This window comes from Argiope bruennichi, chromosome 2 (genome assembly GCF_947563725.1).
Source record: "Argiope bruennichi chromosome 2, qqArgBrue1.1, whole genome shotgun sequence".
NCBI classification, from domain to species: domain Eukaryota; kingdom Metazoa; phylum Arthropoda; class Arachnida; order Araneae; family Araneidae; genus Argiope; species Argiope bruennichi.
Window position 1 is genome coordinate 98357416 of NC_079152.1, and position 141262 is coordinate 98498677.

Consider the following 141262-nt stretch of genomic DNA (forward strand, 5'->3'; position numbering starts at 1 on the left):
AATTTTGTGTTCAAACAATGTGCATTTAATCTTTTATTTATTTTTTTAAATATAGATATTCCTCTCTATTTAAATGAATTTCATTTATTTCTGGGAATTTTACTTGCTTTAGAGGATTTTATACAATCATTATTTTTATCTTTCGAACAATATTTCAGGAAATCAGGATGGATTTTCATTAAACCGATGTTCAGCGTCTATAGTGGATTTACTTCCATTTTTATGAATATCTCATGTTATATTAAAGTCTCGAAATGAAGTGACCTCATAGTATTAATTGTCTTCTGTTATAAAGTAAATAAATATACGTAGGCAATGTGTTACAGTATATAGCTAATCGTAAAGTTCTGTACGTGGGCTTCTACAGCCACTTAATGCCAAAAAAAAGAATTTGCATACTATCTGTGCAAAACTATTATTATAATTTCCATCTGAAGGCTATTCTTAAGTTTTAGATATCAAATTTGTATTTTAAGTTTTGCAATATATCAATGCCGTCTAACTAAGAAATACTTTCTTTGTGTTGGTTTTCTGTACGCAAAGCCAATACAAAAATTAGTTCTGAATGATTAGAAGTGTTGATTAGTTTGACAAATTTAGATTCTTATATTTGTAAAATCATTGAATTCAGAACTATAATAGCAATAAAAAAAATCTTCAGCTATGAAAATGGAGAGTAGTAAAGTGAAGAATTATTCACCATGTTTGTAGACTGTTACCTGACATTATGAGTCTACAGCCTTGACTTCCGGATGTATAGCCTGCGCTTTTCTAAAGTGCAGGAACGGCCGGCCATCTGGGGAGTGCGGCGGATGCTATGCACCGGGGCATTATGATTGACGGGATCCCAATGTGATCAGGAATTAAAATAAAGTTCTGAAAAATAAATAATTCTATCTGAAAAATTCGAAAAATAAAATTGTGCATCATTTAGCACGCAGATCTCAAGAACAAGTTGCGTTCGGAAATGATGTCCTTAATAAAATTAAAGGCAATATTGAAGCAGCCACGTACTTCAGCATCCAGATGGATTGTACTCCTGATATTTCCCATAAGGAACAAACTTCAGTCATTTTTCAATATGCAAATTTTGAGGAGAAAAGATTAAGTGTTAAGTAAAAGATTAAGTATTAATAGCATTTATAAGGTTTACTGAAGTAATTGATGTGCCTGGAGAAGGACTAGCAAAAACTATTGAAAAGATTAAGTGATCTTGACTTGGATATTATGAATTGTAGAGGACAGGCATATAACTACTGTAGCAACATGGTAGGAAAATATAAAAGTGTGCGATATAAAATAATTGCTCTAACCCTATCGCACTCTTTTAATTTATTAAATTCCGATACCGCTTTCAACAGTATATATTATAAAAAAAAAAAAAATGGATATTGCAACTTCCATATTGCTTAATCTCTGCATCTTCAAAAATACGGGAAATTCTGCAAAAGTATTTAAATATTATCCTTAAACTATTATGCGATACTCTTTGGAAGCCAAAATAGATTCGGTTAAAGTAGTGTATACACAGTTGAACGAGCTTGTAAAACCTAGAAGAATATATTGACTCAAATAACAATAATATAGCGGTATCAGAAGCTAATAGTCTATTGGATTCAATACAAGAAATGACATTTATTTTATATTTAATAATATGTTTTGTAATATTATCCATACTTAATACTATCAATAAACTATTTCTGTCTTTGACTCAGCTTTTAATTTAATCAATAAAATTAAAACTGAAATTGAAAATTTTATATTTTTTTAGACGAAGTATTGAATTCGAATTCGTTTATGTTCCAAAATAGTAGAATGAAGTTATAGAAAATCCAGTAGAGGAATTTAGATGTAATTTTTTAACACTGTACTGTTGTTGTATAGATAGAAGATAAATTTCAGTTTTGCTTATTTAAAAAGGTATAAGTATTTCAAATTAATCAATGATATAAAAACTTTATAGAAACATGAATTTGAAAAATGTTCCAAAAACTTTCTTGAGTTTTATAACAAAGCTGTAGATGAAAATCTAATCCAGGAAATAGATTTGCTACGACATTTCATTTTAAATTAAAAGGATGTAAATAAGAACAAGACATACTGCAATATTACTAAATAATAATTATAATCAACTATTTCTAAATATATTAGCTGTGATAAAACTTTTCTTTGCGTTTCCAGTACCATAATTAAATGCTGTGGGTTCTTCCAGCAAATTAAAAATCAATAAAGAGTTGTCTTTAGTCAGGCATATGAGCAAATTGCTTAAATACACTAAGCATCGAAAAAAAAAAATTGCAAAAAGTTGTAATTTTTCTGAAGTAATTAATAGCAAAACAAAATCCCGCATTAAATAAACATTCAATTATATTATATGCTCGTCTTTTTTATCTTACCTTACAAAAAGTTAGGGCTCCAAATGATTTCTTACACCCTGGCCCCTTTATAGAGAAGGCAGGCTCAGATTCCGTCCTCATCATTAAAAATAGATCAGGTGGATATTTTTTGTTTGAAAAGAAGGTTAATATAATCAAACAAGTGAAAGGTTTTGCTTAAAGTGTTTAACACTGATTGCTTTCAAACAATTTTATGCTAATCCATGGTATTTCTGAAATGTCTGATCATAGTTATTGACCAATCAGCTGAAATGCCTGATTGAAACTCGTGAGTAACAGAATAACAATGAATTCAAAAACAAGCAGTTCTTATTTTATTAATCGCAAGCAATGAGGGAAACAGTTGTTTGAAAAACTGCAGATCTTAAAAAATTTTTTTACTTGTCTAATAAACCCAGCATACTTTGCAAAGAAATTATATAATTTCGTCGTGATTTGCAAATGAAATATTTAATTAATTGCTAAAAACTTTCATTAAGACTGATAAAATTCACAACGAAATTATATAATTTCATTGCAATGTATGCTAGGTATATCAGACAATTGAAAAAAAAAATTCGAAGATCTGCATAATACAAAGAAAATATATTAATAGTTTGAATATCTAAAATAAACAAAGAATTTAGGCATTTAATTTTAATGTTTATAGATATATGAGAATTTGACAATATTTTCTCTTTTGTGTGTGTGTGTGTGTGTGTGTGTGTGTAGGTGTACAATTATATTAAGAGATGCATCATTCATCAAAAGCGAAATGCAAGTTTCCCATCTATGCTCATTTTTTTTTATTATTATTATTAAAAGCTATGAATATGCGTTTTGCCGCGCTTTTTATAAAATAGTAGGTTTCTTGATTACACTAAAATAAAAGTGATGTGGTCTCATTATTTGATGCTTTATTCATAATGCTAATGAAACAAATTTATTTTTAATCTGATGCTACTTCAACCTGCAATAAAAACATTTCAATCAAAACATAAGACTTAAATTATTGGTTTAGACAACACTGCAATTTGTTGCACTCGCTATTTCATGATTTCATTTTCAGGGAAATAAGTTCTACAGAAAAAATTAAGCATTTTAGTTTCGATTCAACTTGAAAATCAGTGACAGCTCAAGTTGAAATAAAAGATAAAGTTTTACGATGCACCGCTATGTTGCAGACAATGATCTTCAATGTGATTTAAATATATACAAAAACAATTAAGTATTTATAGATTTGACCCGATTTAAAACTGATATCTGTTTGCTAAAATGTTTTGGAAGGGCAGAGGAAACAATCTTCCGCCAAACCTAATCCTAATATTTTTTTAGTGCAACACTAAAAGCCATTTATTACTGTATCTTGTGGCTATCCAAAATGGTGGACTTTTGGCGAGATTAAATTTAGTTTTAAACGTATACACACTTAAAAAACGAAAAGCCGCAGTGGCTTGATGGTAAGATCTTGATTGAGAACCAGAGGGCTACAGGCTCGAGACTCGATTCCATTATAGAACCGTCGTGTAAATGGGTTTGGTGCACGTTAAATCCATCAGGGTCAAACGTCCTCCCACTGGTGCAGCGCGGAACGACCTCGTCATATGACAGCGGTTCAAAATTACAAGGTCCGTCCCAAAATAACCCTAGTGTTGCTTTAAAACGGGATGTTAATGTAAATGAACTGAACCGAACCTAAAAAACAAGTCGATATTCAATATAAATTAATCAGTATTCAATATAATTAGTACGAAACCCCTTTTTACTTTGTTTTGTGGAACTTTATTCTTGAGAATCATTGAGATACTTATTTCATTAATGATCGGCGGTTCTGCCGTATGCAGCTTTGCATATACTACCCATATGCTTCCAATGAAAATTCCAGATGATTTCAAATAGAAAAAACAAAAATTAAAGTTCTTGCACTAGACTTGCGATGAGAAAATAGCGAAAGCTCGAACTGTCATCAAAGATAATTTTTGATTTTAATTCTGTGAAACAATAATTGCAATTAGAAAGAAAGTTGTATAATTTTAAGGAGCTTATTTAATTTAATTAGATTAGTGATCCATCTTTGGCAGCAACACAAAGAATATTTTGGAATGGACCTAATAACAGTACTGATTAAATAACAAGAACAATACCTGAATTGGCAATCTATTCCCTAAAATACCATACTACATTAGCAGGAATATGTTAGCCCACTATGCTTTTAAAATGCTATGCACCAAAACTTCAAAAACATCACATCTTTTGTAGAGGATTCAAGGCTAAGGTTGCCACCACCATTTTATATTTTTACATCACCAGTTTTTGAAAGAATATACTTTCTTATTATAGGTGAACTTCTTTTAAACTGTTTTTAACTGAAAAAAAAAGGGGGAAATGTTAACTTTTCTTTCTTTTTTTAAGAAGATATGCATTGTCTTAAAAACAGAGATTTTTATATCAAGAATTACTTTATGAGAGATATTTTGGAGAATTACTTATCTCAAAGATTATAAATACAGAAAAACTACAACAACTTTAAATTTCATTTGTTAAAATCATATTAAAAGCTTTTGAAATTAATAGTAATATATGTTATTTGTAGATACATTCAACAATATTATAATTATTTGTCACTAAATATCAGTAATTTTCCATAAAATTAGCAAAAGCTTGAATTATTGGGTTGGCAACTAAGTAATTACGGATTTCACTCGTAGATGGCTTCAGTTGAATTTTTAGGTTTGCAGACGTAGTACAAATGTAAAACACATTTTGTTATTTGATAGTTGGCAATTCAGCTGTCAATCAGTAAAAAAAGTGTTTTGTTCGGTTGCTTAGTTTTCGTTTGGCGTTCGTTGAAAAATGGAAAATCAAAAGGAACATTTTCGTCATATTTTGCTTTTTTATTTCCGCAAAGGGAAAAACGCATCGCAAGCTCATAAAAAGTTATGTGCTGTTTATGGTGACGAAGCCTTAAAAGAACGGCAGTGTCAAAATTGGTTTGCCAAATTTCGTTCTGGTGATTTTTCACTCAAAAATGAAAAACGCTCTGGTCGTCCAGTTGAAGTTGATGACGACCTAATCAAAGCAATAATCCATTCGGATCGTCACAGTACAACACGTGAGATTGCAGAGAAGCTTCATGTATCACATACATGCATTGAAAATCATTTAAAACAACTTGGCTATGTTAAAAAACTCGATACATGGGTTCCTCACGAACTGAAAGAAACGCATTTAACGCAACGCATTAACAGCTGCGATTTGCTAAAGAAACGTAATGAAAATGATCCATTTTTAAAACGACTGATAACTGGCGATGGAAAATGGGTTGTTTGCAATATCAAACGGAAAAGATCGTGGAGCAGAGCAGGTGAACCAACTCAAACAACATCAAAAGCTGATATTCATCAAAGGAAGTTATCAGTTTTGTTATCAGTTTGGTGGGATTACAAAGGAATTGTCTACTTTGAACTCTTACCACTCAACCGAACGATCAATTCTGATGTCTACATTGAACAACTAACGAAATTAAACAATGCAGTTGAAGAAAAGCGGCCCGAATTGACAAATCGAAAAGGTGTTGTATTCCACCATGACAATGAAAAGGCCACACACATCTTTGGTCACTCGGCAAAAATTATTGGAGCTTGGTTGGGATGTTTTGCCACATCCACCATATAGTCCTAACCTTGCACCATCTGATTACTTTTTGTTTCGATCTTTACAAAACTCCTTGAATGGTAAAAATTTCAATAATGATGATGATGTCAAATCGTACCTGATTCAGTTTTTTGCTAATAAAAACCAGAAGTGAACATGGGAACATGGGATGAACATGGGATTAGGATGCTGCCTGAAAGATGGCAAAAGGTCATTCATCAAAATGGGCAATACATTACAGAATGAAGTTATTTAGTTCCATGAAAAAATTGTCTTTGATTTTCTAAAAAAAATCCGCAATTACTTAGTTGCCAACCCAATATATAATATATTTTCCACTTGGAGATTAATGTTAACTGGAAAATATTTCAAAACACGAAATTTAAACTTACATGAAGATGATTACATTAAAATTAATTATTGATAGTTATCAATAATATGCTATAATCAATTACTGTTTTATAATAAATTATAAAACAAATGCTTGATTTTCATCTATATCTTTAATGATTAATTTAAAACCTCACACATTAGATTTGCAACCTAAAAAAACGCCTAGAATATTTCTTCATTTTAATGTTTTAAAAAAACAGAAAAAAAGATTAAAAAACTTCTACAAAAAAAAAAAAAAAAAAAAAAAAAAACAATCTCGCTTATTAACTTATTGGGGGGGGGGGGTCTGCTTTCTGAATTCTTGAAATGAATAACAGTCAATAAAATATCTTACCATAGTATGTCCTGTGCTCTGAATTAAAAACTTAGAAGATACAAAGTGACATCCTACTCCATATATTACTCTCAAATTAATACCATTAGAAAATAGCCAAAAATGCAAGCAATCACTAAATGAATTCTATATTCACACATACTTAAGCCTCTCTCTCTCTCTCTATATATATATATATACAGGGTGGCCATAATTAAACTGACAGTGCTCACAGTGTTCTGTAGCGCGATCTATTTGCGAGAATGACACCACATCTTGTAAGAAAATTAAACAAGACAAGGAACGAAGGATTCCGCGGAAAAAAAAAAAAATAGTTCCAAAAAACACCGCTAGGGGAATATGTGGCGCTGTGCAATAGAAAATAGAGTGTTAACAAATGCAAATCAATACGGAAATAAAATTACCCTTCATTTTGCACATTCAAATCATGTTCAATGTGGCTGCCGTGTTTGTGGACCACGTATTGCATTCTGTGCACAGTATTCACAACAGCAGAAAGTAACATGTCTGCAGGAATCTCCCATACAGTCCGTGATATGTTATCCTTCAACTTAGTCAGGTCCTGGACAACTCCTTGATAGACCTTGGACTTAAGGTAACCCCAAAGGTAAATTGGTAAGGTAAACCCATTCTCTGTTACCCAGTAAGTGAAATTGCAGATAAAGAGACTTTATCGGTGTTTATGTAAATTTTCCGCTTTTTTAAAAGTGTTGCCATATTGCACTTGAACCAAATCAGCAAATGTGCAAAATAAAAGGTAATTTTATTTAGGTATTGATTTGCATTTGCTAACTATTTTCTATTACACAACGCCACATATTCCCCCAGCGGTGACTTTTGGACCTAATTTTTTTTTTTTCGCGGAATCCTTCGTCCCCCGTCTTGTTTAATCTTCCTACAAAATGTGGCGTCATTCTCGCAAATAGATCGCGCTACAGAACACTGTGAGCACTGTCAGTTTAATTATGGCCACCCTGTATATATATATATATATTATATTATCAATCATATGATATTTTATTATCAATGAAACTGATAATAAAAATATTATTAACTACTGTTAATTAAGCAAAATCGATCTTTAAAAAATAAAAGAAAAATATATTGAAAGAAAATTTTTAGAATTATTTTCGATTGCTCCTCAAAATTGGGGACAATTCCCTCTTCATTATCCAGGATTAAATATTAACAGCACTGGTTTTAATCTTTTAGGCTTCATGTAAGCCTAAATATAAAATAGCTTACCATTTATATAAGTTAAAAATATAGCTTTCGGAATGAAGCAATAAAAAAACAGTGTAAATACATTAGCATTTTATTTTTAAAAATTGTCAAAATTGCTGTAAACAAAGATAAATTACAACAAATCTAAAAGAAATCATATGTTGGAACAACTTGCATGTATTCTGAAATTTTAATGAAACATATGAGTATAAATCAAAAGTTTACTGATATGTACGCATAGAAACTAATATTTTAGAATTAAAAAAAATAAATAAATATTTAAAAATATTTGACTTTATAAAACCTTGCATGAAATAATGTATTAAAGTAAATGTATTCATTGTAAATTAAAATTGTTATTTTGTTTATTTGATGAGACTTATAAATGTGAACAATGTACATTTTTTAAATCTATCATTCAAATAGTTAATCATTCTGAGCAATTCTCTTTGTTGAAAAAAAAAAAAACACTGAAAAATATAAAAATAGTTTATTTTATACACCACATAATAATAAAATATATAACATATAGAAAATTATCAACTTAATACACTGCTTAAGTTACAAATTTTCGTGATGCGATTCCAACTAGTTTTAAATACGTGTTGAATACGATCAAAGACTGCTTGATTAAAAACAGCACGAGCAGTGTTCGTCTGATCGAATGGCTCTGCAATAAATAAAATAAAAATAAATAAATAACTTTAAAACAAAATAGTGCTTTTTATTCATGTAGCAGAAATATTGGTACATGTAATTAGAAATCTCTGACAATTTAGTAACATATCAGTTAATGTATACTCATTTCAAAATCAGGGATAAAAATAAAAAGCATTGTAGATAAATAGGCAATAATTTTTATGATTTTTTTTATGTCTACAAACATGACAAATTTCAATTTTCAAGATTAAAGATTAGAATATTTCATTCTAACATGTAAAAAACAAACACCATACTATCAACATAAATATTTAATCTTTCAATCAATTTTCCTTTCATGTTTATTGTGAAAAAAGAAAAAAAAAAATAAGAAGAAAAAAACAAAAATGAGTCTTAAACATTGTATGTAAAGTTCAGATAGTGCATTAATAACTAAATGCTTTAAATCATAAATAACAACTAGAGTATTATTTCAAAAACTTTATGTGTAATATAATAGAGAGACTGAACTAATTTTCAATTTTATATGATCAAAATTTCTTCTTTCACAAAAAAAAAGTGAATTACAAGTCTCTTGTCAAAAAAATTACAAAATATGTAAATATATTATACATTCCAACAGTATTTATTAAGAATGCATGGACAGATTTACGAGTCTAGAAAAATCGAATATACAACTAAAAACTCTAATTTCGAAAACTGAATGAATTTCCAAGAACAAAAAGGATCAAAACATTACTTTATAATAGATTCAAGCATAAAAATTCTATTGAAAAAATATCACTTAAACACCTCTGATTCAGAGAAAAACATGAACTTATGTTGAGAGGAAGAGTTAGAAAGAGAGGCAATTACCAATTTATGATATTTAGAATAAAAATATTTCTGTTACCTTAGCAAAAAATAAGCTTTTTTCAGTGGAAATCAAAATAAATTTGTAACTTAAAAAAAGTTTAACTAGATTCGTAAGTACAAAAACATGAAACTAAATATATTTAAATAATAAATAATATTAAAAACAATTTTTTTGCTGAAATTCATTTAAAAAAAGCATTAAGTTAAAACTTCCTCTTTAAGCAATTGTTTCTAAATTAGCTCAAGCTTGATTAAAATACAAATCAAAATTTAGAAGTTAATAATTTCCTCTGTACACTTCTTTTATTAATTACAGAAGAAATATTGAACATAATTCTAATTTTAGAAAGTAATTGTCATAAAATGAATAACACTCAAAATGATTAAAAAATGCAGAAAACTACAAATTTTTAAAAAATATTTTACCTTCTATGCATATATATTTCCAATGACCATGTTTATTTTTGGGAGAAGTAGTTTGTGCTGCATCTTCTCTGGATATCACACCCCCTAGTCTAATAGACATAGCACTTTCCCGATAACTGAAAAAAAGCAATAATAAAATTTCTCATGAAAAACATAGACAGACCAATTATTAGGAGCACAGAGATGTAATATATATATATATATATATAAAATAAGAAGAAAAAAACAAAAACAAAAATGAGTCTTAAACATTGTATGTAAAGTTCAGATAGTGCATTAATAACTAAATTCTTTAAATCATAAATAGCATTATTATATATATATATATATATATATATATATATATATATATATATATATATATATATATATATATATATATAATATGAAATCTTTATAAATCATATTTATTTACCAATTTTAATTGAATCCCACATTAAGTTTTTTTTAACAATAACTTTTTTTAACATATAACTCATTATTTTAATAAAAGTCCTTCATTCAGATGATTTACAATAAATAAATAAAAACAATACAGTTAATTAAATAAAACTATGAGAAATTACTATTTTTTTTTCATTAAAACTGGAATCCAAAACTTAATTATCAAACAATATATCTGTTACAAAACATAAAAAGGGTGTCATTTTTTAAAACTCTTATGAATTTTTAGAGGTATGGGACGCAGGAGGATAGAACCTGAGCCCTTTTGGTTAGCAGTCCAGTAACGATCCGATTATGCCAAAAGAGCTGTTCGGGCAGAAGCGCTGTTACTGGCTTATATGTAATTCACCACAGTACTCTCCCTCCAGTGAGTCGAAGGGGAGACGAACGATTTGGATGATGAGTGGTGACGTATTTAGTAGTAGCGGTTGTCTTAATGGGCCTGTACCCTACTTGAGTAGCGCCAAGCGTTATGGCGAGCGTTTGTGGGTGCTAATGCGCTAAGTGCGTCTGGCGGCTTTGGGTTGCTGCGTCACGTGAATCTGACGACTTTGCTGCGCCAAGTGAGTCTGGCGACTTTAGTTGCGGGTAGATCGTTGCGCCACAACAGCTGTACGAAGGTTGAAGGTTCAGCGTCCGAGGTCACCAATGAAGAGGTATGGGACGCAGGAGGATAGAACATGGGACCTTTTGGTTAGCAGTCCAGTAACGATCCGATTATGCCAAAACAGCTATTCGGGCAGAAGCGCTGTTACGGGCTTATATGCAATTCACCACAAATTTATCAAAATACTAGCCACCTTCGGCGACCAGACGGTTCGCCAATCTTAATGCACGTTAAAATTTTAATAATTAAATATTTTATGGAACTCCCATTTTAATTGCTTTTTCATTAAAATATTTTAAAACTTCAAATTTTAATAGTCATATAATTCACTCATAATATTATAAAGACCTTCAGCCATAATGTAATATGTATCTCGCTAATTTTCTGTTAGCTCCCGTAGAATTTATGCTTCAAATTCAAGTGGAAATGATTAAACTGCAATAAATATAATTTTTTTTTTTACTGAAACTAAGCATTTTTTAAAAATATGAGTACTGAAAACAGAGTCGCTGAGTATTTAAACCTTATGGGCACTACAGAATATTTTTCTTAATTTATATAATATCTCAAGAAGTTTTCTCAGATTCATCATGAACAGATCGATTAATTAACAATGTTTAGTTTTAAATGCATCAAACACTAAGAAAATAAACAGAATCCTTTGAAATAATCTGCCGAAAATTTCTTAAGCCTATCCTCTTTGGCGTGGGAAAAAAAAACTGAAGCCTTACATATTTGGTGGTGGGGAAATGAAAATTTTTTTGGCAAGAAAGTTAGTTTTTAATTAATAATTAAAATTCTAATTAATTATTCAAAAAAAAAGGAAACCCAGGTGCACATTCCCGACCTCCAAGGTATGCATGTGCCAAATTTCGTAGCTGTAGGTCGAACGGTCTGGCCTGTAGAGAGCCAACACACACACATACACACAGTGAGCTTTACATAAGTATAGATAATATATACATTAAAGCAATCTGTTCTTTCTCGGTCATACATAGAATGAGGTACATAGATTATAAGCAATTTTTTACTAACAACTACAATAAAACAAACTGATACAAATAAACATAAAAGTATAATGCTATTATAATAAAGTATTAATGATTGGGAAAGTATAAAAACCAGAGTAATAACCAATAAAATACAATTAAAAATAATCATGTTATAAGCATTTCTGAATTGCATTGGAATATTTCATATACATAGAATATATATATGTTTATTTATGCTTAAACTTTTACATTATACATAATAAAAACTTCTTTTTCATTTCCAATAAATTTACATTAAGTATCTTAAGTCTTACATACATTTTAATTTTATATTTATGTCTGCATATACTAATGATGTAAAAAGTGTATTTTCAGAAATTTCTAAATAATTGACAGCAGTCTAAAAATAAAAATATTGAACCTCTTTTACTTTTAATTATAAAAACTGGGTTTCCACTTAAACTGAAGAAAAAAATTCAGAGACTTTCAAAAGACTATAAAATTATGTAATTTATACTATAAAACATAAAAAAATGCATATCATTGCAAAGCATTAAGGAGATATGCTCATCTTGCAGTTAATACATTAAAACTTCAAAGAGATGTAGGGATCACAATGAATTACATTGAAAGATAGTGACAACTTGATGCTAATTTCATATAAAATACTACTGGTGCTCACTTCACAAACACATTCACACTTTAGTTGAAACAAAATTCATTAAAAAATGTTATTCTCACAAGAATTTCTAACCTCAATTTTGATAAAGTACTTGGAAGTTATTCTTATTTACATTTACAAAATTCTTATATTTATACAAATATATATTATGTGTGTGTGGTGCACATGTGTGCATGTTCTCCCTCACTTCAAAATCGAACATGTAAAATCATTTGCTTTATTAATAAAGTCATGCTGAATACTTTGTCATTCTTTACACTGCACATTAAAATTAGTACATTTAAATAAAACACTTTTATGTCTGGAGAAATGCTAGATACCTTTTGTTCGACCATAGATGAGATTTTGGGAAAATTACCTGTCTAGGAACACTTTTGGGCAGTTTGAAATTTCCTTACAAGAAATATGAATAATAACTCAGCGTACACTTACAAAAATCTTTCAGTGTTGCAACTATTCACTGTGAAGACAAAATGAATTGCATAAGAGACAATAAGACAAAATGAATTGCATTAGCTCCAGATGCTGGATCTGTTGAAGACTTCTACAATTTGTGGTAATAATCCTGCTGTTCTGTCTTCCTCCAAAATACACAGAGAGAAAAGAATAATGATTGAATTTTCACATATCAACACCCCTTTTTTCATTGGTGGAATTTTCAAGCCAAAAAAAGTGACAAACTGTTTTTTTTATTTCTCTCAAAAAATTAATGGAAGTATATTTTACCTATTTTTCAAAGACCAAATCAAAAGTCAAATACTTTTCTGAGGCCCACATAGAGCAAAATAAAATTCAACAAACTTTCCATGGTTTTCAAGAACCATGGAAACTGTAAATAATTGCATATCTAATTATCCTCAAGCTGAAACTTTTGTTCGTATATTTAGATTATATAAAAATAGTGCAATTAACTAATAAATTTCAGCGTATGGTGCATTGTAATAAGCATCCTTAAAATCAATAACTTTCATAAGTGCTAAATAATATATAAATTAATAAATTTCTTGCTTGCATTATTGAAATAAACAGATTAAAGTCATTTATATTTACACAAGTAAGTGTATTCAGTAGCAGAATATACTTACTTGAATTCTTCTGAGTAATATTTTAAAAAGCCAATGAAAAGATCTCCAAGGTCTTCTTGGTTTTCTGAAATAAAGTTAGGGAGTTCTTCATGAAGCTTTAACTTCCGAATATCTGAACGAGGAAGATATTTATCCTGCAAAAGACACATTCCAAGGCATCAGCAATTGCAAGTAATAAATAATTTATGTTACTTGTGATGCTTCAATGATTATTTATTTAGGAAATCAATAATTTGTAAATTAAATAATACTATTACTGATAGATCCATTTATTTCACTTAATTAAATTATTCCAATATTTTAGAAAAATCTGTGAAATAATTTACCTATTTCTCATTGAATTAATATGGTTTTATATAAAAATCTAGATATTTTTCAACTGATCAGCTAGAACTGAAATTGACCTGAAAAAATTAACTATTTTTGTTTAAATCCTTATTAATTCAATGAGAAATGGCTGACTTATTTCACATGTAAGTTTTTATAAAAATTCATAAAAGGAGGCTACATATTTCTCTGAGTTAAATATTTAAAAATTATAAAGGAAATACTAAAATACATTAAGAAAAAAAAAATTAGCAAATAAATAAAGAAATATGACTTACTGGCTGTATCTGTTGAAGGCAAGGTAAAACTGGAGGTCGACATCTATCTGCAAAATTTTAATGAATTATTTTTGAATAAGCATAAAGATAAAAAGTAAATGGCTTATCATCTATTAAAATTAAGTTTCTTTTTTCAAAAAAGAAATCGTTCATTTTTATAATGAACTTTAAATAAAGTTTTGTATCAAAATCTATAAAATGATAATTAATTATACCATTTTAAATTAAGAACAAGTAATGCTGCTTTACAACAAACTTTCCAAATTGAAATAAAAATTAAAATTACAAAATATGATTAAAAAATTAATAAATGAATAACATAAAATTTCCCCTGTACAAGTACAATTAAAAGTTAAATATTTTTTTAAATACTTACATTGTAGATAATGAATAACCATCAGAACTATTGAATAACTTGATAAACTATTGTTTTTAGCATCATTTATATCATGACAGCGAGCCCAGAGTTTGACTAATACAACTAATGGAGGCAGTCTTCCATCAACTGAAACAAAAGGTAGAAAGAAAATTGCAGTTTCCTCTTAATTTTTTTAAAAGTCAAAGCCTGCAAGACATTCTTTAACTTTAAGGAAGAAGATACTCTTTAACTGTTATTTTAATGAAAAAGAAGAGACACAATTACTTACTTCGGGCATAACTTGTTAATAACTGAGTATTTCTGATACCAATTGCATTATTGATATTTAAATCCACTTCAATACCACTAAAAATTCAATATAGAGATAAAATAAAAGTACATTAATGGAAGAAAATCACTATAAAGTACAACAAATTCATTAAACAATGACAAAGATACTAACATTGATAACCCTCTTTAATTCTACAATCAAGAATTACAGAAAGCATCTTATTTGTTTATGGATACATAATTTTAAAATTTAAGAAAAATAAATGTGTTCTTCTAAAGAGTAAATAAAAATTAATTAATTTAACTCATGATTAATATATTGTAAAACTGCTTTAAAAAAAATTACTGAATGTAGAATATGAAATCCCAGCCAATTAAAAAAAAATTGACCATCTTTTTAAAATATTTTAAATTACTTAGCATCAGTATTTAATGATGACTACAAAAATTATCAAGCTATATTTTAAGAAAAATATATTAAAATTACACATTGCTTATTTTGACAGAGAGTATCTAAATATTAAATGGGTGTAAAAATAATTGCAGTTTTTCTACCTCTAAACTTTGACAGCAGCTTTGGGAAATCAATTTAATTCATATTGTATCACATATCACTTCAAAGTATAGGATTTGATCTTTAATTTGATATAGTAGTGTTTATTATTATTATATCAGACTGTTAAAATAAAGATAAAAAAAATTTGCATATTATACCAGGTTGGGTTTAAGCTGAGAATTGAGAAGTGATCCATAGCATTATAGAGCAATATATATGTGTGTGTGTGCGTGCAAGTAATATCTCTAAATCTAAATTAAATCTTAATTAATTTTCCTAATTTTTATCTCAATTTAACCCATATTAACTTAATTCTAAATTGTTTTCTTATTTTCTGATCCAATTCCACCTTTTTCATTTAATGAATGTTACAGAAGCTCTGTATAAATGCTTAAATCAGCGGTCCTCACTCTCTGAAAGAAGGGATAAAAATCTGTCGATCTAAACAAATTCTTTTAAAAGATACCTATAATTAATAAAGATACCTTTTATATATACTATAATAGAGATACCTATAATAACTACCTTACCTAAATTAACACATGTAAAAAAATCCCTATCAGAATCTCATGGTATATAATCATCGGAAAAAATATTTATGTTGCTCTTTTCTCTTTTTGCTCTTGTGTCATGCTGTAGATTGCCATACCTCATCGGTTCTTGCTTGTACATAAATTCTGCCTCTCGGGATGGAAGAAAAGAGAAATTTAAAAATTCAAAGTATCTTCTCTCTTTTTGGCCACGAAACTGCATCATATATATATATATATACATACATACAGCCCTATACTGCACCAAGAAATTTCATGATGAAAATGAGGCATCAAGTAAAAGCTATTACTAAAATAGAACAGTCCAAAATGCTGTGGAACTCAATATCCCATTCATGAATGAATGATGGATGACAATTACACTGAACTGTAATTCCAAAAAAGTTTAAAATGGAGGCTACCATGAACTAAGTGAACTCCACGAGATTCATTGTAGTGAGGTCTGCTCTTCATTTTTTATAAGCAAATGTAATGTCTCATCCATCCATACACCAATCACAGTATTTTGATAAAGGAAAAACATAAAATGCAAATGCATCTAGAATTGCTACATTTAAATCCAGCAGAAGTTGATAGAAAAAAAAAAAAAAAAAAAAGAAAAAAAAATCTCCTATGATAATGCCAGACCAAATATCACAAATCAACAAGTAAAAGTTGAATAAAATGAGTTACTGAACTCTATTTCATTCAGTCAACATACAAGGCATTTCTCACATTGACTAAGACATCTTCAAACATCTTCACAGCTTATGCAATGAACAAGTGTTCAATAATCAGAAAGCAGTCAAAATTGTATTTAAATTTTTTTATCAGTTTAGGATCATCAGAGATATATTTTTCTAAGATGAACAAACTTCTTCATATTTTTTTTAAGAAATGTAAAGATTCTAACTGCTACAACCAAATAGAAATTTTAAAAGTTATGATATAGTGCTTTACAAAAACTGCAAGTATTTTTTCATCAATATAATATATGCAATGTAGAATACTGTACAAGGGGAGAATCTTATTACTAAAATAAAGAAATAAAAATTGACATATATCACAGCTGATTGCAATAAACAAATATAAATATAGCTAAATTAATTAAAACTTAAATTTTAAGTACAAACAAAATAAAACTGGATAAATTCAAATTTATGAAATCATGTTACCTTTCACCGTCTACAAATCTAAGTATAGGAACTTTTGCATATATGATTTGTATATCATACAAGAATTCTGAAAAATAAAAATTTATATTAGCAGAGAAATTTTCATTGCATTTTATAATCAGCAATTCTATCATCCAATTTTCATAAATTATATAGATTTGAATAACATATCTAAATGAAATTGAATTTACTAACATTCAATTCAACATATTTAGAAAATAAAAATACTTAAAGTACATTGAATAAATTCTAAAAATTTTAACAGACATTTTTAGTTGCAATAATTTAAAGAAAGGCATTTTCTTCAACAATTTGTTTTTATTTTTTAAAACAAAACTATTTCAGTCAAAACTCAAAGATTATATGATAAAAATTTTTAATTCTTCTTAGACACATAAGTTTTAAGAAATATTTTAGTACATTGAACGAAAAAAAAAAAAAAAAAAAAAAAAAAAAAAAATTCAAACACAGCAATTTTTTTATTGCTGCATGACATCTTTTTAAAAGGTTATATCTTGAATACATCTTATTTTGGTCAATCTATGTTATCTTATAAAAAAGAATTGCGTATAAGACTACAATAACTTATCAATGGAAGAACCATAGCACTGTGAGAAATTTTCAGTGTTCGTAATACATAGTAATAAATTCTATATTTGTTAATTTCATATACAATATATAAAAACAAAAACTTTTTAGTAATGAATTGTGTTTCGATCCTTACAATCACAGAAATTAATTAGCAATTATTTAAAAATATTCTAAGCTGTGAAAGTCTAAAAAAAAAACTTTTATGTAAATAATAGTATTTTACAGTTATAAAAGAGTCTTGAAAAAATCACATCAGCAATTAAGCTTTAATACATCTGTGTCATTTAACATATATGATTGTGTTTATTATCTTTTTTTTTTCAAACATAATATAACAAAGGTTGAAAAAAGAAAAATAATATATAACAGACTGAATAAAATTTACCATGTACACATAATTTTAACACTTTCAGACATACTTAACTGTATTTATGAAAGAGGCGTTTTATAGTATGAAGAATCCCAATAGCTTCTTTTTGTTGATCAACCTTAAAATAAATTAATAAATCTTTTAGAAAAATGAGAATTTCAGCACATAGAATTTTAAAATTATAAATTCACAAAATACTGGAACACTTTTGTCATTTTATTTTTAAAAAATTCCAAATAATTACAGTTCTAATAAATTTACTTAAATATTCTTACTTTTTATTACTAAATAATAATTATATTATTCAATGGAGCAAAGGAAATATATATATATATATATATGCATTTTGGAAATACAAGCACTTTTAAGATTAAATCACAAAATGATTTTACCTCTTCATCTGTTAGCATAAGACACATGTCTATATCACTGCTGCTTACACCTAGTCCTGTCATAGATGAGCCAACTACATATAAACCACAATCTACATTTAAAAAAAATATATATCATTATTAATTTAGCATTTTTAAACATACACTAATAAATTCTATGTTACATCCATTAATGAAAGCAAAATATATGCAAATTCAATCAAGTTTTAGATCAGTAAGACTGAAAAAATAATATTCATAACATATCATTTTTCTAAAATAGCATGTAAGAAAGAAAATTATTATTATAAGATCCCCTTTTTTCAAATGATACATGTCTGCAATGAACCTTTTTTTAAAAAAACCTGTTCAGTATTTAAAAACATTCCACTTCAACCTTCCTTGTTTTAACTATAAGTAGTTTGCCTAGATCTGATTTTATCACAAATTTCTAAAAAAACACAGAATTAATAAGCTAAAAATCATCTATATATATTTTCTTATTGTTTTTATTATTTTACAATCATATTTTTGGCCTTTTGGCTGATTCTGTCTTAAGAGGAAGAAAACTATCATCAAGATAACTTATATAACAATATTTTGGATATAACTCCCAATTCTAATCCTCCTATCTTTTTTTTCTATGTATTAATGACAAGCTATAATTTTGGACTTCATACATTATAAAAATCCTGCTAAATAGCAGTTGTGAAAAGTGTTTAAAAAACTTACAACTTCTATGTTATCTGACAAAGAATTCATGAAAAAAATATAAAAAATTGCATTTAAATGATATTCACAAAAAAAAAAAAAAAAAAAAAATGAAATTCAAACAATTAAGAATGTTACCAATAAGAAAATTTCAGAAAACTTACTAGGAAATTGCTGTCTTAATATCTGATGAAGTTTATCTCTTAATTCCATTTTACAATTGAATATATCATCAGATTGTTTATTTTTATGGAAGAGTCCCCATATTTCTCTTGATAACTAGGAATAATGAAGAAAGTAAACTAACATTAAGAAGTTTTTTTTTAAAATAAAGAACATAAAGAAAAATTATATAGATTTATATAAAAATAATTGAAACAAATTTTAAAAGAATAATTCATTCAATGCTTCATGACATTTGATATACAATTATAAACTTCATACTAATAAAACTTGCATTTTTAATTTCATTACTTATCAGATATTCATGTATCACATATGTCATACATCATAAAAAATGAGGAATTACCTGAATAATATATATAAAAACTATCGCTTTAAATATAATATGTATTTACAAGCTATAATGTCAAGATATATTTTGATACAGCCATTTCTAAACAAGAAGTGTGAAGTATAAATTTAAATTTCATAAAACTTAAGTTAAATTTTTAAATATTTCAGTTTTTCTGAAGAATAAGAAATATGCATTAAAAGATATCTAAATTCTTCAAAAAAATACAACTGATATTAAATGCATATTTTTTTTAGCTGAAATATCTATAAAGATGACACAAATTAATCTACACAAAAGTTAAAAAAAAAAAAAAAAAAAAATATCAATACTGCAAATAAATTTTAAATAATAACTTTAGCCTCAACTTTCTGAAAGAAAATTTTATTAAAAAATAAAAAAATGTTTAGAAACTTTCTAAAAATGGATTAATGAACAGAAGTTTGCCCATCATCAAATGATATATTAAATTTATTCATATTTACAAAATTATTATTTTTTTCACCCATTTAAATTCAAGCTTAAGTAATATTTCATCTGAGTTGTACAGATTTTTATATCATTCCACAGCTCTCAAGGTTTAATTTCTGTAACTTCAATTGTTTAGAGTTGGGCTGCAATATCACATGCCTAAAAGTAATATTGGCTCAACTAATTTTCAAGAAAAGATCCTTCTTTCATATAAGAAGACTGAAGTATTCTCACACATTATTTTCTGCCTTGGCATCAGTGTTGTAAATGAATCCTAATCAAATTCCTTCTTCAAGATTGACAACAAAAAGTTTTATAATCATCTAAGAAGAATAAAACTTTTTGATAGACTATAAACTGTGATTTGCAAAAATGAAAGAGTTTTTCAAATTTAAATGTATGTGTGTAAGTAAGTAAATGCATCAAATAAAATTAATAAATTTTTCTGAGTTATGTTGAAAATGAATATATTTTTTAAATCAAACTTAGACTTAAAAATATATATTTAAAATAATGTTCAATTAAATAAATTCAAGATCTAAAATAATAAAGTTTTTTTAATATATAACTTTTCAAAATCAAGAATTACAGAAATTATATGAAATGCAATAATTAATAATTACCGTAACAGTTGAATTGCCAGGCGAGGACCTATTCAGAAGAGGTGGTGAAGTGAAGCTTGAATTCCGATTCCGACGAAAATCCCTTCCTGAAGTAAAATTCTCATTTTCAGTCACAGGTGATTGTAAAAAATGAGGCCCATGAGGAGTCTGAAATTCCTGCTTTAGAATATAAATACCAATTACAAACAAATCTATAACAACATTTATTTATTGCAAATATGAAATATTATTTAATTTTAAAATATATATAAGATTATCTGTTAATCATGGAGAAACTGAAGCATGATAGACATCTAAAGTACTTTAATATTAATTTTGGGAAAATAAAATAATTATTTGCATTTTTCAATGACATATAAAAGGAGTCTTTCCAAGACATTCATTCATTCTAGCAACAAAGAAAGGTGAAATCACAAGATTATATTCTAGAAAAAAATATATAATTCCAAAAATTATATTTTTTAGTTGAGACTATTGAAAGTTTCTAGAAAATGAAGCCTAATTTCGATCCTCTTCATTAGTAAAATCATCTTCAATGCATGCTTTATATGTTATTCTGAAACTGACTGCATGAACGTATTATATATGCAGTTGCATATTACGTATTTACAACCATTATAATCAATAAATGATTAACTTATGCTTTTATTTAATAAAGATATAAAAATCAGAAATTTAATTATTTAAGGAAGCAGAGAAATTCTTACATAAAAATGTATATAACTGCTCGCATATTTTGAATCAGTTTAGATAAAATCACCTACATAAACATAGAATAAAGCAGAAGGGGCTGTTCTTTCTTTCTTTGTCTTTCTCATATATTTTTACGATCTAACACATGCATAATAGAATAAAAGCAATTAATAATTTATGTATCAGATAATTCCTTTTTAAACCCACCAAACTTGCATCATTAAGGAATAAATTAATAAAACTAGAGCATAAAATAAAAATTCTAGCTAGACGAAAAATAGGTTAGCTGCTCAGAGTACTTTACTAAAATTCCTGTATCTAATTGCTAACATTTTTCAATTTTGTTCACACATATGTAATTAGTTGTGTCAATATAATTAATCTAATAATGACAATCTGACCTAAAATATCAAACCCATCCATAATTCCAGTTATAAAAGAGTATGTTAATTTCAAGTATCACCATTAATGTATCTTTGAACTACCATGTTCATAGATAGGAAAAAGAAACAGATAAATGTTTTTACAGGTTCTATAAGAAGATTAAAATGTGGAAATTCATCAAAATCCAGGTATTGGATTTTTGAATATTACATTTTCTAAATGAAATATTAATTAGATAAATGTATAATTTTAAAGATACACCAACCTTAAATTGGAACACATCTCATAACTTTTGACTCAATGTCAGATGATGAGAATGATAAAAAAATAAATAGCACTCCTTACTCTGCAAATTAATATGCCATACCAATACAAAGACATAATGACGAACTTAACATGCAACTATTCATCATACATATACAAAGGACCTTCAATGGAAGCAGGTATTGAGACCAATCAAGCTACCATAGCAGCATTTCAAGAAGTTGATACAAGATATGTTATTCCCCCTCCCCTCAAACAAAAAAAAATATGGAATAAAAAGCGAGTTAAAAAATATTGCAGATTTGTTTAGACTTTGAGTTTATTTTTAAAACTAATTATAAAAAAGTAATAAGGATAATATGTTCCAAGTCAAAGAAATTAGGTTTTTGATAATTTTATACATTTTATGTTTCATAATTAAGTAAATGAAATGCATCCAAACAGACAACATTAATTCTGCTGTAATCCTCAATGATATTTTTCACAAAATGATTCTACACTACACATTTGATATTATTTCTGTTTCTAAAATTATGAAATCGTGCTCAAGATATCTTATATTTACACATACTTATTTAAAATCAAAATTGAATCATTACATACAATGAATCACTAAACAATGCAATGATATTTAAGAAAAAGAAAGAAAGAACAATCTTTTCAGGAAATAATTGCTAAATTAAAATTTTAATTTCAACATGAAACAGCATGATAATATATAACCTTTAAGACAAAAAATGGTCATTGTCATCAACTGAAATACACATGCTATTAACTACTGATTAATGAAATCATTAATAAGTTCTTAAGAAGTAGATATCTTGCATCATCATATGCTTATTCTCTACATATTTACATATTCTCCAGTTATCATATCTTATTCAAGCAAGTCATGAAACCAAATAAGACAAAAATAAATGCACTTTTGCATTGTTAGTGAAATTAAAACTGTTATACATATATTATAATTTTCATTTGTTAATAAATTTATTGTTTAATATATCAAAAGATAATAACCTTACTAGTGGATTCATTATTTCTAGTAAATCTTTGATATGGCTTGGATCTTGGATTAAGACGGCCTCGGAGGTCACTCTTCCATTTCATTTCTCCAGTTTTAAAGTCTTTAGGTGAGTTTGAATTGTTTAAATGCTTGAAAATAGAAAGCAGTATTAAAATGTGATTCTTTCTAAAACAAATTTTATCAATTATACTCAATATGCCATATGCAATTTGTTTAATTAAGTATTTTGAAACCAAATAACCTGCTCTGGTGTGTCATTTGCTGGAACTAAAAATTCTTTTGAAATATTTGCATGAGAATCAGAATAGCCAGGATTTACAGGGGATGGCAAAAGTGTTCTTCTGAAATAAATAACAGTTTGAAAACATGAAAATATTATCAGACACCAAATCATTCAAAATCTATGAATCAGATCTATGCATCCGAAAAAAGAAAAATGTTTTAACAAAACTCCTACAGATAGAAGCAAACAAATTAATTATTTTTAAGCATCTGTGTCAAATTAAACTGCACACGATATAGCTAGCATCTTTAAATTAATCACCAGATAATTATTTATCTACATTGCCAAAACATTTTGGAATGTTACTTTTAACTGTTTATAATGAGAACAGAAGACAATATTACAAGACAGGTTTTTTTTTAATAAAACTCAGGAATTCTTTGATAAGCCAATGATTTTACATCACTAGCCATTTTTAACCAAAGAATGTTAACAAATCATATTAAATTATAAAATTTCTAAATTATTTTTTAAGGAAAAAAAATCAAAGCAGGTGCATCATATTTAAAACTTAATAAGCCAGGATTTACATCATATTTCTCTTTATAAGTTAAATCTTGGAACTAAATCTGTAAGCATATGTTACATATGATATACCAACACAATATGTTGAACATATAATTGATTTAAGATACCACACATAAATAAAACTCGTAACCTGGTATCTTTAAAAAATTAAAATTTTTAACAATGCATTTGCAATCACCAACTTTACATTTAAATCACTGATTACAGCATTTTAGAGAAAGACAATTTAAAAAAACATATAATAAAAAAATTCTTTAAAAAAATGCTAGCAATTATACATTATATGTAGTGCCATCAAGAACGAGTGAATACACAATTTCAGAGGTATAAGAAATAAATAATAAAAAATAATTAAAAAGGGAATACAATTTTTTCATTTCTTTAAATATAAAATGTCAAGAAATAATATAAAAATCCCATTGTCTACCTCCACTGTTTGGAAAAATGGAAAGATAACTAATGCTTTTTCACAAAAATAAACTTCTTTATACCATAAAATCTTTATCATCAGCACATCAGAAGAAATTTTCTATTTCTTTATGTTCTGAATAAGTAAAGTTAGATTAACATTAAATATTATTATTTATAAAAGGAGAGACATAATGTAGTTAAGTACTTAAAAAAATAAAGAAATTTATAATAACAAACAACTGCTATTCTACATCTGTTGATAATTAAGATTCAGTTCTAATAACAGGCTATACATATATAATAAACAATAAATTATACAAAAAAAAATTGTAGATAATGTTTTTTGAGCATCATAAAGTTGACAAAAATGTTTTAGCTTAGTAAAAACATCATAAACTATTTTAGTAACTACACTTTGTTTAAAAAAATTAGCAAAATAGCAGAAAACTTTCTAGCCATATTTAACAATAGACACATTAACTTATCCTCTTTAATATGATGCAATAATAATGAGTATGTCTTTTTGAATTTTTTACACTAAACAAAAAAAAAAATATGATGCAACTGCTGAAATGTGCACAGAACATACAAAAAAATATTAAACTCTACAAAGTCATTAGATCATTTAATAGAAATAAATTTTCAACTAATTGTACAGAACACTCACTTAGCATTTGAAGTATTCACAGAAGAACAAGTAGGTGTAGATGAAATATCAGACTTTTTCACTTGTTTAGAGCTTTCATTTTGTTTGGATTGTGATAAACAGTCGTTACATAAATTCTTAGCATCTGGATCAAAATTCTTGACATTTTTTTTACAAGATTTGCACAGTAATGCTATTAAGGCATCAACATCTACAGTCATATTTGCAAGCCCAGTACAAAATACAGGTGTATTAACTGCAGGAGGTTTTTTGGAAACTGGAGTATACCCATCCATATCAGTATAACAATGATAGCTTTTTCAGGACATTATTTAAATTTTACAATGTGACAGCAATTATTTCTAAAACCTATGAAAGAAAAGACGGGTGAGTCATCAGTAAAGACCTAAATGAAATATTTATGATAAAATGTTAAAATAAATTAGCTTATTTTATTAGAGTTCAATTAAAATAAGTGAAAAAGAACAATTTTTACAGTTACTTATAATTAAAAAAATCAATGAATAAATAAATACTTCACTGTAAATTTAGTTAACTTCAAAATAATATATGTTATTCATAATTTGGAGTTCCCTACTAAATTTTCAAGATAAGCTTAACTATGATTCTAAAAAAAGATTTTTAAAAATCTGACACTTTATAAAATATGGAAGTTATGAATAATATGAAAGTTTAATGTAGTTACTTATTGAAAAAAAATATTTGGAGTGACAGATTAATTGTCATGAGAAGTCAAAACCTTTCTCATATAAATTAATATCAAATAGTAAATTAAAATCATTTGAAAACACTATGTTTTTGATTCATGAAAAATACCACAAAAATTATTTTAAAAATGTTTCATAGATAATATTAATTTCAGAATTTTTATAATTAAATTTTTAGGAAACTTCTTCAATTTTTCTAGATTATAATTGACGGAATTTACGAAAAATCATAATTCTTATTAATTCTTTTCAGTGTAATTTTTAAATAAACAAAAAAATTTTAATAAAGATTTCAAATCTTATTGCACTTTAATGTTACAATATTATTAATCGGAATGACAACATATTTTAATTTAAATAGAAAAAGTTTTGTAAAAATGCACTGTTATTATTAGTCAGTACCTGACTCCAATTTTTTCTTTTTTAATACTGAGAAGAAATTTTCTTCTTGTTGCCACACATTCATATATATAACATACGACCACACGTTTATCTTTGTCTATTGCCAAACTCGAATATTTTTATTAGAGATGCATAATCCACGATTTTTTGAATAACAAATAATATTGCTATTGTTATTTTTAAATACGCGTTCCAAATATCTGTGATTTCAATCATATTATTAATTAAAAATTATTACTTAATATTAAATATAAAATTTATTAATTGTAATTAATACTTAATTTACTAATTTAATTAACGTATGATTGAATTAATTTATCTGTTTCAGCTTACTTCTTAAATTTTTTTTTCTCAAAACTATTTATTTAATTTATTTATTAGAGTGAACCATTTTCTGGAAAAGATGACTTAAAAATATATGCCATTTCTTTAAAATGTTTACTTTAGTCCTATATTCTACCAATAGATGGCGCCAGCAGTAAACAGAGTACATGTAATCAAAGTCAGTCATGTCACGAGCAATTAAAAATGATCTGTATGGAATAGTGCATCATCAAATACGAATATCGGTCACTCCCGTAAAGTGGAGCGGTGACTTCGCACTTTCCAGTGAAGCCTCGCACTTCCGGTGAAATCACCGCTCCGATAAATTTCAGTGATATGCAATTCAATGATACGATACGATAATTCCAATAACCGGTCCGTTCACTTTTCAATCCAATCACAGATTTCTTTCGAGAGCTTCCATTGGACAGATCATATCGATTGTTATTTCCCAGTGAAGTCACCGCTCCGGAAAATTTGAGAGATATCGTATCGATTGTTACTTTCTATCGTAATCCAAAACCTGTAATCGAAATATCATCAGTAAGATCATATCAAGGATTTGAATCACACCCCTCTTTGAAAAGCATTGATCACTTGTATTTGTGACTTTTTGATATTGGTTACGTAGTAACCGCTCTTAAAATATTCGTCATCCCTACCGACAACGGATGATCACATTCGGATCAATTTTTTTTCGGACGCAGTTACCGACTTGTGCTGATTTCGAAATGGAGAAGTTAGTAATGCTTGAACTAATAAAGAATCTAATATCATTGTTTTCGTGTATTTAAACTGAAATTGATCGTTTTTGTTCATTAAAAGACAAGTATTAGAATATTAATTTGAAGAAAATAAAAATTATCTTTGCTATATTTTTATTTTATCTAAGGTAATCTATTTTTAAAAGTACAATGGATGCATATAAATTTTTTGAATTATATAAGTAATTGATCATAAATTTCAGAGTCATCATTAAAAATTGGTCTGCATGGAATGTTTGTGTTATAAAGCTATCTAAAAACAAACCATCAATTGCTATATATAATCGAAACACGAAGTCATATTTATTTATTCAAAAATTTTAAAATATCATTTTGTAGTAAAATTTCTTAAATATTTATATTGCTTTTAGTATAATTTTCAGTTTATCAATAGCAAATTTTGTGGATTTCCATTATTTTGTAAGTGATAAATGAATTGTCTGGTGATGGGTTTACAGGATTGATTTTTACACTACAAAAACTTTTTGTATTATCTGTTTCCATGGCGACCTTTAATTATAATTTTTCTGACATTAATGAATAAGTTCTGTGAATTAAATATTATGCATACATCATAGTGCATTTCATTGAATAGTGTTTAAAAAAATTATATAGCTCATTGGAAAACCAATTTCTGTATCAGCTTTATTATGTCATTTTCATTTCCAGTTCTTATGAAATTGATGGATTTTTTTTTTTTAATTGAGGGAGGACATCGAGTAGCAACCCCTCTAATGATTTTATGAATAATCTTGACTGCCTTTTTATTTATTTAAAGTAAAATAAATTAATGTTAAAAATAATGGAAAATTACATAACAAAAAGTAAATGAAATCCTATTACTGATAGGAATGGAAAAAAAAAAAAATCGAATTTCAACTTCTGCTATAAATATAACAGGCCGAAATAACTATGTTTTAACCATTATCAAGTAATCCCTTCAGATTGTAAGTTTGGTGGCTTTGCACACTCCACACTCCCTTCATGGCCTTGTGTCAATATAACCATTTTATTTCTTATTACAAATGAAATAAAATGGTTATATTGACACAAAATGAGCATCATGAGTCACTCGAGGAAACAACAAATATTCACACTATAAACAGTTTACGAAGGAATTCTTTAAATGCCTCTAACATGTGAACTAAAAATATTCAAATAATAAATTAGAATAATTGATATAATATAAATTAGAAATTATTTGATTTGGTGCAATACTGATAATTTCTATTTTAAAAATTTTCTTTCTTTCAAAACAATTAATGTAAATAAATGAAATATAAAGTGTCTTGATCGTTAGCTAAAACTATAAAATTTTATTTGTGATATAAAATCTCAATTATTCTGAATTTAAATAATTTATCTTGGATTGTATATTTTTACATGAATCAGCCATTAAATGAAACCAATATTTCATTAAAGGGAAAAGAATTTTTAAATTTTGTATTGTATAGAACTATACATATGTATATACTTACTTTATTGAAAAAATGTATTTTTTTTTCGTGAAGAAATGAATTCCCCACTTAAAGGGCTGTGGTGAGATAGTTCTACGCCCTTAGTACAACTTCTAAACTGCATCTTCCCCTTTCTTACTAGGGATGACGAATATTTTCAGAGCGGTTATTACGTAACCAATATCAAAAAGTCACAAATACAAGTGATCAATACTTTTCAAAGAGGGGTGTGATTCAAATCCTTGATACGATTTTACTGATGATATTTCGATTACAGGTTTTGGATCACGATAGAAAGTAACAATCGATAAGATATCACTGAAATTTACCGGAGAGGTGACTTTACTGGAAAGTAACAATCGATACGATATCACTGAAATTTACCGGAGAGGTGACTTTACTGGAAAGTAACAATCGATACGATCTGTCCAATGGAAGCTCTCGAAAGAAATCTGTGATTGGATTGAAAAGTGAACGGACCGGTTATTGGAATTATCGTATCGTATCATTGAATTGCATATCACTGAAATTTATCGGAGCGGTGATTTTACCGGAAGTGCGAGGCTTCACTGGAAAGTGCGAAGTCACCGCTCCACTTTACGGGAGTGACCGATATTCGTATTTGATGATGCGCTATTCCATACAGATCATTTTTAATTGCTCGTGACATGATTGACTATGTATTACATGTACACTGTTTACTGCTGGCGCCATCTATTGGTAGAATATAGGACTAAAGTAAACAATTTAAAGAAATGACATACTATATTGTCACGTAGATAGTATAATATAGAACTGAATGACACACAAGAAATAGAGCTAAACCAATTTATTAACTGAACTCAGAACCGAGAACACAGTAACTGACAAATCTTCAGCTTTTATACAAGCAGAGAAAGTTCCAGAATACTCTTCTGGAGACGGTAAGAAAAGTCCAGAACACTTGCCCGGTAAACTAAAAAAATGTCCAGTATCTTCTGGAACATGAAATAAAGGAAAACATAAAAACAAGGAATTAAGTATTTACATACACTATTAATAGCATTGTCTCTAGGGGAATTCGAACCCAGGTCTCGATCATGAGACCAGTGCCATGACCATTCGGCCATGGAGATTCGACTGTCTTTCTTCAATGCGGCAATATATTTAATTCAAATTTTTCAGAAAATGGTTTACTTCAATAAAGAAATTAAATAATTAGTTTTGAAAAAAAAATCAAATTTAAGAATTAAGCTGAAATAGATAAATTAATTTAATCACACGTTACTTAAATTAGTAAATTAAGTATTAATTACAATTAATAAATTTTATATTTAATATTAAGTAATAATTTTTAATTAATAATATGATTGAAATAACAGATATTTGGAACAAATATTTAAAAATAACAATAGCAGAATTATTTGTTATTCAAAAAATCGTGGATAATGCATCTCTATTTCTTACAAGGCAACGTTACATGTATGTTAATTTTTCATTCCTTTTATGATTCGATCCGGTAAACTATATTTGTACCGGCGTCCTGGCCCTGGGATGACGCTTCTTCCCCGTGATCTGGGCATCTCGGGTTCGAGCATGGTTGTTCTTACCTTGTGTTCTATGTGTGAGGTATGTGAAAGAGCCCCCCCCCTTTATAAAAAAGGGTTGTGCAAGCGAGTGTGTAGATGTCACCTTCATATGAGCTAGAAGTCAGAATTCTGCTATCGAGTGCTCAGGGGCCTTTTCCCTCAGAAGCTGCTGCTCAAACTCGGCTTAAAATCGCTGACTTAGTCAGCGGGCTTGTCCATGACAAGTGCCATAAGTAACAACAACAGATTACATTCGTGTATGTATATATATATATACATAGATTCACAGATTTTGTCAGCCGGATTAAACAAAATTTTATTTTCTGGAAAGAATAATGTAGTAATGAACTATATTGATGAAAAATATTGCAGATAGCAAATGAAAAGATAAATTACAAGTCTTATATATTTTTAAAAGAGTTGGGAATTATTTATAGTTTTTAATCTACCACAGAATACTTATTCCTGAATTCTTTTTCATTTTTGCATCAAATTACACCAATCCTCTTAAACTTTATTGATTTTTATTTTTAACTCATTCTTTTTGCATACGCACTTGATGAAAGTCATCTTTCCCCCCACTGATACGGAACTGCGCTTTTGATGTGATATGAAGAAACAGATAGCGAAATTCAAAATTATAAAATGAAATTTGCTCCAAACATTTCTTCAAAATGTTCAATCAAGAAACCTTAATTATATTTCTAAAAAAGTCAGGTTCTTTATATAATTGATTTAATAAATTTTTCGTTAATGTTTATTAAATTTACTCTGATTTTTAATTGCTTTTTTACGTGTTATTTGTATTCATATTCTTGACATTTTTTTTCAAAGGTGGAAAAGGTATATTTATATAAAGAATTGTATTGACTTTATTATCATTGAAATTTGAAAAGGAAATAAATTATTTTATCATAGCATTTGTATGAAAAACTAGGTTAATTTTAAAACAATTAAAGAATGTGTTTGAAATAATATTGGAAAAATATTAAATGTAAATTTTAAATTTGATATCGCATGTAAGATTATTCTTGAAGTGCTGATAGCTCAAATATAGGAAAAATAAAAATAAAGGTGTAAGTTATTCCAACGAATTTGTACGATGAATCTTTTACGAAACATTATTTTTACGCTTAAAATACTCGTTAAATAGCTCCTGAATACTAGAAGATTTACTCGCAAATATCTGTCTATTAGCAGAAGAATATCTTTAAAAGAATATATCAAACAATTTCAAAATGCATTTCAAGTTTAATTATGCAAATAGACCAAGCCTGACTTAACAATTAAGTAATTTGATTTGAGTCCAAAATTTATGCTAGAAAATTTTCAAACAAGATTGTAGTGTAATCGGAAAATAAAAGATATAAATGATATTTTTTTCATAGAGTACAGAAGCGGTGATACAACGGGGATTGGCGGCGGGGGCAATTGTTTCCCTATCAGCGACCGTTTGCCCGCACATCGACGAGACCTTATTCTGCAAAATATAGTCCAAATTACAGTCTGAATGAATAACAATTGAATCAAATGCCAAATATTTTTGTCGAGTTGAAGGTCGCCAGCATCCTTCATATTGATTTCATAGTCGTCAAAAATGTAACATCTGATACACTTTTCACTGTCTTCTGTTGACATAATCGTTTTTAACCAGGTTGCCAAATTTGGGGAAAATTCGCAAATTTCAAATATCTATAATAATTTGAATATGGGATTAAAATTATCAGATCTTTTGATATACTGTTCTCTAGATTTCTTTTTGAAACGAGAAAAGTGAAAATTGACGAAATCTGTCCAGTTGTTGAGGATGGGGCGTTTGTCTAAATTTTATACTGTAATATTTTTTTTTAATTGAGGTAGAGGAGCAGAAGATCCTTTCTGTCATATTTAGGAATCACGAGCTTTCATATGAAATGAAAAGCGGTGAAATCGGTACATTAAATATTTTATTTAATGGCTGTGGTTGGGAAACTCTTTCAAGCCCCCCCCCCCACGGAAAATGTACAATGAAATAGAATTTTTGATATTTCTCTCTAAATGCCGGTGAATGAGAAAAGGAGACCATTGTGGGCATATACAGGTGTCCTTAACTTTCTGGATGGTTTCTTTCTATATTTCACAAATGAAAGACTAGCAAAGTAGGATCAATCTAATATATAAAAATCTCATGTCACGGTGTTTGTGTTCGTACTCCTCCGAAACGGTTCGACCGATTTTTATGACATTTCTTATGTGTATTTGATAGGTATGAGAATAGATCGTAAAGTATATTTCATAACTCTAGGTAATTAGGGTGTTCCTATCTACGTTCACCGTACGCTGATGAGATCAATGCTTGAAATCATCGCCAATGTGGCGCAATGTTGAAAAAATCCAGCTAAAAATAAACATGCGTGTCCAAATGCTACACATTCTCGGACCAATTGTTTGATATGGGCGATGGAAAAGTTGCTGTTTAATAAAATACTGGATGAATAAAATTGCCCGCTAATTTCTGCACTGTATTCGCAAAATGCTCTCATTGACCGCATATTTCCTGATGTGCGCACACAATACATAAATCATGCGTGGTTGGCAGAAAGAGTCATTTTGGCAGCAAAAAATGCGGACGTCGACGATTTAAACTTCAAGATACAGCAGTCGTTGTCAGGCGACTTGGTATCATACAAATCGATCGGTACAGTTTGCGATGCTAACGAAGCTGTAAATGATCCAACAGAGTCTTTGAACTCACAGGATTTACCAAGCATGTCACCAAACCTTCTACGACTGAAAGTTGGATCTCCGGTTATTTTACTTCGGAATTTGAACCCACCTTGGCTGTGCAATGACACGCGATTGGTCATTTAAATATTGATGATAAACGTTATCAAAGCCACCACTTTGAATGGTAAATTCCGAGCCGAAAATGTTTTGCTGCCACGAATTTCAATGATTCTCACAGACGTGCCAATCGAATTCAAACGCGTTCATTTTCCTATTAGATTCGCATTCGCAGTGATAATCAATAAGTCGCAAAGCCAAACGATATCTATTTGCGGCTTAGATTTGGGCACACCATGTTTTTCACAAGGACAATTAATTAATTATACGTGGCATGTTCTCGCGTGAGCAAACCATCGAGCTTATTTGTGTTGGCTAAAGACGGACTGAGAAAAAATATCATACACTCAATTACTCTTCGAAATGAATATTGATTTTCTTTATTTCATTTTTATACTTTAGGATAAAAAATATATTACTTTTTTCCACTTTACGTTTAATTTATAAGAGATGAAACAATGTATATGTTCGTTACGTTAATGAAATGCATTGTATTGAGAAAATGAATGGTTGGTGTTTTTTTGCTTTTATCGGCGATCATCGTCTACAGCGCTCCATTCCTCTTTCTGTCATAGATCATATCCCCCAAACTTTAAAATGCATTCGTTATTTTTTAAATAATAAGCAAAATATTCAATAGAAATCATTTATAAGGCAGAACAACGTTTGCCGGGTCCGCTAGTAATCTATAATAAAATAGTATCGGTTTTTCAATAGAGATTCCCTGAAAATGCCATAGGAAATTTTCTTCCTTTCTTTTTTATATTAATTTGCTCAGACAATTACTATGTATTATAAAATATTTGAATAACATTCTTAAAATTAATATGATTATTTGTTATACATAATATATATTACATGTTATACATAATATATATTACATGTTATACATAATATATATTACATGTTATACATAATATATATTACATGTTATATATAATATATGCCTTTTTTACAAAAGGTCTAAATTCGCCACTGATTTCGCCGTATTTAAATCCCGATTGATGAATGATAATATCAATATATGAATCCTTGCATAACATAATATAAACTACTAGATTTTCTCTTAATTTCCGTTAGGAATTGTATATACATAAACTCGCATTATATGATTAGCCTAAATATATATATATATATGAATTTCAAAATAATTAATTTATAAAGGATTAAAATGGCCTCTATATTCATTTATTATTCTTTTAAATAAATCATTCTTTGTAATATTTTTTCTGGGCAATCAACGTTTACAATATGTTACTATTTTTTCAAAGAATGAACTAATCAGAAACAATTCTATTGATCTTATATGTACATTGTACAATAATAACACATAATTGATGTACTGTATTTTAGAAGCAATGATATAATCTATTATAAGAAAACATAGAATTTTTGAGTGCGTGTCAGCAAACTGATTAGGTAGATAAAAAAAAATATTCTACAGCTATGTATTTTACTACTTAAGTATAAATGATCCAAACCCTTAAATACCTTGCCGCAATTTATTGTTCTTTAATCATGACGTCTTTGCACTTAAATGTTTCAAAATAACAAAATTCTCCTCTTAAATCTTTATTAATTATACCAAGTTAAATACCGATAAATCCTTTTGCTAAGAATTTATTTTCAAATTTGTAAGCATTTCTGAAATTTAACAAAATTATCGATATGTTTTGCAATTTTTTTCCCCTGCTGCTTTCATTAATTTCTTGTCACATTCAATGAAGTTGCCATCTTCAAGAACATTTAAACGTAGCTAGATACTAGAACAAATTATATATGGATGTTTTATTCCTGTAAATTTCAATAAACTTAATGTTATGATTCTTAAATTTAAATTAAATAGAACATTTTCAGGTATAGAGTATTTTTTAAATACAATGCAAATGAATTTAATTTTCCAACTTTTCTTCATTTTGAAAAAAAAAAAAAAAAAAAAAAAAAACATTTACTTTTTTTTTTTATATTCGCTGGTTTTATCAAACATTTTAAATGTTAAAAGTTTCAGTTATGTCTACTTTTTAAAATTAAATAAGTAAAACTAATTGATGAATTATATATGTAAAATAAATTTTTAAAACACACTTATAACGCTATATCACAAACATACAGAAACGCAATCAAACCACGTGTTGCACTACCTGTGAACCATGTCACCAAGTGTTGCACAAATTGAACTCCACAACATTACATTTTCTTTTTTCTTATTAATGGCCGCTTAGAAAGGGCAAAGAAAATAACAATGAACTGAAATATTTTTTATAATGTCGTCAATGAGGGAAAACGCATTTTGCTTTGCAAGGAACCACAAAATATTTGCAATTACTATTCAAGTCTTAGACGTGTAGTATCGGTTCACCATTTTAAAATCAATGAGTGTCTTAAGAGACGATAAAATAATGCTACGTTGTATCCGACATTGAATATCTTAGAATTCGAACAAATTAAATAATAGAATTAAAAATTTTAAAGTCAGAACTGAGTTTGAAACAAACTTCGAAACTTTTAAAGGCTTACAAGTAGGGATTGCAATTCCGGTATACCGGGATACTGAATACCGGTATTTTGAGCCATTTGTACAATTTTGTAATACCGGTATTCACAAGTTTAAATATCGGTTTTTCGGTATTTACTAGAAGTTTTTAAAATTGTCTCCGCTATATGTTCAGGGATCGCCAACATGACAAAATAGCATACGTTTTTGTTTTTATGTCTCCTTAACGGGCGAAATTAATTAGATAATTAATGGCTTAAATCTAAATTAGCTAAACATGGATTATCCCTGAAAGAAAATATTGTATCCATAACGACTGATGGAGCAACAATTACGAAAAAAGTTGGAAAGTTGATTGGTGTAAATCAGCAGTTGTGCTATGCACATGGAATTCAATTAGGAGTAATAGATGTATTATACCAAAAAAAATAAAGAACAGAAGAATCCAAATACTGTGGATATAGAAACTTTGGATTCAGACTTTGAAGAGAGTGCTAGTGATATTGACAATGAAGATAATGACAATGTAATTGTTGAAGAAGATATTGCTAATGAGGGTGAAATATTAACCTATCGAGAATTGCTTCCTATAATTTATAAAGTTTGAAAAATTGTTAAGATATTTAAACGTTTCTCTATAAAAAAGGATATATCACTAAAATATATACTAACCGAAAATAAAACAGAATATATGTTAATATTAAATTCTAAAACACGTTGGAACAGTTTACTCCTAATGATGGAACGAATTTTGAAACTGATAAATCCAATCCAAAAAGCAATAATCGACTTAAACTTGTAAATTAATTTTTCAGATAGTGAATTCGACTTAATATCCAGAACTATATCAGCTCTACCAATAAAACTGACTATTGAGGCATTATGTCGGAGAGATTCTAATTTATTAACAACTAATGCACCAATAAATTTCATGTTGCAGTCACTGAAAGAACAGCACACATCACTATCTAAAGAATTATATATTACATTGAAAAATCGCATAGAAGAAAGGCATACCGAAATAGAAAATGTCTTTTGGTATTTAAATAATTATAATGATTTTAAAAATGAAAATGAAAAAGACGAAGAGAAAATAACCAATTCAAATCTGATTAAGTTTAGAGTAAATTTTCTTAAAACTTTTTACCCACAAACCTATCCACATTCAGAATTCGGTTCAATTATTGAAGATTATGATGTCACTACTGTCGAATAGTGAAAAGGAATTGTGTTTTGAACAAAAATTAGAATTAGCGATAAATAAAAAAAAATTTCAACGAACCAAAATACAATACAGAAATCAGCTATATCCAAAACCATCCGACGAGAAATTGATTTATTTGAAGATGAGGGATTTAGAGGTAAATGAAAAAATATATCGTGCATTGCTAACAGTACCACCAGTTAGCGTAGATGCCGAAAGAGCGTTTTCGACAGCTGGTAATTTTTACACAAAATTACTTTTCAGACTTAATGACAGTACAATTGATGCATTATGTTTTTAAAGATTACATTTCAAAAATTTGTAATAGTCCCACAGACTGAATAGTAATATTTACACTTTCTTTGTGATTTAAATAAATAAGATGTTCCTTTACTTTTTAGTGATTATATACTGTTATAATTTATAAGTTACAAATTATTTTTTGTGATATTTACACTCTCTAACAAAACTGGCAAATAAAACAAAGAAACACCTGTGTTTTCTTTCTTTTTCTAAAATTTCTAATACCGGTATTAAAACCGGTATCCCGGTATTAAGATTTAAAAAATACCGAATACCGATATTGAAATTTTGGTCCGGTATTGCAATCTCTACTTACAAGGATGCTTTTGTTGATTATATTCATAGATATAAAAGGGGAATAAAATTATGCAATCATATGAAAGTAATGAAGAACTAATACTGTTCAGAATTCAGTGAAGTTTGGGTGCATAAATTTTACAAATATTTACTTTGAAAATTTTAAAAAATTAGCTTAAGAGATTTTTCCATGTTTGGAAGTACTTACCGATGTAGGTAATTAATTTCACTTATGAAAAAAATAAATATCTTTTCATATCCAGAAATATTGATATCTACCTTAAATCAGTTTTCAAGTATCAAAAACTGATTTTTTTTTTTTTTTTAATTCATACAAATTACTTTTGCTAATGCTTCGTACAGGACATAAACACTTACTATATCGATAAAACCATAATAAGCCGTAATCTAAAATAACCTCGAATTATTAATCTACATAAAAGATTAGAAATAACATTTATATCGCTTGATACCTCTTTTAAATAAATCAATATTATAAGTTGTTTTTTATTGAAATTAGCTTTATATCTATGAACCTTATAGTGAATTAATGTGTTCCGAGCCCACATCAATTCATTTAGCAAACAAATGCACTCAATATTAGAACTCAGTGGGAGTGGTCTACTCCAAAATCTAATAAAAGTGTTATCCCTGATAAATTTCTAATAAAAGTGTTATCCCTGCAAACGCCTTGCTTGCCATTAACATGCAATAGTTACAAAATATTGACCTTTGGCGTAAAAATAGCATCTTTATTGAAACTATCGTGTGCTCCTTTGCTATTAATTCCTGGCCTGCGGTTAATAGTATCCAAAAATCGAATTTGTGTTTTAGACGCGTTTGTTCCCAATGGATTGAAACAAAAATTTGACTTGGAATTACAAGTGTAGTTACAAAATCCCATATCGAATTTGATACATTTAAATCATTGAGCCTTTGACTTATCAGAATTTCATGTTTCTGAAAGAAGAGACAGACAGACGGTTAATCTTCCTTTGGATTTGGCTCAAAATTTGAAAGGTATCTAGACTATAGATTTCAGTTCTGCGTATCGAATTTTATCTATCTAGTTCTCTTCGTTTTGTAATTATTGTGTTAAATGGTATTAGAACAGCCGTATAGATAAACTTCCTATGAGTAAAATTTACCCAAAATTTAATAGAAACCTACAAATTTAGTATGAAGACCCTATACCAAATTTCATCCATCTAGATCAGGAGTGGGCAGACTTTTCCAGAGTATGGGCTATTTCTAATTTTTTCAAGGTGTTGCGGTTCACCAGTGGCATAGGTGTGGTGAGCTAAAAAAAAAATGCCTACAATATTTATTACAACTTAATAATAAACACAGAATATGTACCTACCAACATAACAACCTAATAATAATAGCAAGATGCAAACATAATTATAATATCCACAAATATAATAATATCAAATGACGCATTTAATATCAAATAATTCTAAATACATTCAAAAATAAATCATTTTCAACTAAAGCTAGTTCTTGTAATTATAGTTAGTAGAAGACTTAGTTTGCATGCTGTCCGCCAATCTTGAATATCTCGGTATATAATTACTAAATGCTAATCTTGCACTCGGTGTTAAGTGGTCGTCTTTGAGATGGGAACGATATGCTATCTTAATCATATTCATCGTTGAAAATGCTGATTCGCACAGGTAGGTGGAGCCAAAGAATGATGTTAAATGATGTGCAACTTTTTTAAATTAGGATACTTTACTTCGTCCATTAGATTCCAAAAGTTATTCTTAGGTTCTGAAGTACGTGCTTTTAAAATTATGTCATTATGAAGGAGAAAAACTTTGTTTTCCTCAAGATATAAAGATAATATATAATTTATATTTTAAGTTATTTCTTCCACATCAATGCCTAGTGGGTAACACATGAATGTAATAATTGATTTCTTTTAGTATGTGCATCTTAGGTTTCAGTGAAAGCGGTCACTCCAAAATGTCTTGATGGTCCACCGGTCGATTGGGATCGACTTAATGTCCACCCTTGATCTAAATCAGAGCGATTTTGAGATATCTTTGTCACAGGCAGAGGGACGGACATTTTCCAAAAATATGCTTTTCGAACTCACGGAGGTCTAAAACGTGGAAATTTATCTACTTATAATAACAATGAATGCATATGTTTTCTTGGTGCTCTGAATGATAGGACATTTGACTTACAACGACCAAACTTTTTACATGTATACATTGGAGGGTGGAAATTTGCATGTTTGAATTTTTTGTGTGAAAATTTTAATCAATTAAAGATTGCTATCTCATGTCGATTTAAACTCTACTGCTCTTTCCTCTGATATAATTGTAAGTATAACCACGAAATGCAATTCCGTCTCATCAGAAAAAATCGGAATCACTGGACCACTACTACAACATTGGCGTGAACCATGGTTGAGTCTTAAGGGCTGTCACTGACAACAGTACAGTCCTGTACGTATTAGTACGTTCCATCATCGATTGTAAGTAACAAAATACGCACCATTTCTATAATCACCAGGACGACGAGAACCAACCACCATGTCGAAAGCTTCAATCCCCATTTTTGAAATAATCCAGATTGATAATTGCAACTATGAAAGTATAGATCGAAAATTAGAGCAATGCATAGTCCAATAAAGAGAATGATGTCAGACTTTTAAAATAATATGAACTATATATCCGTCAAATTTTAAATATAAGTGAATTTTGTGAATGAACTAAAAAGACCAAGTTACAGAAAATATTTAACTGAAATTTTTAGCAATCATTATATCCGGCGAACCAACTGGTTGCCAAAGGCGGTTGGTCTTCTAATATAATTAAAAAATTAATTTGTTTATTGTTTTCCAATTGAGCACTACATTTTCTTAGTGGAAACTATCACCAATGTATGCAATAAAGCGAAGTTTTGTTCCTAAAATAATATCCAAATCAGTAACAAATTCTGAGTGAAGTAAATATCACTCATTTATTTGATAAAAATAAATAGTAGATTGTGATTTCCTGCATAATATTGCTAATGATGGCACTAAGCTACTTTACAATATTCAAAAGTAATTTATTGTCTAATCACCGCTGGAGCAATTATCTACATTATTTTTCCATCAAATTTACTGAAAAATATTTTCACAAAATTTATCAAGTGATATTTAATTTATCAATTCAGATTTTATCATTTATAAACGAAAGTTTATTAGAATATCAACAAAAATATATTGTTTCAAAGAAATACAGAATAAATGCAGAGTTTTTGAAGTTCCTATTTGTACTTTTTTTAAAAATGTTTTTAAGCTCTATATTTTTAAGCAAGAAATATATTATAGAATTTTTATCATGAATAAAATATTTTAAGATAATTAAATTATCGATGTGATAAGCTTCTTAATATAAATATTTTAAGATATCAATGTTATAAGAAGTTAATATAAATTATCAATGTTAAAAGAATCATAAAATTCTTGATAAAATTATTCAAACATTTTATTTATTCCATTTTACTCTTTCTCTTTATTTAAGTTGAACTACGTTAAGACTAAATATAAATAATTTTCCAAATAAAAATAATTTTGAAAAATATGTCTTTTCATCGTTATTTTTATGAATTTAAAAGATATTTTTTAGTTCATTTAAGAAGTTAAAAATAAAGCAAATTTTTAAAATTAATAATACATAATTTAAAAAATGTGCACATACGTCCATGCATTTACACGAATGCCCAAAAATTAGAACGTATTTTTTATTGACGCAATCTTAACGAAATAATCATCATACATTAAAATATGAATTTAAATCTGAAAAAGAGAAACAATATAACATTTATTTATATATTCCTTGAAATTTAGGCTGTTTTAATACGCAAAGTTCAATTGCATATGCTTACTTTGTACAAAGGACTGTAGGTAGAGATAAATGTAAAAAGTATAAATTAGCATTATTAAATTAAAAAACATATATACAAGGTATATAATAAATCATGAAAATCTAACTAGCTTCATTACCCATCACACATTAAAATAAAAGGCATACAGCGCGTTCTTAATTAAGTTGAAATACGTTGGAAACTTTTAGAGGGTTAACTTTCATAAGAAATCATAATTATTAAAATCCATTGACTATACTTAGAGGAGTGTTTTTGTTTTTTTTTAAATTTTTGACCGTTTTTTTAAATTCATAGATTGTAGGTAAACAAATTATTGCAGTTCGTTTTTTTTTTATCTTCTATCATTACTAATCATTTGATCGTACTATTCTTATTATATTGACATCGTAGAAATAGTTATTTATTTATTATAATCAAATTAGTTATTAAACTTTTAATTCCCTTTATTAAAAATTAAAATTAATTATTAAAGGTTATTTTGATGATAAATAAAATAAATTCCATTTGTTTTCCCACGAGAAATGCGCCCCCCCCCCTTTCCTCATCGGAAAATTATTCCCTTCGTCTCTGACAGCGTATGCTGATTTAAAAAACACTTTTGTTTCATTCGAAAAATATAAAAATGAAATTAATTATTTTTATGAGTGATCACAGGCAAGTTAAAACTTTTTGTGTACCACATGTATGCACTTATGAGAGTTTCATTTTCCCTTCAAATGCCATTAATATTAGAAGCTTATTTATTTGGATATGTCAGCATTATTTAACTTTTTAATTAAATTTCCATTAACCTCCATTTCAGATGAAATTCAACAGTTTATCGAGTTTTAATAAATCATCGTCGAACAGAATTTAATAAAAGGAACAGGCACTTTTAATTATCAAGCAATATAATATAAAACATACAAAAAAGCAATTAATCAATAATTTTATTAGAATATATTCCAAAATTTAAACAATGATTTCATTTTGAATAAATTCCAGTTTACACGAATAAGTTCAAGTCTTATAAAGTAAATGAAGGCGCAAAATTATTTTACTCTGAAAATATTGCAAAAAAGAAAAGGAAAAACTGAGGTCTTGGCCTTTTAACGCCTTTGGACCAGGTGACGAGACTTCTTTGGAACTAAACTATTTTACAGGTTGGGCCGGTTACTTGTATGCAAGAAAAAAAAAAATCTCACAAATGGATTTGTAGAATGCTTTTACAGATGAAGTTCTTTTACGAAGAATGCCTGAAGAATTTCATTAGATCTTCGAATATATTCTTATTTCTGAAGATGTCAAGCTTAGGATGGATTGATCATTTTCTTTCATAATGATATAGCTAGCAAATTTAACAATCCTTTCTATTTCTTAAATTCCGAGAATCTCGGAAAATACCTATAACCCGGGATTGTGGAACTTGCGCTTAGTCGCATTTGCGCTAACTCGTTAAATAGCGTCTTTTGCGCTAATATTGTAAGTTTACTGGGACTTAATTACCTTTGGTAGGAAAACTTGGCGTACATCTTGCCCATTTCTAGTATTGATAAGGGAATGATTGCTGACTGAGTTTCTTTTTCTTGAAATATTCACCCATTTTCTCACATTAAATATGATGATTTCTCTTTAGGGAAGCTAGGAACATTTTTGAAAGTTTATTTTAGATTTGGTTCTCGATGTGTGTGTGTGTGTGTGTTTCTCTCCGTTATACTATGATCTGATTTTAAATAGGAATAACGATGTTGAAGTTTTCGAAATATCAAAAGGAAAGCCATCAGCTGCGTATTATGGATATCAATATCGGCAATATTGCTGTAGCCTTGTAAATGTGGTAACATGGTGTTGCATTAACGAAAAGTCCGAAAAGTGTAAAGGGCTGTTGAAAACAAAAGGCAACTGTATTCTTTTTGAAATGATTCATTCTTGTCAGCCGGATGAAGCTCAAATCGACTTCAAGAAACATTTAATAAAAATTGAAAGGATATTCGGAGATTGTCAAGCAATGTCCAATTATCATTAATATTCGAAATTTTTAAGAATGAAAATAAAATAATGATTACTTTTATAACCTTTTCTTTCGAATTACTTTATTTGTTTGGATATTATACCATGCAAAGCTATAATTTATATTAAATATTGAAAAAAAATCATTTAATTACTACCCTGATTGTAATATAGTCAAAAAAGAATTTGAAATAGTCTTTGAAAAATTACCACTATAAACTACAGATATATCAAATTTTAGAATAACAAACCTCCATAATAATTGTTGTAGATATAAAAGTATAAAAAATTGTTCATATCAATAGTTTTCATCATCATTTTAGTAGGAGTAAAATTGTCTTGACATTTATTTAAATCAGATTCGTAATGGAAAAGAAATGAAAGTAAAAAAAAAAAATGTGCATAAGTGGATTACTTCAATCATGGGATTCCGCCAGTTATCTGCCAGTTTTAAATTATTTTATGCTACCATTTTTGTTATTTTAAAAATACTGACGAAATATGGTCTTATATAATGTTAAAAAAAATACTGATAGCCAGAGCTATGTCGAAAATCAATTTGATATTTACATAAGTAGCATTAAGAGGAAAAATAAACTCCTTTTTTTTCCCTTCCAAAGAACAATTCTTTATGTTATGAAGAATGATAGATGATTAATGTTATATTATATACTAGCCGCCTTTGGCGACCAGCCAGTTCGCCAATATTAATGCAATTTTAAAATTTTAATAATTAAACATTTTATGTAATTCCCACTTTAATAGCTTCTTCATCAAAATATTTTAAAACTTCAAATTTTGATAGTCATATAATTCACTCATAATATTATAAAGGCCTTCAGTCATAACGTAATATGTATCTCTCTAATTTTCTGTTTAGCTCCCGTAGAATTTATGCTTTAAATTAAAGTGAAAATGATTAATCTGTGATTAATATAATAATATCTTTTACTAAAACAAAGCATTTTTTTTATAATATGATTACTGAAAACAGAGTCACTGAGCATTTAAGCCTTATGGGCACTAAAGAATATCTTTCTTAGTTTATGTAATATCTCAAGAATGTGTCAACAAAATTTTCTCAGATTCATTATGAGCAGATCGATTAATTAACAATGTTTAATTTTAAATGCATCAAAAACTAAGAAAATAAATAGAATCATTTAAAATAATCGGTCGAAAACAGGTTAAAAAAAAACTTCTTAAAAGGCGATGTTCTTAAAATTATATGCATATACAAAAAATGTATAACTAACATAAATGCAATTTAATTACAAAAGCATACAACTAACCTAAAAATAATTTAAATCAAGTCCAAATCCGTTGAAAATAGTTGTCAACAATCAGAACAAAATGCGCATGTGTGAATTTTCAACACCAATTATGGTAACGCAAAAAGAGAATAAATATTTTAGAAAAAGGATATTGATGTCTAAAGAGGACATTTTCACATATGAAATTTGAAAATTATAAATTAATAGAATAGACTATTTAATACATAGGAATTAATTTTAATTTTAGGCTATGACAAGACTTAAGTTTTGGCTTTAAATTCAGGTTTCAATGATACAACTATATAGATTAACAAAAAAAAAAAAAAAAAAAATCTGACTTAATTGTCAGTAAATAGAATGATTACCGTATTCCGCACAATTATCATTTTATAGATTTTGGTTTCCTTCGCAATTATATTTGTTACATTAAGAAGAAAATTAGCTTTTTGTTGCTTACTTTAAAAGGAGTATTTTTAAAATATCAGAAATAAGGAAAGTCTGTCATATTTGAATCATCTAAACAGTTTTTAATGAAAACTGACAAAAAACTAATTTCAATGAAGCAAAAGTGGAAATTTTTTAAAAATTTATTTACCTTTAAAAATGGAATAAACTTTCTGAGAAATACACTTAAAAGTAAAATAAAACATAGCCTATTTCAATTGTTTAATGGTCCAATCAAATAAAATTGTTCTTCAAATTACATCACCAATTTCTTTTAAGCTCAATAATTCAAAATATTTTTTGATTTTTCAAATTCATATCAGCATGTAAAATCCGAACTCAAGTTTGATATTTTATGAAACGTAGCACTTCTTTTTTTATTAGTTTGTTCTCCAAGATATAAAGCACACAGCTTTAGTTTTTGTACTGCTTGGCGTCTTTAATGTTAATTTATATCTTTTTGCTTTAATTTTTTCCAATTCCAATTAGTGAGAATGCTTTCTGAGAGCTACGATAGGCCTTTTGATCTGATCATCAAACTCATCAAATAATTTTAATTAGAATTTAAGACCCTTTTGAAGGAACCCCACCTCCCCCCCCCCCCAAAAAAAAAAGAATTTCCTAACCTTATCTTTAAAGTATTTGAATAAAATTATACTGTAATAAGTACTAAACTGAGGTCAATAAAATTTACTATCAAAGGATATTACATGTTTCGTTACTTAATTTCAAGCAGTTTAAATCCTATCTTTCCTTTGCTAAAGCATATAACATATTTATTCACTTCATTATATATATTTTTAAAAAAATAGCCTGGTATTACATTAATTAAAGTGCTTAAAAATTTGTTCCAAATTAACACTTCGGCATCTATAGAAAATTGCATTATCTTAATAATACTTGAGCATATGTGATCGAGTTCATATGACATAAGGACTGGCTTTTTGAGTTTGTCAGCAAAGATTTATCAAATATCCACTGATAAAGTTAATTAATTTCTTAGTTCAGATACAATGCCAATAAAAATAAACTGAATCTATCGGTATACCATACTGAATACTTTTGTAGAAAATGGGACCAGCTAAAGCACTTCTAAAAACAGCAGCATGTAACATACGAACAAGAAGCTGCGACTGATGATGAATTTCTTGCACGAAGAATTGTTTTCCACTTTTCCAAACGTGGCAATTTTGAAAATTAATGTTTCTATCTAGATCAAAGCAACATTCGTCTTCGATTTAAAAAAATTATTTTCTTTCTAAGCATTCCAGTATTATACACTGGAATGCTCAGCAAGAAACTCAGATATCTTAAATGTTCAGTTCTTCAAGTTTCTCTTCCCTTCTTTATAAATACGATGGTGTAATAGCCTATCAATGAAAGTGAACAATATCATGCACGGTTATCAAATTTTTTTCGAGCCATAATGATTGGATGATGTACTAGTTGCATTCCGAAATAAATGTTTTCTTCCACATTTGTGGCTAGTCCTTCGAAATTTAAAACTAAGCATATCTCTGCAAATTTTCTAAATAGAAATTTGAAATTTTGTACGTATAGATGAAAATAAACGAAAAATTATAGCAATTCACATTTGAAATTATGATGGGCGTATAAAAATTTAGTTTTTGCAATGCTTGTACAATTGCCTACCTTATTTTATGAAATTTTGTAATTGAGAGTAAGTCTAGATGCAGTATTTTAAAAAACAAAAACTTGTCCCTAAGTGCAACCCCCTAATGCTTTTAAGGGGGAAAAAATGATCTCACAAACCATGTTTACATAACTGTGAAATTAGTTTTATCTTACGGCCTAATATTTAAATATTTACTATTGTAATTTTAATTTTTATTACGATAAAGGTCCTATCTGTATGAATCTATACTTTTGGCAAGAAATTCAGAGGGGAGGGGGGGGGGAGAACAAATAAAATACGAAGCAATATATTTTATTTCTAGTTTTTCTAGTACATAGATTTAGGACAAATCGAAAATTAGTATTAAATCATTGGCAGCGCTTTTAAGAAAATAGGCAGAAATTTGCTACTACATTACCTGCGAATAAAACTTTAACTCTTGATACTGTATCTGAGAACTTAGCGCTTAAATGTAGTACATATAGATTTTGCATGTACATGTCGATTGCTGGCACATTTGATTATGTAAAATTAAATCTGACAGTAAATAACTTAGAAAATGAGGTAATATATTTCATTTTTGAAGGAATTTCAATAATTATCAACATTTTCTTTTTGAAAATATGTTTTCTCCCCTGAGAATTAACCAGCTGTTATTTTTAAAATTACTAATATGATTTCTATCTTATTTATTTTAACCAAAACGATTATTATTTTTCAAAAAAAAAAAAGCGACTTATTTGAACAATTTAAACATAAAAAATACATTAGCTGATTTTAAGTAACAATTTGTGGATATATATACATGCATATATACATGCACATATTGAAGGAACTAAATATTATTGATATCCATTTAAATTTGAATTTAAAGCACTTTCTCTCTATATTTTTTTCGTTTTGTTAAATAAAGTTATACCGTAAGAGATATAAAGCTTAAATCCTCATAAAACTGAAAATTATACTTCACTTTATTAGATTAAATTTGTATTATGCACATCAAAATTATAATTTTTATAAATGTCTTCTGTGTGGAAAAATTATAAATATGTTCCTTTATAATAAATTTTTAAAGCAAATTTCCCACATTTTATTTATTATTTTCAACACAAAATGCTGATGCGGTAAGGTCATCAGCATTTTTCTCACGGTGGCTTCGTCTCGTTATCAGGGACATGGAGTATCATTCTCACTCTGACAGTGATTGATTAGCATATGGTGTACATTGTAAAGTCGCCAAATCTTGCATGTTAAGGATGTTAAGGGGTGTGATTTTACGAGGCAATTAGGGTTCAGCTGGAAAGTTCAAGTGGGGGAACGAAATCAGGAGATTTTGTTCATCATTGTTGGCGCTAACAAATCTTGTGAACCCTGCTTTGGCGGCATTCCTAAGAGGTATGGAATGAGTTTGCATAATTTCATTTGTGAATAGTACTCGATTGAAAACTTTCGTCTTTTCCTCTGTTTCTTAATTTTTTAACTTTATAAATTCCTTAATATTTTAATTTAATATAATTTTGTAACTTTATAATAATATATGGTTATAGTTGGGCCCATCTATTCGTCTAGATATTTGAACCAAGAATTTACTAAACATTTGATCAAGAAGAATTACTTTAAGTTTCATTTCCGATGGAATGTTATTCTGAAGGTAATCGGCACCCTAGACAAATTGTTACTTCTTCGCTTCCATTCGTCACAAAAAGTGCAGAAAAACTAAATGAAACCTGATTTTGTTTTTTCACTCTGTCATTATACTTTGCATTGTAAAGTGACAAAACACTTTGTTTTGTCTTCATGCTTACCCCCCCCCCCTCCTACTGGAGCCTTGGGCATATATACTTCCCAATCACTAATGTATTTGTCTAACACAGTATTAAAGAATCCACGACTTACAATTTTTTTCAGTTTTAAATTTTAATACTTGAACTGGATATATTCTTGTTAAAAATACATTTTGGTTTTGATTTTTAAGTAATCTGCCGGTTTCACCATTATTTTTCATAATTTATGAAAACGATTGATTTAATAATTTATAATTAATCATTCATTAAAAGTTATAATTCTAATTTTAAAATATTGAAGGAGGTTGTGAAAACTATCAAAAATAATGATTAGCAGTTCTTCTATATCAGAAGAGAAATATTAAAATCTTTATACCTTCATTTCAAAACACTGAAAATTTATTAGACACTTAAATTATTCCAGAAAGATTTGTATTGAAATGAAATAAAGTAGCTGTATAAAAAAGTCAGGAATTCTAGATTTAATTTTAAGCATTTCTGAAAGATAATCTAAATCAGCTGCTTGTAAAAATACTTGTATTTAATAACGAATGCTGATCATTTAGAATGCCAAATATATTGTTTTAAGTTTTTTTTTTTTTTTTTTTTTTTTTTTAAGTTTTTTGCTTACTGCTTTTCAGCGTAATATTATCGCAATGTAATCTTATGTGTCGAATTCTAAGTAAACCATATCTAATCTTACTTTTTAAAAATTAATTGTCTTAAATCTGGTGATCACCTACGTATTTCTTTTTCTGCAGAATTTTAATTTTGCAAAAAAATAATTTTTTTTTTAAATTTCTGCAGAAAAACAATTTTTTATTATAATTCAGTTATTGATTGTCTGCAAAGCTGAGCACAGTTTTCAAAAATACTACACTGCAATGAGTAATTGAAATTCTGAGCAAAAAAATAAAAAGTCACTATCAATTGTGAGAATCAACAAAAGAATAGAAAAACGTTACTAGAAATTATATTAAAAACCGTTCGAACTATGTTAGGAATAAAAATTATATTCGATTTCTGTGAGCGCAATTTATTAATACTAAAAAATTCAAAAATATTTTAATCTACAAAACAGCTGGTGATTGTTATCTGTTGTTGTGCAAAAAGAAATGGGAATATTTTTAAAAAGGAAATATAAACAATTAGGATCTTTATGCATGATATATAAATCGTCACATTTTATCAAAATTGATGAGTTAGAAGAATAACAAAATAAAATTCACAATGATGTGTTCAAGCTTTAAAAGAATTAAATTTACAGCTTCAGAAATGCTCGATAAATTTATTTAATTACAAACATAATTGAAAAATTGACAATATTTTGTTTAATGTGTTAAATAACAAAATAGCAGTTATGCTATTTACAATTTATTTAATGCCATAATATTTAATTCAATATTTTCTCCTACAGAATTAGTAAACTAATGTTTCAGGGAAAAAAAAAACTGCGATAAAAAGCTTTTTCTAGAGTTCAGACGTGGTAAAACCACAAAAAAGCAACCTGGTTACGATGAAGAGGATAGATGATCAATAACCACTAGGGGTGGTCGAAATCGGAAAGGTTATTTCCAACAATCGCCTTTTGGTTCAGTATGGTCAGGTTCAGCTTTTCCGCCACTCAACCTCACAGTCCTATTTAACAATCGTCATTAATAGTGTCATGAGAAGATAGACGATGCTTTCAAAGGAAAGCATCGTCTATCTTCTCATGACACTATTTAATGACTTAAAGTAAATGCGACTCAGAGCAAGTGACACACAACCCTTCCCAAAGAAATCCGGAACAAAACACAACCCATAGGTTGCTTAAACCCCATAGGTTGTGTGTCACTTTGGAAAGAAAGGGGAATACGGATATGTTTGTGGGAGGCCTATTATAATTGTCTATTTACTAGTTCCCACCTGGTAGTGAGACTCTTCTTATCGGATATTTCGACATATCGAACCACAAACGTCCAATAAATCAAATTGAAAAATAGAGGCTAGAGAAGGATTAGTTCAGGTTTACTGAAAACCTATTAGCTATTAGAAGAAAGTTTGGAGAGAAAAGGTATTGATATTGTCACAAAATTTCGTTCTTAAATATATGGGAAAAAAAAAAAAAAAAAAAAAAAAAAAAAAAAACTTTTGTTTGTTTGTGTGTATATGCGCTGGTGCTGTACGAACCAGATAGTTCGACTTAAATCTATCATATTTGGGAAATATATACTTTGGAAAGTAAAAATGTGCTTTTTTGGAGCAATTTTTTTAAATTTTTTTATTCGAATTATAATAAAGCGAAAACTAAGCACAATATTGTCATTTTTCCTTGATAACTTTCAAAAATTTTACAATTGAAAAAAAGTTTTTATAGCATCATGAAATTTTACAAATTGTCTTTTTAATGATATCAAATTTTTTTTATCATATGCTTCCTCTTTCTGTATTTAGTAAATTCTTTGAAATATTTTAAACGTATACTGCAACAATATATTTCATTGTTGAAAAGAAACTCAAAATCGTTTTCAATGTTGCTACTAATATTTCATCTTGGCTTTCTTTCTATCATTGTTACTAGGATGTGAAGATTTTCTATGTTGAGTAAGTTTCAGTATTAGGTATACTTGTAATAAATGTTTTGATTTTTTTTTCTTTTGTATTTACTAATAAGGTTTAACTTCAGGATCAAGCAATGCTGAAATTTATTTTAAAGTGCCTCCATTTAAAATATTTCTGCTTTTTAAATGTATAAAGGATACTTGAATATATAAAGATATAGATAGAAAAACAAAAAGACAAGTTCAAAGCATAATGAAAACAAAACAAAAAACATTGTGTGTGCGTGTTATATATATATATATATATATATATATATATATATATACATATTCCTCGTATACTAATTCCTCGTATACGTAGTATAGTTCGAAGTCGATATTTTGACGAAAACACATTTTGGAAAATGTCGGTATGTTTCTCTATCTGTGACAAAGATTGCTAAGAAATGTTTTGAGCTAGACAGATGAAATTTGGTATACGATCTTTATACCAAATTTGTAGATTTCTATCAAAATGTATATATCAAAATTCCTATCAAAATCCACTCAGAGGAAGTCTGCTGTTCGGCTCTTCAAATATAATTTAACACGGTAACTACAAAACGAAGAGAAGTAGATTGATATAATTCAATACACAGAATAAGTGTCTATAGTCTAGACAACTATCATATTTTGAGTCAAATACAACAAGGGATCGACCGTCTGTCAGTCTGTGATTTTAGAAATATGTAAACTCGATAACTCAAAGTCGCAGTGTCTTAAATATATCAAATTTGGTATGTGATCTTGTGACCACAAGTGTATTTTTGAGTCAAAGTTTTATTTCACTCATTTGATGAAATTCGATTTACGGATGCTATTTAATCTTTGCGGCGCAGGGTTCCACTGCATGAACACTTAATTTCACTCGCTTCTAAAATCGTTAAATGAGAAGGGGGAAAAAAAATGTTTAAAAAGTCACTCTTAAACTTCTTTTCGAATAATAGATGACAATTTAAACCAGGCCGATCCATAACTATTAGATATAGTCCGCTATTTAAAAACTTATTTTTTTCAAGGAAATTTGTTAATTTTTTTTTCCAGTAAAAAGTGATTGCTAGAAAAATAATTACTGTTATTTTGTTAGATGTATCTTAAATTATTTATTCTATTTTGTTTCTTTCTCTATGAATTTTTCATTGAGAAAGCATACGTATAATCTTTAGAAAAAATTAGGTGTTCATTCAGCTGGAACACCGCACCGATCGTATTACTCGAAGGGACGCTATACCGGAAAGAGAACTCACGTGTCTTCATTTCTTGCTCTTCTCCTTTTTTCGTGAAAAATGAACTCGTTTCAAAGAAAAGTGTTTGAGAGGGTCATGATTCTTGGAAATTAAAAACCTTTACTATGAATCTGAAGTTCTGGGATTTTTCTTTCTTTCATTTTTTTTTATCTGCAGCGTTTGCAATCTTTATTTAGAGTTGGACGGAGTTTCCTGCTCTTTATTTTGAGTTTCGCTAATGATCGTTTTATATAATAGTGTAAATATTTTTAATTGCATATATTATAGCTTATTTTTTTTTTGTTTTAAATATAACTATAGATTTTTTTTGTAAATTAATTGTATTAAAAATGGCGACGGGGAGATCAATTAAATTTTTCCGAAACACCAAAAATACTTCACAAATTGCCCTTCAAAAATGAATCTGAGTATGCCTCCTTGCGGTGCAACTTGGAGCATGCTAAATTTTCTACATAGGTTTAAAATAAACCTTTTTTTTTATTCAAATTATAGAGATTTTATTCATTTTCGAGCTTTACTGCAATGCTTCACTTATTCGCACTTTCCAGAGTTCTAGTGGCGCAATGTTCCAGGTAATGGAACACCCTCAAAATCAAAACGATAAGTACAATCTTCACGAAATTTAACCTGCTTGCTCCTATAGACCTAAACAAGTTATCTACAAGGGTAGGGTATTAATGACTCGTCAAGAATGGATCGATAGATTCAGTAAAAATGCTAAATCCGCGTCAAAGGTTAAGATTTCGTAACTATTGTACGCCATTGCCATGCACGGTCTTCTCTGGAATAACAACTTTATTACAGAGTATGCGAGAAACTTTTGAGGAGACTACTATTGCTGGTTAACAGTATAAAGGCGTCCAATTTAAAGACTGATGGAACAATAAAATTAATGAATTTTTTTTTTTTATGTAAGAGATTCTTAATGTAATCTTTTCTTCTCTTGTATGATAATTTACATTAGATATAGCATTCTTTTTGTGCGTTAATATTTTTGGGTTGCACTGAATCGCACATTTCTTCTTCCCAAATATATTTTACTGAAATTTTGTAACTCTATATCTGTAATATCTTTGTGTCATGCTATGTGTCATGTGCAATCAACATTAAATAATAGATTATTCTATGTTAAAGAAATTCATTAAATACTAAAGAATCTTTACGTATAATTGCTTTTGCATGTATTGTAAACCGGATTTATTTTGATTTACTTCATTTTGTATACTCATAAAAAAAGAGGGTAAGCATTTTTTTACCCAAGTATATTTAGTATTAATAATTTATTAATTTCATAATAAATGAATGCTTGTCAATGATAAGGGTATTTTTATACTTTAAGTATTTTGAACATTCTTTGTGAGATGTTACTTTGACTGTAATTAAGGACAGTAGCATTAAAACAGTAACGTTTGTTAAATATTCCTTCAAATTTAATACAAAATCACCAAAATTTCAGCCTGTGTTGGGAAAATTTACAGCTGTTACAAAAGTATTACAACACAATGTTTTTATTTAAAGTGTATTATAAGAAAATCACTCTTTTCATGTTAATAACACGATTACAAATGTTTATAACAAAAATATTCTGAAGATTTAATTAAGATTTCTCGTATTATGATTGAAAGTAAATTACATAAAAAGAAGCAAATGTTCATTCACATAACTGTGAGAAAAAAAAAAATATTTTTTTGAATTTTTTTAATGTTACAGCAACATTTTCTCCTGCAATGACATTACATAAGTCTGACATTATTTCTTTCAGTAAAGAGACTAATGCTCAAAATTCAATTGCTCTTCTTGAAATTTTATATATGTTGATCTCGATGATTTCTTTTAATCTGAATCTTTTATATTGATTTCGATTGGAGTTCTGCGACATGTGGGCTCATTGCGTAATCAACTAAACTTTTTCCATAGCAAAATGTCCGCAGTATGTACATAGTTTTCACAAAAAAAAAAAAAAAAAAAAAAAAAAAATTGCTGAAGAACATTCGAATTAATGGACATATTGAAATGTATACGTAAAGCCATTTATATTATAATTAAATTCCCAAGAGATTTGAATCTACAATACGGGAGCTTTTATGTCAACAGGCCAAAGAGATTATTTAAATAATTCTAATAAAGAGGGAAAAAAGAGCCGAATTATCAAATAGGCAAAGTTGGCAATAGCCAAGGGGCCCCCTGAGCTCTCGAAATTTTTTAGCTTTATTTTGAAAAGTATTTAATTTTATAGTTTCCTTTAATGATAGAGGTCTGCAATTGAACTTATTCAAATCAAAATCAAATATTGCATAAATTAATTTTGAAACTTTTTTCTAGTGATATTCCTAATTACTATTTACAAGTTATTTATTACGCTCCTTTATAAAGTCTAAAAAATTAGATGCTTCTTAACTTTCCCTCTTTTTATAATATTTTTTAGAGTGTATTAAAAAGAAAAGTCTTTTTTTTTATCACTATTTTGCCTAAAGTTACTTTTAAATTTTAACTGAGCACTTTTTTACACGTGAGATATTGAAATCGACTTTTTAGAAAAGGACTTGCGATTACAGTTTGTGAAAATTTGCTACTTAAACTACAGAATAAAAATTAAATTAAAATCGATAAGAAAATATTGGGTTTTAAACATTTGGAGGGAAAAAGGGGTCTACAGATGTGCATTATTCAAATCTCTGGGAAGTTTAATTCGGTCCTGAATTCTTCTGAAATAGAAAATAATTACATTGTTTGAAATATGGAAAGCGAGTGATTAAATTCTGTGTAAATTCATCAGGTCTCTTGTTTTGTAAACCTTCTAGGGAAAAAGCATAGTTTATGAGTAAAAACTTATAGTAAAAGTGTATATGTATATTGTTGAAGAATGCATTACCAGAGCTTCATTCGTTACGGGTTTTGACGACTTATTTTACACGCAAAAATGATCTTAAAAATTTTTTTGAATTTCTGAAGAATATATACTACATACATTAATGTTTAAATCACTTTTTTTTTTATTCTGTTTTATTTTTCAGAAGTAAATTTCGGTTATAATTTAATAGAACATCTAGAAAAAAATTATATTTGAACTCAGCTAACATCCCTTGCAGATTTTCGCAGCAGCAAATTATTAGTTTGCGAAATATTAATATATTTCTGTATAAGTAGGCTCTCTCTTTTAATGCATTCTGTACTTTCATTATTTCATAAACAAAATGAAAAGTTAAATAACGAACAAATATTTTATCCTTATAGAGTACAAATTTTATAAAATGCAACAACATTGAAATTAAATCTAGATGATAATCAGAAAGGTTTAAATTTGTAATAGCGCTTCTACTCTGGAGACTGATTTTTTTTGGAAATTGATAAAACAGGCCATCTCATGAAAACGTAACATCCGTACTTAGAAGATTTCTAATTACGGCGTTTCATGAATTGCCTTTGAAACTAATCCCTATTTAGAAATCATTCCAATATCACTACTTCATTTAATTGTACTTCAAATTTAAGAAATGAGTTTTTTTAAGTGCCTATATTTAAGTAACAAGTATTTCAGTGTTCAAACTTATTGAATTAAACAAATTAATCAAGAAGAAATAAAGCAAAAGCTGACGAAACCAAAATCCTTTCCTTTAATACAAAGCGTTATATTTATGTAAAGTAATGCATTTGTTATCTAAAATATGGAAGAATTGATAATTGTTTCGAAGTGGATACAGTACTTATATGAGAAGAAATATCATTCGTCCTTAATTTTTATCATACATTGTTTTTAGTACACACGCATCTGAAATTTTTTTTTTTAGAATAGCTAGTCCTTTGATAGCTATTTAAATTCTGTTTTTTATTTTAATTATGAGATTTTTATTGGTGCAACGCCACTTTTGCCACACACCTAATCATCATCAGAATACATAATACATTTTTGAATAAATTCATTGAAAAGTAATTCATTTTTCCTAAAAGACAAAGTGGAAAATATTCTCATTGTATTAAAACGCATGAAATTTATTAAAGAACGTGTCATTAAGAATTCAAAATTTCGTTAAACATCATGCTAAATTTCGTCAAATCTCGCACTTTTAGATAACGTTTAAATTGTTGTAACCTCTTATAGAACTGGTTCTTATCAGATACAGAAATGTGCAGAAAGGAAAAACCATGCAACCCCTATCCCATTGTGCAGATGTGCTGTTGTATTCTAAGTTCAAAATCTCTTCCTCCTCCCAGGGTAACAGCAATCATAATGATATCTTTTCCAGGAAACATGTGCCCTATTCAGAACCACAATATAATCCTCACATGTTCTCTTTATATAGTATATGGGGGGGGGAGAGATCGGTCAGACGAACATTTGTAGTCATTGATCACTCTTATTACTATTCCAGGCTTTAACTGAAATATCATAAATTAATTATTGGAATACTTTCAGGTGGGATTTGAAATCTGATGCATTTGCTGTTTTCTTTTGGTCCAAACTCTGAATGCGTGTAGAAGTAGGGAATATGAAATGGCATCCAATGAGGAGTTTCTTAATTTTTTCACCTTGGCGACAAATCTTGGAACAAAAGAATTTATCCATTACCTCATTTTCATATGGAAATCATTTTTGCTATTTCGATTAATCAGTGATGTGATACATGGAAATAAAAACTTCAAAGAAAATTGTTCAAAGTTAAACGAGAAAAGAAAGATTAATTTCAAACAGTTGTTTCTAAATCTTAATTGTCTTAAAAGTGACAGATTTTAGAATCACTTTCTAATATTAATTGCAAATATATATACTAATGCAGTTTTAAAGATCTTACTTTTATTAGTATATAATACTAAAAAACAGATGTTTGTAGAAGAATACGAAGTTGTACGAAGAATTTCTTATTTGTAGATTTAATTATAAATATTACGAAATTTGTAAATGAGCAGTTTCTAAAATTCAGTATCAAGTGGCGTTGCGTGGAATAGAAATTTAATTTATATATTAACCCTCAGAGCGCCTAGTTATTCTGAGTATGGTTTCTGAAAAATTTATCTCTATTCGTCAAAAGATTACTTCAAAAAATGTCAGCTTCACACGAGAAAGTTTTCGAAAAAGAAATAATCATTTTTCATCCCCTTACTTCCCAGCTGCGGGGTCCAATTACCCCAGTGGGGAGCCTGGAATGTAATCTATCTGGCTATCTTATCTTATCTTACTAACTGACCACTCCCCTCCCCCCCCGCCCCACCACTCTTCAATCCCTAACTTTTTTTCTTTTCCGTATTAGCAATATGCAGTTCCAAACTAAACTGAGATCCGAATTCGTTTTTCGAAAAACTACCACATCTTGAAAAGGGAAAAATTATTTTCCATTAGTGGTCTGAAATTTTTAAACTAAAATTTTTGTAATTAAATTGATTATTACATATATTACTTTATTCCGACATTTTTACAAAAGACACTATGCTACAAGTTGTCTTTTCATCAAAAATATTTTTTTCTAGGGACTTAATTTAAGGTATCTTTTACACTGAATGATGAAAATTTTACATCGTAATTATGAAGTCTCACCAATTAATGTCGTTTTCATTTTATAGAGGAGTATATATCTCGATCATTCTTTGACAATATCATTTATGTCAAGCTAAAAAATTGAAAATATCATTTTAAGGTTTACATTTAAAAACAGCAGCATCTTTTAATTTTGAGCTCAAAATTGAAAGGATTTTTTTTTTTCAAATATAATTGAAAGGAAGGGAAAGGAATTTTTCACTAAATTAAAAAAAAAAAAAAAATTCAAACTGATAGAATCAATTTTTAATGAGATATGAAGCGATATTAACTGTATTTCGCCCACAGCAGTTTTAGTTATTTATTTTTATTTAAGGGACTAAGTCATCTAAATATTGCCATGAAATAAATCAAAACGCTTTTGCAAAAATAATGAATTGTCCGCTTATTTTTATTTTAAATATAGTTTTGTTTTTTAAAAAGATTTTGTCTTAATATCTTTATGTCTATTTTGAATCAAAAGTGATTTGTCACTTTTAATATGGTTTTGTTTTTGAAACAAAAGTCACTTTTGGCAAGAAAACACTTTTCAGTGCTTCAACACAATATATCTTAGAATCTATCTTTTGTAAATATCAGAGTTAACAGATAGGTGCATTTTTTTTTTTTAAATTATGAATGCCACAAAGTGTAAGTGTATGCTCGAAAGTGTAAGAATCGAATGTTCCAAATTAAACGGTTTCATGTTTGCCATATTTCTCAATGAAACCAAGGTGAAACAGAATATAAATCGAATCCGTCCGCCTTGAAATGAAATTGCTTTGCAGAAAAACACGTCTCCGGCGCTTGGAGGGTTAATAACTAATAGTTTATTATTAAGTCTTGAAAAATATTAAAACCCTTTTGAATATACGAGGGTATAAACTCTATAACTTGAGGAAATGAATGAAAAATTGGTTACAAACTTCAGACAAGTGAGATTAAACAGAAGTGTGTAAAAATTAAACAAAAGTTTTTGTTTTCAGACTTTTGCAAACGAAAAATTTTCCCATTACACTTGTATGAGGGGTCAGAACCCGTAGGTACTTCTACAAAGGAAAATATTAAAATTATGTTCCTTTACTGAAATGTAAGATTATCTGTTTCCTCATCAACAAGAAACGTCTTCATCTTATGTTTCGTTCTCTTTAAGGCACTAACAAAATGATTTAATTCATTTTAAACTGCATCTGAAATAACCTAAATGACACTACTATTCTATGTCACATTTTCCAAATTAACATAATGAACGCACAGTGGCGTATTAACCGAGGCAGCAGGATGGGGGTTTAAATGCCTCTGATTTCATGAAAAAAAAAAGCATTAGTGCGCTTATGCCATTTATTAAATACAACCATTGAAAATGATCTTCTCGAAACTTTTGTGCATATTTTCTAATAAAGAAGTTATTTCCTCCTCCCCCCTCCCCGCATAAAATTTCGAATTCTTGGTTTTAGGCCGTTAATGCTTCGAGTGCACAGATATTTATTTTCAGTGTTCCGCTCAAGAGAATTATGTTCTTTTTTTAGTACAGAAAAAGAAAATCAGGAATGAATCTTTGCAACCTTTTTTCGACCGATTGAAGCCAAGAATTTGTTACAACATTACAATTTTAGTAATAACATACTAATTCTTTTTTTATTATTGAGTTTTTAATTATCATGTTTGCATGAATGTGAAGTACGGCCTTAGCAGACAATCAGTCCTTTGAAGGATTAGTTTAAAATCTACACTTTAAAAATTAAAACTGTGCACAAAATTTCATAAATTTCAGTCGTTTTTTAATTATTGCGCTTACTTGAATACGAAAATACAAAATGACAGTGCGCACAGCTCTTTGATAAATTACGTTCAAAATTTGGCAAAACCTATAATTCAGATTATGAATCAGCGTACAAAGTTTTATTTATTTAGTTCTATATACCTTTCCATCGTCTTATTTTCACGTATACGAAGAAAAAGTATTTTAATCGTCAAAAAATTATCTTTCGAGATTTTGACGAATCTTTTCATTTTAAAGCTCCACAAGTACGAAAAACACATTGTCAGTCTATCCGTCTATCAGTGACAAAGATAACTAAAAAATGTTTTGAGCTAAACTCAAGAAATTTGGTATATGATCTCTGCACCAAGTTCGGAGATTTCTATCAAATTTTGTGAGATTCATTCAGAGGAAATCTGTCTGTCTGGCTGTCCCAATATAAGTTAACATGATAGATACAAAAAGAGAGTTAGATGGATAAAATTTGGTATACAGATTTAACATTTTAAACTTGAAGATATTTATTAGGTTCCTCTTGACGCACCAAATCCACCAGAGTTGACTTTTTTCAGAAGCAAGTAAACGCAATAACTCAAAGTCGCAGTGACTTAAACATATGAAATTTGGCATGTGATTTTATGACTACAATTGTAGTTTTCTATGTCAAATTTTAATTCCAAACGTCTAAAAACACATCTGAAACACAAACTAGATTTTCGGGTATCTATTGCTAAATGCAAAGGATTAATCGTTCAAAAAACTCCAAATATCACATGTTAGCTTCAATAAAATTGCTGAATTCACGACAAAGATCAATATTTCGTAACTATTGTTCGTGAATGCTCTCCTAGGCATTCGTGACAGGCCTATAGCCGCAATTTGCGGGTGATAACACATTTATTAAAAAATATGCAAGAACGTTTCTGGGAGATCACTGTCGTCGATTCTTTACTTTCTCATATTTTTTTTCTGAAATTTTTTTTCATTTTCCCATTTAAAGAGAAAATTTTAAAATTTTCAAACAAGTCTAATTCTATATTTTGAGGAATTTTCACGTTTCACACCTCCAAGAGTCTGGGAAAAATAGTTTTAATTATGTTTGTCTCTCTGGAAACAAGACAACTCAAAAACGCTTTTTAGATGGACTTGACATAAAATTTGTAAATGTCTCTCAAATTTCAATCCAATTTGATAAAAATCCAGTCTGAGTTTCTTTTGTGCGGCTGTCCGAGTATAAGAAAAACTAACTACAAAATGATTTAATGCTTTGAATTTTAACGATCGTAGTTTTAGGTAATTTCAGTACTATTCCACTTACGAAGAAATCTTTAAGAAATGGATGAATTCAGTATACTATATAGAACAATCATTGTCAGATTTATGAAAAATAAAATAAATTCAAAACGAGTGCATTTTTCGATAAAGCCTCAATCAAAAATGAGTACATAAATCTATTCGTAATTGTTTGCATTATGTACAAATGTTACATAACATAAATTTACCTTTAAATCTCAGTATCTAAATGTCAAGTAATTGACTTCCTAATATCTGCAATAACAATTATATATTGAAATAATTAGTTTTTATACTGCGCATTTTATTTTTTGATCATATAGTGAATAAATATATGTTTTCACAAATACGGTAGCATTTAAATTAAATTATTGGATAGGGAAGCTCGTTACAGTTACTCTAAAGAAAAAGGAATTTATACTTTGGAATCGTGATCAGCTCACGAAGACAATACTTGAGCCTGGCTGATGCTCTCCACGGTTCGTCATTACACCGAACCAATGATCCTCTCATGTTTTTTACCTGTATCTTCCTCCTCATCATATCAAAACTTATTTTGAATACTGACAAAAAAATTTGCTTGTGTTTCATTCAGATCTTCATAAATTTTACATTATTTTTGTGATTAGATTGTTATTGTCGATTCCCTCGATTAATTTTTTTTATGCTATTCATTTTAAGTTTTCATTTGTTCGTTTGTCTTTCATTTATTCGTTTGTCATTAGAATCAATCATTATCGCTTATCGACTAATCTTATCAATAATGTAATCTTTGTGGTTCGAGAAGAGATTTATATTTACGATTATTATTTAGAGATTTATATTTAAAACAGTAGTGTGAACTATAAGGAATGCAAAATAATTTATCTTCGAATTTGTGAATGAAAAGAGGATTTTAAGTCTATTTAAAGAAGAATTGCATTTTTCTAACAGCAAACGTAGTTTTCACAATTTCGCAATCAACTAATTCTCAGTAAAAATTTAAAGAAAGAAAAATTAAAATCGACCTGAGATATAAATTTTCATGTTTTTTTAAAGGATGTTATCATATTTATATAAAACTCGTCGATATGTAGAATAAAATATTACATTCTTTTATTGTTGCTAAAATGGCCTTTGATCGTTAATTAATGATTTGTATACCAGTCCCCCTCCTCCTCGTCAATTTTTCTATAAAAAATTTATTCCGGAGTAGTTTTTTAAGAAATAATTTTTCAATTTAAAGAAAACCGTTTTATAGTTTTGAAAATTATTTGAACAACAAAAGATTTTTTGTCTGTTTCTAGAAACTGAGAGAAGCATTTTATGACCTTGAGCAATTTTAAAGTTCTTTAAGGAGATTGTTTACATTTTTTTCTGACTTTCTCTTGCAACCTCGTTCAACATAAAGGATAGTTTCTTTGCTGTGTGCCTGTTCGGTACGAAGCAAAGACTTACTGTTCAGTAATTATTTTTTTCGATAACCTCGATGATAAAGATTGTGATGCGCAGAGCTTTTAATGAATTTATTTATTTTTAGTTTAGTTAATAAATTTATTAAAGAATTAGTTAGTGTTAAAGGTTTAGTTAATAAATTTATTAAAGAATTAATTTTGAAATAAATAATTTTCTATTTATTTCAAAAAACATTTTTTGATATTCTATCATAAAACGTTTTTTGAAATAAATAGAAGCTTCAATTTTTAATAGAATGATTTTAAAACAATTTATTCTTGTTTCTCAGTAAAAAAAAAAAAAAAAAAATTAGTGAGCTTTTAGACAAAAAAACAGATGTTAAAGAGCAACAGATTTCAGGATTTCATTAAAATATTCCATTCCTGCGTAACGGTTTTTGATAAGGTTTAAAATTTTTTTCATTTCAATATTTCTTGATTAATAGAATGTTGTACATATGGCAGTCTAATGGGATTCGTTTACACTGAAGAAAATGCTTCTCTTATTTTAATCTAGAAATAAAAAGCACATCAGGTTAAGTTTTTAAATTTACTACCTAGGGATCTACTCCATTATGCTGTTTATCTTGCAAATCTAATCTCGACCCACTCTATTCCATCCATCACAAGTGTTCGAGTCTCTTGTTAATTAATTTTCCTTTTCTAAATTATTAATAGAATAAAAAGTTATATATTTCGAAAGTTCAACTTGTAATTATAATTCATTGTATGAAATAACTATTTTCATCTAAAAATTCTAAACACACACACACACATTGCTTACATTCATTCATTATTTTTAATTTTTTAAGAATGCGATTTCAAGTTCCCAAACTGAAATTATGAAGAAATTTACAAAGTGTGCATTTAACAATATTTGGCGAAAAGGATAAAAGAATAATTTCTGATCACTTAAATTGAATCCACTCCACAAACGCTTTTACGATTGAATTAAATAAAGTAATAACTTTAAAGCTATTTATTTTCGAGTTAATAATAAGATATTATGCTACAGGAATATTAGATAATATTAATGCGAAGATTTACTTACCGTTATTTTATGCGTAGTTTATGACTTTCCAAAACTTTTGTTGCCACTTAGAATGTTGATATCACTTTTCCGATAACTATTATTCTCTTTCAAGCATTTATTTTTGAGATACATTTATTTTTCTAGAAAAAGCATCCTGAAAAAATAATTGAATTATCTTTAACTCTTTAAAATGTATAGCTGCAAATAAAATAAGAAAAATCTCATTTTTCTGGAGAAATTATAATGGCTACGTAGTACTTACATTGATTTTCATATCACACATTTTCTCCGATTTCTCGCCAAATAGCAATAAAAAAGATTTGTGACAAACATTCTTGATGTTTATGCAGCTTCAAGCAAGAAATTTGGCTTATGATTGGACGAAGCTCTTTTATAATAGTACAGTAACCTGAAATGTACCTTGCCATTGGTCCAACGCAGACCGTTCTTTGAGTCCTTATTATTTGACCGACTCATCACTATATATAACAGTCCCGCAGAAAATGTTTTAGCAGTGTTACGTGCTATTATAGTGTATGTGTTTGTGTTGACTTTACTTCCTAAAATTGGATCTTCTAAAATTTGCTTTCTACATAGGTTTCTTCGTGCATATAAGTTTACGTATATTTTATTGACAATAGTGCTTGTTTATATGAAGTATGTAATGGAACTTTTGCGTAGTACAATCTCCTAGAACAAGTGTGCACTATCATCTGTAACTGAGATTGTGTAATTTTCGTTAAAATTTTAGTGTAATCATTTCGTAGTTAATTCATCTGAAGAAATATGAGTGTTGACGCTTATGCTCCTACTGCAGAAACATTGACTTTTTTGGACCCTGAAGAGGGTAATGATTTATTAGGCGCAGACACACAGGGGTCTGATTTTGAATTTACAGATTTTTCGTTGGCTTCCCAAACCCAGGCTTCTCAACTAGATCAGAGTCAGTCTACAAGAAGTCAGGTAACTCATTTTATTTGATATTTTTTGAAGTACAATTTCTAGTTAGGCTTAGATATGTGTTTATTTGACCCATCAAACATATTCGTTCAAATCGTAGATATTCATAACTACTTTAATTTGTATTCCCTCGTATTAAGAGTAATCTTGCTTCTTAAGTAACACGTGTTTGACAAGTAGATTTTTAGGGTTTGCACCCTGAGATTTGTAAAATTTGAGTGTATTTTTCTGAATGTGTGCAGAAATCATGCTTTCCAGAATAAAGCAAAATTGTAGAGATTTTATTTTTTCATATCGATCATAAATTTTATTAATTTACACTGAATTTATTTCAAATTCTAACCTGATACATTGTTTAATTACTCGTATAGGTATCTCAGTAAAGATAGGTCAGAATTTTATATCTGCTAATCATATAATATTGATTTTATTTTTCACTTTATTTTAGCCTTTTTTAAAAATGCTAAGTTAATTAGTATTAAATGCCTTTTTTTAAAAAAAACAACAACTTATGAAATAATATTGCAGTTGCATTATTTTGTTTTCTGTACCATCATAAGTTTTCTTCTAATTTGTTAACATGAACTGTTTATGTAAAATTTTAATGCTTACAGTGTGTAATTACTTATTGTACTAAATAATTTCTTTGGCACATGGCATTATATTTAAAGCAAGAAAGTGATGAATTTTTCTTTTGCATGGAGGGAAAAATGAATTTCAACTTTACATGAAAACTAAATCTAAATAAATGCATAGCTAAATAATAGAGTGTAAAAAAAAAAAAAAAAAAAAATCGCCATTTATATTTTACTTATGTTACATTACTTCTTATTGATAAGAATAAAATAAATATTTTGATGCATTTTAGGATTTTCTTGAACCAATTTGAATTAAAGAAATAATGTAAAATGTTTAGTAAAGAGAATAATAAAAGCATATTATATGATGCTACTTGTGTATTAATCACTTGCCATTGATGAACTTTTAGCCTAACCACATGTAATTGGTGAATATAGTTAAATAACTTAACATGACATTATTAGTGATTAATTGCTGGCATGTGATAAACACACAAGTACTTGTATCAACCAATATTTATGATTGAATGTAGGAAAATCATTTAAAATGTAAAATAAATACAGAAAATTTAATCCATGGAAAATTGCATGGAAAATTTTTTCCATGCAATTTTATCAATTCACTCTTTATTCATATGATGAATTAATATGAGAAAAAAGGCATAATCTTGGACATTTAGCTCAATTTGAATTCTAAAAGTTTAATAAACTGGTGGTATTGCCATTTTGTTTAACACATTACTGTGCAGGAGAGGATTAGTTTTATACAATGCTAAGATATATAAAAAAATGGCATAACGTAAGCTTTATTATTATTTTATAGGTTAATTTTTAGCTGAATTGCTTTAAATATCTTGAATTTTAGAGCAATTTGGATATTGAAGTTTTAACATACTGGAACTACATTGTCATTCATTTTAAAGCACAGTAATGAAAAATGATTAGTTTGACGTGATACTGTGGATTAATTTTATTCAATAATGTTATAGTTACATGAAGCAATTATTGGCTGATCTGTTTCTATTTGTATTGATCACATTGGAACTTCTGCTCCTTATTTTCATGAAATATTATTTCTTCATGTACACATTTTAGTAGTTAATTATAATTCTAGCCATCAATTAATTGAAGGAATTAAAGGTATTGTTAATATGAATTAGAATAGAATTATTTGCATAGAACATTTGGAAGTCATACTTTTTAAAGTGTAAATATGAAAAAGGTGAATGATTTTGATTTGAATTCATAAGAATAATACAATATCTTCTTTTTTTTTTTTTAAATCTAAGAATGTCTTTTTTTTATTTCTTAATAAATCCAAAAAGTTAAAAAGGGTTGTGTTGAACAATTTAATGGTAGGTATTGGGTTAAGGGATTTTTTTTCCTTAACTGAATACATTTAAAAAAGTAGTCAAATAATTCATTTAAATGTTATAATTTTTTTTTTTTTTTCAAATTCTTTAGGTCAAAATTTACATAAACAAAAAGGGATTCATTGAAAATCTAATTTCACCTACATCATTTTTTTGCATTTAAGCTTATTCTTCTAGAAGTATTTTGTTTTTTTCATTAAAAGAAACTCTTCCAAATTTAATATATTTTATATCAATAGAGGATGTATAAAATTTCAGACAGGGTGAAAGTTATGAAGAAGTAGCAGATGGAAGAGGTTCTTTTTTGATTTTTCATTGAATAGCTGTACAATGCTAATTAATTGCTAATTTTAACAATGAATTGTATATGTAATGTTTTATATGTAAATGTGATAAATCATAAGTGATCATTCATAATCAAACTTATTGGTAATTATGAATAAAAACTGATAATACATAATCACCAGTTTATTACATTTACTTTAAAATATACATCTCTAATTCATCACTTAACTGTATATTGCCAACCATGTATAATATTTCATGATATCCTTTTAGAATCAAACTTTGTATTTATTTCTAATTATTTGTATTTGAAAGTAACATTTAAATGGTCCTTAAATTTTGATTGAATTTTGCTATATTTACACAAAAAGTAAAGGAGAATAAAAATAACAAGTTGGAAGATGGAAAGAAATATTGTCAAAAAATATTGTATATTTTATGAAAAGGAAATCACCCCGAAAAAAGTATTACGAAAGCAAGATGAATAAAATTTTATTCAACCAAATAAAAAAATATTAAAATTATAAAATGAATCTTGTCTTTAAATCCTACACGTTGAAAATACATATGTTACTGAAATAGTTAAACTTAAAAATTAAAATATAATTATATTTTTTCCACAAATTTTCAAAAAGTATTTGGATTTTTTTTGTTAATAAATATTTACTGCTTGAAAACATTATTTTGTTAGCCTATCATTGTTTTTTTTAATTAGATTTAATAAACTTTGCATTGAATTGACTAATACTTCAATTAGTTTCTTTTCCAGATAATTTTGTGTATTATATTACTTTTAAGTAAACATTGTATCATATTATGTTATAAATATTCTATAAGATTAAGATAAGGACTTAGGGTTAGTACTTTAATAACTATTGGACAATGACAGAGAGACTATAGCTGATAAGTATTATATGTGTGTTTTGGATTTTTGTCTTGATATAATTTAAAATTGGTTGAAATTTTCATTTTTTGGGCACTTTGCTTTATATTTCTTTTAAGAATGTTTAACTAACCATATATTATGACTTTGCTACCAATAAACTCTAGATTTTGTTTTGTTTTAAAGTGATTTCTATAACCCCAGACAAGTTGGTCATGTTCACTGTAGCAAGATGTTAAGCTCAGTATTATATTTCCTCCATCCATTTTTTTTTCCCATTTGAACCAAACACTTTTATTTTTTATCAAAGGGGAATTGGCGGGGGATATTTTTTTTTCTTTCTTCAAAACTTGTATTTTTAAAAAATAGCATCTCGAGAATTTCAATTTTTCCCTCTGCTTCATTTTACTAACTTCCTTCTAGAAACTTAAGAATACCTCCATTATCTTACTTAAGGTTTAGAGATAAAATATTTTGTTGGAATATTTTCTAGCATCCAGCATTAATTGAACTATAGTTATCTTCAGATTGAAAGTGATTTTTTTTTTCTTTTAACAAACCACTTCTGCTCATGAGATATGAAAAATAAAGACCGTTGTGTATGTTTCATTTTCTACAGAATCAGTTTTCCTGTATTTAGAAAATGTACTAAATACTGTTGATATATTTATAAATTATAATTTTTTGAATAGTTTTTTCTCCCCTTTTTTCTGGTGATCTATAATGAATTTTTAATTTCAATTCTAATTTTGAGTTTTTATTTTACCCATGTTTGCATTACGAAATACTTACCGATTTTTGTTATTGTGAAAGTCAAATCAAAGGGTTAACATACCCTAAAACAAGTGAGCATTTAATTTCTTTTGATTTATCACCAAAAGACTTTGGTTTCTCTCACTATCTGAATACTTTTTTTTTTTTTACATTTATTATTTTTTTTTACATCTTTTATTACTTTATTGGTAGTGAAAGATGTAACAGCTGAATAATTATTTCATTCAGCTCCTTCTCTCTTTTTTTTTAATTATGTCTAATACTATGTTTTATGAATTATAAAAAATAATTATTTCCAAAAATAACTTACAATTGATTTCATTCCTCCCCACTCCCTGTTAAAGTATCTGAATACTTTTTTACATGACTTTATACAGTATTAGTGTTTTCAGAAATGCTTTTATAGGAACATAAAAATAATAAATTCTCTTATTATAGCCATGAACATATCATTAATTTTCATAAAATAATAAATTCAGTCATTTGTGTCCATTTACTACTGATTATTATATTTTGTAGTTGAATGGTCCCGATTTATCCTTGCCAAATGGATTAGACAGAGATGTATGCACTGCAAGCCAAGGTCTTGGAGAGTTAACCTTCCAAGAAGAAGAGGAAGATCAGTACTATACCAAAGACTTACCTGAACATGCTTGCAAGTAAGTTGATAATATTTTCTATTAGCTTTAAATTCACTTACTAAAAGATATAAATTATTGAGAAAGTAATTATTGTGATGTTTATATTCTATTACAGTACTTTTGATATCTTTTTCGAAATTGAATTCATTTTGAACATTGCTTTAATCTGATCAGCATGATAAGTTGCAGATTTTTTTCATGAATTTATAATTTTGTTTAGATACTGCGGTATACATGATCCTAGTTGTGTTGTTCAGTGCAATGTTTGCAAACGATGGTTTTGTAATGGCAGAGGAAATACATCCGGAAGGTTGGTATTTTTTTTTTATTATTATTATTTTTTTTTAATAATTGTTTTTTGTTTTTCTAATTTTTGATTTCTTTTAGCCATATCATAAATCATCTTGTACGAGCTAAGCATAAGGAAGTAACTCTTCACAAAGATGGGCCTTTAGGAGAAACAGTATTGGAATGTTATAGCTGTGGCTGTAGAAATGTTTTTGTTCTTGGATTTATTCCTGCCAAAGCCGACTCGGTTGTTGTTTTATTGTGTCGCCAGCCATGTGCAGCTCAGAGCAGCTTGAAAGATATGAATTGGTTTGTATTGTTTTAATTTACATCTATTATTTACTTTAAATATTTTGGGATTTATTTAGCATGATTTTGATCCTACATAAATCTTGTTTATGATGCAGCAATGTTAATTGCTTACATTTTTAATGAGTTTTGAAGAAAATTTTAGTTCAGTGATAGGCAAATTGCAATCTAGGATTGACAGAATGTGTTTAGAGATTTTGTCTAGTCTGTTGCATATTTTTAAATCTTGTAGCTATTAAAAATATTTTAATTATAGGAAAATGTACTGATTTAGAAATACAATCAGTTTCATTTATTATATTAGTATTAAAGGATTTTTTAAAATTATTTTTAGTTCATTTAAATGAATTTTATCATTATCTTATCATGAAGGTTTTATTTTTATTTTTTTAACACACTCCTCAAAAAACATTTGCCTATTCTGTATTAATCCACTGATATCTCTTTCAGTTTTGTTTCAACTTCTTTGAATTGTCAGTAGACTTTTTAAAAGTCTCCATCCATTTGAAAATTGTTTGTTGAGTGAATCTCGTCAAACTTTAGTTCTTATAAAAAAAATTTCAACTAAACTATCAAAAGAAAATTTAAAGTTTTAAAAACTTATTCTTAAGTGGTCAGATTCTACCTTTTTTTTTTTTCCAATGAGTTTTGCTTTTATTTTTGTTACTTTTATTTTTTTTCCTAATGAAATCTCTACATATTTTCCCTAATTGACAAAGCAATAAATAACAAACCATTGAAGTTAAGAACATTAAATTTGATAGGAGATTGTTTCTTAGGTATTAGGGAAAAGAATGGATTAAAAAATTTTTTTAACCAGAAATTTAATTAAAATATTTTTACATATTTCTATTGTAACAACAAAGCATATTATTGTGAAAAAAAATATTTTAAAATATCGTAATTATTCTCATTTGTATTTGTTTAAGAATTTTTTTTTTTTTTTGATTTGTCTATTTAACCCAGTTGTTATAGATTTCACATGTTATTTGCTAGTTTTTATCTATATAAACTTTTTTTAATTGCTGAAAAGTTGTTAAAAAGATGAGTACAAATCTTTCCCTGAGATTTTAACAATCTTTAATTTTTAATAGGGATCCTGACCAATGGAAACCTCTTATTAGTGATCGAAGTTTCTTGGCATGGTTAGTTAAAATACCTCAGGAACAAGAACAGTTGCGGGCACGTCAAGTTAGTGCTGCACAGATTAATAAGCTAGAGGAGTTGTGGAAGGTATGAAATAAAATTATTCTGTTTCACTCTATTTTTATATTAGCTTTAAGTCTGCTAATGTATAACCTGTTTTCAAAAAATTTAAATTTTTAATTTTAAAACCAAGTAGGTGAATATTTTTAAGTTGCTGTTATTAAAAATGAAAAATAATTGTATTGAAATACAATAACTATTTATTTAATATTGACTATATTGAATACATTGTTTTGGAAAAAAAAAAAAAGAAAAAAAAATCTTTTAACTATTTGTTATTTGTAATAAAGGGAAAAATATGCTTGTTGAATAATCCTTTTATCTTTATTTTATTGAGTGTTTGTATAAACTGCTTTTAGGAATTTAATTTTTAAGAATTATTAATCGCATTTTGCAGGATAATGTTGATGCATCATTTGAAGACTTGGAAAAACCTGGAGTTGATGAAGAACCACAGCAAGTCCTTTTAAGGTATTATTTTATCAAAATATATTACATAAATGGCTATCTGAAGATATATTTAAAATTTTTTATTTACATATTTCATTTAATTTTTCAATATGAAATAAAAATGTTATTTTTGTAAGTATTATTGTATTTTTAAATTTTGAATTGCTCTTTTGCTCTTATTTTGAATTCTGTTTTGTTATGAAAAACATGGCTTTAATTTTTTTTTTTGTGTGTATCTTAGATTTTAAAAATGTGTAGCAATATTTTTTTATATTTGTTCTTGAAAATAATCTTTAGATATGAGGATGGTTATCAATACCAAAATATTTTTGGGCCCCTTGTGAAGATGGAAGCTGATTATGATAAAAAATTGAAGGAGTCCCAAACTCAAGATAACATTGAAGTCCGTTGGGATATTGGCTTGAACAAAAAGATGATAGCATATTTCACGATTGCTAAGTCTGATACAGGTTAGTTTTATATATATATTATATAATAATATACTTTAATTGATATATATATTATCACACTTATAAATTTTTTATATTGATTTATTTGTGTATTAATATATTTTCAGATATGAGATTAATGCATGGTGATGAGTTAAGACTTCGCTATCTGGGTGAATTGCACAAGCCTTGGTTTGGTGTGGGACATGTTATTAAAATTCCTGACAGTATCCTTTGTTTTTTAAATTTCATTCATTTTTGTTGATTTACATGAAGTTCCTATATTTTTATTATAATTTCACTTTATATGCATCCTATTATATTTAAAAATTTGTATTCTGTTCAAATCTTTTCTTTTAAAATAATTTAATTTTAATTTGAATATTGGTGATTTTATTTCTTAAATTTTTTTAATCTTTAAATTTAAGATTATTTAATCATGAAAAAATGAAGAATTAAAAATATGAACATTAAATTTGCTCTTCACTTTTTTTTAGCTCTTAAAATTGAAAGAAAATTAGGTAACTATGTTAAATTAGAGTTGTGATAGTTTATTTAGAACTAGATGTATATGTGTTAAAAAATGTATTTGGTTTGTTTCTTAACGTGTTGATCAGACTATAGTGAAGAAGTTGGAATAGAAATGAAGTTAAATTCAAATGTACCCTCGGAATGCACTTCCAATTTTGTTGTTGATTTTGTCTGGAAGTCTACATCGTTTGACAGGTAATAATTATTTATTTTATATTCTTAAAAATAAACATTATTTTTGCAAAACTGATAGTTATCTATTTCAGTTGCATTGAAATAAAAACCTTTCTATTTGGAAAAACTATTTTTAAAATCAGCAAATTCAAAGTAGATAAATAAATCTGTCGTATTTCAATTTTCTACTTTTAAAAGAATTATTAATCACTCGAAGTTTGGGGGGGGGGAAGAAATCCCTCATTAATGTGCAAAATGAAAGGGGGAAAAAGTCAAAGTGAATTTTTGAGATTGAATAAAATATAGATTTTATTTTGAACACCTTAAAAGTGCTTAATTTTCTAGAGAAATACTTAAATTTATATTTAATGCATCAGGCATTAAATATGATAAATTGAAAGTATGGTCATAAAGTTTTTTTGATTCCTTTGGTATGGATAACTGTAAAATAAAATGTTCTTGCAGGACAGGACTAATAAATACTGACTGTCTGTTGTATTTCCCCTTACTAATCCTAATGTGCATCATATTTCATAAAAATGTACACAATAAAAAGTATTCTTTGCATAGAAATGAAACAATTTTTAAATATGTGACAATAAATATTAATATTTTCAATCTTGTTTTAAAAAATTAATCAAAAATACTTGTTATTTGTTACTAAAAAAATAAAATATGATCCATTCTATTATATTCGACACCCAGTAACACCAGATTATTGATGTAAAATATAAGACAAGAAAAATAAATATTTGGTTATTTCATTAAATTTATTAGTTAAGGCTTCAAAACTGCTTAGAAAAATCTCAAAAAATGGTGTAGAGACCAACATTGTATAATTTATATTCATAGGCAATATATATTTTTTTTTGCTTCAAGCAAACTATGTAAAAACTAAGTTTTTAATTACCTGTTTTACCTTAAATAATTTAATATATTTTTAAAGTCATCAGAAAAATCCACATATCGATCATAATAAATATACATACTCCCTTATTACAAAACTTTTTTTTAAGTAAAATTTGTGAAGATTGAAGAAATTATGTATTTGAATGTTTTTGGATAGCTTATTTCTGTAATAAATTTTGGTAAGTTAATATTTTTATAATTTATTTTATAGGATGCAGTCTGCATTGCGTAAATTTGCTGTGGATGAAACATCAGTTTCAGCATATATTTATCATAAATTACTGGGGCATGAAGTTGAAGATGTTGTTATGCGAAATCAGTTACCCAAACATTTCTCGGCTCCTAATCTTCCAGAGTTGAATAGATCACAAATATTTGCTGTTAAGCATGCTATGCAAAGACCACTGTCGCTAATTCAAGTAAGTATATTTTATTTCATTTCTGAATTACTGCTCCTCATTGGTTAAAAATTAATAGGGGGTGCAGAGTTTTTCTGTCTTAATTATATAGTAATGGAATCACATGAATACTATAATATTTTATATTTGGATCAATTATGAAAATTGAGAATAATAGTTAAACAATCTGCTTATTTTCTATAAAATGTTTTTTGTTTCGTATGTAATGCCCATTTTATCTTTTTGTGACATGCTATTTTGAGTACTTTCTGTTTATGAATGTTTATTTTTTCATTTGACATTTCATCTCTGTCAGTTAATTCATCTTGCTCTTTTTTATATTTCATTTAGTTGAAATGATAAAATAAGATATTTACTGCATTATTAAACCGTTGTTAATGCAGTTATAATCGAGAAATTTTCTTTGCAGAAATTTCTTTTATTTCCTCTTATGCTGAACTTAATCTTGATAGATACAGGTTTTTTTTGTTTTGTTTTTGTTATGGTTGATACAACTGTTGTGCATAAATATTTTTTCACTTGCTTATAGAATGGTACAGTTGTGTACGAGTAATAAATTGAAATTCACTCTCCCATTTTTCTGTAAATTTTCAGTCTTCTCTAATTGCCCCATAAAATTCCTTATGTGTTATATTGCAATGCATGATATTCAAAGATTGTGGACTAACAGTTATAATCACTACTGAATTTTTGAATCCATAATGCTGTGAATGGTTAAAATTGAAAAGGCTCCTTTTAACATTATTGAAAGAAGGGAAAGCATTTTCAGGTTTTTCTCTTAGAAGACCTGCATTTAGTGAAACTTTTTGAAATTCAATTCTTGAAAGCAAAAGATACTTTTTTTTAGTTAATAGTCTAGAATTCAAGTCACTAAATGTAAAAAAAATAAAAAAAAAAATAAAAAAAAATAATGATCCTAAGTGGTTGTTAGTTTCTTCCAATATGAAACAAAGTTAACAATTAATATTGAATTTATAAATTCATACTTTTATTATTTGGAAATATTTAATTAAATACATAGATTGAGCCTTCACCTGAATGCTGAATATTCAATTGTTGACTTTTAAATAGGGACCACCAGGTACTGGAAAAACTGTTACATCAGCTACAATTGTGTATCATTTAGTTCGCCAGAATAATGGTCCAGTTCTAGTCTGTGCTCCTAGTAATATTGCAGTAGATCAGTTGACTGAGAAAATACATCGAACTGGATTAAAGGTAAACTGTATTTTTATTATTTAATGTAAACTGAAAATACTTGAAACATGCATGCGTGAAATACTTGAAACACGATTAAAAATTGTAGAAATATACTTAACAAATTTTAATCTCTTCCTCTATGAACAGTCTCAGTGTACTTAGAGGGAATATATATTACATAGTGGCTGTCAGTTAAAATTCACTTTATAAAAGATATCCTTCTCCTTCAGGTAATTGGAAACTATGAGTCAACTTTAGAAAGCTTTTTTTTTTTTATTAAGCAATGAAAGTAATTTTATTTAGAAGTATGTCTATATTATAATGGATATATCGTAATAATATATATTTTCTTATATTTCAAGCTCTTTCCAGAAACAAATTTTAAATTATGCATTTAAAATAAGTTCTGATTCAATGATTCTAAGCTGAAAAATAAATGTATTACACAAAATAAACAGGCATTAAGGTTTGAGCCTTGCTATTCCCATTGCCCTATAATATAATATATATTAGAGCATTTTGTGCAAGTGTAAGAAGCTTTGTAATCATAAATAAACTGTATAGAATCATTCTAACATTCACATCAATGCATTAAATAATAATTGTATTTTTCCATCATATTTTTTATAGGTATATACTTATTCTATGTTATTCTTTATATACTTATACTTTTTCTTCTTTTAATGATATATTATTCACATGCATTGTCTTTGTTGTCAAATTATCTGTCTTGTTTCGCATGAATTTTCGGTTAATGCAACTTTTCGTATGATTTTTAAGTCTTATTTTGTATAAAGCAACTTGTAATCTATCCTCTGGTGACATTTTATAGCAGGTTGGTGATAGAACTGGGATATCAGGGAATTTTATCTATGTGGAAAAGTCGGGGAAGTTTGTAAAAATATCTAAGAATTGGAGGACAAACCTTTCGTGTAAGTCATGCGCATGATAGTTGATTTCACACAGTCATTTCTCTACATCTGAAAACTAATATTGACAAAAGGATCATAATAATAATCGGTGACAGTTTTCTTTCAAAGATATAGCAACTTCTTGGAATTTCATTATGATAAGAAGAGTTTTAAGCTGATCAATTTGTCTAATAACTTAGATGAAAATTTCTGAATGAATTATTTTCACTATTCAAAGAACAGAAAAAGTGAATAAATTTTGGTTTGACCTGCTTTCAACTCGTAACATTTTCACGATGCCATATTATTACTAAAAATAGCAATGAGGCTTTCTCATAGTAACAGTAATGCTGAGAGAGGATTTTCAATAAGTTAAGATCAGTCAGTCTTTGGTAGATTATGAAAGAACAAATACTCTTTGCAAAAAGAATTGTTTATGACTGCATTCAAGCAAATTGTGGAATGTGTTGATGTGTTAAAATAGTTGATTTTAAATGCGAGAAATTCATGTACCGAATATGAAGAATATTAAGAAAAGAAACGAAAGGAGAAAAGGAATTAAGTGAAAATTTTGAAAGAAAAAAAAGGGAAAGCTGGATATCAGCTCAAAGCATTAAAAGAAAAATATTTTTAATAATGTATATTGTATGCATAGTGATTATTAATAGTAGAAAGTCAGAAAAATAATATGATTAGCAGCTGTAAGTCAAGGAAATGTTACAAGTTTAATCTGGGAACAATTTCTGTAGCCTACCTGATTTGGCAAGTAAATAAATTTGTAATGGTGGGAAGAGGAGTGCAAGAGGGATAGTTGGAATAGGGAAAAATCAGCAGGATGGAAAACAATATATCATATTTATGTGTTTTTATGTTGTGTTGTATCCCATTTGCAAATATATAAAAATAAAATTATTGGGAAAAAAAAACATAATTCTTTGTCTTTGATCATAGTTAATTGATTTTTAAAAGACGTAAGTAAAAGAATCTTCTCATGTAAATTTTACTAATGTTTGATTCTTCTTAATAGGTTGTACGTTTATGTGCAAAAAGTCGTGAAGCAATTAGTTCTCCAGTATCTTTCTTGGCTTTGCATAACCAAATCCGAAACTTAGAAGGGTATGCTTTTTTTTATATTCATGCTTCTCAAAATTGATTATATTTGCTATATTTATGTTTTTGATGTATTTATGTATTATATTTGTGTAATATTTATCTTGTTTTATTATTAATATATATTTTGAATTGTATAGCCATTCTGAACTCCATAAACTACAGCAACTTAAAGATGAAACTGGTGAATTGTCATCTGCTGATGAAAAACGTTATCGAACTCTTAAAAAGGCTTGTGAAAGGGAGCTCCTGGAGGTTAGTGTGGCTTTTTTTTATATCATTTCCAAGCTGTAATTGGTTTAAAAAATGCTAAGTTTTATTTTATTCAATTTTTGTGTAATAGACTAATGTTTCCTTTCCTTCATTATTAGGCTGCTGATGTTATTTGCTGTACTTGTGTTGGTGCCGGAGATCCTCGTCTCCAGAAATTTAAATTTTATTCCATTCTTATTGATGAAAGCATGCAGGCCACTGAACCTGAGTGTATGGTTCCTGTTGTTCTTGGTGCAAAGCAGGTATAATTTAGATTTTACTATTTGCATATAGAAATTGATAATGTTATTACTGAAATTTTGTTCTAATTTATTTTGTAAAATAATTTGGATTTCAAGAAGAAATGTTTCTAATGGAAATGAATCTCCCTCCCATTTAAGATTTCTTATTTTATAAACGATTGATTTAACAAACTGTCTTAGTTTTACTTGACATAATGATATGTCAAATATTAAAACATTGCTTCCGTAAAGTTTTTAAAAAGCTATTTTTTTATATTGTTTGAAAATATTTTTAAAATAATTTCTGATTTAACATATTGATAGTTAACTAATACAAGAGTAACCTTTCAATTTCTTAAAGATTATCTTACATTTATATCTTCTTCTGTTTAACAGTTGATACTTGTTGGAGATCATTGCCAGCTGGGACCTGTTGTGATGTGCAAGAAAGCAGCTCGAGCTGGACTTTCACAGTCTCTTTTTGAAAGATTGGTCGTCTTGGGAATTAGGCCTCTTAGATTGGAAGTTCAGTATCGGATGCACCCTCAGCTGAGTAAATTTCCCTCTAACTTTTTCTATGAAGGATCGCTTCAGAATGGAGTTTATGCTGGTAAGTATATTTATCTTTGCAAATGTATATAACTGAGCATGAATTGTTTTTAAATTAAGTCTTTTATTGCTTATTACAAAGCTTTTGTTATTATGTGTGTAATAATTATTAAAGCATAGCATATTTCCTAACCACTTAAATGTTTATTTTATTAAATTATGTCACATCTTCTCTTTTGGTAATGTGCTATCATAACTGTTTGTGGAAACTTTAAGATCTTTTTAGATTCCATGATGCATGAACGAATGAGTTATCTTTTTATTATTTTGGATTCATTAACTATATAATGTCTGAAAACGTAATATTTATCTCTTTCAGAGGAGAGAAAAATGAAAGGAGTAGATTTTCCATGGCCCCAGCCTGATAAACCTATGTTTTTTTATGCTTGTCAAGGACAGGAAGAAATAGCAGGATCTGGAACTTCATATTTGAATAGGTAAAATATAGTGTCTAAATCGGGAACAGTTTATAATGTTTGATTTTTATGTTAATGATTTATATTTCTACTTTTGTAAAATCTTTTATACTTGTCTTAATGGTTTACCTATTTTCAGTTATTTAAATTAAAATCACTAAAAAAGGAATTTATTACACACACATATATATAATATATTCTTGTCTTTTACTAGCATAATCTGTTTTAATTTATTAAAAATTAAGTAAAATGCATAATGTTTACATTTCTTTACAGGACAGAAGCATCTCTTGTAGAAAGACTCACTACAAGGTTTTTGAAATGTAGCGTTAAACCTGAGCAGATTGGCATTATTACACCATATGAAGGTCAAAGAGCTTATTTAGTACAGTACATGCAATACAATGGCTCTCTACATGCTAAACTGTATCAAGTGAGTGGAATTATATTATATATCTTTAATTGCTTACCATCTTAATTCCAGAGTAATTGATCCCATTACTTCATATATGTTGTCTTTAAAAATTTTTTAAAAAAATTAGCTCGTAGAAAGAATTATCTATAAAATATTAACGTACGAGGCACAAAAATTGCTCTTATATGCTTGTTGTCTCTTTTGACCAGCTGGTTCATCAGAATATTAATTATGTTTTACTTTAAATAAATTGTTTAGATAGACCTTCATGTCCATGATTTGGTCAGATTGACTAAAATTAAAACTGTGATACTTTAATTGTCTTAAATTCTATTTATTATGCGCATGAACCTTTTTAAATGGATGTTTTTAATATATGATAATAAAGATGTTACTCATTATCTCAATTTATTTATGCATTTTTTTTAATATCATAAAAAGAAATTTAAAGAAAGAAATTTAAGAAAAAGAAAAGAAATGCAATTCAAAGAAAGACATGCAATTCAATGAACAAAATTTAATGAAATATTACCATCTGTTGAAATAGTAAAATATGCAAATGGCTAGAAATTGAAGTAAATGTTTCAACATTACTGATTATATGCACCAACAAATATTTACTCATTTACTGAACACAGAATGAGATATAACTGTTAAAAATATCCTTGTTTAAATTTTCCTTGTAATTTCAGTAGTGCCTAGTATAATCTTAAAACTGACTTTAATCTAACTTAACTAAACTATATTTGTTAATTCAATTTATAGATGTTCCTTTTGAAATAATTATATTATAATTTTAAAAAATTATCAGTCTAAATTATCCTTCTACTAGTTGCCCAAAAGGATTTTAAACATAATTATTAAGGGCAATAGAAGAACAAATCAGAATTTTAGATGCTCTGTAAGCATGTGTTATTTTACAAAATTTACCCTTCATGCCTTCACTTGCATCAACCATTTGATTTAACAACATATTGTTAAGTTACTGCGTTATTCTTCTTTCTCCTCTTTCAAAGTTCTAATTTTCTCCTTTGGATTGGATTGGATCGGAAAGCAACACTTGCGAATGGTAATCAGATTTGTTTCAAAGCTTGTTTATCATTTATGATATATATTTAATATGAAATTAAAACTGAATAATGTGTGTTTTTATTTATTTATTTATTATTAAATTCTTATGTATAAATTTATTTTTTATAGGATATTGAAGTTGCTAGTGTTGATGCATTCCAAGGCCGAGAAAAAGATTTGATTATCATGTCATGTGTTAGATCCAACGAACATCAAGGAATTGGGTTCTTAAATGATCCTCGTCGTTTGAATGTTGCCTTAACAAGAGCCAGGCAAGTTTCATTATATAGATAGTTTTTGCATATAAATTTCTAAAGTTGATTGATTGTAATAGTCATGTAATATGAACTATTAATAAGTGATTTTTTTTACATTTTTCAAAGCTTTTTTATTAATCCTTAACTGGGGACATGCGGTCTGCGAGACCGCTAGCGATGGATTTTTGGTCACCCCTATTCTATTTTTAGCTCAATTGTATGGATTGGCCCTGTAGCTTCCTGTTTTGTGACCTTCAATACATGCACACTTTTTCAACCGATTTCAGTGGAAGCTTTTTAAAATAATTCATTTATATGTTTGAAAGCAGTCTCTAAGACTGCACCTCCCTGTTAGTGTCCCAGTGAAAACAAGGCTTAGCAGATGGCACTAAAACTTGGGCCTTGACATATCATCCAATTTACTGATCATATTATGAAGCAGTGCTCCGGACACTTTTAAATGAAGCAGAAAGGGATTTTAGTGATAAGGATAAATGTACAGAAGAGTTTTTCGATAAAAGTTCGCATTCAACTGATTCTGATATGTATGTTCAAACCTAATTTATTTTTCTAGAGATAATATATTTTGAAAAATTTATAAAATATATTAATATACCAAGAGATATATATGCGGAATTTATAGGTTGATTTGTACACTAGTTCATAACCTGTATGTGTAAAATGCCCTAGAAAGCCGTGCTATGAAAGTCACACAAGCCTACTAAAAAAAAAAAAGAAGAAAAAAAAGAGGCCAATTTTAGCCATTGTAAATTTTTTTTATCTTTCATATAATAGTTGAATTTTACATTAGATTGTCTTCTATATACCTTCATATACTGTAAAAATAAATGATTTAAAAAGTAATATGTCTTTTCAAGGATATTATTTATTATACAATGATAATATATTTTGAAAAATTTCTAAAACATATCTATATATCGAAAAATATCTGCAAAATATATTAGCTGTTTTTCATACTAATACATTCATTAGAAAATTTAATTTGAGTGTAAATTGACATGCGGTCTCGTTAATTGCACCTCCCCAGTTAAAGGTTAACTAAGATAATGGCAAAATTATAAATAAAAGGGAGAAAAACAAGCAATTTAATATATTTCTGTGATAAAAAAAAAGTAAAAATTTATTTTTTGAATATTCAATTGCCTGTTGCCATGTGCAAAAAGTTATTACTAACTACTTCCATTTTTTGTTACTGAATCCATTTACTTTTCCTTTTATTAGTTTGATAACTGTTTATTTAAATGTGAAACTTTTCTATTGCATCTATTCTGGTTTAGGAAATTTCTTATGATATATTTCTTTTCCCCTTTATGATTTGTTTAATTTAATTGCTGTTATTCATTCTGATGAACATTTTTTTTCTGTAAGGAGAGTAAAGAATTTTGCGGCTTAATTTCCATGTATATTTTTCTGTTTTGTGTCATGATCTTGAATTTTTGATATTTTGACTTTTAATATTCGTAGCACATTAAAATATTAAATGAATGAAAATTAAATGAATTGTAGAATAATAATATGTCGGTTTAGTGATGTTTAGTGATGTTGACATAAAATTTGTATTTGCATCTGATGTATATTTTCTTCATATCTGTTTATTTTGGTTTAGTTAAATTTTATAAAAATGTGTAAAAGTCTAATAACTATAATGCTTAACTTTTTTGAAAAAATTTATATGTTTTAAGCTAAGTTAATATGATCTATGATGTTCTTTTAGATTTCATATAAAACAAAATCTGTGTTTATTTTTGCAGATATGGCATAATCATTGTTGGTAATCCTAAAGTTTTGTCAAAAGTAAGTTAAAATTATTCATACTATGTTAACTGCTTCTTTGATATAAAAAATAAGACTGCCATTCAAATTTGTATTTTATGATTTATTCATTGGAATAATTAATACTTTTACTTTAATTAGAATTCATTGTTAGCTATTTTAAAGAATTTATTATTCAAAATCAAAGGTTTTTTTTACATAATTTTAAATCCAAAAAGAATATATATATATATATATATTAAAGTAAATACGTGTTTGTATTTAAGCTAAAAATAGACGAAATAGTATTGAAATAATTCGATATTTTTAAAAATATGTAAATGTATTTATTAAATTTTAATTGATTTTTCAGCAAACATTATGGAATCATCTTCTGACATTTTATAAGGAAAATAAAGTTCTTGTAGAAGGTCCTTTAAACAACTTAAAGGAAAGCATGATTCAGTTTAGTAAACCTAGGAAACTTACCAATTCCATCAATCCTGTGAGTATTCATCATCTTATGTTATCAAATGGTTGATTTACTTTTTTTCTCTTTCTATTATTAACCTTTAAAATTCTTTTTAGGGGTCACACTTCATGAATACTGCAATGTATGATGCCAGGGAAGCTATGATACCAGGCAGTGTATATGATCGTTCATCTCATTTGAATGGAGGTTAGTATTCAAATTTTATTTTATATGCAGCAAATCAATCTCACTATGACTTTTTAATGCAATACATTAAATATAAAAGCTAGCTGATTTAGTGATTTTTTTTTTTTTTTTTTTGCATGTTTTCAAAATCTGATGGTTCATCTTCATTATGATTAAATCAGTTTAATTTTCTTGATGTGTTAGAAAAATTCATAATTTTAAGTTTTTATATTTGGCAAATACATTAATATAATTAGAAAGGAATTTATGTTTAGCTTGATGCAAAATTATTAATTAAACACTTCAAAAATATTTATTCATTTATTGAAGTTCAGAACAAGACCTAAGCAATTAAAGCTATTAAAAAGACATAACAATACTTAATATCGGAAATGTCCAAATGCTCCTTTATGCAAGTTCATTTTTAAAAAAATTTAAACTTATTAATCTAAATAATCCTTCTGGATTATTTAGATTATAAATGGAATAGTTAGATATAAATGGAATAGTAGTAAATATCTGGAAATGGATTTTAAATATTTATCAGGATATCGAAAAGATAATTTAAGATGTGCATGTTTTGTAAGTATGTTACTTTAACTGAATACTCTCGCTTCTACCATTAAAATGAACTGCATTTCATGGAGTAAATAATTGCAGCATGAAGTAAAAAAATATGCAAAACTAAATACTTTTGCATTTTTTTTTCTTAAAAATTTTTTCATGTGGGAAATTTTTAAAAAGTTTCAAATGCATTAAATGTGCTTATGTTGTGTTATGCAATGATATTACCAAATAATAATTAATTATTCCTTCAAAACTTGATTTTATTTAGTTTTAAATAAATGTAATGTAATTGAATTCTTCAATATTGAGCAAATAATAGTAATCAACATTTATACGCAAAATTAGGTTTGAGTATTTTTTAAAAATAACCGGAAATCAAATACATAGTTGTAACTTCATAATTAAAAAAATATTTATTGCTAAAATTAGTAATAAAACTTATTGGCTTTAATCACTAAATTTTAGGTCCTGCATTTTATGGCCGTCCTCATGACCAGATATCTTACATAAGTCCTGAAAGAGCACAGAGTGCTGTCGCTAATCTGCCAGTGCCAGTTGGTATGTTCTTGAATATGGCACATATACCACCCCGTTTCTATAATCAGCATCAGCAAGCTCTGCAAGGTAGGAATTTTCATAAATATTTCATTATGTACTTCTTTTAGAATGCATATTAAATATATTTCTTTTTGTGAGCAAAATGTCTAATATGAAGCAATTTTTTATGGTTTTATAGCTCGGCAGAATCAAAGGAATCGAAATGCCACAAGAAAAGGTGGCGGAAGGCAAACTAATGGGCGTTCAATGACAAATGGAACATCTATGAATTTATCTCAAGGTTTCAACAGTCAAGCAAGCCAGGTAAGCTGTTTCAATTTAGGTTTGAAAAATGAAGTTTACTTTTTTTTAAGGTTTTTCTCTCTTAATCAATCTCTGTATTGTAACATTAAAAGCCATTGAGTTTTTTTTTATTGCTTATCATAAATAATATTTTGAATGTCCATTCCTGTAAAATTTAGATTTTTTTTAATAAAATTTTTTTGACTTGAATTATAGTTAACAAGCAAAATAATTTAATGATATACTTTTAATCATCAAGTCGGTTTGAAATCCTATTTCACTATTTTAGATTCCCCTTTCCATGGAATTCCAGTATGTAACAAATTATATTATGAAAAATACTGAATTTGTTCATCATTATGATTTTTTAATTGGCCATAACAAAGATTCTGATTACATAGAAAATATTAAAAATTGTGACAATAAAATAATTGTGCACCAATTCTTCAACAAATATTAGAGTTTGTGAGGAATACTAGGTTTGTAAATGTGCATTCACATGTAAAGTAATTCATGGTATACAAATGATATTCACTTAATTTCTGATTTCAAAAAGTGTTTATTTGCTATTATTAACTAGGAGCATCACATTTATATTTGCAAAAAATAACTGCTTTAAACTAAGTGTAAAGCAATATTTAGTGTTAAAATGACTGTTTATTTCCAGGACATGATGGGAGGGTTCTCGCAAGGTCCTCTTACACAAGGTCAGCTGAGTATGAGTCAGATGAGTCAACCCAATTATCCAGGTCTTTCTCAACCTGGGCTCTCCCAGCCAGAGTTATCACAAGTAAGTTGATAAGCAAAAAAAAAAAACAAAATTTATTCCCATTAGTTTTTGAGGGAAAAGAGAAATCAGTTTGTGACTTGGTTTTGTTTTAAGTACTCCATTAACAAAAAAGAAAGGGGAGGGAGGGAGAGAGAGAATAGTAGTAATTATTCTATATAGTTTGGAGGTAGGGAGAACAAGTTTTATTACCGCTACATTTACCAGGTCTAGGAGCTGGAGATAATATTATGCCATTCATTCTGTCTTCACAATGCTTATGTGCGAAACTTTGTAGTGCATAAAGAATTATATTCATAGAATTTGCTAGGAAATTTCAAACTTATTTCAAGATATGTTTCCTGACAGCAAGATTGCTGAAAAATTCTGCTGTGGGCCAAAAAACTGTTTTTGTTTGATTTCATTTAGCATTGTTTCATACATTCTGATTGTTTATTTAAATGTTTTATTAATTTTAATGTATGCAGTCTAATATTTGAAGCATTCAACCAGTCTTTGCTAATAGATTTATATACTTGGCTTTCGAATACAGGGTTGGGGGGGGGAGAAACAAGAACAGGGTTCCTATGGTCTTTGAAAACTCCTTATTATTATTTTTTTTTTTTCTGTACTCTGGGTCCTGGAAAAATTCTTTTTTTCCTGAAAAAATAAGCAAAATTTGCAACTAATGTTTTCAACTTGTGGATTGGAAGGGAGAAAAAAAAAATATTCTTATTCTAAAAATATTGTTTTATAGTTTCGGTGGCATTATTTTAGTCAATTTTCTGAAAAAGAGAGGGAAGAGCAAATTTGAAATATTATATATTCTCAATTATGAAATCTTGAGCACATTTTCTGATGACCATTACTCAGAAACACTGTTCAATGTTTTGACCAATTAATTGAAAAAGTTTCTTCAGTAAGAATAGGAATACTGGACAGCTTTGTTACTACCAATAATAATAACAAAATAGTTGCCCATTTAATATAAAGTACATCTATGGCAATACAAAATGTGCATTTCTACGAAATGTTAATTTTAATAAGCGTTGGTTTTGAATCTTTTATAATTATTTATCTTCATTTGTTATTTTACTTTGACATTAGTTATCATAAATCTTCAAAAAATAACGTGGAAGAAATTAAGGAGATATACAAATATTTTTAAAGATTAAGATTTTTATTGTTCTAATCTTGTCTAATTAAAAGTGATAGAATTTAATAAGTTTGCAAACTGTTTCTATATCTCTTGCATATGTTACAAGCATAAATATATATAGATTTGTTGAAATCCAGCTACATTTATTGATATCTCTGATCTTGAATATATAATTACATATGTTTTCTTCCTCACTTCTAGGATACCTATCTTGTGGATGAATTGCGCTCTCAGACTGAAGGAATGCTTTCTCAAGACTCTACTTACCAAGGTGACAGGGCCTACTTTGCAGCATCTCAAGGTGGCCAATTTTCTCAGCCATATTGAAGTCATGGGTGAGTCTTGATCAGTGGACCTGCAACCACTGGTTCCCTAACACGAAGCAGACGAAGTAGCTCCATACCTGCTACAGTTCAAGAGAGAAAATAAAAGCAAGCATCTACTCTACCACAGATACGGAAGGCGTCGATGGTGGCCTCTGATTGACGGTGTTGATGTGTCCAGTTAAGATTCCTGCCGGCTGATTGATGTGTGTGTGCAGAAAAAAGATGAGCACAGAATCAGGCAATTGCAATGTTCGGGTGATTATGCCCCTAAATATTGGTTGCTTTGTACACTGCCCAGGGGTGCTAAGTCCCAAGTGGTGGCAGGAAATATTTCAAACGCTGGCGTTATTCACAGATCTGGACATAATCATACTATTACAGGTGGTCATTGGACCCGACTAATTTTTTTTTGAATGTGTGTGAACATTTTTTTTCATTGTTTAAATTAATCTTTGTGTATGTGATTTGTGATGTTTTTTATCATAGCAGTTATGTGTTATTTTTTTGTTTCGATTTTTCAACCAGTTTATTCATCATTAAATTTTCAATTTTCTTTTGTAACTGTATACATTAAATTCTCACTTTTTGTTATGCTGGGTTTTTGTGTATATCTTGTCTTGAGAATTTCCTGATATTTTTGGTATGTGTAATGTTATGTTCCATATTTTCTGCAAGATGACAGATTTATAAAGGAGTTGGCAGGGACCACTGGGCACTTAACAAATGGACATTGCTCTGTTTCAGCCATTTAATAGTTAATTGGTCGAGCAGAGGAAGTAGCTTTACCATAAGTGCAGGCTTAAAAAAATTGGTCTATCTATTTGTGTATATTTATAAATGTGTCATGATCTGAGGTGGTAGCACTTCTGTTCTTGTTACTTCAGATTCAATGATTATTATGTTATTAGAAAAAATTTCACAATATTGCACAAGTGACTTTAAAAGCAAGTAGCTATAATGACATTTTAAATCATTTTTAAAGAAATCCTTATAAGCTTATTTTTAATACTTCCTTTTAAGATAGAAATCATATCTTTTCATCCATTTAAAATTTCTTTTTGACATTCAGCAGTAAAGCTTATTTTAGGTATAATTCTTTTTTTTTTTTACTCCAAGAAAAGCCATTATATTTAAATGTGTAGTATTTTAAAACAATTTAAATACCTGTTTTAAATCTGCTTGCAATTGGAGCAGTATATGTGCAATTTTCTGCTTGTTGAAAATTTAACATTTTTCTCAAATTTGAAGTAGATTTGTGGATATCAAGTAGATTCTCATCTTTTGTTTGCAAGTAGCAGTTCGATTGTTAAATAAACTTTCAGAGCAGTGAAATGTGTTTGTTGCTTAATTGAACTATGACTTTATTTTATGTGACTGATCTCCTGGATTTAATAAAATTAGTTTTTTTTTTTAATAAAATTAGTTTGAATTACATTTCTTACCTGTTCCAAATAAAAATTATATATGCATAATTTCCCACAATTTGAGATATACCATGAATAAACCAATATGTTTGCTTGAAATAGATTTGGTAAAGAAATTAAATACACACTTCCTTTTTCTATTGTATTTTAGTAAATAAACTAGATATCTTAGATTTTCTAGATATTTCATAGAAATTTGATAGTAAAAAATTTCTCCTCGGGACTAGCAAAATAAAAAGAATTTATGTTTGCAGAATATATTAGATGGAACACTATATAATATATATATAATCATTTACCATTAACTACCCAATATGTCTGAAAAATATTTGAACCTAATTTTCTGTATAATCTTTAGAACTTGGTACTTAATTTTTAAAACGTGCATACCTTCAAAATGATTGTTGATGCGAGGGTGAAGGGTTAATTTTTGATTTTAAATACAGAAAAAAGTTGCATCAAGTAATGGCTGTAGTAGCTTAGGAGCAAAAAGATTGCAATAGCACTGTAAATCTAGAAGCATATAAAGAATCATTTTCATTGTTTTTGCTATTTAGTGTCATGAAGCATTTTGTGCACAGAATATAATTGTAATTTTTTGCTTATTTCCATCGTATTATATTTAGAAACTATTATTTGCATTTATTATCTTTCTTTTCAAAATTTGTGTTCACTTTTGGATAATTTTGCACTTGCTTTGTTTTACTTTGAAAAGAATGAGCAAATTTATTCCTTGAAAATGTTTAAAATTACTCAGTTTTCAACTTAAAGCTGTTAGCAGCCATCACCAGTTTTGTTGGTTTTATGCAACACACTACTAATTTCATTAATATACATCCAAGGAATTAAAGAGTATAGACAACATTGATTATCTTGTTATGCAAGATGGATCAGAAGTATGCAACAGTAACAACTTCTTGCACAGCAACAGTGTTTAATAGCTGTCTATGCAACAACACTACTTGCTTTTATATATAAGAATGATGAACAGGCAGGTTCAACAGATGGTGAATGGATAATAGATTTGCAACTTGGCTTCAAATAGTCTATCATACAATAAGAATATGACAACTATGAACCTTGAAGAAAGTGAAAGTGACATGGGCTATCACACTTGTCTTTGAAATAGTTGCTCCAATCTTGCTATAGTTTTTCAATCTAGAATCGGGAATATTGCAGTAGTTATTATGCTGTCTCCTGTAAGGAATTTTTTGCTACTTGAGTGGCTTAAAGAAAAGTTGATATCTTAGGACTAAGAATACATTAACCCTAAAGACGGGAACAAAAACTCCCTTAAAACTGTCACCGCCCGTATATTTACTGGTTCCTGCTTTTCTCTTCCCCCATCTCAAGATGTGAGATAATGAGAAGGGAATGTGAGATAAGGAAAAGTGAATCGTTATCAGTGGACGATATGATTGACGTCTTCCTGCTCGCGTCCTTTTATGCATTTTAAAATCTCGCTTACATTCTGAGCGGTTACTTTTGAGATTTTGATAATAAATACGCATCCAAAACGAATTTTAAATAAAGGGAATGAACGTATGAAAATATATACCTGGAATGAATAAATATACGTATTATTAATAATAATTTGATCAATAAGATCTTAAAGCTTTCTAGCATAAGAAAATAGTTTATCTAAAAAAATTAAATAAATAAAAAAAATTAAATTTACAAGTTTCTCTTTTATAGCATGCTTTCATTTAAAGATTGCTTATGCAATTTATTTTTGAAAATAAGACACTGAACTTACGTACAGAATTTACTTAATGAACAAAAGTTTTTAATTTTTAATGAAATATTTTTTTTAAGTTTTCATTAATAAGTGTATTTAAAAACGGGGAGATATATTGAACCAATATATTAAAGTGGGATTTTTTGGAAAGATAAGCATTCATTATATTAAATCCTTATTTTTGTAACGTAATAATCTATATAATAATCTATCTTTATATATGAAAATTGAATATTTAATTCTTTAAACCTTATGCAATTTGACACTCCTTGACGAATTCGAACAAAAATGTAAGCATTGTAGAGATATAAGTTTCATTATTTTTATATTTTTCTATGGTTTTTAATAATATTTTCAAAGTTAATATAAGCTCAGTTTTTATAGGTTCTATTTTTTTTTATCGAAATATTAATCTTATTTCATTGCTCAATCTCATATACATCGAGCGGTTAAACTGGTTTCTACTGACATTTAATGTTGAGTAATTTAATCCGCATGAAAGTAAATGAATGAGTGAGTTAAAAGTGAGCATTTTTTGTTAATTTAATTGAAATGAAATAATTATGCTATGTTTTTTAAAAAATTGTTGCCATTTTTTTAACTTTTTGATCTAATTTTATCTCTTATCTTAGCATTTAAAACATTTTTAATGCATACAGCTGACATTTAGTTAGTGACAAAATGTTTTTAGAATTGAGATTGACCTAGGAAAAGAGATTTACTTATTAGATAAATTTAATTTGATTTATTAATTAATTTTGTCGATTAATAACTAAGAAACAATTTAAGACGCATCATTTTATTTGAGATAAACAAATGAAGCCTCTTTGTCTTACTGAAAAATTCGAAAGAATTTATGCCTACTTGCATAACTTTATTCAAAGATTAATGAATTTGGTGATGAGCATAATTCCCATGCCCGTAGAAAGGGTAAAGAAATGAGTTCCACTGTCCAAAGTATGTAGTTGCTGATTTTGGTAATTCTATTTCAAACTGTGATGTCTGAAGATCAGCAAAACAAACAGACAAATAATGATGCACACACTCATCCATCTTTATTATTAACAGAGACGAATGTTTGTGCATTTTGGTACTCTATTAGAGCTTACATATTTATCTCAGTGGAATATACATCTTAGAAAATGAAACTGCGCATTCTAGATTTTTTTTTTTTACTTCTGAAAATTTAAAAAAAATTATTAATTAAAAATTAAATGAGATTTTGACGAGTTTTTTATTACAACTTTCACAATTATTACAGTACAAAAAGGATTTTTTTTTTGTATCATCTTAAAATTCAAAAGATATTTTTTTCAATGATTCATTTGTTTTGTACTTATTTATTTGTAATAAATTCAAAAGCATATATTAAGCCGTTTTAACAGCAGCATATTTCACTGTTATAAAATAATTCAAGCATTATTGCTACACATATTTGATCATGGACATTTTTTTCTAGATGAAGTTATGAAGACATGACTTATATTTCCATAGTTAGTAAATTTCTGATAAAGCTTGCTTTTAATATACTTTTAGAAATTTTTTTGTAATTGAACTCAAGTTTAATTTTACAACTAAGTAGTGAAGAAAATTTTTCAACGTTGCATTAATTTTTAAAATATCTACTCTATCCTGTAATATAATAACAAATATAACAATATATGATTGTTTTTATCACTTGAAAATTACATTATATTATAATAAGCTGAACTGTAGTTGAATCAAATTTTTTTTTCACTGGATAAGATATATGATAGATCATCTCAAACATTTCAAAAATTAAAAAGAAATATTCAGTAGTATACATAAAACTTTATTGCTGAATGATTCTATTCTCCGAATTTAATAAGCCTGATTGGTTTCAATAAAAAAGATTTTGCATTAATTGAAGTTTATTTACTCCCGTTTTAAATTAAGGATTTACTGTCGTGTAAATAACAGAAAATTCAAAAATTATGTAGTATAGAATGGTGCATGGCGTTTGAAACAGTAGGAGTTAATGACTATCAAAACTTAAAATTCCAAGATGTTTTGCTGAAGAAGCCATTTAATTTAAAATTTTATATTGACCAGCAATCTCGGCACGTGTTGGTCGCCAAAAGCAGCATGGAAGAAATAAGTAAAAGAACAGACCAATGCAACTGCATTTGCAAAGCTTTTAAATTCAGAATTTTTTTTAATGATTCGTTTACCCCACGATATGTTGTTATCCGATTGCAAATAATAACTTAAAGTTGATTTTTTTTTTAAATGTAATTTGTTTTAAAATGGTTCTCAATACTCTGTGGGAGCTTTCTTTAGAAGCATTCAAAAAATTTCAGTTGCAAATGGTTAATTATAAGTCTAAATAACCTGTATAATTTAAGTCATTTTTCCAGGCCAAATTTGTATCATGGATATTAGAAAGAAATATTTTGACAATTACTTTTATTTGTTGCAGTCATAATAATAAAGTTATTTCAGCATTACTGAATTATATATTTAATTACAAAATTTTAATCACGTAGATAAACACTAAAAATCGATATCTCGGAAATTGAAATATCGTATGAATAATTATTTTCTAAATATCGAAGAAGCAAAATTATAATTTGTTATTTATCGCAATTAATGTTTTAAACGCGCATTTTAAAACATTAAAATACATTGGCAATGCGCTGAAAGAAATTTTTTTTTTCAAGAATTAAATCGCTTGTACGTAATTTCGAGAAATTATTTCATAGTAAGAGGAGATTAAAAATTTTGAGAAACATATTACAATGAAAAAAAATATTAGACGAACACTTTCAATTTATAAAAATTAGACACTTATCAAATTAAACATAACAATAATTTATTCCTAACGCAAATTTTACGAGGTGTTTAATGAAATAATCGAAAAAACCTCTAAAAAACAATCACACTTTCTACATTTTCAATCTATGTTATTGTCACTGTCTTCCTAACCACTAAAAGAAAAATGCTCTTAAAAATCGCAAGACAGCGATAAGCAACACCTGCCACACCATGTGATCTGGTAAGGACTCAGACCCAGCAGCAATGAACTGACCGCGAAAGGGGAAAGCAATTTCTTAGTCAAAATCTTGACACTTTTAAGAATAAACCTGTTATTCAAACGTGCCACTTTCTGTAAGTATAACAATCTGAACGCCGCCGACAGGAGGGTTAAGTTCAAGTTGGAGTCAACTGATCAAAATCTGAGATTCTTACATACTTGTGTTATCTTCTCTTACCCTTACCCCCCTTGACACTAATTAGCATTTTTTTAAAGCTTTCTTGAAGAATGCAACTGAAATGAATAACAGCTTAAAATTACTGCTGGTTGAAGTTAAAAATGTTAAAAGTAGAAGTGAAATAATAGAGAAAGGGGCTTTCTTTTGATGACAATTTATGGCAGAATTGCTGTTAGAATCCCAAGTTTTTGTGCTAATAATGGGCAGTTTTTTTCATTTAGCTGAAGGCTAGGTTTCAGGTTGAGTGTTGAGCATTCTTTAGTTGAGATTTTTGTCTAAACTCTAAAACTCTTTAGCATGTCGTCATATAATGTGTGAACCTCTCTTGTATTCATATACAGCACAAAAATTCATTTTCTGTGCTGATTGGAAGTGTCACAAAAAATTGAAAATTTAGAATTGGATATCAGATTACCATCCATATTACTTGGATAAATGTGCAATTTGAGTAAGAATTGTGATGAGCAATCGAACCTATTGTAGATGAAGCTTTTTTTTTTGTTTTTTAAATATATGGATGAGGTGCTTATCATTCCACATTTAGATTGCAAATTTAGAAAGGCATGGGGAATGATGGAGAAGATTGCCGCGTTATTTCAAAGGAACTACTAATTTCATATCTTATGGGCAGTTCAAATTTTGGTCATGTCAGTCACTGAGATGACTAGCTATTCAAAATACAGTAGCAGATAGATGGGTTGTCAAACTTGGGTGTCAGAATTGGAAAGTAGACAAATGTATTTCAAGAACTAAAACTGCGTACGGGCTTTAAGTATAAGAAAAAGGCACAATTTGTATACTTCTTTCTACATTTAAACGTGCAAACAAACAAACAACAACAACAAAAAAACAAACATTCTGAATCACATGCATGAATAGCCGATATGTTTAAGACATGGGAGTTAACAATTTTAAATGACAAAATTTTTTTAATGACTTAAACAACTGTACAGATTTAATTCAAATGGATGTGGCATTCCCTGCCATTCTATGCAGCTTCTGACTTGAAAAAAGCAGGAAAAGCGATTTTATTTTGCATACAGCTAATGGAACTAGAATTTCAAAGATTGCCCCTTTTATTGTGGATATCATTGGAACAGATCTAAAGAAAAACTGATTAAAACGTTTACCAACTTCACTGCCAAAGATAAATCAGCAAGTGATTACCAGCATTGTGAATCATTGTTGATATTCAATCACACTTTTGAGAAAATTCAGGAAATTAAACAAAAAGCTACCTAGTTCCTTTGTTTAATAGCATGATTAAGCACAACACTGCATTTCATTCCAACTTTTGAACTTCCTGTTAAAACAGTATATTGCTCAGTATAACAGACTCCATTTTTTGGTGGGACTTCCCCGTCTTGAAGTAAAGTGTTGATCGTCAAATTTAAAGCATTATACTTTCAGAACTAATGCTTACATGTTGGCTTCAAAACTGTTTGAGCAATGTCTGAAACATTAATTTAATTTCTAAGAGCTGAGTGTATAAATCAAGAAATAGGATATACATATATATAATAATTGACATTTTATATATAATAATATTTAAATAAATATTGTTATCTATTTTCAGTAAGAAATTTAGTTACTTTCAGGAAGAAAGCCTTAAGAGGGTATGTACAGCTATGAAAATAAAACTTGTTCTAATGTCTCTTCCTCCCCCTTTAAAAAAAAAAAAAAAAAAAAAAAAAAAACCTTTGGTTTTGCTTACAACTCTGAGCTGCAACAGGCAATAAATATTCATTTATATCCGTTTTATAGCAGAACAATTCTTAATGGCCTGAACTGAAAGCAAATTAAGTTTTTTTTGTCATTATTTTGCTTAAAGTTATAATTTTTAGCATGACAAAAGATGAATTTGGAGCTTTCAAATTGTTAAAATCAGGGATACAAAATTTGAAAATGTAATTATCATTTTGTATACTGGTGAGGTCATTTTTTTTTTAACAGCTTTGAATTTGTATGAAATAGATGTATATTTTTTTTACGCACTTCAATAACTACAATCTATCTATATAAGTGGAATTTATATATACACAGAATACTATTTTCACTAATGTGGAATCTGCTTATCGACCAGCAGATGTATAACAACAGTTTTGTCATAATTCTTTTGTATTTTATGAATTATTTCTTCCTTTGAATATAACATTTTTGATAATATCAGGCACTAATAGAAAATACAAGGATGCAATAATATTGGAAACATTATTTTTTTTCTTTCTTCCATTGTTTAACTTGCTTTGATAATCTCTATAAAATATGAAAAGGAGAAGCGTTATGCAAAATTTCTTCGGCATTTGAATGTCCATATTAAGGAAATTGGAATATGAGGATAGAAACAATGCAATTGCATTTTTCTAATAATATTTGGACTAATTTGAAATTAAATGTTTAAGCATGAAATATTTCACATGATTATTCATTGGATTAATTTTCTTTAGCTATTTTATATATTTCACACCTGGATTGATGGGGAAAAAAAGTATGGTGAAATAAGTTTATTAAAAATTCTCTTAATCAATGCACAACTTTGACATTAAATTTTCTAATATCTGCAGTATAGCTATTCAAAAGTATTGGTTTATTTTCTGAGAAACAGACATGATTAATTATAAAAGTACTGCATTGTCAACATGGAATTGGCCTTTTCTTCTCTTTCTTTTTACCAACTATGCAAATGTACACTTTTTGATAGCTGTTTCCAGCAGCCATCATCCGAAATTGATCAGGAGCAATTTACATAATAAAAATGGGAATGCAATGAACAGAAGTGAGACAATATATGTATGCCATTGCATGGCTGCTCAAAGCTCAGGAATACCACCATTAATTTTTTTTGAGGATTCATAAAAATTATTTGGAAGTTTGGAACGATTTGCAATAATACTATCTCCAGCAGATTTAATATCACTACAAATGTTACATAACTTGGAATGATCGGCCATCATTTGGACATTGTCAATTGAAGAATTTTTAAAAGGTTTTAGAATTCATTCGTTTCTAAGAAATCAGAGGAAATGCTTTCCTCAATGCAGCTGAAATTTAAAATCAATCATGTGGTTCCTGTACAAATTATTACTTTGGGACAACTTGGGTTGTGCTTCCTTTATAGAAATACACATTAGGATTTTAAATACAGCATTGTAAAAAGCAAGCCCTCGTTACTTAAATTAATATTTAAAACAATTCTTCCTTAAGAAAAATAATCACTGTTTTTAAACATAAGAAGGATAAGGCATATTTTATTTTATTTCAGATTAAAAAAAAGTGCATGCATCAATGAGTAAAATTACATTGAGATAAATATATACAAGATATCATAGCTGATACCTGTAAAGCTCCAGCTCTTTTAACAGTTGGATAAAGTGGGCTTCAACTTCTGCATAAGACTTTTGATTTTCCTAAATTAAATTGAAAAAGAGAATTTTATAGTTATAAAAATAATCAATTGCATTAAATATTAGAAGGAAGCTTTCCTCTATAAGTATGTTAGATAAATAAATGTTCCAATAAATTAATATATTGTCAACAAAAATTCAATAACTATAATTAACTCTATTATTTTCCTTGTAGCAAATTAAGGGGTGGGAATGGCTTTATGGAAAAAACATTTTTTAATTTTAGTTTAATGCTGAAAACTAGCCTCTTTTGGAGATCAGCTTGTTCGCCCAGACTATTGATTTATAAAGTTATTGCAAGATTAACATGGCAAGCATTTAAAAAAAAAATATTTCACTTTGCTATTTAATATGACTGAAAAATGTGAATTTCATTGAATTAAATAACTGTATATACTAGGAAATAAAAATAGAAGAGAAAATCCTACTTCGGAGTTAAGAAATTAATTTTTTATCTTAATTTTAACATTGGAAAAAGCAAGCAACTGAAATAATTTGATCATAATATTAAATATTTTTTTTTACAGATTGTGCATAAAATTAAATTGAAAAATTTATTAAAAAAAGAATTATTATAATTTATTGAAAAGAGGCAGTAGACTCTCCATTGCCGAATGGTCATAGCACTAGTCTCGTAATCAACAAATCGTAAGTTCGAATACCACTAGAGACAATGTGATTCACAGTTTACGTAAATATTTAATTCCTTGATTTTATGTTTTCCTTTATTTCATGTTCCAGCAGATTCTGGACCTTTCTTTAGTTTACTAGATAAGTGTTCTGGACTTTTCTTACTGTCTCCAGAAAAGTATTTTGGAACTTTCCCTGTTAGTATAAACGCAGAAGATCTGTCAGTCACTGTGTTCTGAGTTCAGAGTTGAGTTAATAAATTGGTTTAGCTCTACTTCTTATGTGTGTCATTGCGTTCCAAATTAAAGTACCTACGTGAAAATATCATTAAAAAGATATTGAATATTTCAATTATAACTATTAATTGGAGTAAAAGGAAATTTGTCATCAGTTTTTTTTTTTTTTAAATTCCGCATTACCGTATTTATTATTAATTGCATGTCATTGCCAAATTTTAGACTTAACTGCATTAGTTTTATTATGGCTTTTAATTGTTTTTCCATGTTCATTTAAACATTTTTTTTTATTTTTAAATTTTTATTTTCAAAACTAACAACATAAATTGTTGATGTTAGAAACAGTCAAAATTAGGACTTGAAAATCACTTTTCAGCCTCAAACTTCTAAGATATTGCATCTTTAAGTGCAAAAATTATTCATCTAATTGAGGTGTAAATTTGATTTATTTTTCTATCTCTAATATTAAGAAAGTTATAGCAAAATGAAAATTTCAACCCACCACAATCCCCTTGAGCTAGATAGCCCATTTACAAACACATCCAAGGTTTTTACATTTTTTACAACATATTCCAAGCCGGTTAAAATCTAAACAAAATACTTTATCAAAAGTGTCATTTTAGTCATAGATAAAATTTGATTATATTCCCCAATGGCATGCGATTATGCCAAAAGTTCACCCATGGCTTGTGATTAATACAAAAATACCGAAAAAATATATATTCTTACTTCTTAATATTTTCAACATTATAACTAATTGTATAAAGCTAGTTTGGTAAGACTTAAGATTAGTTTTTAGAAAAGCATGACAAAACTGAGTTAACTATTCAAAAACTTGGCAAAAGCTCATCATCCATAATAACAAAAAGCTTTTAAGCTTAAAAAAAAAAAAAAAAAAAAAAAACCATTTGGGTCATTACAAAATTGCTTACATTTACAAACGAACATCAATTTTGTAGGCCATAAATTTTGATTATTTTCTTTTTAAAACTGCAATGTGATAAATAATTCTGAATAATAATAACAATAACTTTCCCACAATTGTGAATAATTCAGCAGAAATTCAAGTCCCAGATGTGTATCACAGCAAGGATAGAGTGAAAGAAAAAAAAAAAAAAAAAAGTAGTCCGCTTTTGAAATTTTTAAAAACATTGTAAATTGTTAATAAAAATTTGTTGTACTTCATTCCAAAAGTTGAAATTCGCCTTCTTAGCAATACTCTTTATACAGAACACGCTATTTATTATTCACTGAAAAATATATAGTGAACAGCCTTTGGTAATAGTGAAAATGGAAAAAGTATATGGAATAGTTGATGTGAGAGAAATTTTGCTAACTCTTGTAATTACAAATTATGAAAAATTAACAAGAATTTTCTTTTCATGTCAATATTTTTTTTTGTATAAAAATCTTTTAAAGATTAAAGGAGAGATTAAATAATGTAGCATTTAAAATACCTTTTAATTATACTTCGAAGTTCAGTGAGTTGGGAGACTTTTTGAGCTTCGAGAAGTACATCCTTAGGAATTCCAGCTAATGCAGCTACATTTATCCCATAACTTTTTTTACTAATACCACTTACTACATTGTAAAGGAATATTACAGTTTCTATACCATTTGAGTCGTCACTCTCATCTAAAATTAAGAAATATGAATTAGATAATGAATTTATACTATAATTTCAAGTACAACACTTCATGAAAAAAAAAAGTATTATTCCAAATGACAGACAAAATACAACTATCCTGAGTTTTTAAATGAAAAGCAGAAAAACATTGTATTTAAAATTTTATCACAAAAAAGAAAAATTTTGTATATTAGGTACAGATTTGGAATAATTGGACTTATTTTAAATATACAGTGACAGAGAAGTAATTTTAACTAAAATAAGATAACTCTTTTGTTGTTTTATTTCACTTTAAAATAATGTAATTAACTTTTTATAAAATACATTTCCGAACAAGGGAAAAAAAACCCCCAACAGTTTATAGAAAATTTTGTCATCAATTCAATTAAAACAAATTGCCTCACTGGTTTTGTAAATTGGACCATCAATTTTTGGAAGCAAAATTAAAAGAAAAATATTTGTTGATACTGAAAGTCTTACCAGCACATATTATATGAACTCAAATTTGAAATTTTAAGCACTTTATCAGATCCCCCCCCCAGGAAAAAAAAAAAAAAAAAAAAAAAAAAAAAAGACGAAGGAAAACTATATAACTGTAGCTTTTTTTCTTTTTAAACCAATATGTGATAGCTTTGCTGATGTTTTATTGTTTTTTGCTTTGTTTGTTTCACCTAAAATTTAAAAGGATACTATTAATTGTAATTGTTTTCTTGGCTATTCCTCAAGATATAAGTTTACTGATTTAAACAGTCTAATTTTGTCAGTTATTTGTGGTTCAATTTAAGCAACTGATAGATACACATATACAAAATGCTTTTTATTGCAACCAAATTATTTAAATTTAAGTCAAATAGTTTCTAATATGACAATTTAACAACATATTTTTGCTATTTTAAAACAGCATAAGGGTCATTTGCCTTTCGTTAAAAATTAAATTGATAATTCTAAATATAAAAGCCAGTTTTTAATTGTAGCCATGAAGTTCATTCTCTTAAAAATGATTTCATACATTATTACAATTTAATTTGCCTATTTTACCACCAAAATATTTAAAAACATTTAAGACTATTTGAGGAAGAATTAGGACTACAAGAAATAATTTGAAATCAAGTATAAAAAGGAGGCTGCAGGGATAATTTTATTCAAAATGTTTTTCACTGCTAAATATGCTATCAAATTTTACTTCAGAAACTTTTATTTGTTGTAAATATAACATACCATTTTTTTAAAATCAAAGGATTGCCTATGTAAAACTTGAGGAAAAACTCCAGTTATCAAATTAAATGGAACATGTTCATATTTGTGGTCTCTGATTTACTTAGCGATTTTCAGATTATGCCAAACCCCATTTTAGAAAAGATGCAAAGAATTTACCAAAATGACTGCACTATGGTTTCATTTATTGGTCATTTATCAAAGGGGCCATAAATATTCAATTAAATGCTGTGAACATATATTTATATAATTAAAGGAATCCTCTCTGTTTTCTTGATCATGTTTTTAGTTCAGCCTTGTATTATTTTTTAAATTGAATATTCTGAAAGACTTGGTCAGTTAAATTTATTGTTAGCATCTGTTTTGAAGTTATTCCATCACTTGAAATGAAAGTGTAACAGATAATTTATTTGGTTCAATAAAGCATTTTAGAATCGGAAATTAAAAAAAAAAAAAAAAAAAAATCTAAAAGAAAAGTTTGTATCATTTATGAATAAAAGAAATCTAGAAATATTTTTTTCTCTCTAAATTATAAAACAATTAAAAGATACATTCAGATTTTAAATTTTTATTAATTTAGAAAGCAATTCTATGTTTACATTTTTTAAAAATCTGGTGTGATGCCTTATTTCATAGAATGTTTTTCAATGCGTCTATGATATAATCATAATTAATTTAAAGCATTTCTAAAATGGCCTAAAGCTTTTTATTTTTCTTGTATTTATGCATATTATTACATTCCTTTTTACTAAGCTATTAAGTTTTCTCTATAAAACATCCTTAAAAAGTTTTATAAACAATTAACTTGATTTTTATATTTTCTTTTTATAAACTACTAATTATATTGTTAAAAAAAAAAAAAAACTCTTCCTTGATACAACATATTTACTTATTAATTTTTTGCTACTATTTAAAGAATTTGATAAAACCCGTAAGACATGATTGTTCATTGGCTCTATTTGTGTAAAAATACTAGTTATTTGTTACATGCTCCTTTGCCAGTTACATTTATTATTCTACTGCACTAAATATATTAATTTTGAGATTATTTGGAATGAAATCTTACAAATGACTGAGAATGTTGCTGCTCCTTGAAGGATTAATCCCATTTCACATTGCAAATCATAAGATTTTTCACAAGAGAAAAATCTAAATATTTAGCCTAAAAAATATTTTAAATTTTAAAAAGTTAAGCTAATTGATTGGTAACAGTATTAATTTTACAAATGAATATAATGAATAGTTAAGTTCTTTTGATTCCACAAGCAATACTTACTATCTTTTAAGATATAACCCATGTGAACTACAGATATATTTTCAGGATAATGTTTTTCTAATTCAACAACAGGAGGATAATGCGTCACAAATAATGTAAAACATTTAATCTGCAAATAAATTATTGGAGTAATTAATGTTGAAATCTTCAAAAGCAAAATTTGTGTACATATATTTATTATATGAATGATTGATAAATTGGAAATATAAACTTCAAAGATTACATATTAACAGTGATCAGAAAAAGAAAGAGATAAAATATTTTTTTTTATTATTTCTATAAGCTTTGAAAAATTATTAAATGAAAGTCTATTATTTCTCATATTGGCAAACATATGTTTACACTGTACCCTTAATACATTTATATTAATGAATAAAAATTATATATTATTCATTAATAGAAAAAATATTTTTATTCTAAAAATACAAATTGTTATAAATACAGAATAATTTATGAAATATATGAAAGTAAATGTAGATCTAATAATTTCAATAAAATAAACAATTTTTCTCTTTATACTTTAAAATAAGTTTCCAAACAAATATTTTATGCTTTAATTGGTATAAATTCACCATAAATAATTTTTAAGAATCACGATTAATAGTTTAATAAAACAACTTCCTCATTTTCTTATACAATTTCAGTCCAAAGAAAATGGTTTAAATCGAAATCTTTTAAATCCACTATAGATCAATTTTGCATTTTTTTTTACAAATAAGGTAAAAATTAGTTACTAGTTGAAAATATTTACAAACAAATTATAGATTTTAATGTAATCATTTTTTTTCTTCATTTTTACAAACACAGATTACACACTAACCTCTTTTTTATGTATATTATAATTAAAGAAATAAAAGTTAATATGAAAATCGTATGAGAAATATATGCCACTCACTTCTGAAATTATATACTCTAAAGTAGCATATGCAACTGCTGTTCCATCATTTGTACTTGTTCCTCGTCCTAACTCATCAAGAATAACAAGCGACCGGGAAGTTGCGTTTGACAAGATTTCAGATGTTTCACTCATTTCAATCATAAATGTGCTTTTACCTTGAGCCAAAGCATCATCAGAACCCATCCTACAAATTAAAAAACTAAATTTATATACAATAATAACAAATAAAAAGCATAGGTTAGTTCATAATTAAATTACATACAAAGAGATATTAAAATGAATTAAATATAAGAAATTAAAAAAAAATATTTTTTAATATAAAGAACAAAAATGAAAATATGATAATACTCATAAATTTGGTTAATCAAAATTCAGTAAGAAAAGAAACAATTTTTATTGTTTTAAATGCCTTCAACTTTTTTTTAATTGTGTAATTTATTATCATTATATCTTATAACTTTAAATGAGCAATTTTTGTATATACATAAATTTATTTCATGTATCTCAGAAACGGTTCTAACGATTAGGATCAAATTTTATATTTAGATAAGGTTTTGCTTTTTAAGTTTATATATATAGGTGTCCTTCCTGAATAAACATGATTTTACACATAATTTTTTTTTTTATAACTAACTGTTAGAATAAGTATATTCAACTTCCGTTCCAAAGTGTGGGAGTGCAACATAGTGGTCAGAACAACATGAATGATGCATGTGTTGTGGGTCCTCGGTTCGAGTCGCACCTTTTGCTTTATATTTTTACTTATGTATTTATATTTAATATTTTTGTTTTTTAAATTTATCTATGTAGGTGTCTTTACTAAAAATACTCACACACACACGCACGCACACATACTTCCTGTAACTAATTAGAGCTTTTTTTCTATCTGCTGTCATGCTGAAAATGTCAAATAACACCATCTCGAACCCGATTTCACTATGGTTTATTAGTGTAAGTTAAAAAATATAAGTAATGATAGATAATGTGTAAAACGAATACTGTAAGATAGCAGATTGTTTTAACATGTTGAACTAAATACATTCATGATTTTTTAAAAAAATTTAAAAGACCAGTTCATATGTAGGTAAGATAAAAAAATATTCATACATAAACAGTATGTGATTTGTATCTGAATATTTTCTACGCAAAACACCATTTTACAAAAACCTTGAGCAAAGCCCAGTCTTTCAGATATTAACCATAACAAGAAAACATTTCAAAATATACTCAGCCCATTTAATTTGAAAAAAATTATGAAATGTGGCTGTAAAATACATAAATAAATGTATAAAGAATTACCTGACATATATAGCATCAAAAAGTGGAATGGTTGCAGACTCTGCTGGAACATAACTGCCTAAGTGAGCCATAATAGCAATGAGAGCAATCTGGCGAACGTAAGTGCTTTTCCCTCCCATATTTGGTCCAGTCACAATCATACATCTGTTTAGTGCCTAAACAGAAATATAAATGACAAATAAAAATACCAGGATGCATTATATTATGTGTGTGTAAATATAAAGCACATAATATATATATTCTAATTTTAAATTTTTGAATTCACTATTCTAAATGAATGGAAGTGGTATATTTAAAATTTTGGCACGTATTCTATAATAAAGTATTATCCCCTCCCCCTCCTGTAGAAAATTATGGACTTTGGGTAAGACTGTGATTGCCTTGCAAGTCATTGGCAGATAGTAGTTATGAAATATAGATCTTTGACTTGAAGCTAGCGTATTTTAGGACCTATCATGTCATCTTTGGTGATTAATCCTTATAGTCAATGTACAAACATTCGAAAACTGAATACATATTTTGGATGCCTTTTTTTTGCAACTAGTTCAAAATAATTATATAAAAAAAAATTACAATTGTAGTCACATGTTAAATTTCATTTATTTAAATCATTGTGTTTTCGTGTTATTATGTTTAATACTTTTGAAAGACCAACAAATGGTTGACACTTTGACTGTTGACAGATTTAATTCAAAATTAATAAAAATCTATATTTTCTATGTAACAAATTTTATCTATCTAGTATTTCATGTTTTGTAGTTATTGAGCTCATTTGTATTTGAATTAGATTTCCTTTGAATGGATTTTGCTCAAAATTAGATAGAAATTTACAAATTTGGTCTGAAATACATATACTAAGTTTCATTCGTCAATTTCAAAGCATTTTTGAATTATCATGTTCCCAAACAGAAAAAAAATTCCAAAAAAGTGTTTTTTGGTTTGAAACAAAAAGATTTATCAAAATATCCATGTTTTTTTTTCTCCTCTTTTGACTATCACAAGACTATTACATTGATATTGAAATACTTTCTTCACATAAACTTTGTATATAAGAAAGTAAAAATTAAAATACAAGATTACAGCACTAAAAACTTTATCCACAGCTTAAAATAGATTTTCCCCCTTTTAACATTTCAAATAAATTTCTTTTCTTAAACAGTAAGGAGTTTAAATAGGAACTAACAGATTATATTTTTATTATAAATCTATATACTTATAATAAAGCTCAATGTGTGTGTGTGTGTGTGTTGGCACTCTACAGGCCAGGTCATTTGACATACAGCTACCAAATTTGGTACATGTATACCTTAGAGGTCGGGAATGTGCACCTGGGGTCCCTTTTTTTGAAATTTTAATTAGAATTTTAATTATTAATTAAAAACTAACTTTCCCGCCAAAAAAATCTTCCATTTTCCCCACCGCCAAATGAGTAAGGCTTAAATTTTTTTTTCTCCCAACAGCAATGAGGCTAGGGTTAACATTTTTCGGCAGATTATTTCAAACGATTCTGTTCATTTTCTTAATGTTTGATGCATTTAAAATTAAACGTTGTTAATTAATCCATGTTTCAGATTCATTCTGAAGTACTTTTGAATTAAAATAACACAGAATAAAGGAAATTAAAAATGTATAATCTGCATAGCGTTACCCCAACTGGAGTAGAAAAATTCCCGCATTTGCGTTACCGGAGCTGGCGAAGAAAATTCATGCATGCGCATTGTTTTCTGACTGTTGACATGGCAACCAACGGATGATTTAAATTATTTTTTAAATTGCATAAAATATTTAATTATTAAAATTTAAATGAACATTAAGATTGGCGAACCGGCTGGTCGCCAAAGGCGGCTAGTAATAGAATATTGTGAATAGTAGTGAGATTAATGAGCTTAATGGTGTGAGGATAATGTTTAACAAAAAACAGGTAGATGAGATAAACATCAATTTCTCCAGTCAAAAAAAAAAAAAAAATGACAATTTTAAAGAGGAGAAGTAATATTACATTGTTTTAACAATAACATGAACATTAAAAATGTAATAAGCAATCAAACTATTCCTTGGCACATTTTCAATCATTAAATATTTTTATAAATATACATTATTTTAGTGTTTACAGCAAGTGAAGTGAAGTTCTAAATTAAAAAATAATAATAATGCTGCATTGAAATAGTAAAAATGTTTCACAAAACTTAATTTTTTTATAGTTTAAATTATGCTAATAACTCACATTCATATCAAGGTCATTGGCTACAAACTGATTTTCTTCACCCATAATTTTTGTAATTATTGGATGTCGGCCTTGCTGGATATGGAAAACAGGTTCAATGGAGTTAATAATGTGAGGCCTGCAAGTCAAATTAAATATTTTTTTCAATCATCAATTCCATTATAAAATGCAATCACAAAAATTGAAAATTAAATTAAAAAATACATAATGCAAAAATAATAAACAGAGGTATCTTTAAATACAAGGATGGCTCATACATAGGCAGTGTATAGTTACTGCACTCCCAATTTTTTACAGAGTGTAAATTTTATCACATATTATTCTGTATTATCCAATCAATTATTATCTATTTAACAATATAATGTCGTTTTCTTTCAATGTTTCAGATGAAATATGAGTTAAACCAAGGTTATTTTAAAGAACAATCAGGAAAAAAAAGCTGGGTTACTTTTAATTTTCCGTGTCAAAGGACTATAGATTATCTTTATCCTAGTTTCTTTCTACTGGTGCATGTACATTTAGAATATTTTTTGACATATACACATTAAATATTTTAAATTTTAATTAAGTAAAGTATTATGATCATTGGTAATACTAGCAATATTTGTAAAAGGATTTTAAATGCTTTTTCACAGCAGAATTCTTTTGAGAGAAATTAAATATGGAAAAAAAATAAATAAATAAATAAATAAATTTGTAAATAAACAATAAAAAAATTATAATAGTATAAGAGAGAGAGGGGGGGGGGAACACATTTACATTAAAAATATCAAATAAGGCAGTTTTAGAGCAACATATGTTATTCACACAGAATAAAATGCAAAAGGTTTGAATGTATGCAACATCTTAAAGAGTTTCAGCAAATGCAATAACACTGAAAACAGCATATACCTATTAATAAATATACCCGAAATTAGTAATTATTTTTTATTCTTGAATTTGAAGCATTCAAAATGAAAGAAAGTATTGTTATTTCCAAAGTGTCCACATCAAGGTTTTGAGAAATATCTATGTTTTAGGATCCTAAAGTCACCCTTCCATCCATTATTTTTTTTGAAAAAAAAAAATGAATAAATAAATATATTTAACTGTTGATGTGTATGAACATGATAAAAAAAAACTAGAACAAGAAAATTCAAAACAATATCTTTACATCAAAATTGTATATATGCATCAAATTTTGTTCTTCAACCTTTAGAAAATACATTCAAATTTGGCCAAGAAAGTTTAAATAACTTGCTATTTCTGGTGACCAGCTCATTGCCCACATTATTGACTTTTTAGGTCATTAAATAATCAATATAGAATGGATTTAAAAAAAAATTATGCTAGTATTTGATACTATTGAACAACATCGAATCAATTTACTCAAATTAAAAGGTGTATGTATTAAGAAATAAAAGCAGAAGTGAACATTTTTTTCTTGAGTTAATAACTGTCAATAGCAAACTGTTAAATGTTTTGACAAATGAGGTTGAATTTCATTAATAACATAAAGATTTTGTTACAAATTGTACATCAAATTGAAAAATTAAAAAATATTACCAAAATTAAGGACACAACTGTATGGAAATAAAATTAAAAAAGTTTTTAAGGTAATGCAAAGACCAATTTTGTAACATAATTATTTTGGAAGATATGGTCATAAATTTCTATAATTAAGTTATAGCTCTTGCCTATTTGGTGACAGTTAAGCCTATTTTTGTGTTTGATCAAACTTTCTATTTGAGGTCTATTTCTTGATTTCTTTTACATATTCTGTCCTTTGACTGAAAATGGATTTATTAGTGACACAACAAACCTTCTCCAGAATATTTTTAATATGTTTGCACTTCTATTGATTTGCTAAGTGAAGCATTGAATTCTATGAAATTACAAAAAAGTTCACGAAACTGTGTGACATCTGTATGATGGTTTGTTTATATATGATTGTTGCCATTTGACCGTGAGTAATAAGAGCAATTCATATGCCACATACATTAACATTATATGTGTATAGCTAAGTAATTTTTTTTTTTTTTTTTTTTTTTTTTACATTTCAAGATTTTCTATATATGCAATTAGTCAATAGATGTAATATTTAAGAAACTTATACAGGACTAAAACATTACTAAAAATTAGAAAAAAAAAGAGAGCAAAAATTAAAATTTTCTTGCTTGAATTAATACAAATAGTAAAATGGATTTCTAATTATGAAATTTATAAGATGTAATAAAGAGTAAAATCGATAACATACAAGTAAAACATGCCATTAGACAAATAAGTTTATGCCTTAATAAATAAATAGGAAATATATATATATTTACATGTACTTCAAAAAAATAAATTCAAGTAAAATTCTCAAAAACATCTACAAAATAAATGGTATAAAAATTCTGAACCTCACCTACAATAATTTTCTACTTTTGCTACTTTTGACAAACTGAAAAAACAATCCAATTCTGCCAAATAAGATATTGCTCTTTTATACTTGTAAAACTGGCTTCCAAAATCACTGCAAAAATGAATTGACTTTATTACCTCATCCTAAATTTAAAACAAAGATGCAAAATATGAAAATTCTTACTTAAGAAATGCAGACCATGCATCAGCTGCATGCCCAATCAAAAGCTCTTTTTGTTGATCTATTTGGCTACAAAATTTGATAATTTGAGGAGATCTGAAGCGTGAGACTTGTTTTGTTCTAGTAAATAACAATAAATAGAATTTTGTCACAACAGATAAATACTCTTAATAAAATATAATACTCCTGCTAAAAAATCAAATGAATTTAAATAAATAAACAATAGTCATAAAAGATAAAAGAACTTGCATCAATTTAATAATCAGTTTTGATGAATAATTAAATTATTTTTTCAGTGATTTCATTCATTATTGTTTTTAATCTTTTTGATCTTAATTTAAATATTATTAAGTAATAAAATATTCAGCATGAGAAATCTACATTTATATAGATTTTACTACAATATATTTATACAAGCTAGAATATATTATATTAATATACTGATAGATATTTCTTTAAGCATATACTAGTGAAATGTGATTTTACTTTGAAAATATAATCAGTTTTAGAAATGAGGTCATATTAATTTTTATTTTATTTTAAATCTATTTTATTGTTTTAATCAATCAAGATGAATTTTTTAGTATTTAATAGTTTCTCCTAATTTTGAATAATTTTATAACTAAGAGAAAATATACAAACTAAATATTACTAGTAAACGTTAGCTATTTTAAATTTCATTTGATAACCTATCGATACAATCTATAATTTGATCATTAAATAGTTTACTGTTTCCTAGTAAATTTGAAACTGTTATTATTCAAGTAAGGAGGGAAAAAAAAACTGTTCAACATACAAAAAAACATGGAAAACTTTGCATACTCAAATATAGCATTAAGATTATAATGCAACTGAGATAATACATAATTTGTATAGAAAATATTAGATGCATTAGGTGAAAAGTTTAAATATTCACAAAAATTTAATTATAGCATTATATAAAAAATAACCATTGATGATTTTCCTGTTGTTTTTTAAAGTTAAAATTAAATATTGCTATCAATAATAAGTTCTTATACAACAAGATGCAAATGCACTTGAAAAAAAGGGCTTAAAAATGTATTTGAAATAGCACAGGAATTTATTTATACTAGTATTTTAAGAGCATTAGTAAAGTAAAATAGCAAGTTTTGGCATATAATATATAGTGGAAAACAGTAACAGTAAATAGTGTCAGAAATGAAAACTAAAAGCAATTATTGAACTCAATATAAAAATCTGCTACAAGTAATAAAGAAAAAAAAAAAAAAAAAAAAAAAAAAAAAAGGAGAGTATGAAAATGAATAAATTGTGATAAGGATTATTATTTTACAATATATTTTTTGACTTATCAAGTACAGTTACCAGTAGAGGGATGTTTAAATACTTACGAACTAATTTTCAGCCAGTCATTTGGCACCAGTCGTAGATAACTGTTTGGAACTTCAATTAAATACTAAATAAAAAAATAGCAATATCATTATATTAAAATAATGACAAGCAGAAGACAATGCATACATAACTTTTACACTGCATTTTATACATAAACATGTAGATATTACATTTTCACAAAGAGGAAGTTAACAAAGAAAAGCATTACTCCAAAAGAAATTGCAAAAAGACACCATCATCATCATCATAAAAAAAAAGCCTTTTAGTAATATAGAATAATTAAAGTATTAAATTATGAAATGTCTAAATTAATAATTAGGTCACATTTAAGTTATATGAAGCTTTTGCATTTGCTTATATTACAATATTATTTAATCCTTTTATCTTGATCATTACTATAACAAAAATAAATCAATGCAACCATGCTGTGTTAGAAACAATTCAATTAAAAAAAATTAATAAGTTTTAAAAACCAGAAAAATGTAGATATGAAGATTATTGATTTGTTAGAAAATATTTGTTTAATTTATTAATACAGATTTATGTATCAAAATTGGTTTTAACCTTCAGCTTTAACTAGCAGGCTTTATACATTTTAACTAGCAAAACAAATTCAAATTTAATAATTATAAAGAACTTTCATTGCTACAGAACTTAGATTGCTAGAGATAGTTGAATAAAAGAACAACAATAAAATAATATTTTATATAAAATCATTAAACCAGAGCTAGGAGGAAAAAAAGTAAATATTTAGTTATGTAAATTATGCACCACATAACAAAATATTTTGAATGGAAAAATTAATGGCAGAATTTTAGATTTACTTAAACTATATATAATATTTGTTCACTTTTCTCATTTAATTTTAAAAGAAATATTTAGTCCAAAACTTTTACAGAATATAATTATAATTATTTTACCCATCAAATGTTTCAGCCATTCTAAATTACAGATTAAACAAAGTTTATTTCAGTTGCAATTTGTTCTAATATTTATGTGACAAAATACATAATTTAATATAGTTGTATCTTATAAGTTTATATAATCTAAGATTCTAAATTATTCAATTAAATCCATTAATTCATGTGGGAACAATTCCTTCAATGTGTAAACAAGAATAAAAAAAATTTATAAACAATTATTTCATTTTTTGCCCAATGATTTAATTAATTACAACTACACTGAGAAATCAACATGTTAGAAAATTTCTGTTAGTTTTTATCTATGAAAAATGCTGATTCAGAATTGCTAGGAGTAGAAACAAATATTTTTAAAGGAAAAATATTTTCAAAATTTCAATTTTTAATTTTTTTTATTGATTCCTATTTTTTTAAAAGAAGCTATTTTAATAAGAAGTAGCAATATATTTAACCTTTTAAAGCAAAGCTAACATTGAAAATTGAATTTTTTGGTAAGAAATTAATGTACATTTGTAATGCTTTGATAAGTATTAATTTCTTAAAAAGATTATAAATACCTTTTGACCAGCAACTGTAGCATATTTGAAATTTATTAATTTCAAAATTTTACAAATATCTGATCTCAAATCATTTAATTGTTCTTCAGCAGCTTTTATTTCATCTAAGCACTTTTTCATTGCAGGATACATTGAAATATTGCGGAAAACTTTAGTTTTATCTCCTACTCTGTAAGGAAGAACAACAATAATGAAAAGAATATAACTAAAAATATAGCAGGATAGAAATTTATGAGCAATATGCATAATAATAACCAGTTACTTACTTCTGTTATAAATGATTAATAGTATTGCACATAATTTAAGGAATAAAAATATAATCTTATATTAAAAATTGATTTCTAACATTTTTATTAATTGGTCTTTTTAAAAAAACTTACATGCATGAAAAATTATGAAATCAGATATTTTTTCCATCATGCAAATATTATTTCCATTTTATTCAAAATGATAGAACTCATGAAATTTGCAAAATTTAGCTAGCGAAATTCTAAAAATTTGTCAATAAAATAGCAGAAGAAATTTCCATTTGATACTCAATATAGAAATTACAAAATAGATGAATAAATCTTACCTAGCAGCCTCAATGTCAATATTGCTTAGAAATCTATCAACATCATCAAGCAATTCTGGAAGTTCTGTTAAGATTATCTTTGTACGAGGAACAATAATTTCAGATGAAATTTTATCATTAATGCTTAAAAATTCAGATTTAATTTTTGTAAAGGATTGAAGAAGATTCAGTAAATCAGAACAGCTGCACTGAAATAAAAGAAAAAGTTACTTAATACAAAACATATATAAATTAAAAAAAATGCACTAAACAAATAAATTTTTTATAGCATTTTCAGCTAACTAATTCAATGTGTCAAATTTAATACAAGTTATCTGCTTCACAATTCAATTTGACAATTCACTCCTCATAAGATGTTTTAAATTTATATTTACCAAATAAATAACTAATATCAATCTAAAGCAAATGATTACCCTTACATATAATTTGGAAAATATAAAAGCTTACCAAAAATATGCATTACATAATGAGCAAACATTATAAAATAACAAAGATTTCAATTTCATACAAGGTAAAACATGTATTGAAAATATTTACATTAATAACTGTGTAATTTTTATTTAAATCACCTTATGATGAAACACACAGGACAAAATTCTTTCAAGATCAGGAAGTTTTGTCAAAGACTTTTCCACAACTTTAAAAACAATGGATTCCGAATATATGATTTCTGTCAAAATATTTAATCTTTCTTCTATCTGACTAAATGGGAAAGGAAAAAATATATAAATACGATAATAGTACATGTTAGTAGAGCAAAATTGTAAAACAAACTTAACTAGTCAGAGCTTCAAATAAACTTAATTACTCAATTAAAGTGATTAAATTTATTTAAATTCTTCAAAGCTTTCTAATTTGAAGATTTTTGAAAAAGATATATAAAAATTTAAATGTATTTGGTATAGACATATTATATTTGTAAAAATAAAAACTTGAAAATAAATGAAAAAAATATCACAAAATGAATTTAAAAAATGTTGAGCTACTTCAAAGATGTTAAATAAGTCTATAAAAGTACAAAGACTTTTGTTTTATGTATAGTTAAAGTATAAACTAATTTTAAATTTAATAATTTCAAGACTATTAATGGCAATAAGTCGATTTTAGGAGAAGCATTAATGCAAAATATTGACTGTATACAATTCTCCTATCAGACACACATACTTTTTATTCCCTTTTTTATAAAAAGGATACAATTAACTTCTTTTTTTCCAAAAAAGTCTATTTACACAATTTTATCAAAGACAAAAATCTTTAACATTAGACAATTATTTCCTTATTTAAATTTGCTTTATTTGTGTTAAAAGACAAAAGATAATTTATTTAAATGATAATAATCCTTTGTTATGGTAATATCTTGCTTTTTTCTAGAGCAGGATCTGAGAAAAAGTCAGGAAACTGCTTCAAGTAAGAGATAATTAACGGTTCTATAAAAATAAATTTAAATAGTATTCCTAGGAAAATAGTGTACTAGGAATACTAATACCATTTGTCAAATGATTGGTAAGCACCAGAAAAAAAAACTGATGATAATAAGAATTTTTTAACATTCAGTGGAGAAAAAATTATATGTAATAACAATTTAATTTAATTTTTCTGATCAAAGATCAAATCAAGATTTGATTATCAAGATATAGTAGTTGATCAGCGCTGTTGGAGGGACCATTTAAAAGACAATAAATTTTTTTCATTTGAAAGATTAGCTTAATAGCATCCAGGAAATATGAGAGAACAATAGTTTGCTTCACTTCAGCTCTCAACATGAGGCTCTGAATTTCTGACTCTGTTAAAAAAAAAGAAAGAAAAAAAAACAAAAAAAACCGTCGACTGATAGTGATTTTTATATGACATAAATATGCAAAGTAACTAAAAGCTTACATTTAACTCTGAAAAGAGACTGTTAAGTTGTCAGAGAATAAAGAATGATTTCTTATAATATTGCCGAAATATCATAAGAAGAGAGGAACTACCTTTCTAGGCATGAAGATTATGGTTTATTTATTTCCATCAAAAATTTACCAGACATTTTTTTTTTTAGCATAAAATATAAATCAAGCGATCTTAAAAGAATCTTATTGCTTTTGGTCAGTTGCAAGAATGCTCTCTTTTACTATAAAACATGATGGAAATTCTTCACTTTACTATATCCTAGGTTATTTATGATGAATGGATTACAACAAATATTACTTTAAAATATCCAAAAAATTTGAAATATTACTTTTCTTTTTTCAGAAATAAATTGCAAATACATATTTTAAAAAATGAAAAATTTGGCAGTGAAACTTAAAAGTAGGTATACAATGCATGAAACAGCAGTTTTTAATCCTTACCAGAAACATTAAAGTTCTCATTTTGTTTATAACCTACTTTACAATCTTGCTTATTTCCATTAATTTTTGCAAAAAGTGCTATAATGAGATTTTATATCACCAAAAAAGGTAAAAGCAGCAATTTTGTAAAGAGTTTTTGCTACAAATTCCAAAGATATATAAAGTGTGACAAAAGTGTATCATTATTTAAGGAAACTATTTAGTGAAATGACAAGACAGATGGCAATGAAAGGTGGTAATGAAAGACAATTCAAAATACATAATTTAAATATAAATAATCATATTTTTAAATTCTTCTGGTGTTTATTAATGAACATTACGATTAACAATAAAATTTCAGAATAAAATTATTTTGTTAAATACCACTAGTTATTAAATTATTTCCTTGTATATAATAATTTCAATTCCAAAATTAATATATCTCACTTTATATCTTTTAAAGGCCTTGTAATCCACAATTTGAGCAATCTTTCACCAAATTTTGTTAAAGTTTTATTAAGTACCCAAAACAAGCTACCATGCTCTGAAAAATTAGAATTATTTCTTTGAATTTCCAAGCCTTTTAATGTAGTTGCACTCAGAACCATTGTCTTGTCAGTTTCCAGTAGTTTCATGTTTCTGTAAAGTACACAAAAAAGATTAAAATAAGTATAAAAAGGATAATTCATACAAGAACTTGGTACATTCAAGAAAGTAAATGTATATACACAGCAAAATAATGTACTAAAAACATGAGCACACTCTGTTTTCATGATTTAAAATTATTACCCATAAAATATTGTTGAAATAAATATTGTTAAATTGAAGAATAATCTCTTTTAAACTAAATACGTATTTATTGTTAGTTTCAATATCAGTTTCATTAATTTTAATTTATTATCATGAATAAGGATCCAGGATTTTCTTATGCTTTTAGGAGACAATCATATGATTATGCCTTCTTATTTTTTACAGTATTACTTAGAATACAAATAAACATGTTTCAAACAAGTAAATATACATTTGTATTTGGAGTCAAAATGCAAAGAACATTCTTAGAAAAAGTACAGTTTTTGGAATTTGATCATTAACATGAGGGATTCTAAGTTTAATATAATGTTATTATTAAATTAAAAAAGAAAAACATAATTTAAGAAATAACTAGATTTTTAAAAAAATAAAGAAATCCCTAAAAATTGTTTAGATACTGATAATTTTTGAGGAAATAATATTCTCTGAGGAAAAGAATATTTCAAAGCAATAGCTTTTGAGAATGTTGGAATACCATTATCTTCCAATAATGAATAGTTCATTACAAGAAGTCACAATTTCTTGTGTCTTGAATTATAGTATTAAGGAGGACTTTTCTTTTTTTCAGTTTATATAAGAATGAATAACTATTTATTGGTTTCAATTAAAAAGCAAATGCAGATTCTATAGGATTTGAAAATAATTCTATAATAAGATCATAAAGCTTTAATGCTCTGCTTAGATTTATAATTGTACTAAAAAAAATTAAGAGAAAAATTGTAAAAAAAATGTGATTGTGCAGCAAAAAATATAATACACTATGCAGATTAATACAGCTGCTGTCATTTCTTAATGCTGGATAGTTGGCTTAAAACAAGCTTTCAAAATGATTGTTAGTTTCTAAATAGAAACCACATAATGAAATTTTGAGGCATCTATTTTTTTAGATATGAGTACTAAGCATAATTTTAAAAATTATAACAGCAGGTTATTAGTGAATAGAAGCAGTTCAATTTTATGTCGAAAATAGTTGAAAATGTCAGTCCTTCTGTCATTAATAAAATGTGGATTATATTTCTAAGAAGAGAATCAGTTTTCAGAATGTATAACAGATGAAAACCTAGAACTGCAAGTGTTACAAATGTATGAAGGAATAAAATTGCTTCATCAACCCACTTCAGATTTTCTGTTAAGCAACCACATTCAACAAGTTAATGGAGGTCTGTACTCTTTACTGGTAATTATAGATTTTATTTGCAAAGTGAGTCAAGAAGATGGTTGCCCAAGTGAAAGATGGGAACTTGCTATTATCCTAGATATATTTATGAAACATACAGATCTGGATCATCATACGCATGTTTACGCCACACTGCTTTATACATGCAAGAGGCATTGTTAATGTTCAGTTCTATAGAGATGACATTTTTCATCTATTTGTTTGTATTTAAGCTAATATAGTGGATGATTTCTTCAAGCCATAAGAGGACAATGCAAAATCATACAGAGCTCAGATGATGCAGAATTATCTTTGTGACTATAGTGTATATCAATAGACTAAATTTTCTTCAGAAATGAAACTAATTGAGCATGTTTAAGATACTTTAGTCAGATATATTACAATATTCCTTCAAAGACTTGAAATGCTTTGGCACAATAATGAATTTGGCAGTGAATTGATTAAAGAATATTATTATTTTGGAAATGGAGAACTGCTGATATATCTGCATAACTATTAAAGATGATTATATTTCATATTACAGCTGGCCACACTCTGACTTGATATATTTTTCTTTTGTATATTTTCAAGATATAAAAAAGATTATGATTTTTCTTTTGGGCCTAATTTGTGAAGCACAGCTGAATTAATGTTTTAATTAAAATTCATGATATTCCAACAAAAAGAAACAACAATTGCCTTAATTTTTCTCTCTATTCTTTCTATTTGTTTCAGAAACTAATGTATAATTGATTTAAAGTTTAATTTGTGATATACAGGAATGATACATATTTACAAAATTTGTTATAAAGATGCAGTCATTGGCCTCAGAAATTAAAAAAAAAAAAATGTTAATATTAGTTGCATTATAATGAAAATATTAAATATGGTAGAATCAAATTAATGAACATATTTAAAGTAATGCTAACTTGCTTAGTTTTGATATTTTTTAAATATTAAAACTGTTGATAAATATAAAAGTTGCAGCAAAAGATAGCATGAATGGAAATAACAATGTAACACAATAAAATAAAAAAAACACACACACACACACACACACTAAAAACAGAAAAGAAATTTTTACACTGATTTCATTATGCAATCTAACACAATATTACTTAACAAAAAAGTAATAAAAATACATTATAGCTAATAGGGCAGTAGTTGTTTTTGTTTGATTCTAGAAATAAGAAAGTAATATTTGAACAACATCAGAATTTTAATTGATGATAAAAAGAAAATTTTAAAATTCATTGTAGTTCTTTGAAAAGTAACAAAAAAAAAAACAAAAAAAAAATTACTTACTGTAAATTTCTTAAAGTACTTTCTAATTTAAAACTTGACAAATAAGTAATTAAAGCTGAAAGACAAGACACAACCAATTCTGGTAAAGTCAATATTATTTGCTGTATATCTTGTGTCATGCAAGCTTCTTGGGGTGATTTATTCCCTGTATAGAACTTAGTTACATGGTTAAGTGCAGTAGAAGTATCAAGCACATTTTGAATGAATCTTTCAATTCTGACAGACCTAAAAAAGAGAAGGCAATAAAAAAAATTAGGTAATAAATGCAGCCTCTTTTCACCATTGGGACACTTTGCAAATATTTGTAAAACTTAAATAATATTTACTTCAGTTTCAATGTGTCCATTGCTTTTATGTAGTTAATTTTTGTTTTGGCTTGAAATTAATAACTATAGTGTCTTAATGCTACAAAACTATAACAAGAATGAGGTTTCTATTTGGAATTGAAAATCTTATCAATCATTTTTTCCCAAGCAAAACATAATTTATATCAGATGTCCTTAGCAGCTCATGCTCTCACTTACACACATAAAATGACCTTTCAAGAAAATTAATTTATCAAAATAATCAAAAATGCCACTTAACATCTATATAAAGGTAACACATACAAACATACGCCCACAGGAAAAACTTTGTAATTAAAAAGTCTGACTAAACATTTGTTTGGAGGGGAAACTGGTAAAATTAAGTAAAGTGTTTAGAGTATCCAAATAATTTTGAACTGACTGCACATATGCTAATATTATATATTTTAAAACATTTAAATGAAAAATCACTTAATAATTCAGTTGTTGTTACAGCTTTAATATTCAAATTAACTTGTTAAGAATAAATGTGATTTAACTGCAGTGTTCAATAATTAAAGTTAACGATCCTTGATTCGTTAAAATAATTTTATTTTTCTTCATCACCACTGAGATTGATAAAATAATCAACTTTCATCATAATTTTTCACTGTAACTTAAGCATGTTGAATTGAAATATATTAGAAAAGACAAAGAAAATTGTAAAATTGAGTCAAGTGACTTGTGATTGGTTTATGGAAATTAATCAGACTTTATTCAGCTCTTTATTTACTTTTCCTTCACATCAATTTATTCTCTTTTCTGATAAGTGAATTCATATACATTAAATATTTGACATATTATTAATAAATTTTTTATCTCAGATGCTTTTAGAACAGCTTTAAAAATTTAATGCTTGTTATCTATAGTCTTTTTGATAGTATGAGTACGTACAAGTTCATAAATCAGAATAATTTTAGAAAATCATATAAAAAAAAAAGAAGGTTTTAATTATGGAAAATGGTTTTAGATTGCAGCAATAAAGCATTTAAAAAATTTAATACAGGCAATAAAGCATTATGAATAAAAATCAGACAAGCAAATATGTCCACTAATTATCATAATAAATTTACTTAGAATTTTTGGAATATTAATGATAAAAAATGGTTTCATTACTAGAGACTAAATGGGAAATTTTTTTTAACAGAATATGGTAATAAAACACAGTAAAAGAAAGAAACTACAGAATTAAATTTAATGCAAATATTTTTAATTTCTAAAGATAATTAGATAGTTCAATAAATTTGACCAAGTTAAAAAAAAAAATGTTGTTTAAAAATAATTTTTATGTAATCTGTAAACATTTATTTTGTAGAAAAATCTCGAAGGAAAAAAAAAAATAATACCTGCCAGATGAAAAACTGCTAATTAGATTTTCAGCTTCTTTGCTTAGATTAGATGGAATTAAAACTTCTGCAGGATTGAAGTGGAAGAGATAAGTCTCAAGTTTATTTCTCAATGAAGAGTCTTCAAATGACGTATACACAAAATCACCTGTAGATATTTGCACTGCCTATAAGAAAATAAATTTAAATGCATATAAAAGAGAAAATATATCACTCAAAAGAACTAATCCTAAAATAATATTATCAGATAGTTAACATATTTCCTTTCGTCAGAGTAGTATGAATATATCACTATATTATGGAATTTTTAAAAGTATTTTTATGCATCCAATTTTCTATAGATTAATAATGTGTTTATGTCATGTAGCCTCATCCAGATAGGAAAAGTAATATTTAAGTATAGCATATATCTAATTCAAAAGTTTTATACTATTTGCTAGCACATAATAATCACAAGCTTTTATATATATATATATAATTATTATTATTATGAACAAAAATAATATAGATGTTGAGTGAAAAAAATTCTGAAAAATAACCAAGATTTTGTTATTATCTCAGGAATATTCATCAATATTGCAAAATCTCTGTTTTGTTTATTTATTAAAGAATCAGATAATGTTCACTATGACATGAAACAATTAATGTGTACACTGATAAAATTTTAGCAAACTAATACTTCTTTTTAAAAAGGAAACATTTATCATCAGCCAGAAGTCATAAAAAATTGTGTTAACTTAAAAGAAAAAGTAGTTGAAAGAAGGCTGAAACACAAAAATTAAGCCAGCAGGAATATTTTAAAATTTAAAAATGATATAACTGTAGATTATAGTTGATTTCAGCAAACTCATTTGTTAAATTATTGGAACAGCATTTTTCTTTTCTATTTTTATAAAGTTCTATATGAGGACATTGATTGATAACATGTATTATATAACAATTCTTTGGTTGAATAATTTCTCTGATCTATTATCTTATGATGAATTGGTCAATGGGGCTGATTGTAGAGGACAGATTAATTCTTTTAAATTACACAACTACAAAGAAGGTTTTTAAATAATTGTGGGAGTGGAGTAGCTCTTTATTCAGAATTGAAGAACCACTACTAAAATTATCTACATTACAGAAGGTCTTCCTGGCATAACGAAATCAACTATTTAATCTTACAGAACTAATAATTAACTACAGAACAGAATTTTTGTGCATATTTTTGTGCTATAATTTAGCTCCGAACTCTTCTACTTAATAAGTAAATAATGCCAAATTTTACAATAGCTAACATGCTTATCTTAATTTAGGACCTAATAAAGAAAGTTTTTAAATAAAAATAATAATTGAGAATCACTACAATTGTACATCAGTAGTGATTGCCATATTAGCTTGATCATAAATGCTCTAATAATTTTCTTTTTCAAATTGATAAATTATTAGATCTATCCCTGAAAAGGAAACTACATGTCAAATGAGGCAACATGTTTAAATCTATTTTGAATATTATTGAATAATATATTCAAAACAAAAAATATTCATAAATATTTGAATATAATATATTCTAGTTTCAATATAATGAGAACTACTACCAGTACACTATGATAAGCAAAGAAATAATATAATAAAACTAAAATAATATCTATTGAATAGCAAATGAAAAATTTCAAACCAGCTGATTCATAAAGATATTAGAGAAGAATAATGAAATTTAATTGAAAAATATCTATAAGTTTGAATTAAAAAAGGGGAAATAGTTAAAAAAATTTATATAAAACTACATTTACACATTTAACGAAAACATCCCAATGAATTATTATTGGAAGCAGTAAAATGAAAATGAAACATTCTATTATATATATATATATATATATATAACAGACTAGCAGACCCGGCCACTCGTTGCTGTGGCTAAGGTTTTTGTTATATTACATAGTAGTAAACTATTCAAGGGAAACGGTAGGAGAACACCAGTCATGGGGACCACCATGCTTTTTTACACAGATGCCATTTGTAAAAAAAAACATGGGGACATCCATGATTGATTTTCTACTACCGTTGATATTGAGCAAAAATCAATACAAAAAAAAAAATAATTTAAATTTATTTATTTTTTGTTTTCAAGTTTGTAACAAATAAGTACATTACAAAGTTGTTAGTAAAAAACACGTAACACTTAAACTTATAAATGAGGTAGGTAGGGCAGATAGTTTTAAATCTTTTATTAATGTTTATTAATAAAAGATTTAAAACTATCTTAATGTTTATTATTTTGAATTATAAATACTTTTAATTTCAATTTAATTTAGCACTAATCGGTGCACAATATTTTGGGTTAACCTGTCTTTAGCTAACTCAAATAGATTTGACGGTTTTCCTACACGTGAACATGCAACATATAGTTGCCCATGAAAAAAACATGGATTTTCCAAATCTAAACCACAAATGGACATTGTTTGGCCTTGAGACTTATTTATAGACATGGTAAAAGCTAAACGAATTGGAAACTGTAACCTTTTGAAGGGTATAGTAGATTCTGATGGTATCATCGGAACACGTGGCAACAGGACCACTTCTCCTTTAAACTTTCCAATTAAAATGGTAGCTTCAAGTATATTTCCGGTGATCTTTTTGATGACTAAACGCGTACCGTTGCATAATCGAGATGGATTCAAATTACGCAGGAGAATAATACGTGAACCAATCTTTAATCGAAGGTTATGTGGTTAATTTCGTCAACATCAACATTTTTGGCTGCCAAAATAGCCCGATAACTGAGCCAGTTATGATTGAAGTAATTACTCTGTATATCCGGAAAAATACTCTGAATCAATTCATTTTTTCCCTGAAGAACAGTACAGAAATTGTCTGGCAGTTTAATGCATTGCGTATTTGGTTGCAGTTCTATTTTACCGTTCCCAATATCTAGTAATTGTTCAGAAAATATTTGTGCTGATGGATCATTTTGCAATTGTACGCGCATGTTTATGGCCAATCTAAGTGTTTCAACACTTCGCCATAAGAATGATTGTTTTAAACATGCATTTTAATTAAAGATTGTTCAACAATGAAGCCCTAATAATTAAAAAGCAAGAAGAATTGCACTGTATTACTTTTACTATAATATGAATTCAATTTAAACTTCAGTCTAAATAACACGTGGTCGGCTATGCTAATACCAAAAATTGAAAAAGTAAGAACAATTGAATTTCATTGTATTGCGTTTACTACGAAATAAATTTAACTTATACTTTAGATATCCGATAACTTAACTTAATCGGAATTCATTCAAAACGAAAAGTAATAATTATCCGTGTGCACCTCCAAGTATTTTTCCAAACTTCTTTATAATTAAAAAAAAAGCAGAATTTTAGTATGCTGTATTAATCAGTGATCCGTTAAAACGTTTGTAATTAATCATTTTCAAATAAAATATCTTATTTCTGAGAATTGCCACCGTACACAGTAATACAAAATTCAAACATAAGATCGTGATACTTTATCCGTTGCAATGTATCAAATTTATTGTATAAATTAAAAAATAATTGTGGAAAATGATATCTTATTCCTGAGAAACGTTTTCGGATAGGATCAGAAATAATTCGAACATTCGGATTCGAAACGTAACGCAAATGCGTGAGTTTTTCTACGCTAGTTGGGGTAACTCTATGCAGATTAGAAATTTTTAATTTCCTTTATTCTGTTTTATTTTAATTCAAAAGTACTTAAGAATGAATCTGAAAGATCGATTTATTAACAATGTTTAATTTTAAATGCATCAAACATTAAAAAAAATAAATAGAATCGTTTTAAATAATCAGCCGAAAAATCTTAAGCCTAGCCTCATGACTGTTGGGGAAAAAAAAAAAAAAAAAAAAAAAACTGAAGCCGTACTCATTTGGCGGTGGGGAAAATGAAACGATTTTTTTGGCGGGAAAGTAGAGTTTTTAATTAATAATTAAAATTCTAATTAAAAATTCAAAAAAAGGGCTATCCTATCTTTTAAGTTAGATCAAACTGCACACGGTGTGCAAATTTGATTAAAATCGGTTAAGTAGTTTAGGAGTCCATCGCGGACAAACAACGTGACACGTAATTTATATATATTAAGATAAGATTGGCGGTGCGGAAAATGAAACGATTTTTTTGGCGGGAAAGTAGAGTTTTTAATTAATAATTAAAATTCTAATTAAAAATTCAAAAAAAAGGGCTATCCTATCTTTTAAGTTAGATCAAACTGCACACGGTGTGCAAATTTGATTAAAATCGGTTAAGCAGTTTAGGAGTCCATCGCGGACAAACAACGTGACACGTAATTTATATATATTAAGATAAGATTGGCGGTGCGGAAAATGAAACGATTTTTTTGGCGGGAAAGTAGAGTTTTTAATTAATAATTAAAATTCTAATTAAAAATTCAAAAAAAAGGGCTATCCTATCTTTTAAGTTAGATCAAACTGCACACGGTGTGCAAATTTGATTAAAATCGGTTAAGTAGTTTAGGAGTCCATCGCGGACAAACAACGTGACACGTAATTTATATATATTAAGATTTTAGTTTAAAACAACATGCAAAAGAAACATAATTTTATATTATTAATAGATCATAGAAAATGAATAAAAGCTGAAATGTAATCAAGATAATTTAAAATAGAGAAAATATACGTTACCACAAGAGCAAGCTTAGCATCACCTTTAGCATTTGTAAGTGGCAATTCACATATACACAATAAATATCCAGGATTTGAATCTGCATCATTAACATCAAAACTGTCAAGAAGCTCATTGGGATCTAATGTTAAAAACTGTGAAAAATATTAAGGAATCATAAATCCGAGCATATTTTAGTTTTATATTCAGTCCCACAATAAGAATTTCTATTTTTTTCTTTTGTTATTTCACAGTGAGGAACAAAATCTATGTGCCATTTTTATTGAATTAATGAGAAGAGAGTGTTGTAAAAATAATAAATCAATCAATCAAAGAAACAAAAAGTACACATACATGCATTCACACATCTTGTATCTTCTTCTTTCCTTTAAAAAGTAAGGAAAATAAAAATGATTTTTATTACCAGTTTTTAATCACTAATTTATATGGAAAATGATCCTTGAAATAAATTTATTTATTTTTTAAAAGACTGTAATGTGAAGTTACAATGCTTATTGATATATATGTTTGAGCTCATTCAAGAGAAATCTGCATAGAATTTCTGTAACAGAATATGATATTTTAATATTTGAACTTTATTAACTAAATAATTATGCATACACATTTTAATACAGATTAATAAATATAATTTAAGTAAGAAAGTCTTCATTTAGTTTGAAGACTTACATTATATGGATACACTTATTAAAAATACAAACACTCATGCTAATTTATTAAATGCTAAAAAAATTACTCATGCTAGAGAAACAAAAAAATTAAACAAAATTAATTAATGAGAGTATCAAGAATACAAAGGATATCTTCACCAATTAATGTGGATTTTGTATATAATGCATCCAGTTTCCTGACAAATAATTCATTTTTGTTTTGCCCAGCAGCTTTTAGAGCAGCAGACTCTGCTTGCTTAATCACCCCAACTTTATATCCTTTTGATACCAGTTGCTTCACATAAAAATAAAGTCGCTGAGTTGGAATTATTGCAGACATAAAATTATGATTTTTGAAGCAACCTATATTGCAAAGTTCAGATACAATCTGCAAAGAAAATAATATGCAACTTTTAGTATGTATTTAGTTTAAAATTGCTTTAAACAAATAATATTTTCCTCTTTTAAGATAAAAGTTACTAAGTTCAAAATCGCATTTAGAGATATCGCTAATTTAAACTTTAGACCTGTTATGAAAAATAGCAAAATCATTTTACATGCCTGTAACTTTCAAGACACATTTATTAATGATCAGATAGCTGCTTTACATAATTAAACAACAAAATGAAATTACTACTCGGCTGCTGTAGTCCATCAGAATTTTTTTTTTTTTAACTTAGTGACTTGATAGCCAAAATATGTTGCTTCTATGACTTCTTTTGAATCAGTATTAATTATTTAAGTAAACTTATTTGCTTAAATACTCAGTTTAATTTATCTGTATAAATACAAGCTTTGTATTAGTATTGTTAGCATAGAAAAATAAATTGTTAATTATAATTTATTATTATATTTTAATGCATTGCATTAGCTATTTTTTGCCTAATAAGTTGCCTTTAATATTTACACGTAATCAGTAATTCATGTCACTGCAACAAACAATTATAGTAAAAATAGACATTTGTCTCAGTACAACCTGATTATATATATATATATATATATGTATGTATATAAATCAGTTTAATTTTCAGAGTAATTTTTTTGGTTTGACTCTGGATTTTGATTTTAGAGGTTTTTGTACTTGATGGGACTCAATTTTTACATAACTGAATAAGATCACTATATTTCTGTTCAGAGATTGGAAAGGGAAAAGTAGAAGCCTTTGAAAGTTAAGGAATACTTAAATGCCCTCGACCAATGACATTTATTTTTGAGTAATTCCTCTTATATCCACATTTATAAATTTCTTTATCACATGCCACTCTTTTTGTTAAATGAATTGACATCATTTGTTTCTATTTCATGTTATTTGAGTTTCATTGTGTCATCAACAATTTTTGGTCATCTAGCTGCGACTTCAAAGATTATCTAAAGCAATTATTATACTACTTTCAGAAGTTGTAAGATATGATTATGTCCTTTTAATGCCTGACACAAATGTAGTGAATCCAGTAAAAGTCTAAGTGAACTTGATGGCTTTTACCATACAGAGCAGGTGCCCAAAAGACTTAAAGAAAAACAGACATCTCTATGACTCAACAATGGAAAATTAAAGAAGTTAACAAGTTATAAAAGAGTATAGAGAATTAATTGGAAACGGCAATGAGGTATATATCTCAAAATCAAAAATTTTACACACTGTATTTAATGATGAATGATGATGATATGTTACTTTTATAAAAATATATTACTTATTTTTATAAAAGGCTTATTATTAGAATTTAAAAGAAGATAACTGATACAAATAAATGCATACAAAAATTATTTTAAACTATCATATTTAAAAAAAAAATGAATACATCAAAAAAATAAATCAATTTTACTTCAGCATCTTTTCCAAAGAATCGATATTTGTAGCCACATTCTAATAATAATAAAGCATCAGGATATTTATTTCGGAATTCTAAATATTGTTTTTCCAGTGCAGTGTACCTTAAAAAAAAAAAAAAATTAGTAATTTATAATGAAAAGTAGAAAATATTTTAACTATATATATATATATATGTGAATAAGTAAAAGACTTACTTAATAGATTTATCAGCTTTCGTTTTGACAGCATCTTTGTTTAAATCTATTCCAATCGGCTGTTCATTATGAAAAGAATCTTCAGTTTCTAAATATTTTTCATCAATATTTAAATTTTTGTTGCAGAAATCCTCATTTGATGAATATATACTTGAAAATTTTTCATCTTTTGCAACTTTTTGGAAAACGAATGTTTGCAGTTTTTCTGAAACTGAATCAGAGATGCTGCATCTTTTTGAAGAATTGGATTCATGCTGAAACTTGTTTTCAAAAGTTTCTTGTTGAAGTTTTGGAATCTTTTTTAAAGGAGATGAACCCTACATGGAAGAAAAATCAATACTTATTTTCAATCTTTAAAATAACAAACATATATTTATCAAAAACAGTTCATAAAATATTCCTGTAAATTATAATAAATTCATCCTTAATTCCAAATCTTACTGAAATTCTGATATACCTAATAAGTATTGGGAAACAATGTAATTTGAGACTGAGATGCAAACTAAGTTTCAATTACTCTCTATTAAATAAATGAATGGTTTTAATTATTTTATACTATAGTTGTACTTTTAAATATGTGTCAGGTTCAACTGACAGTAAATGTTGAAATTTTAAATGCATTTGATTATATAGAAACTAGGCAAATGAATATATTTGTATAGATAATTTTTTTTTTTTTGGAAGCGTCAAATAACAAAGCATTGTTGATCTAATTTACTCCTTCTTCACACTGAGCATATCATGCAATCATAGAAATAAGAAGTGAAGTATAGAAGATGTAAAATGAATTATTTTCAAAACAGCTTTTATTCTTTGGAAGTAAAAATTTTTATTATATTTTTTCTATTTTCTATTCCGTTTCTTTTATGTTCAATTTATTTTATTAGAAATCATCCCTTTGCCTAAGAGATTATAATTTTCTCATATAGCCTTATTAACTTATCAATTAAATTAGATCAGAGGAGAAAAATAAAGAAAAATCAATAATCTCAGCATCCTTACTCCCCAAAAAGATAATTTATTTAAAAAATTAAAATTTACACTTCAAAAATTCAATAATTTAATAAGGATATTTTTATGCCTCTAAAACTTTACAGATTTATAAAAAGACGCAAAAATAATAACAGTAAAATATAATAACTATATTTCAATTAATGAGATAATATATACCTGAAAAGGCACATTATCAAGTTAATCATTAAATCAAAACATGCTATTGCCATACATTTAAAAAAAATGTGCCCTTATTTTCATTTATTATGCTATTTATTTTAAAATAGTATTAAGTAGCATAAAACTATATTGTTGATTACTAAATAAAATAAAAGTGTTATTGTTTCTATTGATTTGACCAAAAATTATAATAATGGATACTAAACCCAAAAAATAAACTATAGCTACTAAAAGCATATAAATTTTATAAAATTTTCTGGTAAATTATTTATGACCTGTTGATATATATAGCATTGCTAGGGATGAAATTATCTTCATGTTTTTTTTTTTTAAATGAAAAATAACATTTATAACTAAGACTAAAGTTATTATATCAGATTAGTGAAATAATCATGGTTAAGAATCATAAGGGTGAAAATAAAAATACATTATATTTGATGGTATCTCAATATATAAATTAGATTTCAAAAGTATCAATCTCTCTCTCTCAAAGTTAAAAAAAAAAATCACAATGTATTTTAATAATTTTTAAAAATTGCAAAAAGTTTTTTTTGTAAATTAAAAAAAAAAAAATAACCTGATGATACAAAATTTAGATAATTGTTGTGCTCTGCAACTTAAATGTATGTTTATAACAAAGAATATTAGCAGATTTCATTCTCTATGAAATATTAACAGTATATATTCAAGTTTTGAGTCAATTCTAGTCACAGGACAACTGAAAACAATTTTCGGATTAAAAGAAGCATTTTTAAGAAATAAGGCAAAATATATCTTATTTAAATAGCTCAATTTCCCCAAATTTCGGTTATCATGAGTTTACCAGGAAAAAAATTGGTTGTCATTCAATCTTGGGTTTTTAAAAATCATCTTAGTCATTTCATGTCACAGATACATTTAAAAAAAAAGGTTTTCTTTATTTCATTAACAAAAACTATTTATGACATTAATTGAATACAACAGTAAGAAATTTCCATTCAAAAACTTTATTTACACATGAATTATTTCTTTTTTAAAAATCTAAATTTAATTGTGTATAATTTGATGATAGCATCTGAATTATTCCTGCAATAATTAATGTCTGCATCAGAAATCCTTTAAGAATTAATGCAATTTATTACACAACTATTTAAAAGTAATTCTGTTTGGTTGATTAAAGGTAAACAGAAAGAGCACAGATCAAAAATTTAAAAATACATATAACAGTAAAATAATAATTAAAAAAATTTAAAATTATGAAAAAAAAAAATATTTACGTTATTGAAACCATTTGCACATCGCTTCATTAAAGACGATGTTGGGTAATTTGAGTCTGATATAAAATATTTTGAAATCGTAGACTGACTATTTTTTGAAGAATTCTTGACCTTTTTGTTTGGCATTCTATTAATCTATTGTAGATATGAAAAAATACTTCTGTAATTTATTTGTTTAGAATTAAATTGTTTTAAAAATTATTATGAGAATGATTAAAATAAAAAAAAATGGGTAATGAAACGAAAATTTCATTATTTAAATAAATTCACAGTCGAATTCCCCTTTCCATAAAAAACTCACTTTGTTTATTTATATTTTCAAATTTATTTTTCATTTCACTTCAGTTTAATCACTGTAGAGTTTTTTTATTTGTGCATGTGAATTACTCTAAAGTCTTTAATTGGATTAACTATATGAGATAGAGTATGAAGACTCTACAATTCAGTTATCTATATAATAAGGTTAAATTTAATAAAAATGATAAATAGATTAACATTCTTATTTACTTAACATTTTTGGAATTTTAATTTTAATTAAATGTCGGCAATTCATGCCTTATTCAGTTTCTGCTTTGTGGCATTCTATCTTACATTGAAGTTAAGTTTCGATGTTATGAAGTCGTAATTTGTCGTCTGCTGATATTTTATATTTAAAATAAATTTAAAATTATATTCTTAATTTGAAAAGATGGGATCGAGTGCAATTACTGCAATTTCTATTGGTTTATGTTTGGTGCTAGTTTCTGTATATTTTGCATCGGATTCTTACCGTATTTTCCAAAATATACTTGTTACTACTGGACTAAATGAAAATTCTTATGTGAAAAGGGCTTTGAACTTCCTTGAACTAAATGAGGAAAATCAGGATTCACTTAAATCAAAAAGTCATGTAAAGGAAGATGCTAAAAGTTCTCAATTACTTCTTACACCGGAAGAATTAAAATTATACAATGGAGGACCGGACAGTAAAGGTTTATATTTAGCAATATTGGGTGAAGTTTTTGATGTGCAAAAAGGGGCGCAGCATTATAAACCTGGAGGAGGATATGGTTTTTTCGCCGGTTTGTATACTAAATGATTTAATTATCGTGACAAAAAATACTTGTAAAGAAAATAAATACTAAATAAATGATTTTCTGGAATAAAAATAGAATTATGATTATTTTTTTAAAATTTAATATTTACAGTTAAAAAATATTTCAGATTTATTTTTAAATTCTTGACTTAAATGGTAACTGTTTTTATTGACAGTTTGGTTATTACTATTTCTTTAAAAATATATTACTTTTACTTTCTTAATACTATATTTGTGTATATTAATTGTCTAATGAATATTGAGAAATTAAATTGGTTTAGAATGTAAATTTGGCTGTAGGAAGTTTTATAGTACTAGCAATCAAACACTTATAATTATATGGCTTTTATTTATGATTTATAAAAAATATATCAATTGAAAATTTTTTGTATTCTCTAAAAAATTTTATTAGGTAATTTCTTTATTTTTTTAAGGACAATTTAATTTTACAAATTTTTTATTGTTTATAACATTTTGCATCACACTTTTCATTTTTGATACTTCATATTCCTCTCATCTTTATCAAATTTCTTTGGAGTTTCATCATTTTTCTTTCAGATTCTTTTAAAATGACAAGCCTAAAAATTTTTTATAATTTCTAATTTGTTGGTCATTTTTGTTTAGTAATATCTCATTCTAATAAAAATATTACAAATTATTTTCTGATAATCTTGATTGATTTAGATATTATTTATCAGGATTTAAAAAAATATATGTTTTTTAGGTAAGGATGCTTCCCGAGCTTATATTACTGGTGATTTTTCTGAAGAAGGGTTAATTGATGATGTTAGTGACCTGGATTCAAAATCTTTAGCTAGTTTAGAAGACTGGATATCATTTTATAAAGAAGAATATGAGCATGCTGGTATGTACTAATATATATATATAATATGTGTGTGTGTGTGTGTATAGTTGCTTTTAATGATAAAGGTTAAGACTATATAACTGAATGATAATTTTCATAGGTTTATAATTTTATCCTTTTTTTTTTCAGATTTAAATACATATGAAATTTAGTATTTATAAGAATATTTAATTTGCTCTATGGACTTAATCATGAACACTATGATAATCTGGTGAATATTTTCATAGAACTGAATTCATTCATGATAAATTAGTTTTAAATATCAAATATAGCTAAAACACTCTTGTTCTTAAATTATCTTTTCTAGATGCATTCCTTACTTTATTTATTAAACTATATCTGATAATTAGAATATTCCCTTATGATACATGTCAGATATGCATGCAATTTTAGAATTTTGTTTTAACTTGTTATTGATGAGTCTTTAACCCTCCAAAATTTTAAAACAGTTTATTTTTAATATCTTATTCTGAAATTGTAATATTTCCATCGTGTGTTATGAATCAATGAGATGAAATTTTCTAAATTTGGTTTAAATTTCATATGCATAGTATGTCTATTTTATGTGCCTGAAAAATTGGATGTTTTGTAAGTGTCATTCAATATTTCATTTGAATTGATATTTTTTACTTTATTTAATTTATCATGGATATGTTACCAAGTTTCCTACACAAGGATTTTATATACTTAATCATATTCTTCCATTTTAGGAAAATTAATTGGCAGATATTATAATAAAAATGGTGAACCAACTAAAGAATTATTATCAATAAAACAAAAGATGAATTCAGTGAAAGAGAATAAATATACTGAATCAAAAAATAAAGAAGTTTTTCCTCCTTGTAATTCTGAATGGAGCAAAGAAAAAGGAAGCAGAGTTTGGTGTACTAAAAAAAGGTAATATTGATACAACTTTTTTTTTTTTTTTCATATAATGGTGTATGTATACTGTTCCTTTGAAAATGTTTTTCAGAATTTTGAATTCATTTGAGAAAAGCATCAAATTGTTATATTAAGTTTAAATTCTTATTGATAATGAAAAAAATCTGTACATGTGAAATCATCTGTATCTTTTTTCTTTTTAAAAAAGTTCTTTATAAGGTTTTACTTTATTTAGAAATATGCATCTGTTGCTTATCTGCATTTACTTTTTACATTTACACATTTTTTTTTTTATTTATGTGTATGAAGCAGTTCTAAATAATTCTGAAATAAAGGAAGAATTATGAGCTAGCCATTAATCTGTTTATGAGATTGTATGTGATAAAAATGAAACATTGATTCAAATAGTTAATCTGAAGTTTTTAATGTTATTATGATAGAATATATTTCTTACTATAGATAATGAATGCATACACTTAGTAAAGATTAAAATCATGAATCACACATCAAAATAAATAAATAAAAAAGGTGACATATTATGTTATTGATTATTTTATTTTTATACAAAAAAAAAAAAAAAAAAAAATTGATGCTGATAAAAAATTTCATATATCTGAATTTTTTAATGTAGTTCAGCATTATCTGAAGTAATATGCAAGTATATAGAGTCAGATTTTGTAGTAAGATTCAGTGATGTGGAAAGTTAAGAGTTATATAATATTAAAAGTAAGCGGTCTTTAATTTTCTGCATTGATAATTCTTTATTTGGTTTTGATAAAGTTATTCTGCAAGTGAATCTGTATTTCATATGTTCATTGAATTTGGTTGAAAGAAAGAAAAACAAAGTGTCTTAACTGATCCCTTCTATGATTTATTGGAGAATGTATAGCTCATAAGTCATACATTTTGTATACATATATATTTTTCAATCTTTGGATATCTATAATATAAGTTCTCTCTGATTAATAAATAACTTATCAACTGAAACCCATAAATCCATAAATTCTTCAGCAATTTTTGTTAAATGCATAATATAAGATACAAATTTATTGCTTTAAAAATTGCTGCGTTAAAATATGGGTTCCATGAATATTGAAGTGCTAATTATAGAATTTTTATAAAAAATTTTTTGTTACTTGTTGGAAAATTCTTATCCTGAAGAGTGGTCCAAATATGATCAGTAAATAAATTAAAGTATAACTAACTGTTTGAGGTAATATATATAAACCACTCTAATTTACCTGAAGGCATATGGTTAAAATGAATCACTAGAAAACTATGATCCAATCATTCAACTTAACTGTATGTCTTCAAGTGTGATGAGATGGCTCAAATTTTGTATCTGGAAGAATTATAATTGCTTTATTTGATTTATTGATTGTGTTTGGGGAGATGAAAAATTATTTTCTATGCAATTTATATAAAACCATATTCTAATTTTTAATTTAAATTATAAGAAAATTGCTTTTACATTGTTTACTATATTTCATTTCCTGATATTCAGTATCTGCATTTTTGTTTCAGTGGAGGAATAGATCGTGAATGGGTAGGAGTACCACGAGAACTTCATACTCAAGGAAAAGATCCTCGTTGTGTATGTGTGAAGAATTTTGGACCATCTTCTTCTGATCCCAATGCACAACAGCATAAAAATAATGGTGATTTGGATCATCCTGATTTAAAAGAGTATCCTGGATGCCCTTCATCATCTGAAACTTGTGCTGTTGCTCATCCTTAATTTGATCCACTACAATGATTTGTTGTCAAAAGAATTCCAGCCAATCAATTTATATACATGAATCTTATTTTGTATTTTGGTGTGAATGCTTTTTTGAATGTGTCATGGATTGTTGATCATTGTGCTATGTATTCATATGTCCAAGTCAGGAAGCACTGAGAATGATGCAAATATTTTGATATATTTTTATATTTTATAATATAAATATTTGAATTAACTAGTTGTATATTTTAGGAAAATTCTGTTTTGCTCTTTCTTTGAGTTTTTTTTTTGTTTTTTTAAAAACAATTTTATTGTTAGAAATTGTACATAAAAATGTTATTTTAAAAATCCTTCATCCCTCTATTGCCATTTACTCCTTTATGATTTTTGTACTTTTTAAAGAAAAATTCTTTAGATAAAGATACTTGTTTCAGTTAAATAAATCAATAAAAATTGTTATTAAAATTTCTGTTGTGCTATTATTTAATATACACAGTACAACATAATTGTAAATGTAATATTCATTTTAAATGGATATTCATAATATAATATTCATATTGACAGGAATTATTATCAATTCTCAATTCAAACCTGACTTCACTACAGTAATGCCAAACATTATCCATTTATTCTTTAATATAAAATGGATTATTGGAATCACTTGTAGTTGAATAGATAATTAAATATTATATGTTACTATATTAAATTTAATTACACTGTTGGCAGTTTAAAATGCATTATTTAAATAAAATTTATACTGTGGATGTTATTAATGAATTAATATTATTTGTTAATCCCTATTACAAAATAATGTTGATATGAATTCAAAGTTTGGTTGAATAGTAATGTGTGCCATTAAGTGGAATGAAATTTTTTTGGTAGTTGGAATTTTGTTACAGAATTTTTTTTAAATATTAAAGATTTGAATGTTTTTTGTATATAGTTGTTCTTTTTGAGTATCTATGTGTATTTGCAATTAAGTTATAAGAAACCAAAACCAAAACTCAACCCAACAACTACCGAGGGAAGAACAGGAAACACCATTTCTGCGTACCTTCTTTTTTAGTCATCACTGATACGCACACACATACTAGAATGATACATTTCTAAAAATCGGGATTATTTTGGAGGCGACACAGCGTCCTCTTTCAGAAAAAGAATTCTTAACACTATGTGAATTAAAATTAACTTTCAATATATCTGTTTATATATATATATACTTAGTCAAGTTTGATTGTAGAACCAATTGAATATATATATATATAAAGTGGACCTATGTGATTGCATTAAATGCGGTTAGTGAAAGAATTCAATCTTAATTTTTTTTTTTTCTACTTCATGTGTTCACTTTCAGTGACAGTAACTTTTTAAAATATATCTTCTTGGGATTTTTTTTTTTATATTTACCTGTTATGGAATATTACTGGCACTAAAGATTTATCATTTTTTGGTTTAATTATTACTGAAATGACCTTCCTGAAATTTGGCACTCATTCATACAGATTATTTGTCTTATTGTTATATATAATATTAAAATAGTATAAAGACAGCAAATTTTAAAAAGTTTTAAAGGGGATATTTAACTTTTATATAGAAGTTTCCTTTTCCATTTCACAGCACTTCTTTATTTTCTGGTAATTTATTTTCTTTCTCTTTCTGTATGTGTATAATATTTCAGTATGAGAATATTAGCGAAACTTTTTCACTTTTGTTTTAAATCATTAGCAGTGTTGAATAAGCATCATCATATTTTTTTGTCAATCAAAAACGTTTGGAAATTTTTATTTTGTTTCTGCAATTATTGCTATGATGTGTTAATTAATTGGATGCTGAATCTATTTTTAAAAAAATTAAAAATATATTTGGAATGCTTTTATTTGATAAAGCTATATTTCACTTAAATGACCAATCTTAATTTGATGAAGACATTTGGGAATTATGCATTGTTCCTGCTTTTTATAAAATAAATTTTAAACTTTAAAAAAAAAATGAACTTTTTTTTTCTATCTGGTAATATATAATAAATTTTATGCTTTGCTTTCCACTTTTGAATTAAGTATATACTGTGCATATTATGAAGCAGCATTTAAAAAATTCATTTGCATAAAACACATAGTGGTTAAAAAGCACAGAAGGAAACTTTTATTTTTATTTAGTAATGAATGAAATGCCACGCCACTTTATGTAGTTGTTCGTAAAATGCAATGACGTGGCATAAATAGTAAGGAGTAATAATAGAAATATTATTCACTAATAAAAAGCAATGCACTGGAAACCGCATAAAAGGGAAAGACAAATAATGCTATTTCTCACTCAACCAGCTATTTATCTTGCAATTAATGCTTACATTTCGTTAAGACAATGGAAAATCTAATTTATTTAATTTTATTTAAATTATCAATTACAATTAATTCTTTAATTATTGTTGTATAGTTTGCTGATATTATAAAATTTAGCTGTTTGAAAATGATAGTCTAGTAAATGATATATAATTTTCCTTTCGATATGTGACCTTTTATTAGTTAAGTTAAGTGAAGTACTCGTCTATATTCTCACATATTTCTACTAGGGCATGCATTTTGTGTGCGATATTGAGAAGAGAATCAAGTATGAATTTTGATCTTTTGCTCGTAATGGATTGTTTCGAAAATTTGATATACAATTTTCTTGTCTTATTTCCTATATCAAATTTCATTTATTTTATTGAGCGTGTTCACACGTTTACAAAGAGACAAAAAAGCAGATAATCCATCCCTTGATGAAGTTATTTCAGTTGTGGTGTGGTACAGAAATTATGTGCTAAAATTCAACTTGTTGCCTTTTTGATTTACCATGTACATGTTGATACGAGTAGAAATGTCGACAGACGATGATGAGTTTTGATCCGAAATTCGATATAGATCTAGTGATCAAGTCTTATGCAGAATTTCATTTATTTGGTTCTTTGAGTTTTGGAGTTTTCTTGTTCATATATACACATATGAAAGACAAGCTTCTCTTAAACGGATTTTTTTTCCTCCAAAATTTGATTGAAATCTGCAATTTTCAACAATTACATTCGTTGTATCAAATTTCAGTTGTCTGTCTAATTTTATATTACGTATAGATAAACAGACAAAATTCCTAAGATGTTTTTTTTCTGAATCCGTAAAACATTAAATTCATTAAAATTTTCAATCGTATTTTTTAAAAAATTACAATACTTTAATTTTGTAAACTTTTATACACACACGTACAAAAAAAAAAAAAAAAAAAAGTCTTTTTTGGGAGAAGAGTGACTTTAAAAAATTAAATAAGGATAGAATTTTCAGTTGAATTTATTTTGTTTAAAACAAGTTCTAGTTGCTCTAATATTTTTTGAAGATCTTGCAAGCAGTAAAATATGTTGCCACCGTTATGTAAAAACTTTTTGCAACAATTGTCTAAGAAAATGTTCTTTGTTTCGATATTTTATATCTGTAAAAATTATACCGTCAGCAAATAACTGAACACTTTTCCATTATAACACAATCATTTATTTATATTCAACTGTACATTTATAATAACATTTACAAATGCTATCTTTTACTCATCACAGTTGGGTAACTCATTCTACATAATCTTTCATCTTATAACAAACGAAGCTCTCATAACATTTCCTTTCTAGATAACAATATAGACAATATTGTTCTACATCACATACATGAAGAGACACAGAAGAAATACACATTTTGACATTTATAATGACGCAGATTATATTTTCACACAAATGGAAGAAAAAAAAAATATTTTTCTTCAAAGCAAATGATTTTTTTTTTTAAAAAAAAAAATGTTAAATCTCCATTTCTGAAGAAAAAGCTTTGCCATTTTACTTTAAATGGAACTTTCTTTTCCAAACAATTACATTTGATATTGATTATTTATCTATCAATTAATATTATTAAAAGAAATAGATTATGGAATAGGCGCCTTTTATTCGATTGGAGCTAAAAATGCAATAGTTTATTTATGATTATTTAATTTTAGTATCATGATTTTTTTTGCGGGTATTATTTTGTTCTTTTTACTTATAATTGTATGCTAATCTGTATCGTTTTAGAATGTAACTTTAATCTTTTTATTTATTATAATATTTGTTCTATTTTATCTTATTGGCGCCAACAGCGGCTACTTATAGTAAACCACTTATAGGACTTAGTAGAAGGCTATGATACAAGTTACACCATATTATTACAGACTCTAAATTATTTATCATGCATGATACATGTTTCATTTGCTGAAAAATAACTTCATTACAATTATGTATATATATATATATATATATATATCCATTGTACGTCTGCAGCCTGACATCAATTACAAAAACTTTCTTTTACTTAAAGATGCATTAAAAGCTGCAAAATTCTTATGCTTTGTGCCCTTGACCAGTGTGAAGTTTTTATTACATTTAATTGCCTATCATAAAAGATGAGGAAACTTTAAATTTTCTTTGCAAATTATTGTGTTACCGTTTGAAAAAAGAATTTAGAAAAGGTTAATTATTGTTTGTAGGTGAAAAAAGGCTAACCGAAAAAGATTTTATTCGCGCGTAACGGATATATATGGAAGTGGCTTTCATCATCTATTGGCAAGAATAATATAATTTAATTTATCTCAAATATTAATTTTACAAATGTTTTTATTATTTTGTATTTTCAAATTGCTTAGATCAGAATATGTCTACGTTTATATTTTTTGTTTAACCACATTTAGAATTCGATATTACCTTAGGAAAAAAAGGTTAAACATTATTACAGAAAAAAAAATGCCTTTTTTTGAATTTCAGTCTAAATAACATTAATCAATCGCAAAAAAAAAAAAAAAAAAGTTCATATTGAAGTTAAAATTTAAGGATTCTTAGTTTTTTTCTCATGAAAATATCAGTTAAAAGCTTCAGAGTGTTTATAAATTAAAAACTGATCTACATTCTTAAAGAAAATAAATCTTTTGATGGTCTTTTAAAATAGATGCAAACAGATAAAATTATATAAAAAAGTATGATATGTATAATATTATACATATTAAAATTAGGAAACACATAATTTGTTGAATAATACAATTGCCGAGAGTCATATGCAAAAAGAAATAAGACTGAAAAATTTAGAATTATAAGATGTAATTCCATATACTTCAGTTTTCTTTTTGCTTAAAAATGAAATTAAAATAACGAGAACGATTTCCCAAGCAGTTTAATTTCTTTCAAATCAGTTATATAAAAGCAATTCTTTTTACTAATCGGATATTTTATGGTTGGAAAATTTAACTGAATTTCCGAATAAGATAATTTTTAAGAACAGAATTTCCAGAATAAGATAATTCTTCATGAATACATTATAACTTAGACTATCAAAAGATAAATCTTTTCTAATCCAAAGATACATTTGACATTTAAATCTAAATGATATTATTTTAGAATTTTTATTAATTTATTAAAAGTTAGAAAAATTAGAAATATTGTGGACTGAAATCAAACATACATTACGTAAAAATGGAAAAAAACAACCTTTTAAAGGAGATATTTTTAATTTTTGAAAAAAAAAATTATATATATGTTTAATTTTTTTAAACATTAATTCTTAACTTTTGTTAAATGAATTTGTATTTGTTTTTTGCTTGTAATTCTTTTAATGGCTTTTAAATGTGCACTTATTTATCCAATGACGGCTCATTCTTTTTTATATTTTATTGATGAATATAATAATATTGAATAATTTTTATTTAATAGGTATTGTTGCTTAAGTGTGATATCATATTGTTATTGTTTGCAACAATTTGATAATTTAAAATCTTTTTTTAATCAAAATTAAATAAAATTTTTCTGACTATTAAAAATTGACTAATTTTATAATGATTAATTTGCACCAAATCCAGAAATAATGATTCAATTTTTTTTTAAAAAAATGTTGTTTTTAGTTAAAATATTAAACAATTTTTTTTAAATATATAGTTATTTCATGATTTTAATAATTTTTGCAAAATTAAAATATAAAATTACAGTTTTTCATTTTTAAATTTCCCATACAATAATACTATATCCGTAAAGAGAAGAACTAGAGTTATAAAATATCAAAAACATTCTAATATTTTAATTTCTGTGTGAAAAACCTGTTTGAAGTCATCCCTTATAGACTGGCAAAGCGCACTAAATTTTGAAGAAATTCATATTAAAAATTATATAAAATTATTGATAGAATGGACTAAAAGACATGAAAGCACAAAAACGTTATTTAGTTGTATGATATTATGTGTAGACACTTTATGTACTTCATTAAGTGCTTAATTAACACATTTTACGTTGGCAAATGGTTTAAAATTTATGTATTATGGTGATATCAAAACGTTACACTTCCACTTTGCATTATCAGTAACACTTTGATTTTAATTTACATAAATATATTTTTACTATGATAAACGTAAAATTTTCACTAATAAAAAGGTTCTTTACGAATCGAAAAGAACATAATAATAATTTTTGTGATAAGCATAAGTTTAAAAAAATTTATTTTGAAAATTCTTGACAGAAGATGGCTGATGAATTAAAAATATGTCGATTTTTCAAAGATGTTTACTGAAATCAAATATATTCAGCAACATTTTATGTAACGAATATCTATATACAAAGTGTACTTAAGTTTGTCAACTGTCACTTAAACATTTAGACAGACGTAAAAACATTTAGACAGACATATATCCACTAGACGATTGTTTCATAAAACATGTTAGTTTTTTTTGTACAGTCCACAACGAATATTTCTGTAATGAAACTATTTAATATGGGAATATGTGATAGAAGGAAAGACCGCCTGAAGTTCATTACAGTTCATTAAAAAAAAATAGACACATACGGTCTATTACATTATGTGATATTATATTGTGGTTGACAAATTGAAGTACTCATTAATACTTTCAGTACTGTATCTTAAAATTAGTAAATTAATTACAGTCGCACAGCACCAAATATTTCAAATAAACATGGGAAGTTGTTTTAAGTTCATGAAATGAGATTTAGTCTTATAGGACTGATTGGTTGCTAAATATTTTTTATAAATAACTATGAAAAAATGCAATTTTTTCGGAGAACGATTTAAAGAGAGGAAAATAAATTGAATATTGTTTAATTTAACTATCAAGGATGTAGTCATATACAAAAAAGGAAAAAAATATGGTAATTTTATAAAACTTTTGAGAAAAACAATCAAAACAATAGTAACAAAAAAAAAATTAAATCGTAATTTGGTGAAATGAAAAATTTACTTTCATTAGCAAAAGGATTACTTATATAATTAATCTGTAGTTTTTGTTATTTATTCAATAAAATGAAATAAATTAGGCAGTGAAACCTTTTTAGTTTATCGTTTAATGGACCACTTAAAAGGACATACAAATGAGAGCGAAGTCGAAATGAATCTTAATTCAAAATGAAATAATCTACTTACTATACTCTGAGCAATACAGTTATTTAATTTTTGTTAAATTTTATAATTATATTGATGTTTTATTACGCTTATGCCAACAGTATACATCAAAAAAATTTTTAATTAAAAAAAATCTCTATATAATTTTAAATATTTAACAATTATTAATTGTGATTACAATATTTTTATTTTATTTATATTTTATATTTTTTGTATGTCCTTAGTAATATATATATATATATATATATATATATATATATATATATATATATATATATATATATATATATATATATATATATATATATATATATATATATATATATATATATATATATATATATATATATATATATATGTATGTATGTATGTATGTATATATATTACAATTTCCGCGAATTTTTGATGAGCTCATGGCAATAAAATGGAATTTACGTTGTTGGATATATTGTGACAATCAAGACTTATTGTATTACAATAGATAGAAATTTAAATAAATATCTATATACTAACAACTCTTCCTTTCTTTTTTTCTGGAAAATTTGTAAAGCGATTTTAAAGTTTTAATTTTATTAAAAAAACTTTCTGTCTGATTCAATTGCCTTATCATTTTATTTTGATATCTAACTAAATCGTTAATTCAACATACGAGCAATCAGGAAAAAATTAAATCGATGGGTTGGAAATGCAGAGTAATTAATTGATTATTGAATACCAGCGATGCTATAAAGATTTTTTTAACATTGAAATGAATAGTAATGAATTAGGACTAGAGTAAAGTACCAGAGAACGAAGTACTGAAGAGGTTTCACAGTAATTCTTCTTCTTTTGTTGTTGTTGTTGGAAGAAAGTTAAATTAAGAATGAAAACAATGTATTTTAAACTTGTAAAGCTCCATCGCT

General features: G+C 26.9%; 4 protein-coding genes across 9 annotated transcripts; 2 read left to right on the top strand and 2 right to left on the bottom strand.

Annotated features, from left to right (window-relative positions):
* Positions 1 to 8451: 8451 nt before the first annotated feature.
* Positions 8452 to 63460, bottom strand: LOC129991144 (poly(A) RNA polymerase GLD2-like). Of its 6 annotated transcripts, none has more exons than XM_056098212.1 (16): positions 40000 to 40090; positions 38665 to 38794; positions 25152 to 25499; positions 23504 to 23600; positions 23256 to 23390; positions 20898 to 21056; positions 19454 to 19568; positions 18600 to 18691; positions 18262 to 18325; positions 17247 to 17313; positions 14984 to 15060; positions 14713 to 14841; positions 14337 to 14383; positions 13732 to 13865; positions 9922 to 10037; positions 8452 to 8650 (listed from the first exon to the last, which is right to left on the bottom strand). In XM_056098212.1, the coding sequence occupies exons 3-16, from the start codon at positions 25424 to 25426 to the stop codon at positions 8520 to 8522; spliced, it is 1638 nt and encodes a 545-aa protein (XP_055954187.1). In that variant the 5' UTR covers positions 25427 to 25499; positions 38665 to 38794; positions 40000 to 40090; the 3' UTR covers positions 8452 to 8519. The 6 variants fall into 6 exon arrangements, with proteins under 6 accessions (XP_055954187.1, XP_055954186.1, XP_055954182.1 ...); XM_056098211.1 differs by having other exon boundaries at positions 20898 to 21053; positions 23504 to 23603; XM_056098207.1 differs by having other exon boundaries at positions 23504 to 23603.
* Positions 63461 to 63841: 381 nt separating this feature from the next.
* Positions 63842 to 86757, top strand: LOC129991128 (regulator of nonsense transcripts 1-like). The gene is made up of 25 exons (XM_056098206.1): positions 63842 to 64328; positions 68738 to 68877; positions 69080 to 69169; positions 69247 to 69456; positions 70551 to 70689; positions 71060 to 71133; positions 71410 to 71582; positions 71690 to 71788; positions 72179 to 72287; positions 73387 to 73594; positions 74666 to 74812; positions 76733 to 76821; positions 76956 to 77070; positions 77187 to 77330; positions 77706 to 77919; positions 78238 to 78355; positions 78611 to 78767; positions 79950 to 80092; positions 81850 to 81892; positions 82224 to 82355; positions 82439 to 82529; positions 83541 to 83699; positions 83812 to 83936; positions 84583 to 84705; positions 86042 to 86757. Exons 1-25 carry the CDS (start codon positions 64152 to 64154, stop codon positions 86165 to 86167), a joined length of 3345 nt encoding a protein of 1114 aa, XP_055954181.1. The 5' UTR covers positions 63842 to 64151; the 3' UTR covers positions 86168 to 86757.
* Positions 86758 to 95796: 9039 nt separating this feature from the next.
* On the bottom strand, positions 95797 to 128676 carry LOC129961961 (DNA mismatch repair protein Msh3-like). Its single transcript, XM_056075610.1, has 20 exons — positions 128386 to 128676; positions 125957 to 126273; positions 125755 to 125863; positions 124084 to 124319; positions 123284 to 123419; positions 118626 to 118792; positions 116936 to 117160; positions 114112 to 114303; positions 111925 to 112057; positions 111356 to 111543; positions 110782 to 110950; positions 109304 to 109368; positions 107937 to 108053; positions 107757 to 107864; positions 105371 to 105488; positions 103147 to 103301; positions 101845 to 102031; positions 100950 to 101058; positions 98289 to 98466; positions 95797 to 95968 (listed from the first exon to the last, which is right to left on the bottom strand). Exons 1-20 carry the CDS (start codon positions 128509 to 128511, stop codon positions 95917 to 95919), a joined length of 3087 nt encoding a protein of 1028 aa, XP_055931585.1. The 5' UTR covers positions 128512 to 128676; the 3' UTR covers positions 95797 to 95916.
* Positions 128677 to 128977: 301 nt separating this feature from the next.
* Positions 128978 to 133353, top strand: LOC129962099 (neuferricin-like). Its single transcript, XM_056075824.1, has 4 exons — positions 128978 to 129446; positions 130185 to 130325; positions 131036 to 131222; positions 132732 to 133353. The coding sequence occupies exons 1-4, from the start codon at positions 129074 to 129076 to the stop codon at positions 132943 to 132945; spliced, it is 915 nt and encodes a 304-aa protein (XP_055931799.1). The 5' UTR covers positions 128978 to 129073; the 3' UTR covers positions 132946 to 133353.
* The last annotated feature ends 7909 nt before the right edge of the window (positions 133354 to 141262 follow it).

Excerpts from the sequence above, each read along its gene's own strand:
- LOC129962099 (XM_056075824.1), top strand. The coding sequence starts at position 129,074 with ATGGGATCGAGTGCAATTACTGCAATTTCTATTGGTTTATGTTTGGTG. Across the intron at positions 129,447-130,184 it reads AGGATATGGTTTTTTCGCCG|GTAAGGATGCTTCCCGAGCT; the intron begins GTTTGTATACTA and ends TATGTTTTTTAG. Across the intron at positions 130,326-131,035 it reads AGAAGAATATGAGCATGCTG|GAAAATTAATTGGCAGATAT; the intron begins GTATGTACTAAT and ends CTTCCATTTTAG.
- LOC129961961 (XM_056075610.1), bottom strand. The coding sequence starts at position 128,511 with ATGCCAAACAAAAAGGTCAAGAATTCTTCAAAAAATAGTCAGTCTACG. Across the intron at positions 123,420-124,083 it reads TCCACATTAATTGGTGAAGA|GTTTTTAACATTAGATCCCA; the intron begins TATCCTTTGTAT and ends ATATTTTTCACA. Across the intron at positions 111,544-111,924 it reads CCTGTGTGTTTCATCATAAG|TGCAGCTGTTCTGATTTACT; the intron begins GTGATTTAAATA and ends CTTTTATTTCAG.
- LOC129991144 (XM_056098209.1), bottom strand. The coding sequence starts at position 25,426 with ATGGATGGGTATACTCCAGTTTCCAAAAAACCTCCTGCAGTTAATACA. Across the intron at positions 15,061-17,246 it reads AGATTTGTAGACGGTGAAAG|TGGTATTGAAGTGGATTTAA; the intron begins GTAACATGATTT and ends TTGAATTTTTAG. Across the intron at positions 14,842-14,983 it reads ATTAACAAGTTATGCCCGAA|TTGATGGAAGACTGCCTCCA; the intron begins GTAAGTAATTGT and ends CTTTTGTTTCAG.
- LOC129991128 (XM_056098206.1), top strand. The coding sequence starts at position 64,152 with ATGAGTGTTGACGCTTATGCTCCTACTGCAGAAACATTGACTTTTTTG. Across the intron at positions 71,134-71,409 it reads CCACAGCAAGTCCTTTTAAG|ATATGAGGATGGTTATCAAT; the intron begins GTATTATTTTAT and ends AATAATCTTTAG. Across the intron at positions 82,356-82,438 it reads TTACCAATTCCATCAATCCT|GGGTCACACTTCATGAATAC; the intron begins GTGAGTATTCAT and ends AATTCTTTTTAG.